Source organism: Ammodytes marinus (genome assembly GCF_949987685.1).
Source record: "Ammodytes marinus genome assembly, chromosome: 18".
Taxonomy (NCBI): Eukaryota; Metazoa; Chordata; class Actinopteri; order Uranoscopiformes; family Ammodytidae; genus Ammodytes; species Ammodytes marinus.
The window spans coordinates 13,479,414-13,602,772 of NC_137222.1; the positions used below are offsets into that span (position 1 = coordinate 13,479,414).

The 123,359-nt window shown below is 41.1% G+C and overlaps 8 protein-coding genes across 9 annotated transcripts; 4 read left to right on the forward strand and 4 right to left on the reverse strand.

Annotated features, from left to right (window-relative positions):
* Positions 1–17,447: 17,447 nt before the first annotated feature.
* Positions 17,448–22,693, reverse strand: ndufa8 (NADH:ubiquinone oxidoreductase subunit A8). The gene is made up of 4 exons (XM_080047197.1): positions 22,504–22,693; positions 21,090–21,253; positions 18,788–18,953; positions 17,448–17,936 (listed from the first exon to the last, which is right to left on the reverse strand). Exons 1-4 carry the CDS (start codon positions 22,552–22,554, stop codon positions 17,799–17,801), a joined length of 519 nt encoding a protein of 172 aa, XP_079903323.1. The 5' UTR covers positions 22,555–22,693; the 3' UTR covers positions 17,448–17,798.
* A 450-nt stretch (positions 22,694–23,143) lies between these two features.
* On the forward strand, positions 23,144–33,955 carry morn5 (MORN repeat containing 5; the record flags this gene model as incomplete). Its single annotated transcript, XM_080046622.1, is given in 6 exon segments — positions 23,144–23,207; positions 23,360–23,507; positions 25,146–25,257; positions 26,718–26,849; positions 33,836–33,927; positions 33,929–33,955. Coding segments are annotated over 6 exon segments (558 nt in total). The 5' UTR covers positions 23,144–23,160.
* A 2,958-nt stretch (positions 33,956–36,913) lies between these two features.
* On the reverse strand, positions 36,914–52,388 carry lhx6a (LIM homeobox 6a; the record flags this gene model as incomplete). The annotated part of the gene is made up of 9 exons (XM_080046421.1): positions 36,914–36,996; positions 37,518–37,692; positions 37,934–38,029; positions 38,188–38,288; positions 38,731–38,951; positions 48,424–48,545; positions 50,814–50,999; positions 51,340–51,414; positions 52,311–52,388. 9 exons carry the CDS (start codon positions 52,386–52,388, stop codon positions 36,914–36,916), a joined length of 1,137 nt encoding a protein of 378 aa, XP_079902547.1.
* A 1,234-nt stretch (positions 52,389–53,622) lies between these two features.
* On the reverse strand, positions 53,623–66,191 carry rbm18 (RNA binding motif protein 18). Its single transcript, XM_080046297.1, has 6 exons — positions 66,006–66,191; positions 65,175–65,288; positions 60,817–60,943; positions 59,862–59,942; positions 56,939–57,039; positions 53,623–55,800 (listed from the first exon to the last, which is right to left on the reverse strand). The coding sequence occupies exons 2-6, from the start codon at positions 65,279–65,281 to the stop codon at positions 55,617–55,619; spliced, it is 600 nt and encodes a 199-aa protein (XP_079902423.1). The 5' UTR covers positions 65,282–65,288; positions 66,006–66,191; the 3' UTR covers positions 53,623–55,616.
* Positions 66,192–66,398: 207 nt separating this feature from the next.
* mrrf (mitochondrial ribosome recycling factor) lies at positions 66,399–84,121 on the forward strand. Its single transcript, XM_080046294.1, has 7 exons — positions 66,399–66,470; positions 70,174–70,350; positions 71,642–71,794; positions 77,270–77,388; positions 81,357–81,448; positions 82,840–82,999; positions 83,351–84,121. The coding sequence occupies exons 2-7, from the start codon at positions 70,176–70,178 to the stop codon at positions 83,426–83,428; spliced, it is 777 nt and encodes a 258-aa protein (XP_079902420.1). The 5' UTR covers positions 66,399–66,470; positions 70,174–70,175; the 3' UTR covers positions 83,429–84,121.
* Positions 84,122–93,404: 9,283 nt separating this feature from the next.
* LOC307265460 (butyrophilin subfamily 2 member A2-like) lies at positions 93,405–101,330 on the reverse strand. The gene is made up of 10 exons (XM_080047204.1): positions 101,276–101,330; positions 99,798–99,858; positions 99,399–99,649; positions 98,545–98,641; positions 97,934–98,212; positions 96,910–97,017; positions 95,603–95,671; positions 95,320–95,370; positions 94,358–94,484; positions 93,405–94,007 (listed from the first exon to the last, which is right to left on the reverse strand). The coding sequence occupies exons 1-10, from the start codon at positions 101,291–101,293 to the stop codon at positions 93,521–93,523; spliced, it is 1,548 nt and encodes a 515-aa protein (XP_079903330.1). The 5' UTR covers positions 101,294–101,330; the 3' UTR covers positions 93,405–93,520.
* A 3,278-nt stretch (positions 101,331–104,608) lies between these two features.
* Positions 104,609–119,317, forward strand: plgrkt (plasminogen receptor, C-terminal lysine transmembrane protein). Of its 2 annotated transcripts, none has more exons than XM_080046880.1 (5): positions 104,609–104,732; positions 105,189–105,290; positions 116,715–116,845; positions 117,399–117,508; positions 118,138–119,317. In XM_080046880.1, exons 2-5 carry the CDS (start codon positions 105,210–105,212, stop codon positions 118,263–118,265), a joined length of 450 nt encoding a protein of 149 aa, XP_079903006.1. In that variant the 5' UTR covers positions 104,609–104,732; positions 105,189–105,209; the 3' UTR covers positions 118,266–119,317. The 2 variants fall into 2 exon arrangements, with proteins under 2 accessions (XP_079903006.1, XP_079903007.1); XM_080046881.1 differs by having other exon boundaries at positions 104,640–104,673.
* Positions 119,318–119,840: 523 nt separating this feature from the next.
* Positions 119,841–120,841, forward strand: rln1 (relaxin 1; the record flags this gene model as incomplete). Its single annotated transcript, XM_080046623.1, has 2 exons — positions 119,841–120,036; positions 120,498–120,841. 2 exons carry the CDS (start codon positions 119,841–119,843, stop codon positions 120,839–120,841), a joined length of 540 nt encoding a protein of 179 aa, XP_079902749.1.
* Positions 120,842–123,359: the final 2,518 nt, after the last annotated feature.

Genomic DNA, 123,359 nt, shown 5'->3' on the forward strand with positions numbered 1-123,359 from the left:
AATGTCGCAGTTCCTCAACGAGAACCACACTGCTCTCTCATCCATCTCTCTTTTTACTCTTTCTGTTCTCCCGGCACCGGAAACAATCACGTTATCTCGGTGACGAACAAAAAGCAGCCTGACTGCATGATATCACCTCTGTAGGAAAACAAGAGGAAACGCGTGCCAGTTGCACTCATATGCGATCAATTATTTTACGGTGGAGTCTGGCTATAGGGGGAGGTGGGGGGTGAAATTTTCAGCCATTAGCCCTTTAGTGCAGGGATCATACTGAGGGTAATAGTGACTAAACACTGAATAAACACATTTGGCTAATAGGTCATTCCAACCTGAAGCGGAGAAGGTGGGCCTGTTGATTGGCCAGAAGGGTTGAGGCAATTTTAACGTGAGCAACATGTGCATGTACACCCACTGGGAAATGGCAATTGCATAAAATGAGCAAAACAACCCAAACACTTTATAATATAACAGCTCACAGGCGGTTACAGCAACTACCATACATCTACAATTGAAAGTGAAACAAGCTACACAAAGTGAGCCGTACACCTAACTTGCAACTATGATTGTGTCAGCTTTATAGAGCGTTCAGGGCAATGCAAAGCAATTTAACACAACTGGTTTCTGCCTGAATTTCTATTGTTAAGAAAATTGGTGTGTGATAGAGAAAAAAAGGTGTGATAATAAATGTAGTGGCGCAAAAGGTAAGTTTCCCTCTGCACCGTAGTGAAGTAGAAGTAGCATGAAATGAAACTGTACTTAAAGGGACTCACACCCATGCTGCAATTGAGAATTACAGCACTATCATACTATCCCGCCTCCCTCCAATGCCCCCACACCCTCGTTCCATGCTTGTATCACTGGTTTCACTTCAGAGGTGTCGGCCAAAATACCACTTATGGCCAAAGGCGTCAGACTATAAGCATGAGACTAGGAGAGGAGGAGTAGGGTTTTATCCGCTCTTTATTTTCCTTCTTTCACAGGCACAGTCGCATATAGATCGCAGGAAAAGAACAAAGGTTTAAACTCCGCTCGTGAGGAGACGTTACAACAGCTGTTGCGACCCGCGAATCGCATGCAAACTATATTATAACAGCGATCGGGACTCCATGTACATACTCACACACGGGTGATTCACATTTAAACTCAGATAAACACGTTTTCATGTGGAATGATCGCTTACTGCGGCAACGCTCACACATCTGACCGAGGGAGAAGAGAACGGAAACTAAACAGGCTCTCTGTCCGACTGACGTCACGGCCCTAACTGACTACTATCCACACTGAACAAAACACATTTTAACACACTGTAAGAACTAACAACACTGTAACTTATGAACGTTGGGGCCTTTTCTACAATGGTCGCTACTCGCCGTGGAATCAAAACAAACCCTCTAGTTGAGAATGCGCAATACAGAAGCAGACCGCAGACAGACAGGTCTGTCGGCCAATCAAATCGTTCGGTCCGAACGATTTGATTGGTTGATTTTTATATATATTTTTCATAATATTATGAGATTGAAATCATTGTTTGTTTTTACTCCTGGTGGGTCTGTCTTATATTTTAGAGTGTAATTACCTTATTAATACCATTTTAACCTAATCCAAAAAAAGTGTAAAAATGCACCAAAGGTAAGAGTCGCTTTAAGAAGAGTTCTTGAGTAAAGGAAAAAAAGCATTCCACCCCTGACATACACATTCACATCCGAATATCAACCACAAGTAAAATGTGTTCAGTTTAAACTATTAAGTCAGATTAACCCATCACAGATGGTTGTAAAACAGAATCAATGCTCCCACATTCTCAACAAAAGTTGAACATTATTATCATGTATTATTATAAACTGAACTTTTTTTTACATCTGTGTTTGACTGTATTTACAAAAAATATATATTATTTAATCCACCCTGTACGAACACACAGACACACATATACCACACACAAACATATACCACACACGCGCGCACACACACACACACACACACACACAGCTTCAGGCGCTGCATGAGCAGGGTGAAACTTAACTACTGGCCTAATTAACACAGGCTGAAGGTTTCCCCCTTTAATTCCAGTACCTTTAACCCTAGTCATAAAAAGCGGTAACTCACCAGAAAACCTCGACCCTGGAGCGCCCTGCAGCAAATACAGTGAAAACCATTTTAATTTACTCAAATATGCTCTTTGTGCATTTCAATGTATAGTATAGATGTGTTTTGTTCCCTCCAGAAGCCCATGCTGTATGAAGAGTTAACACACTCGTCTTAAACCCTGATTATTTTCTTCCTACGTGGTTTGTTTACACGGGACTCATCCTCAGACTGGTGTGAGATTTTTTTAACATCAGAGTGTGATTCTACTTTTGATGTTGTTTTTAATGCAGATGTTGAGGAACACACTCTCTCTCTCTCTCTCGCTCTCTTCCCATCATCCTCTCTTGTCTCTCCATGCCTCTCTCCTCCTCCCATCCCCTCCCCTCTGTTTATTCTTCTGGCGGTGCAACAGGCCCCAGAGCCCAGAGGCAAGTCATGTTCTCAGGGAAACGGCAACTCTCCACAGAGCTGATATCAAAATAGTTTTAAAATGTGAATGGCCTGATAGTTCCCAGTGAGCGCAGAGCCCGAGCCAAACACTTCCAGATCCCCCTGCCAGCAGAATGTAAACAGAGCCGGGGTTGGGAGGGAGCGAGAGAGAGAGAAGGAGAGAGAGAGAGAGAGAGAGAGAGAGAGAGAGAGAGAGAAAGGGGGAGAGAGAGAGAGCAAGTGAACCTGTTGTGTTGGTTCGGCTGGCAAGGACCATGCTTTCCAAAACTTTTTTTCTTTTGTTCAAAGTTAGAAGTAGGCTAGTGTGTTGTTTTGGCTCAAAAAGTCAAGGGTGTAGTGCAGGTGGTGACTCTTGATGGGGAAATATTTTGTCAGAGCTAGGACAGTGAGATAAACCAGACGTCAGCCGAGTTATTTCTTCACTTCTAAAATTAACAGCAGTGAGAAACAATGTTTTATTTTCCTCGGGCGATATGATGTAATCTAAAAAAAATTGCTTAGTCTGGGCTATCTGGTGGCCTAGGGGTATATGATGCTGACCATGTAATTGCAACGTCCCAAATGTCACACCCAATCACTCTCTCCCTCTGTCATTCCCTGCATGCTCTCTGCTATCTGTACTCTCTTAAGAAAGTCAAATGCCATCCCTCCGCCTTATAACAACAAACAAAAAGTTCATGCATATTAATGTGTGTTGTGCAAATTTTTTTTGCACAACAATTCCTGTAAGTTATCTGATTATGTAACACTTGTTTATGAAGTCCCCCCCTATTTAGCTATATACAAACATCTAATACATTGTTGATAACACACTATGCATGTTGTAATTGTGCGCAGCTATCAAGACATTTTCAAATGCATGGGTATAAATGTTCAAGACATAAATGAAATTGTTATCATTATATTTTACTATATTGCCATTCTTTATCCATGTATTAACCACAACAGGAGTTAAAGTTGTTGAACAAACAATACTAAACCCTCTGATATCTGCTTACTACTACGTGTTAGTGTGTAATAAAACATTTATTAAGTATGTATCCATATAAAAACAAATATTGGCACGCTTAGAATGATCATTAGCATCCCATTGTTACATAGGAAACATTTATTGAAAACCTCTTTCTGTATTCTCTTTATTTCCCCTTTAAAGAATGGGTTATATATCTGCACCTAAGCTTTCGTTTCCGGTGTATAAAGATTTGGTCTAAAGTCCAAGTTGCCTCTCAGAGCATATTAATGTTATTAGAAATGATCGCTCCCCACAGCTCTGGCAAAGGCTCGCTGAACTGTGTATGTAATATAGTACTCTGGACCTCTGGACTGTTGGCGAGGGAAATTTAGGGAAACATTCCAGTTAGATGTTTCCTTAGAGAAACACCAAATAGAGAAACCATTATAGAGGAGAGAAAAAAAAAGAACTGTTCATGCCATTTGATTAAATGTGAAAAATGTGTGTGTTTGTGTGTGAAAAATTGAGATGAAATTTACAAATGTGTGTGACGACAGGCGTGCGCCGGAGGAAATGTCGTGACCTCGAGGTGTAAATATAAAATCCTGTTTGTGTATAATATCAAATCATTTCTCAAACCGCAGATGAGCAACGCTGAAAATAACACTATAATAACACACACACACATACACATACACACAGACACACACACACACACACAAAACTGAACATGGAAATTATGTAATGTTAAGTTTGCTAAAATAAAATAAAAAAAAGCCTTGTAACATAATTGTATCCCTCCAAGTGTTTGTTTGCAGAAAATACTTGAACCTATTGTATATGTATCTATTATTATATTTGTATCAGTGCATTCGTGATTTGTGGATTGTATTGATGTACTTGAAGATTTAATATATTTGTGTGTTTTTGCAAGTCAGCCTGCATGCTGAAAGAAAGACAAAGCATGCAAAAAGCTTGATTTGTCACTACTTCAGCCACAATTTAGTTTTTGTCACTTGTCTGTTCCCATATTAACTCTCTTGTCATTTCAGACCCGGCCACTCCCCCCTGCTCTGCACTCCCTGTTGATTACTTCCACCTGGCCTAACCACACTCACCTGCTCCCCATCAGCTATTAGCCCCACAGTATATATACCGGTTCATTCCCTCAGTTCCCTGCCAGATTGTCTTTGTGTTTCATTGCTCGCCAGCCTATTCCGTATTCCTGCCTGTTTACCTGCCCGCCTATTCGTGTTTTGACCCATCCTTTTTGGATTTTGGATTCCCTTTGCCTGCCCCTCTTGGACTTGTTGCCTCGCTACCACCTGGTTTGATTCTTTATTAAACTTTGTTGCTATACCTGAACTGTTTGTTGTCGTGCTATTGGGTTCTGGCCTGCCATTTCGGTACAATCCTGACAGTACAATCTGGCCAAAAGATGAACCCAGCCGACACAAAGGCTCTTAAGGAAGAAGTGGCAGCACAAGGTGCCGCCCTACACCAGCATTCGAGACAGTTCACCGCTATGGAAGTGGCTTTCCAGGAAGCTTCGGAACGCCACAATCAGCATTTTGAGGTTCTGAGCGGCCAGCTCCAGCAGCTCACGCTGGACAGCCAGACCCCAGCGGTTCAACCACCCACCAGCCCTCCTGTCCCTGCTGTCTCCCGGCCAGAGCCCCGCTTAAGTGCTCTAGAGCGCTTTTCTGGAGCTCCAGATACCTGTCGCTCCTTTCTGACTCTGTGCTCATTGACTTTTGAACTACAACCTCTCACATATCCCACGGAGAGGTCGAGAGTGGCTTTCATGATCATCCAGCTTACTGGGCGGGCCCGGAACTGGGGTGCCGCCGAGTGGGAGAAGCAGTCGGCTCTCTGTTCTTCTGTGGCTGCCTTCTCTGAGGGTCTTCGGAAGGTGTTTGATCATGCTACCCCTGGTCGAGAGGCTGCTCGGGGTCTGTTTAACCTGGCTCAGGGGAGCCGGAGAGTGACTGATTATTCCATCGAGTTCCGGACTATCGCTGCAGAGAGTGACTGGAACTCTTCCTCCCTGGCTGACGCCTTTTACAACGGACTTTCTGATGCCATCAAGGATGAGCTGGCGGCCCGGGATCCTCCAGGGGATTTGTACGTTCTCATCGCCACCGCTATCCGCATCGATGGACGTATCCAGGAGAGGAGACGAGAGAAGGTACTGACCAGCACTTCCCGTAGCCTTCCACGTCTTCAAGTTTCACCTTCCACTTCAACGGGTTTTCCTACCGCTGCTGCCTCAAGTGACCCAGTTGAACCCATGCAGCTGGGCAGGACCAGGCTGTCAGCTGCTGAACGACAACGGCGCCAAAGGGAGAACTGTTGCATGTACTGTGGAGAGGGAGGCCATTACGTGTCATCCTGTCCAGTAAAAGACAGGGCTCACCAGGAATCCAGAGGGCGCTGGTGAGCCGCATCAAGAACGTTGAAGGTCCCTCTCGAGCACTACTTCATGCCCAGCTCAACTTTAATGGTCTGTCCCATACTGTCGCTGTCCTCATTGGCTCGGGAGCTGACACCAACCTTCTGGATCGGGGCCTTGCCATGCAGCTGGGTATTAACCAGGAACCCTTGGCCGAGCCTATTGAGGCTACTGCTCTCGATGGGCGCCTCCTCTGCACTGTAACCCATCGCACAGTTCCTATTCATCTGGGCATATCAGGTAACCACACTGAATCACTAACCTTTCACCTGATTAATGCACCTCAGCAGCCAGTGGTCTTGGGGTATCCTTGGTTAATTAAACATAATCCACACATTGACTGGAGAACCGGTTCCATTCTACAATGGAGTGATCAATGTCTTGCGGTCTGTCTGAAATCTGCCTTGTTACCTGCCTGCAGCACCCCTTCTTCTAATGAATTCCCAGATCTTTCAGGTGTCCCGTCGGAGTACTACGACTTAAAGGAGGTGTTTAACAAGGTACGGGCCACCTCTCTTCCCCCACACCGCCCGTATGATTGTGCCATTGACCTCCTCCCTGGCTCATCCCCACCCAGGGGGAGGCTCTACTCTCTGTCAGCCCCGGAGACCAGGACCATGGACAAATACATAAACAACTCACTGGCAGCAGGCCTCATCCGTCCCTCTTCATCACCTGCTGGAGCAGGGTTTTTCTTCGTGGGTAAGAAGGACAAATCCCTCCGGCCCTGCATCGATTACCGCGGTCTGAATGATGTCACCATTAAGAACAGGTACCCCCTCCCACTCATCTCTTCTGCATTTGAACTTTTGCAAGGGGCCACTGTGTTTACCAAGCTTGATCTCAGGAATGCCTATCACCTAGTTCGCATTCGGGAGGGGGATGAGTGGAAGACGGCGTTCAATACCCCTAGGGGCCACTACGAGTACCTGGTAATGCCTTTCGGACTCACAAATGCTCCTGCAGTATTCCAAGCCTTAGTGAATGATGTGCTCCGGGATTTTCTCAATGTATTTGTGTTTGTTTATCTTGATGACATCCTCATCTTCTCCAAGTCCGAACAGGACCATGTGCAGCATGTCCGCAGGGTTCTCCAGAGACTCCTAGAGAACCAGCTGTTCGTGAAGGTCGAGAAGTCCGAGTTCCATGCCACTGAGGTGTCGTTCCTGGGATACATAATTTCAGTCGGAAGTATTCACATGGATCCCACCAAGATTAAAGCGGTGGTGGATTGGCCGGTCCCCACCACTCGTAAGAAGCTTCAACAATTTCTGGGGTTTGCCAATTTCTATCGTAGGTTTATCCGCAACTATAGTTCTGTAGCAGCTCCCCTGACAGCCCTCACCTCCCAAAAGGTAGCCTTCCAATGGTCCCCTGCTGCAGGAAGGGTGTTCAGTGAGTTAAGGTCACGGTTCTCTTCTGCTCCCATCCTCATCCTACCAGATCCAGAACGCCAGTTTGTCGTTGAGGTGGATGCGTCAGACTCCGGGGTGGGGGCAGTCCTGTCTCAGCGGTCAGGTAAAGACCAAAAGTTACATCCATGTGCCTTTTTCTCCCGCAAATTGTCCCCAGCGGAGAGAAATTATGACGTTGGAAACCGGGAGCTATTGGCGGTTAAGATGGCTCTCGAGGAGTGGAGGCACTGGTTGGAGGGGGCGAAGAATCCGTTTGTGGTGTGGACGGACCACAAAAACCTGGAGTACATCCGGTCAGCCAAACGGTTGAACTCCCGTCAGGCCAGGTGGGCGTTGTTCTTTAATCGTTTTGATTTTACCCTGTCTTATCGCCCAGGTTCTAGGAACGTCAAACCAGATGCCCTGTCCCGTCAGTTCCAATCCGAACATGTTCCCACACATCCTGAGAGCATCCTCCCCACTAAGATGGTCATCGGCGCAGTTACCTGGGACATTGTGGACAAGGTAAAACGGGCCCAGGCCGACCACCCGGCCCCCAGTGCTTGCCCTGATAATCGTCTGTATGTGCCTGTGAATCTCCGCTCTCAGGTCCTCCAGTGGGGACATTCTTCTCGCCTTGCCTGCCATCCAGGGGTTAGGCGCACTCTAGCCCTGCTGAAGCAACGGTTCTGGTGGGCTACCATGGAAGAGGACGCCAAGGAGTTCATCGCTGCTTGCTGTGTTTGCTCCCAGCACAAGATCGCTCGCCATGCCCCTGCGGGTCTTCTTCAGCCACTGCCTGTTCCTCATCGTCCGTGGTCCCACATCTCGATCGACTTCGTCACCGGACTGCCTCCCTCCGAGGGTAACACCACTATTCTTACTATTGTGGACAGATTTTCTAAATCTGCTCAGTTTGTTCCGTTGCCCAAGTTACCATCTGCCAAGGAAACAGCTGAAATTATGTTGCATCATGTTTTCCGTCTGCACGGCCTTCCCTGTGACATTGTCTCCGACCGGGGGCCGCAGTTCACTTCTCGTTTCTGGACAGAGTTTTGTCAGCTGTTGGGGGCCACGGTCAGCTTATCCTCGGGTTTCCATCCTCAATCCAACGGCCAGACTGAGCGGATGAACCAGGAGATGGAGACTGCCTTGCGCTGCATCACATCCCAGAACCCGTCCTCCTGGTCCAAGCAGCTCCTATGGGTGGAGTATGCTCACAACACACTTCCAAGTTCAGCAACAGGTCTTTCCCCCTTCCAGTGCTCTCGAGGATATCAACCTCCATTGTTTCCTGAGCAGGAGCGAGAGGCCAGTGTCCCGTCTGTCCAGGCGTTCGTCCAGCGATGTCGGCGCACCTGGGTGCGGGCCCGTGCTGCTCTCCTGCGCTCGTCCGACCGATACCAGAGATATGCCAATCGCCGTCGGACCCCTGCACCCAGTTACACTCCGGGTCAGAAGGTTTGGTTGTCTACACGGGACCTTCCGCTCCGGGTGGAGTCTAGGAAGTTGGCTCCCAGGTTTGTGGGTCCGTTCTCCATCAATAAAGTCATCAATCCTGCTGCAGTCCGTCTCCGTCTTCCTCGCTCCATGAGGATCCATCCCACCTTCCATGTATCCAAGATCAAACCCGTTAAAGAGTCCCAGCTCCAGCCCTCCTCCAGACCCCCGCCGCCCCCCCAGCTCATTGATGGAGGGCCTGCCTACTCGGTTCATCGTCTCATCAGGTCGCGACGACGGGGAAGGGGTTTCCAATACTTGGTTGATTGGGAGGGTTATGGCCCTGAGGAGCGCTCGTGGGTCCCGGCTCGCCACATCCTGGACCCCGACCTCATCACCACATTCCATAGGGACCATCCTGATCAGCCTGGTGGGACGTCAGGAGCCGTCCCTAGAGGGGGGGGTTCTGTCACTACTTCAGCCACAATTTAGTTTTTGTCACTTGTCTGTTCCCATATTAACTCTCTTGTCATTTCAGACCCGGCCACTCCCCCCTGCTCTGCACTCCCTGTTGATTACTTCCACCTGGCCTAACCACACTCACCTGCTCCCCATCAGCTATTAGCCCCACAGTATATATACCGGTTCATTCCCTCAGTTCCCTGCCAGATTGTCTTTGTGTTTCATTGCTCTCCAGCCTATTCCGTATTCCTGCCTGTTTACCTGCCCGCCTATTCGTGTTTTGACCCATCCTTTTTGGATTTTGGATTCCCTTTGCCTGCCCCTCTTGGACTTGTTGCCTCGCTACCACCTGGTTTGATTCTTTATTAAACTTTGTTGCTATACCTGAACTGTTTGTTGTCGTGCTATTGGGTTCTGGCCTGCCATTTCGGTACAATCCTGACATGATTTGCACTTTCATTTGTTTGCCCACGTGTTTGTTTGCACTGGCATTCAGAAAATGTTTTTCAGGTAGCTAGAGATGCCAGCATGTTAAAAAAAGTTATGTAAGATACTTATTATATCATCATCATTATGTCCTGTACACTGATGTTCTGGATGAGGTAGACATCTTGCCTTTACCAGAATATTTCCATTTTGGGGCGTTCTTCGAGGGATTTTAATCTTTTTGTTTATTACTTGCATTTACTTCACACCTACAAACCTTGCTGTTACCCCCTTTGATTTGTTCTCATAATTAAAACCTGTAATATATTAACTTAATTCCCTTCTTCCTGTGTAATTTCTACGGCAATAGATTTGTGTGTGATTTGTGATCCAAAAAAAGAAATGTATCCAAATCATCCTTGCAGTTCTGTCATTCTATAATTCACATAAATGCTTAAAATGTCAAACACAGAAGTACTGTTTACAATGATGCAACATCTTGAATGTTTGACTCTCAACACAACTAAATAAAATTCAATTAAAAAAGAAAAACTACGAATAAAGAAAAAAAAATGTGCATGAGCATGTCTGCCTGTTTTGGGGGGTTGTGGGCTTTGCCCGAATAAGCACTGGAACTTTCCAGCATTTCTTTTCCTTTTTATTTATTTTTTGTCTGTGTTGTTTTCTCAGTATTGCAATGCATCACTTGACATTACCCAAGCAAGTTTGAGCTGTAGCGCATCAGCTGAAAGCAATTTGGTCTGGAGCGCAGCTGCCAGGCGGATAAGACTTTCCTTCTTTCGTTTACTTTGAAATGTTCCTTTTTTTCAACATCCAAAATACACAAGGCAGCCAAATTGCTGACATGTGTGAGAGGGGCAGCGAGACTCCTGCATTCTTTCATGCCCCACTATGCAAAACTCCACATTGTTTATTTAAAGAACACTGAACACTTTAGCACTATTAAGAAACATGTCATATAGTAAACTAAAGGTTTCCTCTCAGGAAAAATCCCTGTCAGTTTATTTTTCTTTTGCAAAAAGTTATTTTAGTTTTGACTCACAAACTGCCTGCATTCACAATTAAGCAACAGTGTTGTAACACAGCTTGTGTAGAGCAGGACTCAAACGCGCTCGGTAAACCTGGAAGCGGTGTGATTATTTATGTGTAGAGGCATGGAGGTGTGAGATGGAAGGACTGGACTGTCTCTTTCTCACTAGCTCACAGTGACTCAAACAAGACAACACTATAGGACCCAGGGGTTAGAAAAGTTGGCATTTCCTTTATAGGCTATTTAGCTGCTTTTTTCTTTATTTTTCAGCTTGGTTACCTTTAAATTAAACAAAATGGATTTTATTTAGCTACATTATTTAGAATAATTAAAATATTTTTTTGTATCAATTGACACTGAAAAGAGATGGTTGGAGCTCCATTAAAAAAAAAGAAAAACATGACTCAATATGGCTTCACCTACACCTACAGCATGAAATGTAGCTCTCTCTCCATGGTTTATTATGGACTGCAGTCAATTAGTGAACAGCTAGAGTTTGCTTTAATGCCTGACAAGTGAGGGGCCGTACTGTGACACACCATGATCTGAGTGGAAAGAAAAGGGCAAGTCAGAGGGGATGTAAGGTCTGAGACGCACAGACAAGGAAAAAGGGCAAACGCCTGACATGTAAACCAGGGACGACAGCCAGAAGACAGCCTGTGCGTCAGTGTAGGCGAGGTGGTGGGTGGGGAGGAGGTTGTGGATGGAGGGGGGAGAGGGGATCCCAAAGTTCCCAAAGAGAGGGAGAGAGAGAGACTGGAGGGGCCCGTTGTGAGTGATAGCCCACCAGGGCCTCAGTGCGGCCCGACACTGGGAACAGCTAACCTACCTTGACATGCGTAGGAAACCCAAAACTCTCCGAGCCCGCTGTCAGATAGGAGCCACCCAGAGGAGCCCCGCCACGACTGTGTAGCCCGAGCCCCCGTGCGTCCTCTTTAACTAGCTTTGTTTAGATGAGCGAACGGCGGTGGAATGCTTCAGTATACCTTTTGCAGAAAACCACAAGCACAACAGCATTAGAGCGACATCAGCTTCCCAAAGCGCATGGGAATAAGTCAACTCTGGCTACTGGCAGGATTATAACTGCTGGCTGGAGCTCAGTGTGTGTGTGTGTGTGTGTGTGTGTGTGTGTGTGTGTGTGTGTGTGTGTGTGTGTGTGTGTGTGTGTGTGTGTGTGTGTGTGTGTGTGTGTTCGTGTGTGTGTGTGTCAGCTGGTGCGAGGCCTACTTCACAAAAAGTCCCTTTGATTCTGTAATGCTGTCAGAAAGATAAGAGTAGACAAGGGTAAAATCACTCTGAGGTGGTTTTGTTTCATGTCGGATAAGAGTGTAGTATAGACGTAAAATTATATTAAAGGAATGTGTTGAACTTTGTTGACACATAGCAATGTTCCAATAATCAGCCCTGTTGTTGGTCATTTGGACCCCCAAAGGAAAAGTACAGAGGCATCCTTAAAGCCTCTGGAAACCTGGTCTATATAGATAGTAAAAAGCAATATATGATATCAAATTTGGGTGTCTCAAAAAGCTTTTACAAAAAACCAATTGAAAATAAATGTTCATAAATATTATAAAACTTAGTTACAAAAACTGTTTTTCTCACTGTTTGACAGGACTGTAAACCAAATGTCTGGTCTTTAATGACAATATCTTTCATTTGGATTGATTAATATGCATAACTCTTTGCTTACTATCATGCAACTAGCTCCCCAACTTAAATAGTAAGAAGGATTTTGTGGATTTGGGTTTATAGGGGCTTGAACATGGTTATGACTCTCACTGCAGGACTTGCCAAACTTGAGGGTTGAGACTTTGTGTGACATTTCTGCCAAAAAGACCTATAATTCCATCCATGACTTGGAAGCAGAAGACCAAGTAAATAAGATGGTAGCTGGTGGCTTACTGGGGCACGGAATGGAGCCATTGTTAATATTATTAATAATTTTAGCTGTCACTCAGTGTAGTAGATGGTACAGAAAAAAAATCAAAATATCTAACTTTTTTTATTTTTTTAACTTAATTTGACGAAAGCTAACAGAGAGTAACAGTTATACAAAACAAAAAAAGCTATTTTCTAAATAGGGAAACTGTGTTGTAGTGTATAATTAAATGTACACTCAAAGGACTGATAGTTGGCTGTATAAATACTTACCCACATGTCTGTCTCGGCGAGCAGCACTGCATGACATATGCACACACTGTACCGCGTAAAGCGAATAAATCAAAGGAGAGAATGAGTAAAGGGTGGAGGATGTGCATATGCGTTCCAATTTGGCTGAGGGAGAGCGAGAGTGAGACGAGGGAAGGCTTAAACAACTCTGAGATAAAGCGAATGACGACAGTGTGAAAGAAAAAGGGGGCTTCTCCATCGCAACAGAGGAGAGAGGAGAGGACAGGGGGAGGAAAAAGGATTGGATGTTGGCACGCAGGGAAAAGGCAAGTCTGCGGTAGACTAGTAAATAGCCGGAGGGACAGAGGGATGGAGGAATGGAGCTATCAGCAGAGAAGTGATGAAGGTCTGGGATCAGGCCAAGATAAACACAAGCCAGCCCAGAAGGAGCTGCAGCCCAGCGTGCGCATGCACGCACACATACACACACACACATGCACACAAACACACACACACACACACATGCACACACACCCACACACACACACAAACACACACACACACACACACACACACACACACACAAACGCACACACAGAAACACGCACACACATATGTATGAACTTAACTCCTTTCACACATACATGTACAAAAGCACAAACATATAACACTTAAAGCTGCAAGCACTTTATATTCATCATACAGCCTTATAAACACATGTATAAGCACACCCATGACCGCACACACAACACACACACACCTGCAGGCAAATAAACAGTGTGTACGGCCTCCCAGACCACAACTTCTTTGAGTGCTAAGCTGTGTGACAACAGCCTAGGCTGTCATTTAGACGTCTCATTTCATCACATACTTCACATTAGAACATTTGCTCAGATACCACAGAATAAACATGCAGTGAAAAGAAATGGCTAGGGTTTAATTTTTAAACATGTGGAATAAACAAGAGTCAAGAGCTAGCAGGGCCCTCCCAAAATCCCCCTTAATGTAGTGAAGAGAAAAGTCATTTAAAATGCTACACAATCTCTTACAATGAATAACGAAACTCTCGCTTTGTAGTTCTAAATGTGTTTCTTGCGTGTCTTCTTTTTAGCCTGTATTCGTTCAAGTGTGTTCAATGTGTGTTTGTCTGCACGCACATGTGTCAGTTTGCTTCATTGTGTGTCCCTGTGTGAGGGACCGAGCTTCGTTAGCGTGCTATGAGGCGCGAGCTCTCTTGCTCCGTCTTGTCTCTGACCAACTCACACCCTGAGTGAAACCTTAAAAATTTGCTAAATGTTATCTTAAGCGCGGCATTCAGAGGCGTTTGGCAAAACTGCGGCATGAAAGAGCGGCTGTGAAGCATGTCTGGCTGGAATGCAAAACACACCTTGTGGTCATCACTCTGTCACCATACAGATTTAGGATTTGAGGACCTACCTATGGTCTATGTCTGTGTAATTCCTTTCCCTGCTAAATTCCCGTAATCCTTATTGGTATGTTAATGTATTATTGGCGTGAAGAAGGGTTATTGGTAAAGACAACAACAGCAAAAAAAGCATTAATAAACAGGATATCTTAAGTGTTTCATTTCTATATTCTTATAAAAAAAACAAAAGCCCTTAAAAGTCAGCACTGTAAAGACATGAATTATTTTGTCAAAGTCCACCAAAGTTGACTGAAAGCTCTGTGCAAATTTACCAGTAACTGGGCCTCTGACAGTGGTGTGAATAAGCCCAACAGGTACACAAAGTCTTGTGCAAATGTACCTGCATACTGTAGCTCTTCTAAGAAAACAACAATGTCTGCTGTGGAAGTGTGCACATGTGCATGCGTGTAAGGAAGCTCACCCTTTTGAAGCTCTCCGATTATTAATCTCCGTGAGTGGTGGTCGTGGATGTAGAGGTGGTACTTGTGGCTTGTTTGTTTTATACAAAGAGCAGCCTGCATGCTAGTTCAAAGACACCCTGTGCAGTGTGAGGGGGATGAGAGGATACATAAAAGTAGCACTCAACAACATGTACAGTCTAAAGATCACAGAATTGTTGTCAAAGTTTATCAAACCAAGTGCTACATTAGGGACTCTTAATGGATGCAGCAGCTTGTCTCTTGGAAGAGAGGTGCTGCACGGTAGTGCTACTGATACAAAAGTAATGCACTGTTAAAGTACTCCAGAAAATGAAAATTAGATTTTAATTCTCTGGGGAACATTTCAGACTGCACTTGATTATCTGTTTATGCATTTTTATTTAAATGCATTTCCCACAAACCAGACTTTTTTTAAATAGACATTTGTGTCACCTCAAACTCAATCTTAGGTCTCAGAAACATAGGAGAATTTTTTTTTTAAGGGAAAGCTTCTACCAGACCGCTCCTCACCAATTCAAACATTAATTTTATTATGTCGAACTTGACACTGGACAATGGGAATATTGACAGTCGCGTGTTATGAACGAGCCGGGTTGTTTGAGTATTTTAGCACGTCGGGGGCTCCCAGGCGGGCTGTAGCTTTTGCGAGAGCCCTGTATTGTATTTCTTTCCTGTGCCAGAGCCGTTTCCTGTGGCGGTGCCGTGTCAAACGATGACCCTCTGCTTCCTGCAAGTCGCATGGAGACGGGCCTGCCACGAGCCCCGGGGCCTCACCGCCAGGCACTGAACAACCTCCCAGACCCCTGCTCTTGTCTGTCTGACAGTCTGCTTGCTTACAAGTCATTCCCCACATTGCCCTGTTTGGGTCTCACTATTTCTCAGCCACATCTCTTGTTCTTACAATCGTTTCTAACCTGCCTTTAAGAGTCAGCAATTATAGAGGGTGCTTTATTACAATATTGTTTTATAAATTCTTTGTCAAAATCAAAGAAAATCTCCTCAAGATTCACTACCTGTCCTGGTAGTATCCTGGGTGTGCACTGAAACAAAACCCACTGTTAAATCACAGCCGAGGCTCTGTAAATGGGTATGTTGCTAGCTACGGTGGCCGTTCTTTGTTTACATAACTGTTTACAGAGCCTAGGCTGCATATTGACACTGAATGTTTCAGCTGACACACAGTACAGACAGGATCATGAGGCGATAGTCTGATTTTACTGACAAAAAGTGATTTGTCAACAAGCGATGTTCTGAACAGCTGACTCAAACCTTTAATGTTTATATTACTCCCATTTCCTTCATTTCTCATCTACCTCCTTCTTCCCCTACTTCGGTATTTTCACCTCCCATCTCTCCTCGCCCCCTTCTCCTCCAGGTTTCCCTCTGTCCACACCTCCTTTCCACCTAAGCATCCCTTCTTCCCTCCTCCCTTTGTCCCACTGTCCAGGTCAGAAGAGGGTCTGTCAGGCGTTTCCTGTGTAAGCGGCAGGTCCAGACCACACCTTGTGAGGGGATTTCTGCAGCTAGCTACCGTTAGTGACGCCCTGTAGCAACAAGGGGACAAGCACACTCATGTCTGAAGATATAGACATAGCTACTGTACACAGTGGGAAAATACATGGCTGTTTTTTGGCAAAATACTCTATGAGCACTGTTGAACTTTCTGTCTGTGTAGGATGAAGAGAAACTTGTGGGAAAAATGTAGAAAAACACAACAGTATAGAAAAAACACATTCGACAGGAATTATATCAATGCTCCATCTAGAATAAGCGAAAACAAAAAAAGTGTATTTTTACATATTCTGAATAGAAAATCAGTGGCAGTCAGCGGATAGCCGTTGACCTCCCCTTAGAAGTCAAGTCCCTGTGTTTTTGTGCACCGAAACAAGACGTTTTACATCATATGTAAAAACACCCTAGGGCCACATCTCGGCTTTTCAGTATGAGAAAGCTGTCAAATCATGCATTACCATTGGTCCCCAAAGAAATCAACCACATGACAGGGGGTTAAAGACTCAACCTGGCTGACGTTTTGTAGTGGAGCATGTCAAATCTGTTACTACTACGAGTATAGTTTGCAAACAGCTTATATTAGGTGTTGAAACAGAATTGCTGCTTTTATGGTAACTTGTATTTCAACAGAACTTCCTCACCACATTATAGTTCAACTTTGATCTTGGACAATGTGGCACGCGAGCAAACGTGTGTGTGTGTGTGTGTGTGTGTGTGTGTGTGTGTGTGTGTGTGTGTGTGTGTGTGTGTGTGTGTGTGTATTTGGCACAGTCCAGTTTGTTCCACAGTCCAGCCAGCCTGCCTTTGAATGGGCTTCTCGTCTCCTTCCACTCAAGGTCATCATGAGTACGCGTGTGTATGTGCACGTGGGCCGGCAGCAGCAATAACACACTTTGCCATGCATCTCCGCAACGACTGCTCTTGGTCTTCTTCCAGTCCAGGTCAGAGGCAGGAAGTGAGCGGGGAGAAAAGGAGGAAGCAGAAGCAGCTCTCTCTCTGGCTGCAGGTAGTGACCCTCAACCTTGACCTCCCACCTCGGCCTGCAAGTCTGACAATACACACTCTTGACAAAACACAGATGTGCAAACACGGTGACAACTTGATACTGAAGGAACTGCGTCGTCTGGCAACATAAAAGCCTTTAAAATAGCTGATCTTTCAAACGTGAAGGATATATATATTAAACTTATATGAGTCTTCAATAGATGTAAAGTGAAATGAAGACACTAATATACAGAATTATAATTTATCTTTTTATTATTTGACAACAATAACAGCATGTTGTATTTTTCACTCATTTACATTTACAAGTGGTGTGCAAAGCTATATGGATGTATGGTCTTTGTACACAGTTGTCCCACTTTCTTTCCTTTATCAAACCGTGTGACAATGCTGCAGGTACAACTAGTGAACAAACTGTTAGGACATGAGCTCTGTCCAAAATCAACCCTCAGACCTAACACAGACGTAAAGGTGCCAAACCAGCATCCTCCATGCTCGTGTCTCAAACAAGTGAAACCTTTTTATAGTAGAATTGATGTATCGATGTAGTCTTGCTGTTTTTGAACGGAGCCCATGGCTTTGGAAGGTGCTGCCTCACCAGTTCCAGAAGAATAACCTGCTGCCATGCTTAGCTGGCTCCAGTTTACCCTCGATGGCCAGGTTGGGCTCAGGACGTGGTCTAGAATGGTAGGGGTTCTCAGGGAGGGGCCGCTCGGTCGACACTTTGGTCACCTACCAAGGAAGAGGAACATGGACGCCATGACTTGTCAGAAACACACATCGCAAACACATTGAAATAATCGTGTCCTTCTGAGGACATTTGTAGACCTTATGTGGGGAAGTTGTATATTGTGTAATATCTGATGAGACAGTAAAAATGTGCTGTTTTAATTGGTCCTCTGCCCTGCCTCTTTCCTGCTTGGCACTCTCTTAATGACTTCTGGGTTTTCCTTCACTTTGTCCCTCACATGCTCTCGTCTTTCTACAAGACTAAATATCTCCCGGCATGAATTGGTGAATTGGCTCATTCCTATCTACCTTCCTCCAAAGTTTAATTTATTCCCACCATCTCAGTAAAATAAATAATATTTTCATTTGTTTTATAAACAAGAAACCATAGAAACGGCGTGGCCTGTGTGTGGACAGTCAACCTACACATAGCAATATCTGTCAGTCAGATTTCTGTTATTTTGTTGCCCTGCTCACGTGATTTTATTCCATGAACAAACACTGTGGCAGGAGCAAAGAGACCAGAAAGTTGATTAGAGCCATTCACCTATCCCACGTTTCTTTTCAAAGGCTACAGTAATACATGTCCAAAAAAGCTTTTGACAAGAACAGTTTTTTGGTCTTTTTCTGATTGCTAATTACTGCTTTCTAGTGAGTTGAGCAAGCCCCTAAAAAAATGGCAATTTTATGAAAAGGAAGACCAAGGCAACATCAAATACATGATTTGCCTGCTCATAACTGTAGCTAAACGAGGCTACTAAGCAGATGCAATCAGAGCCTCATGCACAGCCCACAATCAGAATAGAGCCCCCCATCAAGCGAGCTGCTACACATTGTGAATGCACAAGTCTCACCTTAGACAGTTCTCCCAGGTCAGGTCTTTCCCATCCCAGCTTATCAAGGACGCAGTTGTCGAAAGCTTCCTGCGGCTTGCGACAACGGCGCAGCTCCGTCAAATTGGAATAATCCAGACATGTCCAGTACTCCGTGAAGGACTCTGCACAATTCCCCTTGATTTGCCTACAAGGAAGAAGCATACATTTAAATCAGAATTAAATATGCACGGGCAAGATCAAAATGGCCAAGAAAACTTGGTTGCTATGAATGGAATGGAACTCTAGAAGGTGAAACAATTTCCAAATGAATCACAGTCAATCTAAGGTTGAGATTAAAAAATTCAACCTGACCATGTCCAGACATTCATTAAATTGTGATCGATCAGTTGTCAGTTTCCACTAGTGTGAAGATTTCTGAGGTTTCCATTATCCTCCTAAAAAAGGTGTCTGGCAGTTTCCAGAAGCAGCTAAGAATCAAACCAGGTCCCGAGAGCAATTAAAAACTTTTCTCAAATCTTTCCTCATTATAAATAATTACAGGTATTGCTCTTTCACAGTAACTCTCAGTTTATGTTTGGGGTCAGAGTGTCGGCTGTTTGTTTTCGGCTGTAGAATTAAAAGGGCATGTGTTTTTAGAGAAGCAGAAACAATCTGCTGGAACACACAAAAGCACCACAGTCGCTGCATTGGCATCAGGGTACAACCAAAGATCAGTCCAAAAAAACCTTCAGTAAACACAGACACAGCAGTTAAAAGAGTGAAAAACCCCAGACCACTTTCTCCAATAGCCCCCAAGGGCAGTTTCATTGACACAATAAGCTATGTACTTATTTTAAAATGAATGACTGCTTTTCTTTTGGTCATTTTATAACAAAAGGAGCTCGGAAACGTGAAACAGAGGTGTTCCCTACATCATAATTAAGTCACCTCGTTGATTTATTTCAAGATAAATAAGCATTTGGAGAAAAGTCTGTTCCATTTTGAGAAAAATTAAAATGAAGATAATACATTTAAAAGCTATGCAGGAATAAATGCTTACTGGATAAGCTAAGATAGTAGAAATTATACAGAAACTTCTCAGAGACTTTTCAACACAATTGAAAATAAGTTGAGAAATCTGGCAACATCCCAGGAAGGTTCAAGTATGAATGAATGAATAGATTTTTTTAAATAATTATTGTGACATGCATTAGTACTATGCTCACAAGGGCTTACAAGACACCATTATAAAACACATAGACAGACCAGAGGTAAAGCTTGAGTTTACTGTGCATTTTTTTGCTTTCTTAAAAAGTGCAAAGATATGTTGTTTACAATCATCCCCTCACAGTTCTGTTTCAACATGTAGCCTAGCCCAATGTGCAGGGTCTTCTGTGTTTGTGTGTGGGGGAAAATGTTTTACCCTCATTTTACTTTCCATTTTTCAGGGTATTTTGGAGCTTTCTTCATGTGTTGACATTTGCTAAATATTCACTTAATCTTGTGCACCATTTTTAACCCATATCTTGTAGACCATCAGAAGACATTTTACTCAGCTGTAAATTCTCACCAGTTAAGGTTTCATGTGGAAACTCATGTAGCACTCGATAAACATGCTATACATGTCTGTCCTTAGTCTGGATCAGTATCAGCAAGTTATCTTGAACCCTGTGTTTCTTTATCTGTACATTAATGGTCAGGCACCTCCACCATAGATGGTGCACTTGATCTTAATTCTCTCTCCACCCTTTTCTCTCCAAACCCTTGCATATATAACATTCTATTTGGCTGGGGAAAAGTGGCATCTTAATCCTGCTTCCGCCAAAAACCAATGGAATGGAAAGCTTATTATGAGGACATATTACAGAAACCAGACATCCAAACTCTGAAATGGTCTTTCTGTGTAACCTCAACAACTGTAACCCCAGGAAGAACAACTGTCCAACCGTGGTATTTGTGACCTCAAAGCACATTTTCTACCCACATGTCTATCACAGAGGGTAGAAATGCGAAAAACTCTTCACCACAAACCTCTACTGACCAGGGTTTCCCATGGACTCTCAAACTCCACACTCTCCAGCTGGCTCCAGAGTGCAGCCACATCTTCAATCCTTTGCTGACCACAAGGCACACTCTTGCAGATGACACTACTGTGGCAGCTTTCATGTTCCAAAAATAAATATATATTCTACCTAATCACTGGGTTTCTAGTCTTAATTAAATCTTTCTTTGTACTTAACCTCTAAAGAAAACACACAATATGTCAGCCCTTCTTTAGGTGATTGTTTCAGACAGGCAAACCAGGAGTATTTGGGAACCAACAATCCTGAGTGTGAGTTACCTGAAGAAGTTGAGTGCACACGCGTTGACTTTCCTCCCTTCTTCTAGACACTTTCTGGGGTCTTTCTCCTCCCAGCGGCAGAGCATAAACTCCTTGTTGGGTTTGTCACACTGAGATCCATAATGGTGGGCAGCAGCCTTCAGCACAGCAGATGACACATTCACCTGGACAGACACAAGGAAAACAACAAGTCAGTAAGACAGCATCTACTGTAATTTCTGAAGAATAGGCTTATTTTCGACGTAGCCTGAGGCTCTATTAAGACTAGTGAGACAAAAGAAAAATGTGTTTGACCAAAGATTGCAAATTAATTTAATATTAATCTAGAGTAGAGACAGGTTCAGTTCATCTGTAACCTAACTGGGAGCAGCAGTAGAGTGCTAACCTGGCTCAGGTAGTGAAAAGAACATCGTGTGTAGCCTACTACATATAGTGTTTCCTAAACTTTGAGTTTTTTTTTTAATTATTGAAAAACAGACAGTGATATGAAAAGGCAGCTACAGAGGTGTTACGGGATGCACGGATTGTACTGATCTCTAACTATCCTTTCACCACATACTTGATGGAAATGTTTTATACAATTCATACTGCACTTTAGGCAAATCCTCCTAGTCTCACACACAATAATCATTAATCTGAACAAGTGAAACAATTAAGTATATTTTTTTTTAAATCTGACTGTTTCTATTCAATTAGAAAAGCAAACACAATGTGTCCTTGGCAAAAACAACAACAAGTTGTACTTCAAATGTGTAAAACAGCACAACAGTATGAAGTTGGTAGATGGTAAAGGTATTTTGCTTTAATTAAAAACAATATATATATATATATAAATAGCCTATCAAACGACTGATCTTAATCGAAACCTGTGTCTGCAGGCATATTGTTTATATGATCCATGAAGCTCCCATGTTTGTTTTGAAAGGACACAAGCCGCTGCCAGCTAACACCTGACTTCCAAGGACATGAACAAGTTCAATGTGTCAAATAACACTGCTGCAGAGTAACTGCACACTTACACTTGTTTTTTTTTAATATAATCTGAATTAAATTACTTAAGAGTGTAGAGTACTGCTGACAATGTCGACGAGTACACTGCACAAAGTTTACGATGGTTAACAGCCAATGAGCTCCTTCGTATAACTGCATATCCCTCTAACGCTATTTAATATGGTTAATGTAGATATTATAACGATGCCAGGATATATACCAGCTTCTATTGCATTCAAAATGATTAGCTAGACGGTCTATTAGCGATCTAAGTTATCAGAATAACTATCATCACAAAGTTATAAGCTACTGACTGAACATATCTTGAACTATACAGCAGGTAGCTGTAGTTAGCTGCTAGTTAGCTAGCATGCTCTGTGTTGCTCTGACTTTGGCTCAAGCTGAAACAAGGACCGCAGCTCACCTCATCCACGCTCAGCTCCTGCTGTGTGGGAAGTTCCAGGTTGGTGGGCATGGCTGCGCGTCTGCACAGTCAAGCAAACGCAGAGAAATCAAACACCGCAGCAGAAAAACACACACAAATGTCCTCGTCTGGCTCCAGGACGAGCGACGAGGCCGCGGAGAAGGTCAGTTTGCTTTTTTTCCTGCGACTACTGTTGCCAGCTGGGAGGCGCGGGCTGATGACGCAAGCAAGCAGTAGGGCCAAAACCGGGCATGCGCACTGGGTAGATTGATAGCAATACTTTGGTATTCATCATCCGCGAAGGGAAATTATTGTTTTGTTTCTGTAGCAAATGATAGCAATAACCAAAAATAAAAAGATACATTAAAAGAGTTAGGGTTTTGTAAAATAGATTTTTTTTTATTTGTAGTTGCTATTTGTTTTTTGTCAAGTTGAAGGAAGAAAAAAAGTATTAGGCCCTATTAGTTAAAATAGTTAACATGAAAAAACAGTGACGAAAAATCCTTTTGTTCTTTAACGCTTTTAGTTGTCTCGGGGTCTCTGTTGAACGCTGGTTGAACGTTGCTATGGTAACGGCAAACTCTGCTGCTGTTGTGCTGATATCAACATTGAATCCGTGGTGTTTATTTTAAGGAGAAAGGGAAAGACAGATTATTGATGGAGCTAATCGGAATCACCTACAAAGGAGATACCAAAAATGGCTGGTAAGTGAATAGGCTATGTCTCTTTCATAATAACCTTAAAGACATTTGGCTGCTAACATAGATAGCCCACTTAACATCATAATTTTAAGTTAGCTGTCCAGAAAGAGAAAAAGTTGACAAATCACTGTGTGACCATCTTTTCTCTCTTCCAGTATGGATGGAAAAGGAGAGTACACCTTTCCCTCTGGGACCAAGTATGTGGGAGAGATGAAAGATGGTATGTTCCATGGCAAAGGAGTGCTGCACTTTACAAATGGAAGTGAATACACGGACACCTGGGAAAACGGCAGAGCTAAACAGGTGTGTGTGTGTGTGTGTGTGTGTGTGTGTGTGTGTGTGTGTGTGTGTGTGTGTGTGTGTGTGTCTGTGTCTGTGTCTGTGTGTGTCTGTGTGTTTCTGCTTGCATGCCAGAATATATATGCAACCATATGCATGACTGTGTGTTTCACATTGGTTATAGTTGATATTACATCTGGTCCCTTTTAGCAATCACTCACCATTATTGTCGTAGTTATAGGGTTTCTCTCCTGTTTCTTTCCCGTTGCGTGAAGCTACGGTCTCTCCTGCCCTCATGCAATCTTTCACGGCTTTTACCACAACAGCGATCACTCCAATTATTATCATCATTTCAGATGCGGTTCATTTGAAATGATAGCAGCTCTGAACCGTGACCAAACTTGGTCCAGATTACCCTGCACCTGCATCCATGCCCACTTCCATTCATAACAAATCTGAACCATCCACTAAACTCAGAAATTAAATTATATTCCCTTGCACCTTTCTCTTCAAACAATAAAAAAAAAAAAAATTAAACAAGTGAAGGTAGTGATCCTGGAGATCAGCTGTGTTTGTCAAGTATAAAAAATCTCCAAGATTCTAGTAATATAGACTGTGTTTTTATGGAAATATTTCAGTTGAATTGTTATTTTCACTCAATTTTTTTAGCTGACTCACTGTCATGGCTTAAAAACTAAACTTTAGTGGGGCTGAAACATCTTTAATGTTACCTGTATTTCTCCTACAGAGATCAGTGCTGTGAAAAAAGGTTCAATAGAGAAGATGCTAAGTCTGGCAGATATCACACTTAAACCTCTTGCACTCTCTAAAGCACGTACTTCTAACTTAACTAGAATGAATGCAATTTGTGTGATTACAAATTCTATTGATGCTAAAGGGAAATTCTGCAAAATTACTAAACAAATTGTGTTTATTCCTCACAAGAACATGCACAGGCACACACACACACACACACACACACACACACACACACACACACACACACACAGTGTGTCACAGTTCACTCAAAAATACAGACAGAAATATTTTTCCACTTTAGTCTAGTGGTATATAACTTTGCAGATGTATTTTGGCTTTATCGGCTGAGGTTTAGAGATATCCATCTCTTAGTTTCTGCCTTTATCCAAGGACAATGGAAGAAAATGTAAATTCCTTTGCGGTGCTTAAAGCAGTGAAAAGTGACGTTTGGAAAACCTCAACAGCAACTTATCTTTCCAGAAACCATGTCTGGGATATTTAGAATAACCCCTAGACCTTGCTTTCAACAGTTTTCACCGGAACTACTTTCTGCCAAGGAAAACTGTCAACAGTGAGGTCTGAGGATTATCTTGTGTGTTCCTGCTGCTGAGTTTTTTCAAATGTAATTTTTTTAAACTGCTTAAAAAAAAAAATTAAACTCCAAAAAAGTGAGACGCCATTTGAAGTTAGTGGGAAATAATGTTTGTGTGTGTGTGTGTGTGTGTGTGTGTGTGTGTGTGTGTGTGTGTGTGTGTGTGTGTGTGTGTGTGTGTGTGTGTGTGTGTGTGTGTGTGTGTGTGTGTGTGTGTGTGTGTGTGTGTGTGTGTGTGTGTGTGTGTTGGGGGGAGGGGTAATTTATGACTGAAAAATGAGGAGGGTCTCATCCCTGTGCTTCCTCAAAAGGGTGCGTCTACCTTTGCCGATGGTCTTCAGTGCACAGAGGAGGACTGGGACTACTGCAATGGTATCGACAGGCGTTTCTACAGTGAGAGGTGCAATGGACTCAGACCTGCAGGTTGGAAGTCATTTATCTGCTCGATTATTTCCTCATTCTATGCTTTCTTCTCCATCCCACTCCTCCATACTTGATGAACATATGGGCATCGGCTCAAAACAACACGTTTTGTTATTTCATATTTCAAAATCTCACACATGTTTTTTTTTAAACTGTCTTTTTAATTTATTCCATGTTGTATTATATGCACAACAATTACAGGAGCCGCCTTTGGCAATGAAGTTCTCTAGTCCCACGTTGTCTCCAACAATGCAACATACACATTGAAAAAAAAAAATTGTATAAAATAAAAAACAGAATAGAATACCGTACAATAGAATGATGACGTACAATAGAATATCATACCCTATATAGTGTGATTTGGGGGAGTATGAACAGGTGGTATGAATATAGGAACAGATGTTATATAAACATGATGTAAACATAATGGAAGTGTGCTGAGGTCAGGAGTTTAACCGTCTTACTTACGGCCTGCAGGATGTGCAGCTGTCCCTGAGTCTGGTGGTGTGAGAACGGATGCTTGCGGTACTGTCTACCAGCAGCAGCAGACAGAACTGTTCCTAGGTTGATTGGACTATTTTATAATCATGTGTATATAGGTCCTCTATGGATGGCAGCTCTGTCATACCAGGTGTTGATGATGGAGATCATTGCCACAGGGCCATAGTCTGTAAGGCGTAAGGAGTTTGTCTTTTTGGGGACATAGACTGACAATGGTGGCTTTTTTTTAACATCTGGGGACTATAGACTGGACCAGTGACATTTTGAAAAGTTCTGCACACATCTGCCAGTGCAGTTAATCCTTTTGAAGGATCTGGTCTCACATCTGCCTCAGCTGTGGAGTTGTTCTCAAAACTTAACATAAAAAGTGTTAAGGTCAATTGGGAGAGAAGCAGACACTTCCTCGGCACCGCTCGTTTTCCTGTTAAGAGTCTGCGATTGTTCTTAGTCCAGAACACATGTTTCTGAAGTTGAAGCCCCTTTTACTTGGACTACTCATTTTCCCTGAAGTTCAGTCTCTTTGCACTAACAGCCTCCCAACGTGTGTACCTGGACTTCCTGTACTCATCCAAATCACCTGAGTTGTAAGCGTCAGTCTGTGCTTTAAGTTTGGCACAGAATTCCCTGTAAAACACCAGGGCTTCTGATTTGGTAATGCCAGTGCAGTACTCCACAGCACTTTGTTGTTGACACATTTTGCAGAAGTTATTTTACAGGATAACCAGATCATTTAGTATTGACAAATAGATGAATTACACGCCACTTTATACGGATGAAAAATCCACCAGACATCCATCAACTCATAATGTGAAAGCATTCACAAAAAAATCTTCTTGGAGCATAACAACATTAACCGCAGAACCACTCCTCTTCCAGCTGATAATAATGACTTGTGACAGAAGTTAGAAAACACAATAAGATCAATATAAAAAAGAAGCTGCTGTTTTTTGTTGACACAGGAGAATCGCAGCTGACTGACCCACATCCGCCCCGTGACATTCCAGATGGATGTTACGATTGTGGAGATGGTTTCTATGACCCCGAGATCAGAATCGTCACTTCCTACACTGGCAGATTCCTCAGAAATGCAGGTGAGACAGAATTTTTTTTTTTTTTTACTGTGGCATTTTTGCGACACCAAAGACGACTGGCCCATTGGAAATGTGTACACACTTAACCCTTTACTTTGATTTATAATAATAATTATTTGCTATTAATTAATGGTTACCTTCCAACCTGGACATACAGTAATTTGTGAACTATGTACTCACTTTTAGCTTAGGTGACCAGATGTGCGTATTATTTGCTTCAGTGCACTAGCCAAATATAAAGCAGGAATTAACTGACAACATCAAATCAAAAACCTTTTCTTCCTTATTCTCACCGCTTATTTCACATGAGTTTGTGCACTAATTTTTTCCCTCTAATTTAATGCCAATTTGGCTCTGTCTGTGTGTTGAGTAATATCCAGGCATATCAGCCTGCCGCGCCAAGGAAAATTAGAAAAATGAAAATCAAGAGCAAACACGCATTTCCATTTCTTAAGTCAAGTGTACAAAGTTTGATGTTCAAATGAAGCAGCTTGTCAGTGATAGATTGCTGTGTGTATTTAACATTTGTTTACGGTGCTATTGAGTTAATTTATGTTTCTAGGGCCATTTACAAAGAACATGATATTTCCAAAGAGAGTGGTTTGTTTGACTCATTTACCAGAAGGTGTCTTCTAAAGTGCCAGAAGGTGTCTCCTAAATTGGCATATGTATAGAGATGAACAGATGCACACGGTTCAATGCTGATTGGAAGTTGACTCCTCATGTTGATATTCTATGTTATTATACAGCTGCATTAGTGCTGAGGGAGTCATCATTTCGGCTTTGTCCTACGATCTACAAGATACTAGTTCCATGTAAAACGATGTCTACTTCTCAACAACTAGACTTGGCCATGGAAAAAGCCTTTAAGATTTTTTTTTAAATGTACTAAACCTCTTGTGTCGAATTTGTTTCAGGCAGGACCCTTTTGTCTTTGCCCATTTTACAACAACTGCGTCTCTGAACGCACAGAGCGTGGCCATATGGGAAGAATTTGATTAGAGTGAACCTATGGAGTGATGTTAAATGGATTATCCCTGGATTCTCTGACAGAAGATTATTGCTACAAGTCATCTGATAAGCACGTTTTCCATTGGTTGTTGCAGTCATTTTTTCGAACGTTCCCTCCTTTTGTTATTTGTCAAAAAGGGGGGGGGGGGGGGGGGGGGAAATGCAAGACACATTTTTCCGCTGAACGCGTGCCCAGTTTTGGAAATTGTGATTTGAAGTGAATGCGGTCTGTCAGGTGTCCAGATAGGAATTCCCAAATTCTGACATCCTCATGCTCGTCATGTCTCCCATGATTTTACAGCGGTTGGCAATGTTGTGAATTAGGCAGTGGTTCATGAATGCAGTTTCTTAATACATTGCTTTTTTGCTGTGCATCGAAGGTGTTTGCCATTTCTATTTTTATTGGTACAGTACCTGTTGTACCTATGTTGTACACTCTTGCAGGACTCCAGTAACTGTGCTTTTAATCAGATCAAATAAGATTTTGTTTTGGTATTCTTCCCCTTCTAAAGAAATCAAGACAACTTCAATGTCTGGATTCTCGCCCGATCATTCCGGATCCTGTTTCATTTTGAACTTCGATTCAAACGACTGTTTTTAACCTTACAAATGCAGACATGTGTCTAGATATGATTTCTGGACGAAGTTAAAGGTATGACTCACAAGCTCCTTGAGGCAGACAACTTGTATTTTTGGGACAGAATATTTGTATTCAGATGAGCTACTTGCAACATAATACAGATTAGTTCCACAGGCGCACACGTCTCATTTACATACGTGTAGACACTAAAAGGGAAACCGAGGAGAAGAGCCACATCCTCTCCAGATGTCACCGGCATGTTTTAAGAGGATAAAAAAATGTTGCTTGATGCGGGTTGTTCATCATCATTACAGCTCTGGTATTGATCAGGGGATGGATAGGGGGAGAGAGAAAAAAACAGAGAGAGAGGAAGTAAACAAGAAAGGATAAGAAGGAAATATTTTTTTTGGAGATGAAAAGAAGAGGAGCTGAACACTTTCCAACAATACTCCGACTGTCTGTTTTGATTTTAAGTAAATATGGAGTCAAACAGGAACATTTTACATTTCAATTGACCTTTTTTAGGCAGTGTTTATATGCAAGTGTGTTGAGGGATGAGTTGTGTATATATGTGGCTTGTGCTGTTTATCACATACACTACTACGCGTATGCCTGCGCGTGCTCCCCCTCTGGTCTTGGTGTGCAAGTCTTGAGAAAAATGCTCCTGTGTCCTGTGTATGGATCTACTTTTCAACCCGGTGAAGGCACATTTGTCAGAGTGGGTGTGAAGACACAATTTATGGCCTCATAGCTTCCGCCCAGGATGAGGACAGAGAGGACGATGGGACACAGGGAAGACCCACCCTCCCAGAAGGGGACGCTTGGCTTCTGCAAGGAAAGAGGAAGGAGCTCCATGTGCAGCCGTTTACGACTGGTGGATGTAGAACTGTGAAAAAGACAAATAGAAAAGATGCTAAAAGTGATGCGTATATGGACCTTGTTCAAAGTGAGAATGGTTCAAGTATCACCCCTCTTGAACTGAACGCCGTTGCTAGGAAATATCAGACTAAACTTTTCTAACTCAGAAAAATGTAGCTTTTGCCAAGTACTGCCCTCCTTAGTTACAGTTGCTAACTTGGACAAACAGTCCTTCTTGGCGTAGTGCCAAGGAGCAAAACAATAGGATCTGTTGCTAATATTTCCCAAGAGGTTGATGGAGTTATATTTTTGGAGTTGAACTTTCTTGTCTCGTCAGTCGCCTGCATGTACGAAGGGACATCAAGAATACTGGTGCAAGACATGCAGGATGATAAGAGGAAATGGATGGTGATGAGAGTTATGACATCACAAATCACAACTTTCATACTAAACTGTTTAACTAACATAACCTTGTACAATAAGTTCAGAATTTCACAAGGGGCTTTAGCTCAGTTGTAGAGCAGTTCGGTCGGCCACTACTGGTTGGATTCACTTTAGTTCCGAAACACAAGTCAGCTTGGAATTAATATCGTTCGACAAATGGATGTACGAAACCAACCCAACAAAATACTGGCTGGCCCTATTTGTGGCCTGCTCAGCACTTTAATAGAAACTAATGTACATTAATAGACTGTGACTGATTCAGATTCTGAACGGTCCCCTCGGCACGTCCTACATAAAATAAACTCATCGCAAATTTCTCTTCACTCATTTCATTGGTCTTGGGCGAGGACCAGGGAGAATTTACAGGGATCAGAGCAGCAAGTCGTCACTGGGTGTGGACTAAAACTATTCTACAAGAGAAGGGAGCAGTCTTTTTTAAAGGACAGATGATGAGAAGTGCCCTTCTTGGCCGACACATGAACCCGTTGGGCTGACATCGGTCATCGCTTTTCCGTCATCTTGTTCAGGAGGAAATTGTTTTGAAAAACAATTTTCCCCTTAATTGTCAGTTAAATTTGTTTTATGATTTAGATTTAAGGAAAGAAATGCCATCACTCGTGGATTCATGATTTTGTAGCTTTCATAGCTATGATTCCAAGTTCAACTAGCTGCTCATTTGAGTTTACAGCCTTTTAAGGCCGGCAGTCATATCATCATCCAAACCAAAGGTTCAGTGATCCTTAGTAGATTTATGAACAATGTGTTGGAAAATAGTCAGGCAAGGAGTCAAGACATGTCATTTGGATACAGCTTCGCCTACAGCAACACACAGATGATGGAAATGAAGGTTTGAGTGTGTGTGTGTGTGTGTGTGAAAAAAAATGAGTCAACATGTCAGTGCACTGCAAAGCATAGTCAATGAGCTGTCAGAATAGTCTATCATTGTTTTCTCATTATCTGTGGCTGATGGCAATACGAATGCTGCTGATCTGTCACGTCACGTGGCTCACTAAACACTTGTTGCCAGACATCAAGTGTGTTCCCACTCTTGAGTTAAGATGAAAAATATGGATGGCTTACAGGAGAGAAAACCTGTCCATTTTGTGGATAATTGAGGGAAGAAGCGTGTATGATAGACACAAAAAATACAACTGAATTTCAGCTGCCTTCCTTTTAGAGCACTAAACTCTGCTTGCTAGGCAAATACTTTAGTTGTCCAGTTGCATTTTTAATTGAGATTTGAGATAAGAAAACACATTTTCTTCTGTTTACTGCCACCCCACCAGCACCAGCGTGAGTAAAGTCATCACACTTACAACATAATGAAATGATCACTGTTAAATCTGAAACAGAAGTCAACAAACAGGAATGGAAAAAGGCGATTCTAATCCGCTTTCCACCAAACTGCCAGAGATGCTTGATTGGACTTAATTTGTCATTGCTGATGAAGATTGCTTCTTAAGGTGGAAGGTACAATGATACACATTTTCATTACTTTTCTAAAAGTGTAATTAAAAAAGAAAAATGTTGAGGAGAATGCCACATCTGCACAATCGAATATCCACCACTGACAGATTGAGCGTGTTATTACACACACACACACACATATCACACACAAGATCAGTTGTGTATATTGTCTCTTGGCAATAGGCAGCAATGCTCGGCAGCAGCTCCAGCAGGGGCCATGTGTTGCCATATTGTTTGTAGCACTTTCCTGTTTTCTGGAATAACCGCTTCCCTTTGAAACAGCGCGAGAGAGTGAGAGAGTTCCACACTGCAAAACATTCCACTGCCAAGGAAAACACCTCTGGTGACCAAACCACCGCCCCTCCCTTTGTCCCTGTCCAGCCGAGGTGTTTCACAGACAGATAAAATCAGCCGGCCCTGGGGAGTGGAACGTATCCGCACGCTGCCTTTTCCTGAAACTCTCATTTTTCAAACATCTTTTGTGGAGCAAATTCACCATAACACAGGATTCACACGTTAATCCCGTGAGCTATGGCAGAGGGATTATTAACTTTAGAGATCGGCATCTCTACTTCAACGCTAGAAACACAGAAAAGAAATGCTGCTGTTTTTCTGTGATGTCATCAAGACACAACGCCAAGGGCTGCTCCGATTGCAGGGGAATTGGAGACAGATGACTTATACGTGTACATTTGAATGTTTATCTGAGCTTTCACATTTGGGTAAGTTTGATTTCACAGTGGGAACCACCAAATGTGCTTATATTAGCACACATGACCCTGAGTAAGTCCAATAAGTCAAGCTCCTCGTCACTGACAGGGGACCAGGGTCAGTGTGTCTCTTGATGTCGTCGCAGAGAGTCCTCGATCTCCTCTTTCTGTGAATACTACACCATCTTTCTCCATGTCTCACCATCAAATCCAGCAGAATGCAATCATTATGCAAATCACTACAGTGCAAGAAAGGTGATTCTGGCCTATGCTAATCAAGCAAGTGTGTCTCTTGTCTTTTGTGTGTGTGTGTGTGTGTGTGTGTGTGTGTGTGCGCGTGCGTGCGTGCGTGCGTGCCTGTGTGGTTAAGTGTATGTGTGTATCTGTGTTTGTGTCTTAAGTCACAGCCATTAGGCTGGAAGGAAACACTTTTCTTGCTGAGTGTATTTTAAGGATTAAGATAAACAGACTTTAACAAGGTGCCATTATAGCTTCCACATACTCTCTCTCCCATGTGTGTACATTGCACAAAGGTCACCCATGCAGGTGGTTACAGTCCAGATGGATACATATCTATTTATAAAATAAAATATAAAGCTTAATAAACAACTGTGTAATGTGCTGGTCATCACTGAAGATTATTTGCCAGCCGTTAGGCCCTCTTTAGAGAACCATGGAGTAATATTATTAGATTTATTTATTTGTGTTAGTCTAACATCCCAATTCACAGGTATTAAAGTTAAGTGTAGGCTATAGACCTGCGAAACTATTTTATTTTCAAAAGGAGGGAAAAAAAGAAACATATCACAATTGTTCGTCCTCAGATTGCAGGAAATACAATTAAACAAACCAGCCACCTGTACCAATTACACGTGACTTAAATCCTGAGATAAACGCTTCTGTACAATCTCAAGAGGGCAGAATTACAGCGAGTATGAAAATGTCCCCATCTATTTATCATTAAGGCGGCTCGTGGTGGCTCTGCGGCTAATTGGGGGCAGCCTAACGTCTAAGCGCAGCGACGTATAGGCGTCAATAATTATCTTCTAGGCCTATATCCACTCACGAACGTGCCACAAAGACTGGTGGAAATGTTTGCAGCTGTCCGCGAGTCCGATGGTTAAATTGACCTCTCGATCAGAACAGGTAGAAAGGAGAGAAAAGAGGAAAAGGAGAGTGTTGGGGGGTCCTTTATACTTGAAGTGGCTGTTAGTGTTGACGCCCATCGCTGGCAATTACACCCAATCATGAGTCCGAGAGCTGGAGACCTGCTTCCCCGTACAAAGGAGCCCTGCGCGCGGTGGAACCTGCGGGTGAGGCCCGCAAGCCGCTCAAGTGCGTGCAGCTGCGCGCGCGCGACAGTCAACTCTCACTTCCCCTGCAATTAGCTTCTCGTTTCAGTTTTTAACAATGAAAAATTGGTTTATTATCGGCTCCTCTGGCAGTCGTTTCGGTTTAAAAAAACAGAAAAGAAACAAAAAATGTCAATTTTTAGTGCGTGGTTATTATTTATTGGTGTCTGAAGTGGCTCTGAGAAGTTATTTTCTCCTCTAATTGTCAGGCTTATCTTGATTTGACAAATTTACCCCGACTTGAATGGCACTTGGCCCTTTTCAGCCTCACACGAAAAATGACCCGTGGTTTAATTGCAGGCCTACAGCTCAGTGATTATAAGATATGTGATTGGAACGCTTCGAGTTAGTTCAACAAAATGAAAAGGCTATATACAGCTCCTCGGTGTGTGCACCCTGTAGGCCTAATCGGCTATTTATTTTGTTATTGTTGTTTAGTGTTTTAGGCTATAAATAATCTTAAATCAAACGTCTAGGAAATCAATTTACTTTTATTCCAGACTTTGTTTCCAATATTATTAACGAAATATTCGTAATCATTTCCAAGATAATCTTTTCCCACAGATGACTCTGAACATGAGTGGATTGTGCGGACCTGTCGTAAAGCTTGGGATGAGGTTGTTGGCGTTGATCCTGAAAAGTCTGTTGCAACCAAGTCCTGAAGAGACCAACAATGTCAACTGATACATGTGAATAAAACACCTCTTTAAGCACATGTTGAGTATTAACACAATACCAAATGTTGATTTCTGTCTTGCATTATATGTCTTTGTGTGTAGGACAAAACTGAATAAAAAGCTACATGTTATATTTTAGTGTTTCTTTTGATGTCAGGACTTATTTTTCTTTTTAAATCATAATATAAATGAATACAAGTATATTGCATTCTTCTTTATTTCCACATGCTTGCTGTGTGTGTGTGTTTGTCTTTTAGAGAGGGGTTAAAAGCGTCTTTGAGAATTTACAAGCAGCTCAGCATAGATCCCCATCTGTCATTCAGTTTGATTAAATACACAGGGATGTAATGTACTGTTTGTTGTTTGTACTTTAGTTGTTGGTTGTGCAAACAAATCACTGTAATTTGAACTCTATATGATGTCCCCGGCAAGTCTACCAACTAGGAACATTTACTTTCTGCCTATGTATCACTTCCCCCAGGGTTAATAGTCTAATGCAGCTTCTCCATAAAAAAGAAAAGAAAATGAACTTCAAGTGTTTTTGATTTGTTCTGATTCTAATTCCGATCCCTAAAATTAAATTGATTCGGAAAAACAATGATCTGAAAATGTTCAATGTTAGTTAACAGTGTAGTATTGATGCAATTTTCATCCCAGATACTTGCACATTACCCGACAAGTGTTGCTGCATACAACCAGGATGATATTAAATTATTATCATGGAAGTGTGACATTTATTGTGTCGTTAAATATGATGCTCTATATTTGGGCTTCATGCTGCAGTAGATCGTCAAAGGAACATGTATCATTTAAATTAATATGTTGGTACTAAATGCATGAGATTAATAGTATGTGATCCATGCTTGGTCTCCAAAACAACATGTTTACAAAGGATTTATTGCTAATGTGAAGGTAACATTGACAGGGTCAAGTTGTACTCATTAAAGACCAAACTACTCTTTATCGTAATTAGTAGAAACTGTCTTTAGTGGGTGACATGCTTTAAGGGTAGCAGCACTTTCTCTTTCCCACGATGCTCCCTTTCTAATTCATGGCAAATACACATTCCAAAAACAAGGCACACTTAAACCCATGCACACACATACTATAGGATGTACATTGCAAATATAAGAGTAAATACACCACAATGAAATAACTAAATACATATCAAACCACAGGCACAGGAAGTGACACGCAGATTAATAATAAAAACGTATTGAAGATATGATTACTTCATATTTATTACATTTAAATGTATGTCATTTTAAACATGCTTTGTAGTTGAGCCTAATTTAATCTTTATGTCCTGTGTATTTATTTATTTTCCTTTTTGTCACACGTGGTTTGGGAAAAATAAGTGAATTACTCACTTATTCATCTATATCTAAAGAAAATGATCCAAATGCACAAAAATATCACATTCTATTTTATTGCATTTTAGTACACAAAACATTAATGATGCACAGTCTATCAAATAAACTTTATTGTTTCATTTAATTTCATGTTTTTTTAACAAAACAAAAAACAATTTCAGAGGGGAAAAAAGTGCTTTACAGGGATTAACCATCTCAATAAATACAAGGACATTGAGGTTGTTGTTGGATCCTGTTTTTCACACAATGGCCATGGCACTAAAATACAGATGCACACTCTCTACCCCTGCCAATACACACACACACACACACACAAGCACACATACACACACATACATACAACCCCAGTCTGTTTCATATTGTCAATATTGTACCAATACACCAACACTCCCACTCCTTGTACGGAAGACACTCACACAAGAAATTATAAATTAGTGACAATACAATTATTTGGAAATATAAAAAACGTGTAACTTACAACATGTCATATTTTGTAGGAATGTATAGTTTGAGTCCCTCTGTTTACCAGTCCATTTAAAGAAACAGGACAGTATTTGTTGCGACTTCAAATCTGTTAGCTCCTGCTTCTAATATTACAGCCATAATTTAATAACACACTAGCCCAAACGCTGTTTTTCCTTCATGATACAAGGTCGTCTGGAGACATGTTTTAGCATTTTCTTCAAGTAGAAGATTTTGAATTCCTGGTAATTTGTTCAACACCATACATTTTTTTTAGGCACCCAAATCTTTTGTAGATTTTGCGTCAACATCTACAGTTTATTTTTAATTATTTAAAAGATAAGGCACACAATATTTTCATTCAAAATTCTAATTCTACACGTCATTTCAGTGGAAAATTCACCCACATGTTTTAACTGGGATGTTTCGGATTTATTTTTTAAATGACATAAAGTCAGTATGTCCCAGAGAACATATTTCAAGAGTCAACATATTTAATTTACATGTAGGTTTCCTTCATGGTCGCTTAGAGAGAAAAACAAAAATGGAGGGAGTCTTACCTCTAATGTGGTCTATTGTGTGTGCCTGGCACTTGGGCCACAATGACAGTTCCCTTCTTAAAACTTTTGCCTCTTTGTTTATCTTCAGTATTGTGACGGCACTCGAGAGGCTTCAGTCCTGCTTCCTTGGTCAGTTTCATCCCTTTCAAAACCCCCTCCTCCGCCTTCCAGTCTGAGGGTCTGATGAGTAGAGAGTGGAGGATGCTGTACATGTGAAGCCAAATGGGTCCTTTAGGTGGCTTAAAACACAGTCAGTGAGTTCCTTCTAACGATAAAATGATTCACGCTCATTTTTTCGACAGAGTGGCTGCAAATGGGGATAATTCCTGTCCTTAGAAAGAGGGATGGAAAAAAAAACATAAGGACGGATGTATCTTAGTTTTTTCCCCAATTTCTTCTGTTTCTTCTTGTATTTTTTTCCGAGTGGGCCTGGATCCTTTAAGATATTTATTTTTTCTCCGAGATGACTCCTTCGTGACCTCGCTGTCTGTAGACGTCAGTGATGGGAGATCAAGAGGGTTAGGATCCGGATGTCTTGGGGTTCATTGGGGGTCATAGTATAGTGGAGCGCTAACGGCTGAGGGGGAGCTGGGGCAGCGACATGGCCTGGTGAGGGAGCCCCTGATGAGAGGTCAGCATGGAGAAGGGGTGACCTGGAGAGTGCAGAGGGAACACATAGGAAGGATTTGAATCATGAAATACACCTTACAGTCTCTTTAAAGTTGCACTGCGCAGTTTTAGGAAAAGGGAGATTTGTTTACATTTCAGACATCACAGAGCCTGCAGTTAGTTAACATAACATATTTCCTCTACATATTATTATTAAGTATTTAATTATTATATCATCATAACTCAAAACAAAAATTATTTTGATAATAATAATGTAGGACTACAATATGTTTGTGAACAAAACTATGGGCCGGCTGCTGGAAGCAACAACAGTAATATAGTATCTTTTAAGGTATAGCTTTTCTAACTTCAAACAGTGTTCCAGGGATACATTTTTCCTGTGTGAGGAAAGTTTATTTATTTAGTTATGAAAATATATTTTAGAAACTGTTAATTTTTCTGACACACCCAAAGTTACATAGTGCACCTTAAAAATGTTCTAACTAAGAGCTGAAAGTTTTATGTGCCTATTTGCCCGCACAGAAGTAGTACACTTTTCACTCACTGTCGATGTAGCCGTGAAGGGCTACCATGCGCGCCCGCTCTGGACTGCCAAAGGGAGAGTAATGCAGCTCATCGGGCAGGGACGAGGGTATCCTGGACTGGAGATGACCTTGGGGGGGCCCACTGTGCTGGGGTGTGTGCTTTTTGTGTCTTGCTCTGCAGTTTTGAAACCACACCTATGAAGACGCAATGTAACCAGACATCATGTAGCTATATTATATATTATATTATATATATATTATAACAGTACAAAGGACAACAAATTATAAATTACAGGCAATACTGCAAAAATACACTATGAGTTGGCTTAGCTGAACACTTTATTATAATGCTATTACAGGCGGCTACCACTGTACCATATTGGTGAGAAAAATAATTGTGTTAACAGAAGAGTTTGGATTGTTGGGTGCTGCTGACCTGTATTACTCTCCTACTGAGGCCGGTCATGTCGGCTAGCTTCTGTAGCGTCTGGGCGTCTGGGTTGTTGTCCTGGGCAAACTGGGCCTGCATGATCTGCAATGTGGGAACAACACATTAGGATAAACAAATGAAATGCTGCTGAAATCAGATTATGATGAGATTGCTGTGCGCACTTACATAATAGGCTGCACATTTTATTTAAAAAGAAGTTGGTTTTCAAGGTTGAGATTGATGCAATGTGTGTTTCTGACCTGTAGCTGTTCTGCAGTGAAGGACGTCCGCGCCCTTTTGGCCGGTTTGGGTTGACTGTCTTGTTCCGTTGGTACTGCTCCTTCTAACGTGATACCATTTCCTGTGAAAAACATAACGGAAGGCACATGAGATGACAGACACATGTGATGTGAAAATGTGAAATGACCACCATAGCCCCCGGTAAATGTAGTTGTGATCAAAATGTTACAGTCTTGAGTCCTTAATGTAACACGACGACCTAACTTAATCAGTATGTGGGCTTACATCAGAACTACAGAGAAATCAAAAAAGAGAGCTTTCCAGGAATTTGGAATCACCAATAATATCAAAATTAGTGATATAAGAAATGATGAATTGTAAAAAGGTGATTGATGCAGTCAAAACAATATCAAATGTATGAATAACTATGTATATGCTGATTCAGAATAAACCTCTAGATTTGGGAGGGCTGTTGAGCAAATATCTGGCCAATAGACGGCCACAGAGCAAAGCAAATCCATGCAGCACATCTGCCAAAACCACCATGCATGCCATGCGCTCACCACTCTCTGCCGCTCGTTTGAGGTTCTCCACCATGGTGTCGTAGTGGATCCTACACAAGACCTTCTCCTCCACCAGGCCAAACTCTTCTCCCGTGGACAGTTGCCTCTTACACGAGTAGCACGCAAAACACGCCAAGTGGTACGCATTTCCCCGTGCTCGGCGCACCCAGTCGCTGGCGAATATCTGCCGCCCACAGCGGGCACACTTAGTACCAAACCTACTGTGAGGGAGAGAGAGAAAAAAGGGAAACAGAGGCAGAGGAGGAGAAAACAAAAGGAGGAATTAGTGATTTGTTGATGGGGGAAAAAGCAACATTTTGGTATAGGGAACAATTGCAGCGGTGGATGATCTTTTAAACGTTAACTCAAGGCCACTTCCAAATAGTACACACACACACAAAGGGCTATGAAGTGAAAAGTTGACCTCTTATTTGATAATATTTTGAAAGAGCTAAAAAAAATTTAAACTTGAAGTTTTGGCAGAACTCAGAAGGGTTTAACGAAAAACCCTTGGAGGGGAAAGGAGGATATGGCCTCCAGAAAAGTGCCCAGACTGCGGCTGCAAGCCGAGCCTTGAACGCAAACAAACCAACACCTGCAATTTCCTGGCTGATGCATGAAGGCCCTGACATGTACACGCATACACACACACACACACACACACCAGGGGAACACACAGACGCACATGTAGATCGGGGTGGCGTCACACACAGTGGAAGATGAAGGAGAGACTCGGATGACATCACTTTAGATCGCCCGCTGTAACTGATAGCAACAGTGAGGTCAGGCGGCATATAAACCCAAACCACCTGACTTACTGTTCTGAATAGGTGGGTGGCGTGGGGGGAAGCTGAGGGACACAGACGTAGACGATGAAAGATAAGGACAGAGGGGTAAGTGAAAATGATTTTTTTTAAGTCAGCAAATGCTTTGATACAATCCCCCATGAGCTCAAAGCAAGATATGGTTGTCTGAAATACACTTCGCCTCGTCATTTGAAAGGTTTTAATGGGATTGAGGAAAAGAATGAGACAAAAAGAAGGTTCGAGCAGAGACTGGGTGATGAATCCCATAGATTTCATTGCCATGCCCTAACATTCATAGTAATATATTGTACATGGGTGAGGTGAAGGCTGATACATCAGCTAATCCTATGAAAAGACCGAAAGCAATAGTGCTTAAGACACTCTATCAAAATGTATTGACTTCACTCAACCCTGTCGGTGACCTAAAAAAAAGGGTCACAAATACATAGTTTCATCTTCTTTGGAAAAAACTGTGTGGTTTTCCCACAACAGCAGCATGGCACTGTCATTGCAAACCAACAATGCATTTGATGGGGGACTATTTTCAGCTGTGGATGAATACAGGTTTGGTGTTTTTGCAAGTAGGATATGTACAGCAGCAGGACTCTCAACACAAGCTCCACTGCACCTTTTTTTGTACGGCTCATCGATGTGATTTGAATGGTTTTGAACAGACAAAAACAATGGAGGTCAACAGTAGAGAGTACTAATCTATACACTAAGAAAACTGTATTACTCTTTTGTTGGGTCTTTTAATGGGATTTGTTGAAAATAACTAACCCTAACCAAATATATAGGGTTCACTGAGCAGCTGGCATCCACCAAAAATCTCCTCTTTTTTAAAATATTATACAAATTTCCTGTTTCACACCACACTCGAAATACATTAAGCTCCTCGTTTACATAGCACATCAGGGGTTTAATGGTTGTAAAACGCTCTGGGTTTGAGAAGGTTATGGTTGGGTTAAGAGCCATTGTTGAGGGTCAGCACTGCAGCTGCCAATTCTGGTGAAGGAGGCAGGATTTCTTAACAGCCATGGAGAAAGCACTGCCTCAAGGGTAAATAAAACTGGGGGGTCAAAAGGAATAACAGCAAACTGTACAGTCTTGTTTAAGCTAAAATTAGAACCTCTTCTATTGGTTGCTGTTGGACTGTTCCGTAAAGCAGGTTCAGACACGGATATTGGGTGTTCATGGCTAATTTCTGAACGTTAATAAATGCAGCCACTTTTTCTTTTCCTCTGCTTTAAAGGGGGAGTCAGCAATTCTGAAGAAAGCTTGTTGTCAAAATGAGTGGATATCTCCTCACGGCCCGCTACCTGTCCGTACCGTGTGTGCGCTATCAAATGTTCTAGTGTTAATACACAGCCTAGGCTCTGTAAACGGGCCTTTGGTTACATAACCGTTTTCAGAGCCTATAGCTTTACAGAACCCCAGCTTTTTTTGTTCAGCACCCACAAGTTACGGACAGGGAGGATATTCACAGATTTTGACAAAAAGTGATTTTGTCAACAAATGTTCTCCAGAATAGCTCAGCATATTAACCCACCTTTCAGCAAAGGGAGCAGAGATTAAGTCCAACAACTTGTGTAAGCATGGCCTCACAAATACCAGGCAAATTCAAAGAGCAGTCTACAGTTGAAAGGTATGAAGGAGGGCAAGTACTGGTGGGGGCATGATGAAAAGAACAGACATGGAGAGAGAGGAAGTAAAGTGGCTGATGGAAATGGCAAAGTGGAGAGCACCAATGGCAGCGAGAGAGCAGGGCGACAGAGAGCACGAGGGCTGCCAAGTGAGTGGGTTTGGCAGTGCATCAGTGCACTCCAGTCCACTCTATCTGGGATGAAAGCATACTATAATCCTGCCATCTCACAAACTCGTACCCCCCTCCTCCTCATGCACATAGGCTCAATGGCCAGTAGGTTCATTTCCCTGCATGTAATGTAGTATGGTAGAGAATATGTATAGGGTCACCATTAAAACTGCTTCTGTTTGAGGATCTGTCCCTATATTCTGCATCTGTGTCTGCCTTCCTACTGTAGCTTTTATTATAATCGCTGTCGAGTAAACTTTATTCTATTAAAAAACAATGTTGTCCAAATAAAAAACAGAGCATCTGCATTTTCCCAGGTCTGGTTCCCCTCATAACAAACAAATTCAGTTGAGCATTAGAGCGCTGAAACCACTAAAGGGGGGAAAAAAAGTCCTTGTGGTGACCATGGAATAAATGTAGCTGGCATAGCACTTACAGAGGGGGCTTAAGTTGTCACAGATATGTGCAACTTAACTAACGAAAAAAAAACTCAAAACATTCTCATAACCCCATAAAGCCATTCCGGAGACAAATGGACTCCCCAGCTTATACTGCTGCTCTGCAACCTAGCCTACATATCGTTTGGGATTGTTATGGAGAATTCCAAGGCTGCTCCTACACAGTCCAGAGGAAAAAACATTGTGGAAGACTTGCGGCAAATCCGGCATGACAGCTTGTCAGTTTCATGCTCTGAGACAGAACCCAGAAAAGCTGCAAATCATCCCTTGTTTTAACCCCCTACCCCTCCTCCTCCATCTTCATCTCTTTGGACCCCTCCCTCATTCAACCCTCCTCTTTTTTTCTTCTTTTTTTCTGTTTCTAGTTTTGTCTTTGTACCAAAAACCTGGTGTTTATTTTGGAGCAATGTCAGTCCTCTCCCCCCCCCCCCTTATATCACTTGCAAGAGGGAAAATCGTAGGCCTACACCGCAAAACTCCCCCACCCCCAGACCTCTCTTATTTGCTGCACTTTTTTCGTCTAATCTTTACTTCTTTTTACAGTAATTCACCTGCTGCTGAAGTAGGGGGCTTGAGAAGGTACATGTTTTTTGGATTATACTTCTGATGTGCTGCGAGAATACTCTAATCTCTATTAGATTTGTCCTAAGAGAGTTGTCGTTTGACTGTAGGCTACATGCGGTTCGTCCTAGGCCCTTCAAAATGGGAATCTAAGATGGGGAAAAAGAGAGGGAAATTGATCTAATTACTTAGCAGACAACTTCTTTTAACAGATTGAACACATTATCGGGCTTGAGCATATTAACCCGTGCAAAAAAATAAAACCTTGACTTTTTTCTCTCTCTGCGTTCCTTGAGCCTGCTGTAACTGTGAACCCAGTTTTTTTTGTAAAAGCCAAACTGATTAACATATTGTATTTGCCTGATTTAACTGAGCAGTCTTTATCTAAATGTGTAGGACTGTGTGTGACATGTCTTATTATCATTTTCATTCAGGCAGTTCTCAGAATAAAACTCAAATCACTCTCTCTCGTGTTTGTTGCTATGGAGACCTAATCAGCTAACCAGAGGTGGGTTGATGACTAATTATTATCACAATACACACACACACACACACGCACATGCATGCACAAGCACACATCTCACCCACAAAGTTCCCCCTACATACATGGACTCTGGTTACACTGTCAGTATGTATCCCAGGGTGCCCCTGATTAGTGCAGCAATGCAACTTCCTGTGTGGCCTGCAGATCACGGACCAGGATGAGGTTTCTACGGAGCGGGGCGAGGGAGGCGAGGGGGGTCAGAGGAGGAGGCTGATAAAGAAATGGTTTCGCATTTGTGTGTGTGTGTGTGTGTGTGTGTGTGTGTGTGTGTGTGTGTGTGTGTGTGTGTGTGTGTGTGTGTGTGTGTGTGTGTGTGTGTGTGTGTGTGTGTGAAGAGAGAGAGAGCAAGTCCCTGAGGCCTGACTTGGGTTTGAGAGGCACAGCATGGACTCTGTCCTGCCCTCCCCGCCCCCCTATCCCGACACACACACACACACACACGTGTATATGGAGGGAAACCCACTCTGATTTCCTGCTATTACGCCCCATTAGAGCAGCTGTCAGTCCAAAGCCAGATGAGAGGCTGACACAGATGAGGGAATATCTCCAGAGGTTTGAAACCGGCCCAGAGGATCTGGACTCCTGGCGGTGTTTAGCCTAGTTAGAAACTGGCCTAAACCCAGATTACAGTTTATATTTACAAGAGGTAACCATTGAACAGGGCCCAGTTCTGCAGAAAAGCTCCACTGTTACCTAAAAGGAAAATCTAATCTAAACCTACAAATATTATTATGAGATCAGAAACACTTGGCCCAGGAGCTACAGCCTTAGTTTGTAAAATGTCTGACCTGCTCTTGACCTTCAGTATATCCAGACTATTAAAACAAATGTATTACCATTCCACTCTTTAGAGTCAACCGAAGTGTGCAGTTATTCCACTGCCGTGTTTTTTGTGTGCCTAAAAAGGCCTTGAACCTTCGAAACTAGTTATACATTTGTAGTTGTGCATCATGTAAGCAGTCAAAAGTGTTGATGTATGAAACTAAATGCATCAAAATCCTGTTGTTTGTAGCCTACCGTTCATCAAAAATAAATGACCATTCGAACAAATGGATAAATGAATCTATAGATTTAAATGTAGCTGTTAGTAGGGGAGAACGGGGTAATTTGTCACACGGGTAGGTTGTCACAATCGTTATATCTCGGAACCAGAAGGCACTGTCTGTTAAATTTTGGTATGTAAATATCCACAACTGGGATTAGAGGTCACCTACATAGTCTTCCTTGGAGTTAGACTGCTGCATTTGAGGTGAGAGGACTGTTAGTGTTTTTCATGTCAAATTGAAAATATTTAGCTCCTCAGTATTTTTCTTCTAGGCTTTTACACAATGGGTTTATAACAAAACACTTGTTACCCTAAAAAAGTGTGAAGGGTAAGCTATAGTTTAGATTACTTTTAGCAAGCTAATTAGTTGTCAGATGGTTGTTGGCCTTGATGCTAGCAATAAATTCCAGTTGGGGTTGGTCGTCACATTTTTTGGGGGGTTGGTTGTCACATGTTATCCAAACGGTGCAGCCAGGAAAGGAACCCAATAACAAAAGAAAATGTCAAGCTGTATCCTCACTGACACCCCAGAGAAGGAGAGAATTGAGCAGGAAAGGCAGCTAGCATGCAAAAGAGAAAAAGGGCAACAAAATCAAAACGACCCAGTGCATCCCAAACTAGACCAGTTGCCAAGGCTACTGCTAGTGCACTCCACCCCAGCTGGGGAAGAAGAAACAGAAGAGAAAGAGACAGGAGGATTAATCTTCATCAGATGACGAGGATAGTTTGTGTTTGGTTTGTATGGAAACGTTCTCCAGCACCCGTCCAGGGGAGGTAAGGGAGAAGTGTTGTATGTGCAACCAGTGGGCACACAATCTCTGCTTAGTTAGAGTGAGCAGACCCTACATTTGCCATCACTGTAACTCAGATAGTGAATGTGTGTATCCTAGTTGAGTAGGTTATTATTGTTAGACCTATTTGTTTTGTTCTTTATGTTGTTACATACAGTAGGTTGGTCTTAATATGGATTTCCTTTTTGTTAATTCCTTGCTCATTTTGTGTTAAGATGCATAAAGTTATGTAGGCCTATTTTTCAACTTGACAATGAAATTAAACTTTCAAATGTAGTTCTGCTTTCTTGCCTTCTTTTTAAGATTTTTCCCATAAAGATAACATTGTGACAAACAACCCCATAGTGTGTGACAACCGACCCCTTGATGGGGTTGGTTGTCACAATGTGTTAGAGTGTCTTTGATGATACATTTCCTCTTTATTACAATAAGTTAGAAAAAGTGAGGGTTTCACATTTCAAGCCAACAATTCTCACTAGAGTAAAAAGTGTGCCCCGGTCTCCCCTATATAAGTATTTACTACACTAAAGCCCCTGCATTTTCCTGGAGTCTGAAGCTAAATTGCTACCCCACTAATAAGCTCAATAGGTTTACCTCACAGACTGCATATTTATATATTGTATTATCTTCTTATATTAATATTATTATATTATTATTTATTTTTTCCTCCTCCATTATAATAAGATATGCCCTTATTTACGTAGTATTACAAATTGAATTACTAAGACGCTGGAGCGTCACAGTGTGTTTTTAAATTACAGCAAACAGGTAAGAGAGTGGGTAAATTAGCTTCAGCCAAGCTAGCTTGAGTTAGACGGAGGTAGCTGCAGTTTGGATCTGTCTTGTAGTAGTCCCTGCACATTTTACATGTTGTTTTGCAAATGAGGCATGTTAATGGCTTGATCATGTCAATTTTGTAAAACTTTGGTCGCTGTCGACTAAATTTGAACCAAATATGTTCGTACTGCATTTTGGATATGAATGGCAAAGACAGGCTAAAGCCGAAACTGTGTCAGCAAAAAAGGTTTGAATGTGAAGCTGTACGTTTTTTTGTTTCTGCAATTATTTTCTCTAATAACAAGTAGCCAAATGGAGCCATACTTAGATCAATAGTAGAAAACAATACGCTGCTTTGCTTTACCTTTCAAAATGTATGCAGGTACCAATACAGGTAAGCCGTATGCCTACACTGTGGAACATCTAATCCTGGTGGGTCAACAACTAGTGTGAACACATACTAAGTATCGCTTCTATATTCAGACATGGTTTTTGATCACAATCACTGCACTTTATATAATTACGGTGTAGGATTTCTCTGATTAGAATATAATACATGACGCAGTGACAGCTATGTACATCTGTTCCCTTTTTTTATAATGCTCTGACACATTTTAAATCCACTCTCTATGCACATTTAAAACTGGCCCAGACAGTCCGGGGGAGCAGTGTGAGGCCAAGAGGTTAATGGTGAAGGAGCTTTTAAATGGAGACGGGTCAGGTAAAATATTATTATGATGTGGTAGAGCAAACATAAAAATCTCCATTTTGTGCAAAAGAAAAAAACACAGAGCAAAATGATTGGCATCTGCTAGACGTACATAAATAAACAGAGTTCTCAGTGTGTGTTTCTGTGTGCGTGCAAGTGTGTGTATACTTTCTTTTGAGCTGTGAAAGGAAGCAATGTGTACAGTGAATCCATTCTAATATGTGCATGTAAATGTCCCTTATTTATGTTTTCATATTTAGACTTGTGTACGTGTGTAAGTGGGCACATATTTTCCTGAGTGTGTGTGTGTTTTTAGTTTGGATAGGAGTCACATTCAGATCAGAAACATGCTGACCAGGCACTCGGGGCTGTCTAATTGCTGGTCTGGAGGCCTGAGGGGTCTGGGGTGGAGGACGACTAATTGCTGGTGATTATAAACCTCAGAGCGGTGGCTTGGTGTCCAGTTTCGATCAGACAAACACCAAAGCTCACTCGCAGCATCGGGCACTCACACATGTGAACACAAACACACACACACACACACACACACACACACACACACACACAAGCTGTGCACCAACGGGCAATACATACACCGGCTTCAGGCTATGGCACACCATTTACCTACGTATATGCTGTTGCTGGTGTGAACCCCATTTAACCTCAGATACCACACACACACACATACGTGGTCAAAAAATGTGAATAAAAATCTATGAGTTCAAACACCAGTTAAGCAAGACTTATTCCCCCCTACATGTAAACACAGGGAAAATGTAAGCAGCTAATTGTCAATTCTTCCTTGAATTATGTATAAATCATTGAAGGTGATTTATGTGAATTAAGGTGTGTCAGATAAGTGAAACATTTTGAAGGTCAATTCTTGTTGCTGAATAAACAAACTTTCCTCACAGGAAAATGGGACCCCTGAAACACAATTTGAAGTTAGAAAGCTACCTTAAAAGTTATTGTTTCACTGTTGTTGTTTACAGCAGCAGGGCCCACAGTTTTGTTTACAAGTTCATATTCTTACTGGTACCAGGTGCCTTAAAATAATTGTAATAGTTTTGATTTATGGTGATATAATTATTCAATACTAAGAATAACATAGAAAACGTGTTTTTAAACTAACTGCAGACTCTGAAAATGTTCAAATCAGCCTCCCCTGAAAGTGCATAGTGCACCTTTAAAGGGACTCTTTCTCTGTCTCTCTGCCAACATGGCATTGTTCTCAAATTGTTTGTAGATGTTTCACAATTTAGTTTCGTTATTTGTTTTGCACTAGAGTCTGAAGACTTATTTTTATTTTACTTTGGGTGATTATGATGAACTCCACGTTATAGATGACGCACAGTAGAAATAGAATAGAATATCAAAATAATTGAAGCCTAAATCTCTGTGTTGTGTGAGTTTCCATGCACTTAGCGCTCTGTTTGCATATGAGGGACTGACTAAACTCAGATAGCCACACACTCAAACGGGCATATCCGGCGATTTCCGCTTGTTTTTACATGTCCCTCTTGCAGATGATAAACAGCCAACGCGCGCTTCGTGGCACGTGGTGTACATACAATGAGTTGTGGCTGCTCTTTTTTCTTGCGTGATAGTTTATTATTAGGCGGCCTATATTGGAATACATAATATTATGTCCGGGCCAAATAAAAACAGATCCAGGATCTGTCTGATGCGACATGGCCCACGAGGAATGAATGACAACAAAAATCTCATTTCATTGCGCCGTTTAAAATGGTAAATTATCTGAATTGAAATTTGAATTCCCCAAAAACATAGGCTACATTATCTCCATAATACCCCTTTTTAGTAAGCCTATAAATATATAATTATAAATAAAACACAAACATTTAATCTAGCAGGCTAGACATTATTTTGCAGCAAGGCCTAGAGTGGATATGTTATGTTTTGAATAGCCATAACAAAACTGCGGATCTTTCAGCTGAGCACTGTAGTTAAGGACTTTTATTTTGTTACAGCCTTTGAGAGTTTTTGAAAAGGTTTTTCAAGAACCCATGAGGCAACCCGCATCATTCTCAAAGGAAGAGTGTGTATGAGAGAGAGAGAGAGAGAGAGAGAGAGAGAGAGAGAGAGAGAGAGAGAGTAGAGGGGAGGGAGGCTTGGTGTTGGCAGAGCAGACACTATATTTTGAAAACACGGTCATAAACTTACCCTACCTGAAATAATCCATTTTACAGAAGATCTCTTTGTTTTTGATGTAGCAGCTGCTGTGCTGACGCAGCGACGTCCTGCAGACTGAGCACTCCAGACAGCGCACGTGCCAGATCAGGTTGTTCACCTGCGAAGAGACAACGTCCGTGTCAAACACACACACACAAACACATTTACTATCTATGACAAACACACACACAAAATCACACATGCGCACTGATGACAACGCTATACTACACAGTGTCTGTGTTGTTGATAAATGGATTTGTCACACTTGTAGGCCTACGCGTTTTAAAATGACTTACATTTGAAATGATATTCAATAACACTTTAAGAACATGATATTTATCATTACCTCATGCTTACAAAACTATAGGTATGTATAATTTCCACATTTAACAGTGATGCATAATACTGGCCTGTATATGTTTATTATTATGTTTGTCACTATGGTAACATTTCATTCTCAATAAAGGATATTGGACTTTTAGTACTTTGTGGCCTAACTGTGACATTATACTGTATATACTTTGGTGCAGGAAAGTTGTGTTTCTTTAGCCTAATAAAACTAAATTTTTACCTAGACTCGTTTTTTTTTTGTCTCAGGAGAACACCCACTTAAATCCTACAAAGAATAAGTGATTAAAATGGTTCCAAAAATGAATGCTTAGAAACAGTGGAACCTGAAACAGCCTATTTGGGCCCTTACTAACGTGCACTTTCAGTATGTTCGTTCAACTGAAATGTAAAAAGAAAACATTTTCAGGCGTGGAAAACAAGTGGCCATTCTGTAATATGAAAGGATATATATCAGTGTAAATGTTTATCATCTCGATGAGTTTTTGTCTAAAAAAATATTCTTCATGAAAATTAAAATGGGCATTTTAGGCTACTGGCGAGAGATCACAGGGGCTGTCTTTATAAAATAAACAGAAAAGGTCCAGATAATGTAATCGAGATCTCGTTACAGTGTGTGCTCCGTTAATTTGATAAAACGTGATTTTGATCAAAGTGAAGCTTATGACCATTGTGCTGCTCAATGAGCTGCATATAAAAAACATTCAAGACTTTTGATTTTAAAAACATCATTTCGGTAATATGGACCATCATTTATCGTAGGTTAACCTTTTTAGGATTATACTGATTTATTTACATAGCCTACATTTATTTACAGCACCGGCCAGAGTGAAATTTGTGGGCACGACAATTTACACATTATTTTTAAACAAGACAGGATAACAACCAAAAGATTATAATTAAAAGATTATAAATAAAAGACATGCTATTTTAATGTATTTTGTAAGAGCATATTGCCTATAGTGTATGATCAACGTGGTCTATTTTATTTAGACCTATTTATTTTTTATTCATAGTTTCCATACTATTTTACAATATTTTGTTTCAGTCAGCTGTACAAAACAGTTCAAACCACACTTCCAGATAATATCCTAATAGGCCTGAACATGAAACAACAATAAAAAAATAAAATGTCTAATTATGAACCATGAACATATTGTATACCCTGTATATATATTTTGCTTCAATTAATTATTCTGAATAAAATAGCATAACTTTCACAGTAGGCTATTTCTCGTCCAAACAGTGTTTTCCCTTTTTCTTATCTGCAGAGCAAAACAGAGTCAATGGACTAATAATGATCTTCACACTTCCTGACAAGCGCACCCATTCGCGAGCGAGACAAGACTGCTTTGGTTTGGAAGCACGCGAGCCCACGCGTATTTTGACACTGACGCTGTTAAACAAGTAACAATACCAAAACATCCACGTTGGGACCCAGAGCTCGTCTGACGCTGTGTTTTTTGATTCCTAACATTTTTGTCGTTCAGATCATTTCGGGTAAATGCAGAACAATCAACTAGCCTAAGTGTTTATGTTGTAACTGCATATAAGTATAGGCCTAAAGGCGATTAAAACATTCAAAATAAATGTATTACAATGTTAATCTGTTGTCACAAGTGATTTTTATTAATTAATTTATTATTATTATGATATTATTATTAAAACTATATTATAGCATAGCTGGTAGGCCTAGTTATGGGTGACATACTTCTTTTTATGTATTCTAAGGGTCTCATCTCTCTCTGCCGGTTTCTCTCTCGTAGAGTGTAGCCTAAATGCAGCAGCAGACCTGTCCAAAACAAAACAGGACCAGGGTCAACATGGCACCCTCCTTCACTCGCCTATATTCGTCCTATGTGTAGAAAAAAAGTAGTTGCTGTCTGTCCATGTTAATTCCGTTTCAAGCGTAAAAATAAAAACCATGAAAACATAGTGAACAACCCAAGCATAACACTATAGATATAAGATAATAATTCCAGCCTGATTTAGTCGAATTAAGGCCAGGGTGCATGTTCGCGCGGTTGGCCTCTCTCACCTTCAGTAAATATCTGTCCAGGATCTCCTGCCCACAGCTGGCGCACACGTTCTTGCCGGTGGAGGGCACCGAGCTGACGGTGGAGATCGGCGAGCACACGGAGGGAGTGGACGGAGAGCCGGGGGACGAGTGAGTGTCCTCCCGCTCCATGGTGGTGGACCGCTGGGATTCTCCGTCCGAGTGAGACTGCAAGGGGACATCAGCAGCAAAAGCTCAGAAACACATATAATATTCCTCATCCCCACACACACACATACACACCCACACACATACACCCACAAACAAACACACACTGCCAGTTTTCCAGATGCATGTCGCCATCTCATGATGTACTAGGCTAATTTGTTGCAATGCGCGCATTTGTAACAAATAAAAAATAAAAATATATGTAAGCCTATTTGCATGAATCCTTACTATAAATCCATATTGGAAACAGACGAGCCAATCGGTCAACAGCGAGCAATAGGCGAACTGAAAGATCCAGACATTTTTCCAAAAGCATACATTTAGGCAATAAAGCTCTCACCATTGGCGTGTGTTTAGAGTCCACGCCGCAGCGCAATAAAGCTCCCGGTGTACCCTGATGCTCGGCGGAGATCACCTACAAAACAACGTTCAGTGAACGGCAAGTCTTCATCACTTTCCCCGTCTCATCGTCAGCTGAGAAAATCCACGGGAGACATTTGCAGACAGCTCTCCAAGGCTACTCCTATATATAAGTAAGTCCTGACAATAAACCCCCGGTTGAAACTGCGTTAAAAGGGCCCTCGCAACAAAAGCCACATTTTAATGAAGCTATTTCAATTTGGATTGATTTTTCCCTTCCCCTTAACCCATGCCTCTCGGAATAATAGTATTTCCTTCGCAATCCAGGACAAGAGAGTGGACGGGTGGGGGGGACAACTACCTGTAATTACAAATAGCTTGAAACGCTGTGGATAAGAGGGACCCGGAGTGTCAATTTCAACTGTCAATCAGCAAACGGCAACGGGTCACCCAAAGAATTGCAAATTTGATTTTTAATGGCTGTAATTAAAATCCAATTCTTCTCGGGCGAATTGGCAAACGCTCGAGAGGCTCGCGGACCGCAAATCACGCTATTCATAACAGAGAGAGAGGCGCGTGCCTCTTCACAGCGGCTGGCGCGTGCAGCTGATCTCAGTACACAAGCAGTGATTCTTATGACATCACAGATGGGAGACAAAACAAAACTCACGCATGATGCTGCGGGCTGCAAAAAAACTGCACATTTCTGCGTCGTACGGCAGGTATATAAGTCCACTGAACGTTCAAGGAGGAAGTTGGGTACATTAAAAAATGATTTAACATGGAGGCTACTTATTGCGTCGTTATAGGCTACCACATATCAATAGTTGTACGTCATCACATCAAAAAGCTTATTCAGCCTTAGCCAAAAAGTAAAGGCCCATATATGGCGCATAGGTTATACGTCTCCAATTTGACTTCTACGCACAGCTGTTTCCAAAGTGTCAGTACCTGCTTCGTGGGAATCCCTTCGGACAGAATCTTGTTTCCCTCTGAGAGAGGGGACAAAACCTCATTTTTCCAGTACATGAACCCCCTGGAGTCTCACAGCGTATATAGGCAACAGTGTCTCCAAATTCGGTGCGTAGGATCAGGAGAAGATTTGGCGATGGTCGTCAAAACTTGTACCATCCGTACCGTGCATGGATTCGAGTGTGTCTCTCTCTCTCTTTGAGTCGCTGCTGTGCGCCACTGACACAAACTGCAAAAGTTATGAAGAGGCGAGGAGCTCCGTAGAGAGAGAGAGAGAGCGAGCTAGAGAGAGCCTTATTTGGAACAGAAATGTTTCTTCTTTTCCTCGTGTCCCCCTTCTCTCCACTTTATGCTATATGGGAAGACTAAAGGAAGTGAATCAATTTGAGGGGTTGGCAGCAGCTTTTAGTCCAAGGCTTTCATAGGTGCGGGCGAGAGACTGCAGGGGCTGCGAAGTCGACGAGAGCGCAACAAGCCGAGTCTCCGTAGTGAAAGTTTGTGCGGCTCTCTGGCCTGCCTGCCTTATAGTTAAAGAAGGGGGAGGGCGAGGAAAGAGTTGAATATGCGTGAGAAGGGTGGACACAGTTGGAACAGTTATGACAGAAACTTACTCAAACTCTGCTGGAGTGTGTTTGATATCTCAGGTATTTCTAGCGGCAGCCAGAGAAAGGGGGGAAACTAAATTCCAAGTGTGAAATTAGAGTTATTGATATAATTGCCATTTATCTGTCAGAAATATACGAGCAGAGTTCAGTATATGCTGTAACGCAATAATTAACGTTTAAAGGCTATACTGTGAGATTTAAAATAAACTTTTTTTATAGAAAATTAATGCCTCAAAATAGTACGAAAATCTTAATGCATTTATTCAAATTCCAAAGTTTGGTCCACGCTTCCATGTTTTTTAATGCTTATTTTCGTCATGGTTTAATTTTTTATATATATATTAAAAAGCTTTTTCTTTGTTTTCGTTGTAACAATAAAGCAATTTAAAAATATAAAATGAAGGTGAAATGTTTGGTTAACAATTTTTGTGTAATTGTATATCAGGGCAGAAAAATAGCTATAAAAAGATTATCATGGATTTAACAATTAAAAAGACAGGTTTGTATTTTAATCCATGTGGAAAAGTCTCATGACACAAAACACAATTTATTTTAGGCTACACAACCCAAACAAACAAAACAATTACATAAAAAAAGAAAAAGAGAATAGGCTGTTATTTGTTTTATATCTGTGCGTAAAAAAACAACTCACGAATTCGGTGATTCAAGGAAAGCGAAGCCTGATAATTACAGGATGTGCACGAATACACACACCGGTTTGAATGGACGTGTCAATCACGTAAAATTAACTAAATGTATAGGTCGGAAATTATCCCATCAAAATAAACCAGACCTAAATAATTAAGAACCGTTTCAATCATCCAGAGTAGAAAATGAATTGAAACCATGTTATCAATTGAATAGTCTATGTATTTTAACGAATAGGCTTTTATTATTTATTTAAAAATAGATATACACACATTTCAATGAAATCATTAATTGGATCGAACGGCCATCATCAATATTCAGCAGTCGGGTGAATTCTTTAACGACAGCAACAAAGACATTTAAAGAAAACAAGACTGTCGGATGTCAAGAGGTAGGATTTGATTTCTTAGGTGCGCTCGAAAGTATAATGCTCTTTCATTCCATCTTGTAAAACGAAGTCTCTCGCTCTCCACCCCTGCTGCAGCTAGACTAGACAAAGATGCGATTGAAGCCTTCTTTGTAAACTCTTTAGACATCGGCTATGCATGACCTTTGGTTGGTAGATAAATTCTTCACGCAAACAAAATTCGAACTATCATTTCACCGAACTATTTCCTCTTTCTTTTTGCCTTGAAAGGGATTTCTCATACATTCACGCACATCATGTCACACCTGTAGGAAAACACGACTCCGATCAGATCGAAAAGCGGTGCGTTTCATTATGACAACGCAGAGGAATCAATAAAGAAACGATACATTTTTTAAAAAGAGAATGTTTCCACATTGAACCCATATGCTAAAAGTCCTAGAAAATATTGAAAATATTTGCAGCTTGATTGCGCCCAAAAAATATGCAAAAAATTAATAAAACAAGTCAATATCCATCATGGCTGGAATGGAGGGGGAGAAAAATGAATAGAAAACAGGGCCTCAGAACGTCCTGGATGCTATAGGATTATCATATTACAGAAAACATTCAGACATGAGGGTTTATCATTGCTGACGATGGTGCAGCCTAATTTCCCTGGTTTGAAAAGCATTTACAATATTTCAGGACTGCATTTTTCTAACCAGATAATAATGGAGATAATAACGGTTGTGATACTGGTGGGGTTTTGCTTTTACCGAGCAGTCCTAAAGTCTTGCATTAATGAGATGCAGATGGTTAACAAAAATTCTTACAAAACAATACCAAGCACATCCACAAAAACCTGGGGGACTGAGCATATTGAAATCAGGCTAATAAAGACAAGTAGCATTGCCTTTAGGGGGGTGGGAGGGGGGGGGGGGTGACAAAGAGAATGTGAAAGGTGGCACACAACACACTGAAAATGTGATATTTAAATGCTTTTAATAATAAAAAAATTAAAATAAAGAGACTGTGGCAAGGGGAATTATCAAAACTCTACACACCACAACAATACAAACCTGTTCTTTGCATTTATTACTCTTCATTGAAGTCTTATAATAAAGACTCTGGGGAAAAAAAAAAAAAAAAAAAAGATTTCACCTTTTAAATTATGTGATCTGAGAGTAAAAACACGTCAAAAACAATAGAAGAATCAGCATTTAGACCTTTTTCTTTTTCCCGTTGGATTCACCTGCATTAAATCTCTGCAAAAGTGAGAAAGCAGACTCGTGTTCCAAGGATCCAACCTGCACAGCAGTCTGTTTACGTGGCATACGTTTAAGACTGAATAAAAACTGATCCTGTGTAAGCCAAAATAAAAAACTGAAACCACATTAGGTACAGTAGTCCGTGATTGCTGCGATTACTCCCCAAGGAGTTCCACCGGGTTCTCAAAGTATTGTGACAAACTTCAAAACCTGTTAATTCCCAGATAAGATGTGTATAGTCTTTATAGCATCTGAGTCTGTTTGCATGTATGTATGTATGTATGTGGGGGCTGAGGTGTGTGTGTGTAGGTGTGTGTGTGTGTGTGTGTGTGTGTGTGTGTGTGTGTGTGTGTGTGTGTGTGTGTGTGAGGGGTGTGGGGGGGTTGGCCCTCCAGAATGAGTGGGAGAGGATGGGTCATCTTCTAAACTTGCGGAAGGGCCTGCTCTGGTTATTGTGGTGTGATTTAGAGTAGGGCTCCCAGCGTTTCCTCTCTGGCGGTTTGTTGTAAACGTAGGCGGACGGGCCCGAGTGGTCATCATCCGGATTCTCCTCCATCATCTGGAGCTTGGCCTCGATGGCGCGGATCTTAGCCGTCGTACTGGAGGATTTCAAAGAAAAAGAGGAAAAAAAAAGAAAAAGAAAAAGGAGATGTTAGCCGTGAGACTGAAGGGGGAAAATACCAGTGTTGGTTACTGAGAGATAGACAGATCTCTGCTATGGCCTAAAGTGGGGGAATAGAAGAGGAGGTATTAGCACTCTTAGTAAACGGGAGGGAGCCGATGCAGTGGGGGTGGGAGCACGAGCAACAGATTACCAGTTGTGCTGTTGTGAAGTTTGCAAAAAAAAAAAAATGACAGTGCAGGCAGGTGGGTAGAAGAGTGACAGAGCGGATGAGCTAGAGAAGAGTGTCACAAGTGTCCAAAAAACAGGAGAGAGAAACTCTAGAAGAGGCATCAAGGGGGGAAAATTGTGTTTATATTTCCCCTCTTGCGCTGTGTGGAGAGAGTCATATTTGAATTTTACACTACAACCAAAGTGTGGAGGCCGATAGCTGATAACTTGCTATGCACAATTGATACAGCGTGCACAAGAGGCCCTTTTACTGACTTAACAGCTCCATTTGACTGGTGTACTCAGTGTGTGTGTGTGTGCGTGTGTGTGTGTGTGTGTGTGTGTGTGTGTGTGTGTGTGTGTGTGTGTGTGTGTGTGTGTGTGTGTGTGTGTGTGTGTGTGTGTGTGTGTGTGTGTGTGTGTGTGTGTGTAGACAAATGTCAAAGCTATGCAATCGGCTGTATTGACGTTTAAAAAAAGGGTGATCGCAGAGGAGATAAGAGGCAAAAAGTCGGCGATTATCCTGACCAAAAAAAATTGTAATTACCTATCATCATCACAATACTCTTAAAAATGGTTCTAAACCATAATGGAATCCTCCAAAAAACGATTTTCTTTGTTGGGGACACGACGGGCAGAGCCACAGGTTTAGGACTTATAGGAATGACTTAAAGATGCAGCACCCTCTTGAGGCAACTCAAAACAAATCAGGTAATCAATATAGTACTTTAAGTTAGCGAGCTGGACGGCCTTTTTCAAGTAACTCATAGGATGATATTGACAATTATAATCAATTCAATGGAACATCACCAGCTCGCTAGCTGGCTAAGAGTGGACATACTCTGAGAGAAATGAAGAAAAGGAGCAAAAGAAGGAGGGTAAGACGTGTGCTTTGTGGCGCCCACCTGAGGTGGTTGGCGGTTACGGCCCCGTCCTCTGCCCCGCCGCTGCATGACGGCTCCAGGCTCGGAGGCATCGTCTTGTCGTTGCGGAAACCTTCAAACCTCTGGAAGGCGAGACAAATGAGCCACACACACAGTGATGGGACAGAAGGATGGAGAGATAAACAAAGGGGGTAAAACAACAGGCAAGAGAAGACCATTGTGCAGGGAGACAGAGACACGTCGATAAGTGGCAGAATACACAGTAATAAACAGAAGCAGACCGTCAGTGGGATCAACTTAAAGCTAAATGTCTTGTTGAGACCTACTGTAGTAGCTCTTGTCTTTCTAGATGCAGAATAAACAGTCAGGATCAAATTGCATCTAAAATGTGTCTAGTGACCAATAAAATAGGAATTTCCTGTTCTGCTAAAGACAAGTAAACAAAAAAGCTTAGTGCATTGCTTGAGTTTCTCTAGCACAGGGCTTGTGTCAAAGTGAAGACAATTCTGTCAGAAGGATCAGATAGAAACGTGTTCTCAAAGAGTGTTTTGGGTACAATATTTAGATAGAGTTCCGTGCCAAGTTTTAACAGGTAACCAGTGGAGGAAGAAAAGTAGAAGTAGAAAAATAGCCCCAAGACATTTAGAAAAACCATCAGACCTCCTAATAAACACTGGCAGCAGTTCTCCTGGAGAGCCAACTCCAGCTTCCTCCCACAAACATCAACATTATTAAGCTGAAGTATAGATTTTTTGTTTGGGTTTGGTCAAACAGAACGGCATACTGAGCAGGCCTGCGTTTGCAGCTCACAATCACAGCCTTAAGGCACGAGGGGAGGATAAAGAGGGAGCCGCTGCAGAGCGACAACCAACGTCCAAGCACTCATTGCTTTCAAAAGCACCTTCCAAACATCTCCACCAAGCCAAAACAGAACTCTCCAAAACCTGCGAAGAAGAAAAAAGGGAAAAAAAGAAAAGACAAAAACGAAAACAAAAGGTCACATAAACATGATGGGTATGAGAAAAACCACAGCACTTGGTATGACAAAATGAATGGAAAAATTATGCACACAAATCAGTAAATGTACTTTACATAAATGAACACACACACACACACACATGCTCCAAAGAAACAAATAACATGTATGGCCAAGAATAGGTCTGAAACAATGAGCAGTCCACCAGCCAGGACCCTTCCCTTCCACCTATTCCTAAAGGCACGTAGCTGCTGGAATGCATATGGATCTACATGGACCAGGCCAAACCTGAATCTGTAAACAATCCAGAGCTCTAGCTATGGGAACGTTAGGTTTAAATGTTTGTAGTTGTTCGATTACATTTGAAACAAGTGTCTAATGTGTGTTTTGCGGCTAAATCATAGATACACTCACTTGACGGTTTAATTTTTTTTATAAGGGGTTTACAGAAGTTTTTTCACGCAAAGATAATGTACCATGCATAACCTGATAAGAGACAGAATGATGCAGTAATGAGTAATGACACAACTGTTTAACTGTTGAAAAAGTCGATTTGAAAATGCCATGGGATGTTTGGTGAAGAGTTCTGGGGGAGGGGAGGACATAAACGCTCGTCAACGTGATCTCCTCTCTTTCAAAGACTGTAATAATAAAGTCAAGATGTACGCATGGGGGGAAAAAAAGACAACAACTGCTTCACCACTGTCTCTGACTCACTCATCCCAGCAGCATGTGACTTCTAGGCTGGAACCAGTGAAATTATCTTCAACATCAGGTTTAACATGCCAATACATTTTCTACTAACCAACTGGGCTTATAGGCGCAGTAAAGGATGTCAAGGAGTTGCTTTGATGCTATACAAAAAAGGGATGGTCCAGTCCCAGCTGCCCAGACTAATGCCCGTACTGCCACTTACTCGCTTCCTCACTTAAAATACAAAACATTTTCTGCCGGACAGAGTTGTCGATTGGCTTTAATGTGTTTAAAATTCCACTTACGGAGGCCTAGTACTACATCCGGTATGGTACATACAAAAAAAAAAAAGAGGTGCAGAAATCCAATTTATTTTTTCAAATAAAAACTACTTGTGTTATTTATACACCAAAACCTTTAGCTAAAGCAAGTGATGATTTTTAGGAGAAATTCCGAACTGAGGACTGGTGAATAGCACCCCCAGCTACTAATACATAGTTGAATTTGAGAAAACTCTATATATTCATAGTAGAAATTAATGGAGGCCACTGGCAATGTGTAAGGGAAGGGCACACAGCGCGTTGACAGACACAGTGACTTAAATATTAAAACCTTTTCGCCCCATGACACAGATGTCCTGGTAAAAAGCAGCTATAGGTTTAGAATGGAATCAATGACCACAGCTATCTTTGGTTGGAATGATGGATTTGAGCCAAGATACTATGAATCTATGAGCAGATTTATCCTACAAGGTGTTGTCTCAGAGGCGGCAGCATTGACCCTGACCTCCCTCTACTCTACTGTGTGTGTGTAGGGCGTGATTCGTCTCTATACAGGATATCCCTTCACCCATTGCCAGTAGGCTGTCTATTGTTAAAGAGACAAGCATTAGGTTGTGCAGGGATCCCACCACTCTGCGTAAAAACTGACTGCTGCAGTGATAATGCTCAAATGAAAATCAACAAATGCTTATCGTCACACAACACAGACCGAAAATAAGCTTTCAAGATCGACCCTCGAATAACTGGTGGGTTCTCTAAAATCATTCGGCTATCTAAGGCAACAGGGACACCGGTTCCATGTGTTTTTATTTATAACTGAAAGACGATGATGTAATTTATCTAAACGCATGGACTAACGCATATTTAGTCCATCAAGAGGCACATCACTTTTATATAGGACACGGTCACAGTGTCAACTGTGATATGCCTTAATCCAGCATTAGGATGCATGAGACTTTTCATTTAGAAAACAAAGTTTGACACTTACCCTCACCTGTGCGTGCGCCCAGCGCACAACCAGCTTCTTGGACAAAGCCAGCTTCCCATTTAAACATTGGATGGCCCTTTCTGCCTCCTGCAGACAGTCACACACAGAAGAAGAGGAAAAGAGAGAAAGAAAAAAGGAACAGATTTTTTAGAATTATGATAAAAAAAATCAGCCTTGATTGCAAACGAGCCATTAAATAATTAGTCTATACAATATTAGAGAGATGGCAGGAAGAATAATGGATGATGATGTGCTAATCTTATAAGTGTGTGTCTTTGTCGGGTGTTGTAGAAACCGGATGTGTGAGAGTATATAATTTTGTCTAATCAAATAAGTTAGTGGCTTTGATGCTTAATTACATTAATGAAATGCTTTTTTTTCTGAGTGTGCGAGTGTGTTACATAAACACATACTTCCTCTGTATAGTCCTTTTGGGAGGGCTCCATGTCGCTCTGATAGACACTAGCTGTGAAACTAGATGCTTATCACAATCCCCCAGGCTCCCTCCAAAACAAATACTGCCCGCTGAGCTGAACCTGTGAAGCCGAGCGGGCTCCCGTTTTTAGTTTTTTTTTTTCCAGAAATATGGTCCACTTCAGTTAGACACTAAATGAGGTCATGAATGTTTGGAGATGTCTCATAAAGCTTTATTAGTCATTTTGGCATTTTTACACTCAAATGAACGATTGTGTGTGTGGCTGTGGAGATCTTCTCATACTCTACACATGAGCAGAACGTTTTCAGTAGAGATGAGCCGTGTAATACCAAAATTGCAGAAACAGAAATGTTTAAGAAGTAAGACACAAATGTAACATTTGACCTGATCTGGACCCGGTCGCAAAATATATTTAAAATAACAAAATCACTGAGTCACGTCACGTATCATGTCATGTAAAAAATAAAATAAATAAAATAAAATCATATAAAAATCTAAACTATAAACATGTTGCATTGCACGTACCTCTCTGGTGTTGAAGTTGACAAAGCAGTAGCCCCGTGGCTGTCCCTCCATAGGCCCAGACTTATGAAACAAGAAGTCAAACTGTTTCACATGGCCAAACTTCTCCAACAGCTTCACCAGGTGATACCTGCAGACGGAGAGGGATCATGTCAAAAACAACACAGAACGCTACAGGGAGAATACACAGAAACAAGAACAGAGGAGAAGATCAAATGAAGAGGAAAATAGTATATCATTCTGTGAAGGGTTCTTATAAGAAATAACAGCATGACAGAAATAACATACTTTTATTTTGTCAAAATAAAATGCCCAGAACAGTATATATTGTGGGTCAAGCTTATAAAAACAGCCATTACAGATCTGCTCCGCACTGTATTCGCCAGCGTACAGTCTGTGAATCTGTCAAGTGGGGCTAATGAGAATGGCAGCCATACTCTCCGTGTCACCTATTTAGCAGCAGGGCCAGCTGCTGTGGCAGTCGAGTGACAGTAAATCTCTCATTGAGACAATGCTGAGGATACAGTAGCGGGGTAACAATGAGGGAATAAAAAAGAGGAAGCATCAAATCCCCCCTGAGCGCCGAGCTCCGCCCAAACAAACATCCACTCACTGTGCGGAGCAGCCTGCGAATGTTGGGACCCCACGAACCAACATAGAAATGTGCTCATTGCAGAGCTATGCAGGGCGCTGTGAGGGATTTGTATAGCTTTGGCATGTAACTGACCACTAGCAAGCCATGGGAAAAAAAAGAGCTCAGGGTCACCTGTAGACTGTTTTCACTTCTGTGTTGCTTTTGAATACAACCAAGTGCTGACTGAATGCTTTCAACACATGCTCAGTAGCAGGTGCTTTTCCGTGAACTGTCAAAGCTCCTGTGCACGGTGTGATTTATACGTGCAATATTCTTATTTCCGTGTGAGCAGAATAAGATATATATCCTGCTCTTCCACTGAAGTGCAATACCATGTACAGCAGCTGTAACCAACTATTGTTTTCATTATGGATTAAAAGTTATACAAAAAAACACAAAACTTTCCCAATACCCAAGCTGACATATTCAAATTGTTTCTTTTCTCTGATTATCAAAGATTCACGTAATATGGATGGAACCAGAAAAATGCAGACATAAATTCATCATAATCATAGGAACACCACAGGTGTTATAATGACATTATTACCAATTGCTCAAATGGCCAAGTGAGCCATGCCAGAGGGAGCAGACGTGCACAATATCATTTTTTAATTTAAACCTCCCTGCTCCCTTTCCTTTTGAACATGATAAAAAGTTTATTAAACCATAAAAACAAAACCAATGCACAAACAAAAGAAATCATGAAATGCCTTCCTGTGTTTTCGCTTTTACCTTGTGTGACGGTCCAGAACTCGGACTGACCCCAGGTGTTTTGCATAACTGTTCAAGAGGAATCAATGCTTCGAGGCTTTTATTGTTTAGTCGCATGTTATTTTTAATCTTGAAGTGGTTTGTGTGTGTGTGTGTGTGTCTCCGCAAAAATGACTATGTGCAAGCGTGCATCTATGTGTATGAATGGATGGGATGTGATGTGCGTCTACAGGTACAAATTGTACAATTGTCTTCCACCTTTCAATGACTCCCTGGGGGGCTTTAGGCCAAAGATCATTTCTGCCTTTCCCAGACAACACCCTTCAAGCCCTCCGTGTGACAGTGGCCTCTGCAGCACTATGCTCATATGCAAAAAGAAAATACTGCATTAAAAGTTCATATTACATTTTCTGAATTAAATTACTCAAATAAGTATTCTTTGCATTTAATGCACCTGTGAACTTCTGATCAGCAAATGAGAAATGCAGTCAGGCAAAAGTAAAATGCAAAAATCTCTTAAGATGCTGTAAAGCACTAAAAGTTTCCTTTTCTGTGCTGCCTGCTATATATTCAAATAAATGCATACTGCACTTCATGTTTGTGCAAGTGGGTAAATGCGAGACAAAATAGATGGCTGACACTCTAGGAACATTTTTGGATGCTGGGGCGAGCTGAACCACAATGGACAGCTACTCGAGGGGGCTGTTAAAAGCACCGGAGGAAGAGGAGGAGAAGTGGAGGGTGGGAGGAGGAGGAAAGGGAGGGAAAGGTGGGGAGAGGAGGAGGGAGAGTAAAGTTCAGAGAGGGGATGTTGATGGTGAGGTGAAAGGTGGAGGAAGAGGAGGAGAGGAGGCCAAAAGAAGAGAGGAGGGCGAGGAGCCAGGTAGGGAAAGATATAAGAGCTAGGAAGCAAAGACAAGGAAGGAAGGAAAATGGAGGGGGCTGGTGCAAGTGTCCTGTCCAGAAAAAGACAAGACAAAAGGGTTCAAGCAGAGAAGTGCAGGTCAGAGGGGAAGAAAATGTAGAGAGGTATAAATGTATTTATACTAATGAGAAATCCCCCCTCTGAGCAGCCAAAAGCATAAAAACACGAATACCGGTATGTGGTGCAAGCTCCGGTTACACCTGCAGGCTCTGACAGTATACGATGATCAATGGTTACGTTCAAGATTATTTCAGTGAAGAATTAAAAGAGTGGGAGGCCATCATCTTTAATTGATCATAGAAAAGCAGCAGCAGCAAGACCATTACAGTTTTATTTGCATAACAGAGGAAAGAGAGAAAAAAAAAACGTTCAGTTAACTTTTCAAAATCATATGCTTGGAATACTGTTATAACCATTATTGCACAAACACACATGCAAGAAATCTATCTTTCTTACAAAATAAAAGCACAGCCTTCTTACCTCATCGCACCCTAATCGATCTAATGCTTTGCACTGTCCAAACCAGAGCAGAACTCCACAAAAGCAAGGAAATTGAGGCCAAATACGACAATACTTTTACTCTAAAAATCTTTCTATTATATAAAAAACAGGTTCAATATATTCAAATTAGCCAATTTTGCTTCTTAACATTAAGGACATATTTCTAATGAATAAAATAAAAATCACTTTACATACAAAAATTCTTGGCCAGATTTGATGAGCAACAAACCTGTAGACATCTTTAATATGCTAAAACTATTCATTTAATATTTTGAAAGAAGGGGGTGGCAATGTTTATTAATAATCAGCACCTTACACTTCAAGTCTGCATTCCTCCTCTGCATCGAGTTTTGTTTGGGCTTACCACCGGGACAAACAGGCTCAGGGAGTTCTGCGTATGTTACACAGGAGCTAATTAATCTTCCCAATCAGCACCCGGGGGCCACGGGCATTTCTCTTGTTTTCTCCCCACATACTGTGAAGGAGCGGACTATTTAAGGAGAAGTAGAGCAGAGCAGGGAAAGGGGAAGGAAACGCCTGTCTAGACGCCCATCAGAGCTGCGGCCCATACATTCTCCAGCAGCCCCCAACAGGCACAGGCACACACACACACACACACACACACACACCCCGAAGAAAGAAGAAAAAAAAACTGCCTTCTCTCCTCCATTGGAATATAATGTTGGGGCACAGGGTCCTTTAGCACATTCAGAAACTCAACTGCAACACACATCCCAGATACAAAAGTACTAGCAATTAAAGGATGTTTCCATTTACGTGTGATTTTGTGTCAAGTGACACACACACACACCTCTGTGGGTTGAAATCTGCACCCCTACCAGCTGCCACCCAAACATCAACTGTGTACTTAAACATGCATTCATGCACACACACACACACACACACACACACACACACACACACACACACACACACACACACACACACACACACACACACACACACACACACACACACACACACACACACACACACACACACACACACACACACACACACACACACACACACACACACACACACACACACACAGAGTAAACAGGGCAGGTGAGTGAAGAATGATGGCTGCTCCTTAGCAGAGCAGGTCTTCACGCCTCGCTGCCTCCCTTTCACACACCCAGCCTCATCTGCTCAGTCTCAGCCTGCGACACACACACACAAACACACACACACACTACGCACATGGCGAATCAATCATATATGCACACACAATGCATCGCCTCTCCGTGAGGCAGAGCCAGTAAAAATGCACCTCAGGTTCATAACATGGGTGGTGTCACAACAGCAACACTCAAATTGAACACTTGTTGCTGCTAAAGCAAAAAAAACTAAACTGTCGTTCAACTGGCTGGGCCACAAGCTTGAATCTGGAGATTTGTACTTTTGTATCCTTTATATCATGTGTGATGACTGGAGGTAGTAAACAGTAATAGTGTCTCACAAGTAGTTTGAGCAACACATACAGTATATGTATACAAATCAACAGTTCTACACTCGATGTTAAATAACAAGAGACTGTCAAGGTGAACACCTTTCCAAATGGCTGAAACCAGTAGCGGGTTTACTCACTCTGTGATTTTGGGGTCGATGTTGCCTATCCACAATCGGTTTCCATCATGGGAGACGCTCTCTGAAATAATGGAGGCATTTTCCACTGACCCCGCAGCTGACGACATGTGTACTCTGTGGGATGCGGCAGGAGTAGAAGATAGAGAAGGTAGTTTGACTAAGAAATGGTTGCCATCAGTTAGCATTTATACTCAGCAGTCAATAAGGAAAAAGTGAGCCATTCATTGGAAATATTGCATCACAGGGTAACTATATCTCTCTGAGCTCTGTGGCTTACGTGGCTGATCACAAACACATCTGGAAAAAGGACATACATTGATCAGAAAAGATCAGGCTTATTTTTTTTTAACTGTATCATGTTTAACCACTGAGACATTAAAGTGGACATGTCAAACAGTTAGGTCCACAGACATGTGAGTGTACAGTGTCACAACACTGTTAATATACATATTCTTGATTCTAGTAATCATTGTGAAAAGAACCAGGAAATGATGTAGGGTTATTTGTTTTAATTCACCTTGTCAGACGAACTTTTTTTTTAATTGTAAAACACCAACAAACAAGCGAAGCTTTCTCATGGGAGACGCTTACATGCTACAACAGGCTAAGGTTAGCTTAGTTAACCGCAGGTTTGTCCATTCGCTCCTACCAGTGAGCTATTAGCTTTAGCTGGTAAGAATTGATAGTGTGAGGTTAAACACGTGTAGGTCATCCAGGTAGTGAGATGTTCAGGCTGTGCTGAGCTAAATCTTTCCACTAAACGGTTAACAGTCCGCTTCAGTCGAGCAGTGGACTGCTAGCAGCGAGCTAGCTCAGTTAGCATCAATTTACCTCCTCGATCTGTCAAACTTCCTCTTAGATAGGGGCTCACTTCTTCCACTTCCTTTTCTGCGGATCCCACCTTCGGGATGATTCAGTTACGTCAAAACGTAACACTAATCATCTCAATCAATTTGTTTTATATATTTTTTCCTCCTACAAAAGTGAAAAACTGAGCTATCTCGAGCCCTGCTGCCGTCTGACAACAAAGGCGCGGGATGATGTCGTAGCTTGTTTAACCGTACGCGGACTCGCGAGGATGTGCTTGTTTTTATGTGTGGCATCTCCCGCATTTACCTCCTCGACACATCTCGTAATCTTGGCAGTAACCCCGCTCACTCGGTAAACCCCGTGTAACATTTCAAACACATGACTGGACTTTGCAAAATGTCGACGCGTAATGATGTCGACACACATGTTAAATGTGGCTTTTTCTCCCGTAGCTAACATGCTCCTCTGAAGACTGTACAACTGCAAGTAAGTACGCAGTTCTTTTTTAATTTAATTTTTATTAATGGCAGTATTGTATTTAGCAACTACGCGTTTGTAGTTCATGTTTTCTCCCGTTGAGCGTGCAGAATACGACGAAAATATAGGCTACTGTATATTATATGCACGCCCCCATAACAGCATCGACCTTCACGCTTATTTACCAGTCTAAAGTTGTAGGACCAGTCAGCTATGTTAAATATGTTTGCACTGTTGTCAATAATATAGCAATACGCATGTAGAGCCTTTATTAGTAGGTCCATGGTTCAGCCTTCTGTTTCATGCAAAACTCCACTTAACAAAACCGCTCTGAATCAACAGAATGACTGGCATGAGAAGAAATCATTTTCATTGTATGAAATCAGACACACCGAGGATGCACTGAGATCCAGTCAGTCAAGCCAGATGCCCACATATTGTTATTTCAATGATTTGTTTACCAGTTACAGCAAATATCAGACGATTGACGGATTAAATAGATAATAATCAGCTAAAAAGTAAATTGTCTAGCAAGAATTACAAACATTTGATGGTTAATGTTTCTATATGAATGAAGATACTTGACTATACTTACGTTCTGTAGCATTTGAATCCCAATCACCCATACACAAAATAGATCAGCTTTATTGATCAATTATTATGTGTAGACATGCAAGGGATTTGGAATAGTAATACAACTAGTGCAAAGACAAATAAATACTGAACATGGAGTGTGTGATTGAATTTATGTTTGGAATTTTGGACTGCTCACTGGACATAAAAAGGTAGTTTGAACATGTAACCTTTAGCTCTAGGAAGTTGAGAGACCATGAGTTTCACTATTTTCTGCCACTTTATTGACTCACTCAAATAAAAAATAAATGATTGAGCGGTTCATTGAAATGTAAAGTAAGCATTGGTTGCTTAGTCTCAACTGTTTGTTTGAATGGGCAGAGCTATAGGCGAGAATGATCAGATAGCATTCTGTATTATTTTCTGCTCAACCTGTAAAGTGTGCAAAAGAGAGAGAGAGAGAGAGAGAGATCATGCGGGCTCACCAGCTGAGGTGTGTGGCTGCAGCTGCTGCTGTGTTTGAGACAGACAGGATATGAGGCTACAGTATCCCACTGAACACCTGTGCTACACTGTTTCTGCTCGACTTCCACTCTAAAGAGATCCGTCAGCGTCCCACATCTCAGCGTATCTGCTCCGCCACAGTGCGCCGTATCGCATCAGCTTGTCAGGAAAGCTGCCAGCCATGCTTTTAGCCTGTTTAAGGGTTTATATTGTAGGTGGTGGTCCACAGGCTAGCCTAAATATTGTCATTTGGACTATGTTTGGATTTTTGGTTAATATCTGGAGTCATTGTTATTTTAAAACCGGGAGTTAGTGGGTATGGCCTTAGCAACCATTGCAGACACTTTGATCAGTATTGTATCTGGGATGTTTGGACCTGAAATGACCTGAGGAGGAGTTTATACAATCTACAATTATTGCACAAGAAATGCATTTTAAAAACAAAATTGGCCAAATAAGTAGAAGTCTTTCCTTTCCTTTTCATTTGAACAATATGTATGACCAGTAAAAGATCAAGTAAGTCTTACATTACATGTAAAGGAATCTGTCAATATCAGTCATTATCTAGCTGAAAGTACATGAAAACATAGAATCAAATGCTGTTCTTTCAACATTCTTAAACATCTGGATAACTTTTGATCTCCTATGATGGCAAGCAGTACTGTGTTCAGTCTTGACATGTTCCTATTCACACATATGAGTGTCAATTCACTGATCCAGATCGCAAAAAAAAAAAGAATAAAATACCTCGATCAAATCACATCACCCAACATTCAACTGAATCCTGAAAGTTCTTGTCATTCGCGAGTGAGCAAACTGTCTGTAATGCAGCTGTGTGGTTTGTTTTCCCTAACAGCTTACAGTTATAAATACACAGCAGACAATAGAGCATGTCAGTCAGGCTGTTGCACACCGCGAGCCGTTCACAGCCACTGACTGTGAAAGACGGGGGCTTTAGCGTGTGTTTGTGTCTGTGGGCTTGGATATCGCAGAGATTGTCTGCGCTTGTGTGCGCGCCGAGGTTCAGTGACACAGTTCACACACACACACACATAGAGGGCCGCTTTACGAGGTGGGAGGTGGTTTAGTCTGTGGAAAAGGAGTGTTCACACACTCATATTGTTGTTTTATTTTCTTGAAAAAAAACCTTTTTGAATGGGAGTTTCCCCTTCAGGAATGCTCCTAGAAACTGCGTGGGCTGTGAGTGTAGACTGTTTTGGCCTATGGATTAGTGCGCGTAAGAGGAAGAGAAAAATAATGTTTGTGTCTTAAGTGTAATTGCATGTAATGTAGCCTGTGTAGAGTTGAGTGCAGGAAGTTGAACTGCCTCTTTTCTTCCTCCTACTTTGGGCTTTGAATTGTCTGACAAATGTTATTTGAAATGGCATGGTCTGGGCTCAAATTTCGAAACCATTTTCCGTTTATCAGTCAATAATTTTCGGAGGAGAAAAAGCAAAACAATTTTCCTGTTTCAGCTACACCATTTTCAGTTTGTTTTTTTGTCTTACTTAAAAGAAAATGCAATTTTTCTAAGTAGGAGAGTTGCTCAGACAAAAATGCATCACCTTTTGGCTTTCAGAAATGGCAGCAGGCAGTTTTCATGATGTCTGGCATATTGTTGACCAAACAATTCATTGATTAGCATAGAAAGTGTTCTCAGCTCCATTAGGTGCCCTTTACTATTCAGTCAGGCCAGCGAGCCAGCCATCACAATACCGGAAACCAATTAAAATAACCTCATCGTGAACCCGTTATTAATGTATTAATCACATTCGTGCTTCTCCTGCTGTGGCATGCCACATTCTCTCTATGTGGAAAAAAGAGCTCCATTGGCAGATAAATGGATAATGAAACTAATGAGTAGTTGTAATCCGGGATCCAAGTGTAAGCAAAAGAGTCACCCCACCACCGACATGCCAAACACAAAACTGAAAGTTGCTATTAGTCATAACTTGGAATGGATGGAACACAGAGCAGGCAAGCTCATAGTTCTGTTTAACTGTATTGCATTAAACAGACAGGTGCTTTTTGTTATTTTGTCCACCCCACCCCAGTATAATGCAATACACGTTTTCAACAGCACCGCTATATCCACAGCCTTCCAACAATGGCAATGATGTTAATACAAATACCATTAGGCTGGATTTATTGTAGGACTTTTGGAGTTGGAGTGCATTTGTTTCAGCTAGAGGCTGCAAAGAGATGTTGTTGACAACGCAAAGAAAAGATAGGGCCTGACTTGATTGAGTTCTAAACTTATTATAAACTTGTCAAGAGTAGAAGAGACTGGGGCGCTCCGGTGGCGTAGTGGTCGCGGGTTTGAATCTGACCTGTTAACCTTTACTGCATGTCATCCCCCCTCTCGCTCTCTATCTACTTCAAACAGAAAAATAAAGGTTAAAACACAGAAAGAAAGAAAAAAGAGTAGGAGAGACTATTATACTGTAGAGTTAAACAATATATAGGCCTACCTCCTACTGGCTGATATGAAATTTTACTCCACCCTTAGCTGATATGTTATCCATTTTCTATTCTTATTGAATCATATAATTTTGTCCCTCCTAACCATTGTGTATGCGTTCCCCTCTAACAAACTTTTTTTTTTTAAATCTGCTCTCACTTCTTTTCTTGACAGTTATGGCTTTGAATCACCTGAGCCTGCTGCGGCCACTGCTGTGTCAGCACTTGGCGCGGCAGCTCAGGTCTCCCCTGGCGACTGTCTCCAGGGTCCGTGCCCCGCTTCTGTACCCTGACAACGCCTGCCACCCCGCCGCTACGTGCGCCAGGCTCTATGCCACCAAGAAATCAAAAGGTCAGTGAGGTCATTCCATAGACTGGGGTAGGGCCCGACCGATATTGATTTTGGAGTGCCAATGCCGATTATTTTCAGAGAAAAATTACGATTACGATTTAATCGGCCGATTAAAAAAATAAATAATCCCCAAAATATATATTGAGAAAAATTACTTTTTTGAACCCTTAAATATATATATACCTTTTACTGTTGAAAATATGTACAGGAATGTTTTCTTTATTGCAATACGCGTTGTCTAAAAAATTAAAGTGTAACAAATATGTCTAAATTCAGACATTATGCATTTTATCTTACTGCACCCAACCCTCTGGAACTCCCTCCCCCCCAAACATCAGCATCGCAGACTCGATAAACTCATTCAAAAGTCAAATCAAAACTCACCTCTTTAAGGAAGCATAATGACACCTGACTCCAATTCAAACTCCATTTTTTTCTGATATTTTGTTTTCTTTTTCTACATGTATGATTCTCTATGATGTAAAGTGTCTTTGAATGACCTCCAAAAAAGCACCATATACATTCTATCAATTATTATTATTATTAACAGTCAAGCGATGACCAATGCCTCTGCTATTGGTTGCAGGGGGAACTGTCAAGTGTAAATTAATCCAATGTATTACAACACATCTGCTGCTGCTGTAAATAGGCTATAGCATTAATGCTATTCATTTAGGCTACCTCCAGGGCAGCAATACATTTCACACATGATTGCTTGAAAAAAAAAAAAAAATAATCGGCCAAAATCGGCAAAAAAAAAAGCCGATAATTCCGAAATATGCGATAATCGATCGGTCGGGCCCTAGACTGGAGTGGTTCACGTGTTGTGTTGTCCAACCTTTTCTGGTTCTGTTGTCACGGATTTGGCCTTACTTAAAAAGGTGTTGTCAGCGATTCTGGAGAAAGCTTGTTGTCAAAATATCTTCTCACGATCCGCTACCCTTACGTTCCTTAAGAACCGAAAGAAATCTGGTGTTAATACACAGCCTAGGCTCTGTAAACGCGTATGTTGCCAGCTACGGTGGCCCCCTTTGTTAACATACTCTTTGTTTACACACCAGTTTACAGAGCCTAGGATCACACCTGATTTTTCTTCTTTTCACATACAGTACGGACAGGTAGCGGATCATGAGGAGAGATTCACTGATTTTGACAAATAGTGATTTTGACAACAAGCATTCTCAAGAAATTGCTGACTCCACCTTTTAATTAAATATCATTTGTCTTTGACGTGAGTCCCTCCACTTTCCCTTTCAGCGCGTTCATTGTTTCTCTCTTTTCATCTCCCCAGCCAAGGCAAAGGGCCAATCGGCTAAGGTGAACATCAATACCACTCTGGTGGAAGACATCATCAGTCTGGATGAAGTGAAGGAGGACATGACGGCTGTGCTCAACGCGCTCAAAGATGACCTCACTCGAAACCTCAGCATCCGAACCTCGCCAGGTAGTCAGCACTTCTCTCATGATGTGTGCATCTGCCTTTGTCTACTTAACATCGTGCTATATTTGTCTCTCAAGCTTTAAAGTCGCAAGTACAGAACTGTAGAAAACGCATGAATAATACATTGACTCTCGAGTTTTAAATGTTAATCACTTAAAGGCATACTATGGTAAATGGACTCCACTTATATAGCGCTTTTCCCTGGTTTTTCACAGACCAGTAGGCGCTTTAGATTGTTTCATATAGGGTGCAATCTAACTATCGGGAGCAATTTAGGGTTCAGTGTCTTACCCAGGGACACTTCGACATGTGGCAGGGAGACGGGGGATCGAACCACCGACCCTACATCCCAGTGGACGACCGCCATACCCACTTCGCCACTGCTGACTATGCAGTATATTCCTAAAAACTACAAAGTTTAGTCACACAACAAGAATCCCTCGAACACAATACTCTCAATGATCACTTATGCCCCAATAAAATGTGTGGTGGAGTGTTTATCTTAAGCACAGTTGAAAAATGAAAAACCTAACAACACCACATGATGTATGTACATGGATGGTGCATTGTCAGCTGTCATCATCGATGCCTTTCTTTCTTAACGGCACTTTTTTAAGAATGTATGCATATATAAGTCAGTAAGTCTCTTTCTGTGTTTGCATCTACCTGACAAATCGCCCCAGGGCTTAGAGCCCCCCCCCCCCCCATGACATTACCTTGACCCCAGTTTGACCTCTGTTTCCCCAACTACATCCAGGTCATGACCCCTTGGCTCTGGGTTCTAACAAATGGGGGCTGGGCAGAGGTGGGGTGTGTAATGGAAGCTCCCTAGGGAGGAGGCAGCCGCCGGATTCAGACTTCAAACTTATAAAGTGTCTGAGGGCTTTTACTTCTTTTTTTCCTCCTCAGACGAAAAAAGTGCACTTTCTCTGACATTCGATCCGCAGCATGTGCACTCTTTAATCTTTTTTTTAAAAATATATTTGAATGGATAACACCTCAATGTCTTGTCTTAGTGGATTTCCTCCAAATGTTTTTCTTTGGTTCTTCATATTGTTCCCCCCCCTCGGCTTTTGTCCTTCCTTTCACTCATCATTCAGCAATTTTATCTGGGTCTGAATCATAATTCTCATATCTTCCATCCCTCCCTTAATCCCTCCATTACTTACTCTTTAAAAAAGAGAGTTTTTCTCCAACAGTTCCCAGCCTTATAATACTTTGGCCTCAACTCATGCTTTTGAATTCAGATTTCTTATTGACCTACAGGGAAAACATTTGTTCACAGGGCAAGAATTTTCAAGACTTCCCTTTCTACACTCCCTCCGTCTCCACAGTCCTTCTTGCGTTACTTCTTGTCATTTTTTGTGTCTCCTTTCGGTCCCTCCGTCCTCCTCTCCTCTGTCCAGCTGCACAGTAATCCAGGGAGGCAGCAGAGCTTAGAGCTGACAGAGATGAGATGGTGGAATGGGATGACGTCAGCTGTCCGAATGTGTGTATGTGTGTGTTTCTCATGCGAGTATATGTGTTTGTTCCACGACTTTCTCATCTGGCTCTAATTAAACTTATGAGTGTGTGTGTGTGTGTGTGTGTGTGTGTGTGTGTGTGTGTGTGTGTGTGTGTGTGTGTGTGTGTGTGTGTGTGTGTGTGTGTGTGTGTATGTGCTGATATGATTGTATGTATGTGCTGGTGTGTGTTGCCACGAATGCATACTGTATGTGTGCATGTGCTTGTTTGCATGTGCCAACTATACCGTATAGCAGGAAGTTAGAGATGTATGCAGAGAGAAAGCAGCGATTCCCCCCCCCCCTGGTCACTTTATTGTGGTTTGTCAGACACAAGAAAACTAGCTTTGACAGAGTAGATTGAGACATTAAAAAACAAAACCTATACCGTAATATTCTTTCAGGCAGCGAGGTCTTCCAAGTTGAAGGTGAGAGGTTGGAGATTAAAAGCATAGTTTGTCTTTTTGGGAATGACACATTTGCTTTCTTGCCCAGAGTTGGAAGAGAACAATGAAACCATTTTAACGTTTATCACCACTCATGTCTTTTTGTTGAATTTATGTCTACACAGCAAGCCGGTTGGCTTAGCCTAACATAACAAACAAAATCCTACCATCACCTCTAGGGGTTACTAATTAACACCTCATATGTCTTTTGTTTAATCTGTAAAAAAAAAAAAAAGTGTAAATGGCAAGTTGCTGGGCCAATGACTCCTCGGATTTTCCGTGACTGCTCCTGGTCAAGAAATAGTTCCCACAGGTAATTATCACCACACTCAGTGGTTCACCTGCCTCCCATTTCTGCATGTTTCCGCTTGTTTCGGTTTTTTTACGGTCCACAACTTTACTTTTTGGATTCACTCTCACTCATGCTCTGCTCTTGCCATCTTTTCCAATCGCAGTGGGTAGCTATTTCAGCAGGAAGGCTCTTAAAAACAATCTGTACTACTTTTACACTATAAAATACCAGACACACAGACAAAGTTTGCAAACATAGCGGAGAATGTAGCACCTAACAAGCCATATACTTCCCTCAGGAGTTGGTGGAGACCAAAGACAGAATAAAAATGTTTAACTTGCGTTCGCCAGGTGGTACGACACACAACTGCTAATGTTTCTATGTAACTGCTAGTGTCTAATGTGTAAATAAACAATGCTAACAAGTTTGTCATATCAACTGAAAAGGTGCTGATATATCAGAGTTTGTTCACAGTTTGTAACGCTGAGTGACATTCAAGCTAGGTGCAGTTCAAACAACCACACAGAGACCACCTCGATCTGGATCCAACTTCTAGATAGAGTTGAGCTGGTACTGTATGTATGTGGTGATAATGACGAACAGACCAACCACATGATGCTGGCACATTTATGAATCCTAAAGCTAAACTTACCCAACTATTACCCACATTTCTGCTGAAAAAGAGCGACCGCTCATCCTACGTGTTACAGCCCCAGGATATGTTGCTTTTCTTTGACCTTTTACCAGCTGGCTGATGCTGAACACAGATAATGTCCAGCTGCAGTTATCAGCATACACTTCTAAACAACTATTTCTTTGTGAGCCTTTTGTGAACACCAGCGTATGTAGTGTGAGTAAAACATCCTAGTGCAGAGATATACAGGCTATATGAATGTGAATATTGATTCATTGTGTACATCTCAAGGTTTACGAATAATCCAGCATGTTTAAGGCCTCTAGAAACTTGGTCTAATCAATGTATGATATCAAAGGTGGGTGCCTCACAAGGCTTTCACAAAAATCGTATTGAAAATCAATATAAACATAAATATTGATTAAAAACTTAGTTTAAAAAAACAGCTTTTTTACTGTATAGACCTTTTGACAGGACTGTGTTGGCGTGGCCTCCATGGCAACAGTCATTGTTTTTTTTTATAGAATGTTTGGGCAGAGAACTGCCTTGATTGGTTAAAAATACTTATTGTGTCATAAGAAACAGAGCAGAGCTTGTCTCATCTTAACCGAATTTCTGTAAAGTTTATTAGATTTAAATGTAACAATATCTTTAATTTGTATTGGTAAATATGCCGTACTCTTTTCAGACGCTTATAATCATGCAATTAACTCCTCAAATTACATAATTAGAAGGATTCTGTGGATTTGGGTTTACCTGGGCTTTAGAGTTGGATAATTATCCACAAAAACTACAAAAAAATGTAAAAGTGTGTGGAACATTTATATCATATGTATTCAATTCTATAGTGTGTGTCATTTTTTGATAAAGAATAATTTGGCAAGGGCTTTCTCTGGCATCCTCCTCTGGCCTACCTCTTCTCTCTCAGCCAACCGTAGCCCTCCTCGCCCCTCGACCTTTTCTAGCTGGGGAAATGACTTGTCTGTTTGGTCTGTCTGCCCTCTGAAAGTACTAACAGATGTGTAGGTGCTCATTGTCAAGGCGCAGGTAACGCAGACAGACAAGCAGAAGGTCACTAATATGAACAATGAACATGAACTCTGTGTTATGAACTGCGTAATGCACACAGGGGCACGGACAGCTGGACACGCAGGTTTAGAAGCTGTACACGAATGGATGTTTGACGTCAGCGAGACAGACAGAATAATTGGCAGGCAGGTAGACGGTAATCCAGTTGGGCTGCAGTCTTTAAAATAAAATCTTATCTCACTCTGACCGGAACATCTATTTTCTTTTTCTTTTTTTTCTCTTTTTTTTTGCTGCCCTTGAAGTCGTATGATAAATTGTTCATATAGAGAAAAATTACACCATCGGCTCCCCCCTCCTCCCCCTTCACCTCCCTTTTCCACACACACCACCAGCACAGCCCCCCAATGGGCAAGCAGTGAGCGAGTGATGTAAGGCAGAAGGTGGAGAACAAGGAAACAACTGCGTCTGAGGTTAGCCAGATGGGAGGAAAGGGAGAGAGGGGCGGGTGGGCGAAGTGAGGGAGTAGAGAGAGCGAGAGAGGGAGGAGGGGACAGAAGTCAACTCATACTGGCAAACTTGACCTTTGCCGCTCTCTGGTTTGACAGCGAGGGGAGACAATGGATCATGGAAACTCTTAACAGGCTGACAGTGATCTCAAATTTTTTTTTCTTACTAATGCAATTTGTGGCTCCTGCTGCACATCCATCCATCTGTCTGTCTGGTTGTGTATTTGTTAAGTCTGATGATTGACTGTATGTTTTTCCTTTCATAGTAGCTCTGCATGGAAACATTGTCGTCAAACCGGAAAATCTACCAAACCACAGCTCGTCCGATGCTGGATTTTTGGGGGCCGATATTGATTTTATATTTGTGAACGCTTGTTGTCAAATTAACTTTTTCTTTTAAATCAGTGAATATTTTCACACGATCCGCGACCTGTCCGTATTGTGTGTGCAGGAAGAAAAATAAATCTGGTGTTAATCCACATCCTACCTTCAGCGCACACTTAGGGACAGGTAGCCAATTGTTAGGAGATAGTCACAGATTTTTGACCTACAGTAAAATGATTTTGACAACACACGTTCTCCAGAATCAGTGACTCCTCCTTTTTACAAAATAAATAAATAAATAAATACACTATCTTGTTTAACTTTCACTATTTTACATAAATGCATTACACAAACAAGCATTTTGTGATGAAGATTTGTCTTCATAAAGATATTTTTACAGATAAACAATACACTTTATTGTCAAAAACAGCAGCAACAGTTGATAAAAGACCACATTACATTTATATTTTTAACAGTAGGGGTTGACATGTTAACGTTTTTGCAAATAACAAATATATGCAAATATAGGTATACATATAACTACAAAACTATTTTCAATGTCACGTAAGTTTATAAATGCTAATATATTCAGTATTGGTTGATAAAATTGGCCTGCAGATCTCTGGATGCACACAATCAAGGTGACTGCATTGCACATGGCAGCAGTAAAATTAAACTTTAAATTGACTATTTGGGTAAATAAATTAAGTAAATAAAACAATTGCATGTATCCGTATTTGTTTAGGAGCTCTGGATCACATTGTGGTGACGACTCAAGATGGGAAGTTCCCTCTCAACCAGCTGGGGCAGATCTCCATGAAATCACCTCTGCTCATTATGGTCAACATGAGCGGCTTCCCAGAGGTAAGACTGACACACACACACACACACACACACACATACACATATATATATATATACACACACACATATATATATATATATACACACATATATATATACACACATACAAACACGCATGGACATATCCTACGAGTATCTGTTTGTCTCACACAGACAAGCAGACAGTAACTTAAGGTTTTCTACAAATAATCCAAAACACAGACAGATAGATGGTATCCACAGAAGGGAAACTGAGCCAGTCCAGAACTCTTTAAGCCCACATCTCTGTGTAAATGTAACCCGATCTTGCTTCTCTCCGTGTCTCAGATGCTAATTGATTGATCACTGGGGCCAGCCCTCTGTTCTGGGGGTGAAAGATATAACAACCTAAAACTGTGTGTGTGTGTGTGTGTGTGTGTGTGTGTGTGTGTGTGTGTGTGTGTGTGTGTGTGTGTGTGTGTGTGTGTGTGTGTGTGTGTGTGTGTGTGTGTGTGTGTGTGTGTGTGTGTGTGTGTGTGTGTGTGTGTGTGTGTGTGTGTGTGTGTGTGTGTGTGTGTGTGTGTGTGCTGTCACAGAATAGGAAATGACCTAATTTTACCCCCAGGTTAGGAAGGAATGGATTATTTTTCTTTTTCTCTCCCTTCTTTTCCTTCTTAGATGATATAACACTGTACTAATCAGAACACCAGAAATAAACCTTGTCCATGGGGGCAACTAACATTGTAGTGACCAGACCTTTCTGCTGGTCTGGATTATCTAAATGGGCTTTTTTCCTTTGAGGGGATTTAACACAACATGATGCAGTCATACATCTATGACTGATGATGTAGTTCTCTTTGGTCTCATTAGCCATGTCATCATGTTTTTTTTTAATAGCTTCTCCTCCTCTCATGATTCAAGTTCAGATGTTTCATTTTGAAACTACACAGTTATATACATCCTATAGTGAAACGCTTGTTCAATACCTATATGACTGAAATAGTCTTTGTGTAAATAAATAACCAAAAGCAAGAGACATGTCTGCAGCATGTAAAAATGCAGAGATGAGGTGACACCTTCCTTCCAATAAGTATACATGCAGATTTACATGTCAAAGACAGTAGGGAACCACTTGTTTGGAGAACCACCTGTCGGTTACAACAAAAAAGAAACCATGTTCCACCACGTTGTATTTTCTTACCGGTCACCTTTTGTCAACCTGTGTGACGTGTGGTTTCACCTCTTTGTTCACCTTGTTACGCTTATCACAAAACAACGTGCACAACTAACTTTTTATCAGCATCTCAAATCTGGAGATCCAGTCTTTAACCTGAATCATGCTGAATAGTCTTTATGAGTCCCATTTCCTTCCCAGAAAAAAAACTCCTGACCACAGACCACACACACGCTGAGAGACACGCACACACACACACACACACACACACACACACATGCTACCCTGTCATACCCTACTACGTTACCCATGTCCCATTCAGAGGTGAGTCCTCAGTACCCAGAGCTAATAGGCTTATAATGACGCCTATCCATTACCAGGCACTCCAGAGGCCCTGCCATTGTTTTCCAGTCATTCATTAAGAGTAGCCTGGGAAGGCACGGTGGAACTTGCAACAACGACCAGCATGCTTAGATCAGGAGGCAATGTGGTTGTGTGTGTGTGTGTGTGTGTGTTGAAGCATCCCACCACTTTGTTCGTAACGTGTTTTCTTCAGGTCTCCCCCCTTTTTTTTTTTTTTTTTTTTTTTAACATGCGGGAACGCACACACACACACACACACACACACACACACACACACATTCCTCTTTGCTTTGAACCGGGTCCATCGTGCGTTTGATGTGAAACTTCGGTATAATTTCTCTTCCTCTCCAACATATTAACCAGAACCTGCACGCTACTTTTTTCTTTGCACAGAAATTCGGCTTGTTTTTCCATAGCCACCGGAGTGGTCGTTCGGGGAGGGGAAACGCTGATGAATTTGATGCTGAGAACAATCAAACATAGGTATGGGCTGAATCTATCAACCCCGCTCTCAAAGAGATGGACCAGAGGGCCTGTGCTCCGGATGACTTTAACAAAAGGAAAAGAAAAGAAACCTCATGAATTAATTTAACGCACACAAACAAAGCCCTTTAATCTCCCTGCCATTTCTTTTCCCCAGCGGAAAAGGCCAGAAGGAGCTGTCGAGTAAGGGGAGTAGAGTAGAAAGGGGTAAAAAAAAAAAAAAAAGAGGAAATGTCATGCTCCTTTCCCTCACATTGCACATTAGCACACTTTATAAAGCCCAGCTAAGGGGATTGTCATGCGGTTTCAGCATCGGTTTTGAGGAGTGTGCCTTTGTTTTCAGTCATTTAAAGGATTTGGCTTCCTCCCCCTTGCCTGCATGCACTGTTTAACTGTAGCTCTCTGCTTCTCGTGTCGTATTTGTTGGACTGAAGGATTGTGTTGTACATGGTGGATAAAGTTTTTATGTTTCACATATGTCAATGCTGTTTTAATATTTCCCATTGAGTCGCATGCAAGCAGCTCTCCTTTCTGCCTGCCTGCTGTCCTGCATGCCTTCCAAACAAATATGAATACAATTCCAAAGAAGCCACTACATCAACTTACTGATATTATCAAAGTATTGTGTGGCTGTAGACCAACACTCCTCAGGAACATTTTTTGTGTGATCCTGTGTTGTGTTTAGATATTATTCAGCATTTGCACCACAGCTGCCTGCCTCCCCAGCCAGCGTCCACATTGACATTGGATCTTTTGTTCCCTCCCAACACTTCTTTCTTCTTTCTTTCATTTCCCTCTGTTTATATTCACCCTTTACAAAGATGACAGGTGGTGTTTGGGAAAAACAATATGCATTTTATTTCTTCCTCGATAAGACATTTTACATAACGTCGTAGTAGATGCAAATGTTTTTGTTGTTTCTGTTTTTATTTCTAGTGATAGTTATTACAAATCTGTCTGAGGCAGGAGTTATCCTGTGTCCCAAATCCATGTTTATTTTATTTTATTATTAATTAATTAACTTATGTTGATGTAGTTGCTCAATGCACAGCAGAAACATACATGTTCCCTTTTGTCCTCAATGTGAATAAATGTGTCAGTTATTCATTACATAGTATTATCCTTTTTATTATAAAAGATCGGTCTTTATGGCTTTTAGATTTATAAAAAAAACAACAACATGCAAAAAAGTCATAATGAAATTGCCCCTCCATCATGTCAAAAGAAAGCACACTTATCTCTTAAAGACCATAAGGATGGCAATGCCTTTCATCACCTGTAATCTTAATGCTCCTGACCTCCTGCCTTCTACCGTATTGATTAATTCCATAAGGGTTTAGACCTCCCTTTCACCCCCGTATAAGGTAATGAGCTGGCCACCTGCAAAGTCTGACTGCATTACAAGAAAAGTGTTTACTCTATCTTAAAGTGAATCAAGTTCAACATGTTCATGTGTAATTATGATTGAACCCATCACCTCAAGAACAGTCCCCATTTTCCATCTTTATTAACAAGCCAAAAGCTGCTTTCATATTGAAAGGACCATTCTAAATAAATAAACACATAAAAACTCAAAAGCATGTGTGTGTGTTGTGTCTGTGTGTGTATCCATATATCATACACAAGCACAAGCAGACTCTCCGGTGAGGTCACTGTGGGTCAACGCCCTGCCCTGCAACCTCTCAGCTCTGTCCCACAGGGCCAAGCGCTGACAGTGGCCCAAGGCACTTCCAAACTGCATGGGCTTCCCCCGAAACACACACACACACACACACACACACACACACACACACACACACACACACACACACAAACACACAAACCACACCCAAATACACACCACAACACCTTAATGATTGCCAGCTGGAGCTGAGCCACTACCTGAAGTTGTAACACTGTTTTTCTATTCACACTAGTGTGTGTGTGTGTGTGTGTGTGTGTGTGTGTGTATGTGCGTGTGTTGTTTCTGTGTGTGTGTGTGTTCCCCCAGGCTACAGCGGCTGCCACCCGTGCCCTGAGAGAGAGTAGCATGAACCTTAACCCAGAGGTGGATGGAACCATCATAAGGGTGCCCGTTCCCAAGTGAGTCTGTTGCTGCTGACACACACACACACACACACACACTTTTCTGCTTTTAGCACTTTCCTTCTTTTCAGTCTTTTCCTTCACTTTTACTTTTCATCTTCCTCCCACTCCAATTGTTTAATACAATTATTTATATATTGTATTGTATATATATATATACTTTTACACCCTCTGGAACAATTCTGCGATTTTGATCAATCAATTTCAAATTTCAAAGTTTTATTCATTTTTAAAAATGTATGTAGACAGGATATATCCTTTGAAGACATCTTCTTTTATGCTGAGTTAACCGGTGATAGGCATTTGAAATGATGTTTTGATATGCTAAAAAGGCCATTTTCCCAATGCTCACAGCATGACCTTACACCTAAGTTTCACCCATCGTTTCCAATTTCTCCCCATTAATAAATCCTGTGGTCTGAACTGTAACTGACAGATTTTTTGACTTGAGTTTGTAAATGTATAGGGACCCCCAGTGTGTTGAAGGGACTGCCTGTCTCCTCACACTTCACTCTGTCTAGACCTCTCCCTCTGTTTCTCTCTGCCAAGTCAAACAACCACACACACAACTATCCGTCACTCACTCACTAAAGCCCTCTGTGTGTATATGCAGTATGTTTCTTTTTTTCATTTTTCGTCATATACACACATGTGCACGTATCTATACATGCATAAATTCCGGCCTGTGTTTTATGTGCGTGTGTGTGTGCGCGCGCACCCCAAGGAGCAGCAGGTGTTAGTCTGGCAGAGGAGGGAGACAAGAGTCAGACTGCTTTCCCCCTGCAATCAGTCTCTGCACGCTCCAAGCCTCCATTTGCATTTCCAAAGAGAAGGCGCTCCTCTTGATTGGCCCTGGAATCAGTAATTAGGCCGTATTGTTTGTGGTAAATAGACATTGCACTTGGATTGTTTGCAAATAGTCCCCGGGGCAAAAACAACGAAAAAATAAGCCAATTAAGGACAAACAAAGGAGAGTAAAAAATGGGAAGTGGGATTTTTCGGAGTGATTAACAAATGCAAAGTGAATACAAAGTTGTTGGGATGATGATGGACATCTCTGCTCTGATCGAAGACCTCGCAAAGTGATTGTTGTCAGACGTAGAATAAGGTAGGTTTGTTTGTTTGTTTGTTTGATTAAACCATAGTTTATTACATTTTTTTGCTTGACAACATCTTGAACATTTTCCCTGTTGTACAAACAAAATCATCCTTTGTAATATCTTCAAACTGCATACAAAAGAGCATGGCGTGTGCGTGTGTGGGGATCCTTATACTGCATAATCCATTTAACTTGTCTCCTGGGGGGTCCTTACCTTCTGGATTTCTTTTTCTCTTTTTTTTCTGTCATCTTCAATCTTACCTCTACTCCCTCCACCCTTTGCCCGCAGAGTAACGCGGGAACACCGAGAGAACCTGGCCAAGCTGGCCAAACAGCTAGGCAACAAGGCCAAAGACCAGCTGAGGAAGGTGCGGTCTAATTCTGTCACGCAGGTCAAAAAGGCCAAGGAAGGACACTCGGAGGACACTATAAGACTAGTAGAAAAACAGGTAAGAGAACAACAAGTGCATTTCCATGTCCCAACTTGTAAGTAGAGCTTACGAAAAGACCTGAAACTATTGTAACCGCAGCCCAAACGCAGCTTCCAAGGCCCCAATAGTACTGTGCAGAATTGTAACTAAGAGCATGAAGTCATTTCCTTTTTATAATTCATTTCCAGTGGTAGCATGTTTTACTGTAATTTTCCAAAAGCAGCACCAAAAGTGAGAAGTTCATAATGAGTCGGTTTCACATTCTGTCACATCACAGCTGTAGGTATTGAATGGAGCCCCCAAAACGGTGAATTCAAAATAATTGCACCTTTTTTTTCTCTCCATCTCCCTCCTCGACTGTCTTCACAGATCGGGCAGATGTCGGACAACATCTCAGCGGACATTGACAAACAGCTCGCGGCCAAGACCAAGGAGCTGCTAGGCTAACTGTGACTATTCAAAGAGTACTGGATTTAATTATTAGTTCATTTTTTGGGGAAAATTGTATAATTTGATTGTAGCCAAAACCTACAGATGGAAACACGTAAAGGAAGCTACCCATCATTCATATAGTGTTAATAGAAGTGACTCATTCATGTTGGAGAGGTAGCTTTTGAATCCCCGCTCTCATGAAGAGTATCAAGCCTGGATGATATCTGTTCTTTCTCCGTCAGCTCTTCAAACAAAAACATGGCGCGGAAAAACAACATCAACGACAGACTGCCTGTCACCTCCCTCCTCCCTTGTTACTCTTCCTGTCTTCAAACAAACACTGAGCAAAGGGCCCAATGGACTTTTAATGGGATTTGTGGGCCTCCCCCTAATCAAACCCCTTTGCCACAAGGGCTGTCTGTTTATATAAAACAAGCGCACCCGTCTGAATGTAAACTGGCTGCGGGTTTAGTCCTGGTGGCGAGAGTGAGAGAGAGAGAGAAAGGGAGAGAGGGTTTCTTCCAGAGAGACGCAGGATATCATTAGCGTGTTGCCAAACATTTGTTTCGCATTGATTCTTGATAAAAAATAAATAACACACACGCACTTGCAGGGGGAAAAAAAGGCCTTTTAATTTCTGCCCAATGTCTAGGATTGATAATACGACTACTCTCTCAACAATAAAGTCAGGGAATGTAACATTATTGATGAACTCCATTAAAAGAAACACTGCTTTGTACTATTGTGCGTCATCTTTCTCTCTCTTGTTTTCTTTTCGTTTTTCCCCACTTTTTGGTTTTGAAGTCGCCCCACTCCTCCATTAGTTAGTTTGAGTGATAATGGACTTTTCCTGTGTACGACCTCCGGGCCCAGGCTGCTGGCACCACAGTTTGTCCATTAGGGAAAGAGACGTTTAATGTTGAGAGCTGCTTGGCCCCTCTCTGCCTTTAAATAGCTGCACTTTTAAAAGCCCCGGTCAGAGAATCGTAGAATGAGTTGGATCAACAGACAAAGATTTGTTTGAATGGGAAACGTACGCAGCGACCAACACATGGCTGGGCTTTCATCTCTCCGCTGTTTACACCAGCTAGAGGCTTTCCGTTCTATTATGTGGTCGGTGTGTCCACGTCTTCAACGTGATTTGTTTTGCTTCCTCTGCTACTGGTCGCCGGCAGCCCACATGGCAGACAGGTCTAATTAAAAAAAAAAAAAAAAAGGTTTGCCCACCACACACTTGCTGTCATAGCTGCCCATTCATTTGATGATTAGAGCGCTGCATCGTTGCAAACTACTAATTTTAATTTGTCGAAATGCTCGTCTGGCTTCTTTTAAAACGGACTAAATGAATTGGGGGTGGGAGAATAGTGACGATACAGATTCCCATGGTGGTTTTTGTCGTCTATGTTGTTAGCTGGTAGCGGCGTTAAGTTGCACGCTACAGATTGTGGCTTTAATACATTTGCCTTGGCCCTCTCTCTCTCCCTGACTGGCTTTGGCTTTAATGGCCTAAACAGACAGAGTCATTGGATAAACAAGAGTTTAGCAGAGGAGTGGCTGGGTCCGAAGCCGGAGGAGGAGGAGGGGCGGGGTGAAAATGGCAGGTTTTTGTGGTGATTCTGGGTCCATATGTCAGCAATTTGAGGGCATTGTGTACCTTGGCCTAAAACAGAGGCTTCATGATCGATGGAGGGGTGAAAAATCTCCCAGGTCCCTGGCGCAGAACACAGGCAAAGTACAAGGAAATTGCTTTCAGCTGATAGCTTCATTTCGGTTGACATTTATCAAGTGAATTACCCCTGTTCCTTTCAAATGTTTACTACTACTACTAGCACCGCCTTTTGACATACGTACGTGTATGTGTGTGTGTGCGATTGCGTTTGTGTGTGAGCAAGAGAAATAGGGGGTTGGTCTTTGTGGAAGTTCTGCTGTGTCCTTTGGCGATTCTTCACAAAAATATACAAGTCTAAATGAGTTCAGTAAACGTTTGATTTGACAGTCCCACAATTTGAACTTACAGTGTTAACTATCAACAAAGCTGCGTTCTTACCTCAAAAGGCCCCAATAGGTGATTCTTGCCTTAACAGAAATGCAAATCTTTTTAAAGCAAGACTTTTGCTAACTTTTGCTTATAATTTGTAAAAGTTAATTTACTGCAAAAGCTCTATTTATGGGATAATGGTAAATACTAAAAATGCGATGTAAACGTAACTGAAGCATATTCATAAATCAGTGAACTGACTGTGTACTGTCAGTTACACAGCAATATCTAAGTGAAGTGTGCCAACATAAAATACAGGTCATACCAGAGTCAGTGAGGTTGAAGCAGCCATTCATTCCTCAAGTCTATTACATTTTTGCTAGAGAGCATTTTAGTTCTAATGAATTCATTACGTCTTCTTTCTAAATAATCCAATTTCATCCATTTACTGAATTCAAGAAGCACAAATCCCCTCTCAGATATGCACCTCCATTTTAAAACATTGTACTTCTCAATATCTCCACCTTTCATGCAGATCCCTCTGTTGCAGTATTCATTTCTTTTAAGCGAAACTCGAGACCAACATCTAGTAGCGTACACTAGTTTGCCAAAAAGACCAACATTATTGTGTGTGTGTGTGTGAGAGAGAGAAAGTAGGCAGAATACAATGTATATATCTATGATTCCCCCTCTGCTTCCTGTCTTCCCTTTGTGCCGCCTCTGTGTGATTACACTCTGAGCGTCAAGTCGCGGTGCTCCTGCAGCAGCTGAACTGCTGAGGAGGCCTGGAAGCCTGAATGACACCAGATCCTGACCACTTCAGCACAGACGGCTTTGAATCGATCCCGCGTGCGCACACACACACACACACACACACACACCTCCCATTCCCTCCTTTTCTCTCTCTCCGTCTATCTCCCTTCTCATCACCTCTGGAGTGTTAAGAGCATCAGAGTGCGAGAAGCCACCCTGAAGATCTCATCAAGGATCCAATCAGTGCGTGAATACGAAATGCACTCTCCTCTTGGGATGCGATTATGGGGGGGCGGGGGCGCACACACACACACTGAGAGAGAGAGAGAGAGCCTGTCTGGGGCGAAAACCTCTGCATATGCAAATTGTACTAAAGGCCTAAATGGATTTGATGTTCATAAGAGTATCTCTGACCGCTTCAAGAAAGAAAAAAGAATGTGTGCAGATTAGCCCATTAATATTTATAGATGTAATTGGTTGAGCTGTGTGTGTGTGTGGCGTGACGTGAGGCCCCTCGCTGTGTACTCTGGTGTAATGCAGGCCACGTTGTAGGGCCTTAATCCAGGTGGGTGCTCTTACTGCCTGTAAAGGGGGAAATGGACGGCCATTTTAGGAGGAAGCTGGATATCCTAATAATCAGGTGAACTAATAGCGGGCGGTGAGAGTGTTTCCTTCCGGAGCTGCTGGCACGTCAGTCATTTTAGCAGAATTGCCCCTGTCTGGTCTGCGAGCCATTTTAACTCAACTCAGTGGAACGTGCGCTCTCCTTTTCTCCCCCCCCCCCCCCCCACCCCCTCTTTTCCATGTGCATTTAGAGAGGACCACACGGGGCCCCCCTTTGGATCGCCTCTACTACACCCCACGAAGAGGCTCCCTCAACCATCGTAGGGGACCAGCCAGACGCTCCAACACACACACACACACACACACACACACACACACCTCCTCGCTTCTCAAATCTGAACAAAGCGTTCCTCAGTCTAAAGTGGTTAAACTGTCATTTCAAATCGTCTGGACATCGTGATTACCGGCATGGGAGGAATTATATATTTAGCTTTATGTCCGTCGCCATTTCCTCCCCCCCGCCCTGATCTGAAGTGACTAGCCAGTAGTGCCCTCGATATTACTATCTCTGAGGAGCTTAAACCTTCCCCCCAGGAGACGAGTGTAATCAAGGGCTGCCAGCAGGAGAGAGAGGGAGATGGAGGGAGGGGTGGAGGAGAGGGGTGGTTGGTTGGTGTTGGAGACCTGTATTGATGGGATGATAGAGAATTTAGAAAAACCTCTCTACATGTAAATCATGAGAAAAAAATATCTCTTTAACTCTCTTATTTCATAGAAAGAAAGAAAAAATGAAAAGAAGTAAAAATATGTCTGGTATGACCTGATGGTTGCACATAGGCTAAACTTCTTTACACTTTTGCTAGTGTAATATCTATGTAATAGTATCATCTCCTTTTGTTGTAAAACTTAAGTAGACCATAACCAAACTGGACCAAATACTGGTAGTTAAAATGTTTCACGTCATTGCTGAGACAGGTGAAATTGAAGAGAATTTGATCAAATACAAGTGATGCCTTTCTTTAAAGCCCCTTGCAAAACAATTCCCATCGTGTGCAAAAGTCATGTTTTCTTACTGTGAAACTTGTTTTGGAAAATGTTCTCTTTATTCAGATTAAATTCAAATATTTTCCCATAGGCCTACAAATCCAAGTGAGTTTATGGACAGGAAAAAGGAAGATGGCAGAACATTTTTGTTATATTTGCACTCGAATATGTCCCCATAATGGCAAATTTATTCACTTGCCAACAAAGAAAAGTCTTTCTTTCAGAGCTCAATAAAAGACGAGGGTGATATTCAAATGGAGATTTTTGCAGTCCATTAAATGCTTCAGGAAAATTCATCCCTCATGGATTAATAAGCAAGAGAGAAACACACACTGCACAAATAAGGAGTGGTGGAAGCTGTTAAATATAAATATAAACCAGCAAACATACACAGACATGACTTTCTTTTAGATTATTTTACTGAGTTATTGGTTTTTTTTTTCTAAATTCTTTCCACAACACACTGATATAAACACCCCTCCCCCCTAACATTCAGGATCTCATCCATCCTGAAGAGGCTCATTCATCCTTAATAACGTCACCACTTGCTCATAAATAAAAGTGAGCGTTAGGAAAGCAGATGAACGCAGCCAACGGATTGGACAGGAAACCAGTTAATCTGAAATCCAATCCGGCCCCGAGTCGAGAGAAACCCGGCTCAGCTTTGGCCAACCAAGGGCCTGGGAGGAAGGAAGTGAAGGACTCAGGAAACAGTGTTCATAGCTTTCACCAGTCAAATCCATCACAGTGCATGGTGATGGAAGTGTGTGTGTGTGTGTGTGTGTGTGTGTTCGCGTCCCTGTTTCACCACTCATATCCATCACGGGGCTCTGTCTCCAGGCCTGGGCAAGAGAACTGCTGGGGAGAGTCATTAGAGGGGCTGGGCTGCAGGCTGCCGCGCCGCACTTTAACTAAACATCTTTTCCATAAAATAAATGCTTCCAGGTTAGCGTGGGTCCCGGAGAAACCCAGGTCACCTCGCTTCTGCTGCCACTCATCTGATCCCAATTACCTAGCGAGACCGGGTCAGAGCCTGCAGAGAGTGAGACTGCATGGGGGCAGACTGGAGTGGTGTGTTGTACGAACTGTGACTATTAGCAAGTGTGTGGCATCCTTTTGGGCCCACATTAAGACATTGCCACCCCTGTCCTCCATGTCACTGTGCAACTCTGTTGTTCTGAAAAAGAAAAAATAGTCATCTGTAATTTGATACACGCCATAGCACACATTAAATTCACTGTGGTTCTCGCACTTAAATTTTTACCTCTTTTTTTCAAAGGTGAAGTCAGCCATTCTGGAGAATATTTGTTGACAAAAAGGGATTTTTTAGTGAGTATCGCCTCACCATTTGCTACTTGTCAGTACTATATGTATGCTGAAAAACAATCTGGTTTTAATACACAGCTTAGGTGCTGTAAACGGGTATGTAAACAAAGCCTGTTTACAGAGCCTAGGCTGTGTATTAACATTGGATTTGTATTCAGTGTACACACAGTACGGACATCAGCTAATTGTTTGTTATTTAATGATTTGGACCAAAAAGGGGTATGGATAACAAGCATTCTCCAGAATTGCTGTCTCCACCTTTAACTCATATATATAAGTGCTTAGTGTGAGTGAGGGTTTGGTGTTTAGCTCGAGGACATTTAAATGTGACAAAGCTTTTGCGGTGATTAAACCTTTGACCTCTCTGCATTGGGAATCTAACCTCTAAGCACATCTATATATGCTCTTACTATTTTACTGCATCTCAAAAATAGGCTTGAAATAAACAGCCTGTAGGGCGAGGCACGTTTTTGTCTTTGCATGGCACCTTTCAACAACAAGACATTTTGAATCGCTTTACATGTGTCTCAATCACTTGGCTCATAACATATCTTGTCCATCCGTCCACATCATTTATTGTCATGAAAGTACACTGTCTAGTCCTCTCCTGTACCTTCAATTTATATTCACTTTTTTGGATGTTTATGCTGTTTTAAAGCATCATTACTCTGGGCAGGTCTCGCTCACACCATGTTAAAGGTGGACTCAGCAATTCCGGAAAATGCTTTTTGTCAAAATCACTTTTTGTCTAAATCAGTCAATATCTGCTGACGATCTGCTACCTGTCTGTACTGTGGGTGCTGAGAAGAAATCCAGTGTTTACATACCAGTTTACATAGCCTAGGCTGTGTATTAACACCAGATTCTGTTTTACAGCGCACATGCAGTAGAGACAGGTAGCAGACCATGAGTTATTCCCTGATTTTGACAAAAATCATTTTGACAACAAGCGTTCTCTAGAATCACTGACTGCACCTTTAAAACATGAACATATCATTATAGCTGTAACTGCTTGCTTGCTTGCTTATCTGCTTTGTTTGGTAGCGGTATTGACAGACTGAATGTACAATTGTTGCATCTGTTTCAGCATACATTAACTTCTAAAACCTGTCGGACTTTACAGCTGCATTAGAGCTAAGTAAAAAAAACGTTTAGTAAGACTGTAGAACACAACATTTTTGGGGTAAGCCAGCACCTTCATTATATCCAATGCCAGGTTTCACTCTCTATGTTCCATGCTGCATGAGAGTAACCTGACCCTGGAGGAGAGGAAGACTCGATCATGGTGATATATACATGCTTGTGTGTGTGTGTGTGTGTGTGTGTGTGTGTGTGTGTGTGTGTGTGTGTGTGTGTGTGTGTGTGTGTGTGTGTGTGTGTGTGTGTGTGTGTGTGTGTGTGTGTGTGTGTGTGTGTGTGTGTGTGTGTGTGTGTGTGTGTGTGTGTGTGTGTGTGTGTGTGTGCATTTACATCCATACATTATTGCATAATTGTTTCCCGATGCTCTCCTCTTTCCTAGAATATTAATTACCAAATGATGAAACCCCCTCTTTGGTCCGGGAGGTTGAAGTAGGAAATGGGGGCCGCACATGTAGGAGAGCGTCCCTTTTGATGGGGTTAACTCTCATTTTGTGTGTGTCTGTGTGTGTGTGCCTGTTTGGAAGGCTGCTGGGGGCGATGGGGACTGGGCATAGCATCAGCTTTGTCAGGGGGAGTTAAGTTTCGATGGGGAAGCATTTTTCTCAGAATGGAGGATGAAGATGTTTTGGACAGCTGGACGGAGAGATGGCTGGAGCTTTTTTGGCACAGGATCTCTCCTTTTTCTTGTACTCTGAAGAGAATTATCTTCAAGTAGAAAAGAAATTAAGAAAGGAGCACTCTGAGATCAGTACCATACATCTTCTGATGTTTTTTTTTTTGTTTTTTTTTACCAGGACACCTGTGTAAAATATATTTTTCAGCATGCCCTTTTCCAGGTTAAATAAAGTTAGATATAAGTGTACAAGGACAAGCAATCACATCTAAAATCTATGATATTCAGTGCCTACAACTAAACTTACATTTTACCATCTAGCATCAAACACTAGTCTGTCGCCACGAAGAAATCACTCTGGCCCAAACCATGGAGCTAACAATTTTGGAGAAGAGGTGCCATGAGAATCAAAAGAGAATATGTTCTAGAATAGATAGAATAAGATCGTGCCTATACAATGAATAGAAGAAAATATATAAGCGAGAGAAACAGAAGAACCCTACCTTTTATCAAATTATAAATAAAAAGAAACATGTAGCAGTTTTCTTTTGCGCTGTGACATTTTTCCCTTAGAACCTTTAATTCCAAGAAGATTTCATGGATTCATAACTAGTCGACCTCAGAAACACTCTCACACTCAGTCTGTATTGAAAGGAGGACGGCACCATCTAGTGAAACCATGATGTAAGCAGAGAGAGAAACTAAACCCATGCTTCTGTTTTAACGGCTGAAATAAAATGCTTGTGAAGAACAAGAATTACAATAGCTTGAAATAAAAAAAAAGAACTGTTCTGTGCATATTATAGTAGATTCAGTTAGTGACAAATGTTCATTTTCTTCTAGACATCCTGTAAATACTCCCCAAAACCATTATTGCATCATCAACCACTTCTCTTCTGTTCATCAGAATATTCCAGACAGACAATTGGTATTTTCCCATGATTCACGTCACCTACTGTTATCCATCAGAGAGTATAGTCCCAACATGTTTGGTCTCAATGAAAGCGGCCTTAGCATTTGTGACAATGTTTGAACAAAACATGGAAAGTGCATTTTTCTGCAGTATCGATGCTACAGTGTAAGAAAAGGGGGACATATTGTAATAAATAGTATATACCTTTTGAAAACAAAGCAATCAAACATGACAATGAGTAATGCTGTTGGTGGTTTTGTTTTTCAAGTCTATCATTGTTTTCTTTTCAATAACAATACAATATAGGCACAATTAAATATGTAGTTTTACTCAAATCTAATACACCACAATGCACCAGTATATAAATGCATGGTATAATTCTTTCTAATGATATTATTGTATGACATAAGCCTTCCCCTGGGTTTCTCTTCGCAGGAGAATCTGAGTAAAGAGAGAAAAGTCTCGAACGTTTTTAAGTATGATTGATGGTAATTTTTCTGTTTTGTTAAAGGCAATATGACGTAAGGTGTATGAGCAACTAGAGTTGTTCTAGGCTGTGTATAGTGAGTCTGGCTGTGTTTTGTTGTTGTAGTTTGTGTCTTAAGTTGTGAGCAGAAAAACAATGAGCTGATGGATGCTTTAATGTTCCATTAAACTGAGAGGCATTGCTGAAGTGAGCGATGATTTTACACATAATCATTTAAACCAGTTATCATAAATACTGTATATAGATTAGTGCAGGGTCAGGCTGCATCTGATATATCCTTGAATGCCCCTGCCACGCTCCATTGGGCATAATACTGCAGAGTAAATATATGGAGGCTGTTCTACAATTTTCAGTGCTCGCTTTTTAAGGCCAATCATACTTCTCATACAGAAAGTCTTTAGAGAGTTAAAATTTGAAAGGAAATAAAAACCTGCTGATCATTGTTGGAACATTGCCAGCAGCTACATCCTGCGTTTAGCCAAAAAGTCCCCCCTCTAAATAAGTATGTGGGTCAATGCACTTGTTGAAGATAACCAGTGCATTAAAATACGGGTGGGTCAAAAATTTGTCAAAAACGCAGATAATATGCAACATGCTGACTGAACGAAAACCTGAATCAATCTTCCATTTGGTGAGATGGACGATGTTACAATTTATGGAGAATGAAGAACACATATGAAATATATGATCTACATGTCTTTTTTTTATAATCAAATGTTACTGGAATCAGGGATGTCTCTTGCCAGTAAAGCTGACACATCACTTCCCTTTTCTCTAAAACATCGCTTTGCTTGCACTCTGGCGATGCACCCCTAACGTTGACCTTTCTCTTTCTCACAAACTGACCCAGAACAGAAAGAGAAACCAGTGCAATGATTGCTAGAGGGTTACAACTACAGTATCAGCCCTATTGAAAAGTTTGATGGCTAACTGAAAGTGCTTTGAGGAGTTTCATGGATAGTGCAAATGAAGTTAAGGTGGAAAACCTTTTGTAAACTGGAGTTTCTCCATCCTTGATGTAGGGGATAAGGATGTACCGTACTGTTTCAGAAGAATGATTACATGTTAAATTTTTTATCAAACAGACACCTTCAAGTTAAGTGTACAAAAGCAGTATTTATTGAGTATTTTATGCATATACTGTATATATTCTGCACAGCATGTTTGGGCTTGAATAAAAATCCTCCCACTCAGTCAATATAAAGAAAATCAACATCATACAAACTAATTTATTCAAAATGTAACAAGTGCTGAATGTCTTTGTGTGTTTGTCACAAACTCTTGGGCCCTCAGTATTTCACAGTTTGTGTTCGGAGTTCCAGCACCCCTGCTGTCCCAACCGTGTCCTTAAGCGCTGGGCAGTGTCCGGGGCAGGCCATAACCAGCACCCTGCATTCCCCTCTTCCCTCCCTTAGAAACCTCCTCAAGGACTCGTCAAAGACCGGGCTCGCTTCTTCTCTGTAGCCATCCAGCAACAGCAGCGCTTCACTGGACCCGCTCAACACAGTCCTCAGCTCCTCCTCTGTCCACAACATATTTTTCTTGAGAGGAAGTTGAGTGGTTATTTCCTGAAACAGGTCCCCCTTCACTTTGCCGCAGTCCACATACACGAAGAGTCTCAAGGTACTGAGGTCCAGGACTGTGGAGGGGCCTTCAGTCCACGCCGAGAGCAGGATGTGGGCAACGGTAGTCTTCCCGCTCCCTGGGGGTCCCTCCAGAAGAAGCGTCTCTCCAGCTTCTGGGAGTAACGCTTGAAGATTCACAGGCTGGCCCTTACTGATGAAAAATAAAAGACAAAAAAAAAATGATTGTGAATACACAGGTTTATACAAATATGAAAACACATACTTACCTATCCGTACCAAATGGATGAGACCACGCACGCACGGATCACAAGTAAATGTTACAAAGTCCATGCATTTTAATGGAATATTTCCTATCTGTAAACAGTGCTGACTTGGGAGCTTGATTCAGAGATGGGTTTTTATCTCCCAGAAAAATATGGTTTCTGGGAAATAAACCGAGTTAAAAAAAGAATGACTGTAAAACTGTTGCTGTCTGTCACTGTACATTAGATCAATCTAAAGTCCGACATCCTTACTATCTGTGTTGTGTTGGTGACTCACTTGTTTTGCAGCCTTTGAGGGAGCTCTTCCTCACCGAAAGCATCCCAGTGGCGTCTAGTGTCACTGCTGCAGACCAGGTCAGAATAATGGGCTTTCACAAACGCCCCCAGAGTTTCCTCCGTGCAGCCTACAGACATCAAAACAAACCTGATCATCTTCACACCCATGTCATTCTATCGAGAGGAATCACATAATATGGGAAAAAAAAAACCCTGTAGGTGTTTCCTTTCATTCTGGCTTTCCTGCACAGGAAGCGGAGGCGTGGAGTGTGATATGTGATACGAATAAACAATACCGCAAATAAATGATGTATAAATATGTTTTAGAAATAATTAGTTGACAAATCATTTAGTTCAAATGATGGGCAACAAGTTAAAGGTATAGTGCGTAACTTCTCTTAGTAATTACAACGACACTGTCAGTGCACATACATGAGGTAAGCCTTCGGTGATCACGCATTGGATTTTATACCTTCTGCTGTACTTCCTGTTTTTTTCTCAGCCATAGAATCAACTACTGAACATTTCTTGGACGCTCCTGCACCAGTGTCAGGGGGTGACACCAGTTTGCAAACCCTGCCATACTAGAAGTTTCATGGAGCTGATAGGCTTAATCAACTTTGTATCAACTCGTTTGTCAATGGCTTGAATGTAACCGTTAGTTACGCACTATAGCTTTATGTAATTTTTCAAGCAACAATACCGATCATTCACAAGTTTTTATAGCTATAATTCTCTGTCTGATGTGGAAGTTGTTGGTAACACAAAATAAGACATTTGAAGACGTTACCTTGGGGCATATAAAACTGTGACTATTTTCTGATATTTTAAGACCCAGTGATTCATTAAGAAGGTGATATGGTGCTAATGAAAATTGCCATTAGCTGGGTGCAACCCTTATCATTCCATACACCAACATTAATCATGGCTCAAGAATAGCTCTGAGTCAAAACAATCACTTACCTTGCTTAAAAATTGTTCGCTCTTCCTCATTTTCTTTACTTATGTGTATGCCTAAGGGAAAGAAACCAAATAGTTAGCAACCTAACTCAGAGGAAGGTCACATTTACAGTCCTAAATCAGTTTTGTTAAGTCATGGTTATTACTTAGTGAATTATTCAGCGGCTTTGGTTTTTATGGTTACAAGGCTGTAAAAAACTCTCTTTAATATATGTATCATAAATTACATGCAGGGGCTGTGTGTGTGTTCAGTGAACTGTGTTTTTAGCTGTGTTTTTAGACTCACAGGTAGCAGCAGGAACAGGCCTGCCTCCATCTTCAACTAATAGGTTCCTGGTAGTGGGTTTGCAGAACCCTATGGGGGGAAACATATTGCTATTCATTGAGTGTGACGGTAAAGCATGTGTGTATGCATTCCATATCAGTTGTTTTTGCAAAGTTTTTGCAGAGTTTTTTTTTTGTGTGACCTGATACCATCTTTGAAAAAAAAACAAAAAAAAAACACCCACATGTTTCCGGAGCTGTAACTAAGTGAGACTTCTTATCATGTTCACACATTCATAGATGGAGAAACGTGTTAGAAGCCTACTATTGGAATGATGGAGGTATTTGTTGTTTATATCAATAAGGAAAAATCACCCATGGGTTTACAAATAGCTAAAATTCCCCTGTCACACAAACCAAGACCAAGCTGGGTGTTTCCAAACACGTTGCTTGTGACACATATGTCAAACTAAAAAAGCAGAGTCATGCCCACCTGATAACATACTAAGCTGGTCACATGATGCCAAAGTTCCCTAGTAGCCAAATTTCAAAACTTACGGTACCAAAAAAAAAGAAAAATCTAATCCGTCATGTTTCACAAGTACTTCCTCTTTTCAGTAGCAACGTTACCTAATGCATTGTATTGTACTGCATTGTACTTACAGTTAACGTGACACATCTTTGTTTACTGACAGCACACAGGGTTTGTTTTGGCCATTTGAAAAAAGAACTGCTTTGGCTGCTAAGTTGTCTGAGGTGAGAATGTCCTAAGTCACATGGGTGTTTTCTGCATTGTTCTCAAATGTGTTGTGGCATTTATAAATAAACAAGTCTGAATCCTTAGAATGAGGAAATAACGCCGGGCTGTTGAATAGGTTACACTTGCAAACAACTGATCGACTCCATTTCCTGCAGATAATACTGTATGTCAGTACACACCCTTAAGGGACATCCAGCCCTGCATTGACCCTTTGACTATCCTGCACGCCCTGCCTTTCAGGGGCTTCCTACGGGTGTGTCCCAGTGGCCGATTCGACATTTTAGAATAATCTACTGCACCTGTATCTGTTAGTGTGTATTGCTGTGTGTAAAGTGCATTATGACATTAATATACGAATGCAACAAAAAACCCATATGTCACTAGTATTGCTGCCATCTGTCATGGCTCTAATTTGTCACCCTAGCTGTCCGTTGAATTATTGTGCGTTGTTATGCCTGGTGTGCAGTGTTTCATTCTGACTTGCATATTTCATCTCTGATCTACACCTGCACCCTATGTGTGGCTGCAATCTGCTGTATACATAGAGGTATTGAAGTGATTTACATTACCTTTTCGTCTTCGATACATGACAACTGCAACAGTGACGACAATGATCAGTCCTATGATCAATACAATGATGAGAGCGTCACTTTTTACACCAGGGATTGGCATTTCATCTGTGGAAAGAGTAAAGAAGGATTAGTGTTCCAATGTGACAGAAAACGTATAGGATCAACCTTATAGTCAAGAGACAGGGGCCGCCACAAGAATTGGCAAATAGGGAGTTATTATGCCCAATCTTTAAATATGTTTTACCACTATGGAAATAACCAAATATACCAAAGCCACTCGCAAACTTCCCCTTATTGGTCAATAGCTGTTTAAAAAAATGCCACTGAACTGACTCAAGCTTGTGTTTGAACTTGTACTTATCAAGTTCAAACATGCGTGTCATAAAGATCTTTAGTACAGAAACACACACACAATCAAACCATACATTTTCAAAAGACAAAATCTCTTGTAACACTCCAACGCTGCTGAATTGTTCAAGGCCAAAAACCCAAACACCACCTACAGCTTCACTTATAGGAAGAGGAAAATGCTCACACTGTAAGCGGTACAGAATATCCCGTCTTTAATCACATTTAATGTGGGTTGACAGTTGGCATCTCTATCAAAAAGACAATGTGAACATAACAGGAAACAGCAGTAGATATAAGGCCAAGTACAAATGCGATGACATTTAATTTCCTGTACCTAGATGAGAAAGTTTTAGTTTTCTTTCATACATAGGAAAATAAGGGGCTGGTTAACGTAGGTGCTATGGTGGAAAGTCAGACTTGGTGGTCATATTTATGTCTGTTTGCTGGCTTCTCATTTGACTCTTTCCTCTTGTATGTTTTTTTTTGGGGAGGGGGGGTAGACGAGAGTTGTCAAGAAATTAGTAAGGACAGACTGGGGGATGACATTTAAAAAATAAAGGGAAAGTTGCACTGTAAGCAACTTGAGCCTCCATGCATCTTCTTTCCGGCTAAATATTTTGAATAAAGTCTTTGAAGAAAGCCTGAAAGGATATTTGTTTTATTTATTTACCTGGAATGTGAAAAGTTGCAGAGTAACCACCTTCTGTAAAGCTACACGTGTAGTTGTTTTTGTCTGAGGACCGTACATGTAGCTGACTGGTGACTTTAAAGAGCTGGTCTGGAGTTGATACGGTGGTGGTATGGGGATTGAGACTCTGCAGGGGTCCACTGTTATGTCCATCCTGCCACGTAACAGAGGACTGGGGGTATCCCTCGGACTCACAGGTTAGCAGCACCTCATCCCCCTCTGCAGCCTTCTGAATGCGTTTGGACACTGCCTTATAAGGTGCTGGTGGGGGGGAGAATCAGAAAAGGAAGAACACATAATAAATACCTTTGGTTTTAAGTAGCATTGCGATTGATATGATCATATGATAACGATTCATTTTTTATTTTGGGGGGAAATGTCTTTTGATTCATTCTGTGCCAAATTGAGTAACATCGGTCTTATAGTTTCATTTTCACAGTAAGTCACACTCATAGCTGCCCAGAAATGACCATTTGCTTCAGCTATTGAGCAAAAAAAATGAGTAATGTGAAATGAGCATGCTATGAGGTCCCTGCCTGGAAAAAAAACCTAAAAAGTTACTCTGTTGTGCTATCAGAGAACTCAGAACTTACCTTTAACGGACAACGTTATGGCTTTATAATCAGCTCCTTCTTCTGTCTGCACCAAGCACTGGTAGAGCCCAGAGTCATTGATCCGTAGTCCGGAGACCTGTAAGGTGACAAAAGTAGAGTCTTTATTTATCTTTCTGTCCATATTATCAGGTCATGTTCCGATCAACAACAACTAATTATGTTCCATGATTCCTCTCTCTCTCTCTCTCTCTCTCTCTCTCTCTCTCTCTCTCTCTCGCGCTCTAAAACGTCTAATTCGGTGCAATACAGAGTACAGTGCACTTGAATGTCAAAAAGCTTTATAAATAGTCAACTTTCTGCACAAATCTCTCATCAATCACAGTAAAACTGTAAATATATTGGTAAAGTGGGTGTACACCTAAAATACAACTGTACACTTAAGCTCATCTGATAAGATATCTTGATAAACATAGTGTTGTATTTCACAGTATCTTATACGGCACTGTGTAATCAGATAATACCAGGAAGATAAAAATTATATTTCAGCACAAGCAGGGACTCCGCCGGGAAACACCTAACAACAGTATTTCCTGATGGGTTAACAAGGGCATTCCCTTTGCTATCTGAATTTTAAAAAGCATAAACAACTTAAGCACATCTGTTTATATCCCATAAAGTGTGTAGTTGGGATTAACAAACAACTAACTGAATAAAACCGGAGGGAAAAACAGGGGACTGGCAGGCGGAGACAGTTCACGATTCGATCAAGGACATTTTAGAGGAAATCTTACAGGAAATAACCAGAACTATTATGAAAAGTCTATGGAAATAACACATAGGCTTTCCCTATACACACACGCTACATAAACCTGGAAAATCACACTCTTATTTACCTGTAGCTTTGCCCAGCCTTCCTTCAGCTCCTCAGTGAGAAGCTTCACTCGGCCCCGATACTCTGGATCCTGGGTTGCCAAGTGCTCTTTCCCGTTATCCATGCGATACACTTCCCGCACACCCCAGTGCCAAGTCACCTTCAGGTTGACAGGAGGGTTTGATAGTTTAGGTTGAAACCTGCAGCCCATCACAACATCTCCTCCGAACTCTGACTCATACAAGGATCGCTCAGCCTCCACAGTGAACAAGACTGCAGGGGGAAAAAAGCCAAAAACACAACATCCAATTACTGTATGCTCACTGGAGGATTTCACTTTGCAGTTGTAAAATTGGTTTGCGTGTACAAATAGAGATAGAACTTCTTCCCACTCACTGCTGTACACTTTATAAACACACACCTGAGAGAGATGGCTGAAGCATGACTTGCAAAACGACAAGGAGGGCCCAGTCCATTGAGACCTACAGCAGAAACAATAGGGAGTTTCACAGATGTTGAAAAACTTCTGGCCACGGTATACTGTCGACATGATGAGTCATTTTACTGAGGAAGACCAGATGTGAATTCCAGAGCCACAAACAGTTTGATGTAGTTAACTTCTTTACTCTGTAAGACACATGATATCATCCCCCAGACTGAGAACAACTAATAACACAACAAAACACACATCACATGTTGGTGAGACATACACTGTAATACATGATCTAAGCATGACTCAGCTCCACAGAAAATACACTTCCCTATTGCTCTAGGCTTGATAAACAGAAAGATGCTGGTTCATCGGGTAAACAGACATACACACCTTCCCACACACACACAGACAGACAGACACAAACAGACAGACACACACACACACAGACACACACACATGCACGCGCACACCAAAGCACTTTAGAAATCTCGAAGTGCTCGTGTTTTAAAGCTCCCATATTATACACTTTTCGGTACTATTATACACCATATTATATGGTCTTAGTGGTCCCTAATACGTTTTTCTTTAATTGTTTGCTGAAAAAAACTTTCAGGTAATTTATTGTACTATGCTGATGTTCAGCTAATCTCACAATGGCCTATTTTTTTAAAAAGAGCTGCAGCTCCCCTCGTAAATATACAATCGTTTCAGAAAGGGGGAGAGTGAGAAAAGGAGAGATTGTTATTTTTTTTAAATATTTTGGCAGTCTCTAGGCACACCGTGGACCCATGGATATGTTAGAACACATTTAAAAAGTGCATTTAGCATAATATGTGACCTTTAAGTTGTTTATTGAGTGAACCATTAAGTGATGAGCACATTTGTCATTATGTGCCAATTTCCTTACTGCAGTTCAGCAGAAAGATGCCTCAGAATGTGTAGGGGGCTGTCACTAATGATGATTAATGTCAGGCTTGCATTGAGCAAAATTGGAATGAAGGAAAATCTGTCCTTAATAAGGTATAGTTTTAGGTGCACTCACAGTTATTACAAATAGCCTTTTGGTTAACATGTTCATTATAACTTCTAAGTAGATAGATACTTTTACCCATCTTGAGGAAAAAGAGCTTCATTCAAAAACTTGTCAAAAAGGTGTTTTCTGTAATGGCTTAATTACTATTCAGATAGAGAGAAAAAACAAAGAGGATATGAACCAGCTGCTATACAAAAAGTAGACATAATAATAATCATAATAATAATCATAATAATAACAATAATAATAATTATAATAATCATAATAACTTTTTGCTTATAACATAATAAACATCAGCACATCACACAGCACCATCAAAATGTGCTAATTAAAATAAATAAACAGGAAAAGGCATAATATTGATAATTAATTAGGCGAATTGTGTAACAACTCGCAGAAACCAGAGTGGTGTGGGTCAATGTTGTGCTCTTACCTGCAGTTCAAGCGACATCTGGTATTATTTTCATTAAATGTTTCCTATTTCCTTCTGCTCACTTTATAAAGTGAAGCCTCTTTCACTAGTCAGCTGTATGAAGGAGGTCCCTCAGCAGGAAAACACACCCACCCACGCTTTGGGTAATATCCAGATTGGGTTGATAGGCTACACTGTCACTAGTAGTCTCGCAAAAACAGCAAGTAGCCTAGTATTACACCGACACTGAGGTTTTTTCTGACCACTACGGTACCTTACTTTTACCCAAACGGTGACCTGTTTAGGCTTATACGCATTGTTTGAGTTGCAGTCCCATGATGCAGTGCAAGCACCTACTACCAGCTTCAGCTTGTCATATTGTGTTAACAATTAATAGCCTAACGACTCGCGGAAGTAAACGTCTGTATTTACTGTAAGGATGCATGAAGCAGCAGGGAATATTAACAACAATGGCCGTAAAATGTTATAAACCAGGTAGGACAACCCTGCCTGTTACATAAAAACGGCTCAAATCTGTGCTGCGGGTTCCCAACTCTCGACCGCTCAACCTTACAGGTCTCACTCTTGCACGTGCAGTAAAAACAGTTTCTGATGAGTCATCTCTCAGGGGTGGTGTTACATCGCCTGTACAGTAAAGTTTTACCAAAATAAAATTCCCAGTATCATTGTTTTACGATTTCCTATTTCCCATCCTCAAATCACATATCTCTCATCGGCTAAGCCAAATACAACTATTATTTATTTATTTGATTTTATTACAGATGCCTGATCAATAAGATGTAGATGTCAATGGTGTGAGGTTCAGTGTAGCACTGACTCTCACTTACAACAATGATAACAATCAATGTCATATTTTTTAAGCAGCAGTATCCCATTACCATTAGTAATGCATATGTGTAAGAACCATTTAAAGGTTGTATCTGCTTGAGGTGGAGCTAATGTTATTCCTTTGTTGGACTTCTAGGAAGTTTTGTTTGTACAGTTGCATCACATTCTTTCATAAAGTCACCATATGTTGTGTATGTGAAATCTTAATTGCAAAGTTACACCTGTACTATGAACAGTAGCTGTCAGATATACTCAGTTGAATAAAAAGCACAATATTTTATCCCTGAAAAAGTAGTGGAGTAAAAGTATAAATAGACATTACAGAAATTAAATGGAGAAAGGCCTACTCAAGCACATTATCAGAAAGGTGGACATAGATCTAGAGTAAATGTTTTTAGCCTACACCACTTGGCAACTACTACTACAGTATAGTAAGTAAACTAGAATGTTTACTAATTTCACTAATACATATTTGCTTCTAGGAAAGTACCAACCAAATGATCAGCAACACAATCATGTTCACGCTTGTCAACACACCACATTTGGGAAAACGGATGACTCATGTAGGCTATTAATCGTTCATTTCCAATTCAAACTTGACAGCAACGGTTCATTTCCACCCTGTCTTTTGGAAACCCCTTGGGATATCTGAAATCTTACTTACCTATTTAGTAGGAGATACAACAGATCACACAACTGTCATAGCTTGAGACGTTTGTGACACAGATCTTGTGTTAACATATTTTGTTCCTTCTATGACATCAAACATTGGTTGAAGACCAGTTGAGATGAGAGGGTACACCAGTATTCTACCACAGGGACATTTATTTCCTAAATAAAATTATTTTGTTACCTTAAGAGTCCTCTTAGCACTTAATAACACAAACTGTACTAAAGGAGAGAGAAAATAAGTTGTATAGGAATGTGAAAGTTGGCCATGAGTCTTAATGTGTTGATGAATAAAGATAGCTTGGCTTGAGATGCTTCACTACAGCATGAAGATTTTCACTTTTGGTCCATCAAGTCAGAACAAAACAAAAATCAGCATGGGACAATTACTCTCCCATAACGTTGTTGTATTATCGTTCCTCCTATTACGAGAGTGTTGGTGCAAAGTCCATTCATCCATTATCTATACTATACCAATTTATTGTACTGGGTGTAGGCTATTCCAGGTCACAACATTTACTTCAAATTATACTATAGGTTTTGAACTTTCCTCTCAGTTACAGAGCAGCTTCAATAAATACTGTATTACACTTTGTAGTTCAATGCACTTCTACATATAACTTAAGTTACTCTGCAAAGTAATGTTTTATATATTTTAAAAACAAAACATTTCACTTATAATAAGTAAAATTTTTTTTAAGAAAGTAAAGAGGAAAGTGAATGTAGGCCTACTTCAAGTAACTTCCTATGAAGTCTTATACCATTACAGATTACAGTTAGGAAAATTATTTTGGTATTTTGTAGATAACTGCCTTTTTCATGATAAATTGAACATGTGACCTCGATTACGATTATTTTGTTTTTTACCCTCATAGTGTATTGACGAGGTCTTGGCACTCGTTCTGTACTGCCCCAAGATAGGAATGTAAACTTATTCTATACTTTTTACTTTCTGTATTTCATGTTGTTACAGTGTTTAGTGTAGAGATACTTGGAAATACTTAGAAGGGAACTGCTCAAGGATTCAGATAATTCATGATTGATTTGATTTTTATTGTTTTTTTATTGTTCGTTTTTGTATTAGCTCAAACACTGGTAGTCAAGGGGAGCTGGTCAAAAGATAAACTTTACAACACCACTAAATGTTCCTTGGTGTGGTTGGGACGTGTCTAATTACCCAATATGATGCATTCTATATTTTTACTTTGTCATCTAAACACCAAATACATGTGTGACCGTCACGGGCACTTCCTGGTTTCTTTCCAGTATGTATTGGATTCTAGAATGACATGACGTGTAAAAAATATAAAGCACAACATAATCTGGTAAACAAGTCAAAACCAACCCACATGAGGGTTAAAGTGATGTTGTCAAGTTTATCTTTTGACCTGCTCCCCTTGACTACCATCGTACCATTTTTAGACATTTTATAGTGACCCACAAACACCGCTAGAGGGAGCCATCTCATGCAATTGCAACTAGCCTGGGACAAACTCTATTATATATAGCTCTTTTGCACATGTGCACTGAACATAATTCTCAACACTACTTTTTCACATACTCAGCTGAAGTAAAAGCCTGGGGATTAATCGGGGACCTTTTGAATTTTATATTATTTTATACAGTCTATGTCTGAATCATTAATGTTATATTTCCCTGACGGAAGTAAAATGATATTAATTTGCTTTCTAATGAGTTTATTGTAGTAGCAATATATAATTTTAAATCCCCCATCATATTCGTTTTGACATCAGCTTCGCATCCTTCTTGTCTAGAATTACAGTTTTGTTTAATTTTGAAGTTTTGACCGGAAGTACAGTGTTTCTGATATCAGCTGAGGAAGTTAGCTGTCATTGAGTCCACGCGCTTTTGTTTTGATGGAAACATGCCCTTGAAAACTCGTTAGTCCTCCTTTTTGTGTCATTTAATAATTTAGGTTAACGTCTTCAAGGTACATTAGGTATGTAAAGCTTTCATTTTCAGTCAGCCTAGCTAAAACTGAAGGTTAAAACCGAAGCTTGAAGCCATTTTATTAAACCACCTAGAAGTAGCCTACGTATCAAATAAAACAACATGAGAACTCAAACACTTCAGAACTAACTAATACGTCGTTTATGGTTCAGCAACGTTACGTGTTGCTAGCTCTTAACAGTTGTAACATGTGTACGTTAGAAAGGTGTTACCGTCAAGCTATCAAACTAGCACAACACTCAAGTTTAGCTAATTAATCAAATTGACAGCTGTTATTTATAGTAGGCCTATTTGGAACACTGTCAGCTCCACTATTGAAGCAAATCAAGTCTTAACGCAGGTTAACCCAGTTGTATCAGTATTTGTAAATATCAATTTGGTCACCTTTATTGTGGGTCATGTTTTGACTGCAGCATACTTTTTCCTGATAATTTGTATCTTTTAGGTCAACAGTATCAGTGCCATCATGGGGTTTCTAATGTCTAAATCCATGGACGCAAACTTTCAAAAGCAGCAAGAATTCATGCTCCACAATGCACGGCTGCAGGTGAGTGAAGGTGCAACCCACTCACATCATATGTAAAAAAGAAAAAAAAGATACAACATTCTTCAAAATATGTAACTTGCCATGCACACCAGCCAGGTTGAAAATGTAGGCTACATGTTGTTGTGTTGTGGCACTGATGCTCGAAGGCTTCTCCTTGATCTCCTGTGGCCTGGATTGTACCTCATACCATACGTTCATACCATTCAAGACTGGATTACCAAAGCTGTCAACTACACTCAATGCCCCATATTTCCCCCTGGTTAACTGTGAGGCAATTTGATAAATTCTCTTAAGGAATATGGAAATTAACATTGCGTTCCTGAAGCACATTTTTAATGGACTGGGTCCTGCTTTGTGACGTGGTTCTAGTAACACAGTCTTTAACAGCAGTATTTCAGTTGATACCGTCATTGTATGGCGCATCTTCCTAAAATAATGTATTTTGAATCAAAGGTTACACATGTCTATGTAATATTCCAGGGTCATCGGTTGATTTTACCTCTCAATCCAGCCCAGTTTGACCAGATAAAAGAAACACCTGCCATCACATTGAACTGTCCTATCTACCTGTCTAGTGAGCCTCTTTTTTTTACTTTTTTCCAACTTTTTCTTTGTTTCTTTTTCTTTTTTTCTTTCTCTCTTAACTCTCCCAGCGTCACAGCCGGGAATGATAAGAATCAGTTCAAATCCCAGCCTAGTTTTATTTGGAGAACACATGTTTTATTGCACTCATTATTTTTTTGTTTGTTTCTTCATTTCAACAAAAGATAGTTTTATATTTCTTTTTCTGCTTTTTTTTTTGGGCGGGGGGCAATTTGTTGTGATTTATTGTTGCCCGTAGGTGCAGAGCAGCAGGTGGGATTTGTGACTGTCATAACACCAATGACATTATCCAACTTGCGCCCCAAAAGGTTCTTTGTGCATCCCCAGATGTTAATGTGCTAGATGATGACTAATATTATCCAGTGATGGCAAAGGTTTGGCAATTGAGTTTCAGAGCACCCTCGCTGTGTGTCGTGACAATGACTCACAGGTTAATACGGTATTAGGTATGTTAAGCATTGTAGTGGATCTACATGGTTTCCTTGACTAAATTGAATACATATATTTCAGTTTCATATTTATCGTTCACATTCTGAATCCTTTCCATACAAATTGATAAGAGATTATATCATTTTACCATTATCTATATTACTAGAGTGAAAAGTGAAAGCATATTACATTTTGATTTTGATATTAGACCTCTCTCAGCTTTTGGCTGAACAAAACCTAATCAAATGACTAACATTCATTCAAAAAATCTTCAGGGCCTGCTAATTGGTCAAACTATATGTTATTGTCTGTAACAGGAAGTCATTTGGCCACTTTTTTCATCTTTAACAATTAAATTGTATTTATACGTCACCAAATTGAATTTGTAACGTTGACCCTAGCAATTTTAAAATATATGCAAAGTACGGCTGTTGCCTCCCCCTGCATTAAGATGTCAAAGACGATTGCTTGCCAGTGTCTTCAAACTCACATCACTCATTGCTAATTGATCCCTTTCACAAGTTTGCTATGTGGGCTCAACTACAGTCATAGGGGCATTGTGTTTGAACCGCAGGTTCCATCTGAAACATTACTGGAATATTCATTGGATAAGGATGTGTTTGTATGACTCATGTCCTGTGGATAAATGGTATATTTACAGTAGAACAGGTCTTGGCTGCTAATAATATGTGTGTGTGTGTGTGTGTGTGTGTGTGTGTGTGTGTGTGTGTGTGTGTGTGTGTGTGTGTGTGTGTGTGTGTGTGTGTGTGTGTGTGTGTGTGTGTGGCTGGGTGAGCCGGGTTTGTGTGAGAATGGGTGTGTGTGTTGTGTATATCTGTGTGTGAGAGTTGTTAGTGTGGTGTGTTGGGTTGTGTGTGTCTGTTATGAGTTTGTGTGTGTGTTTGTGTGTGTCTGTGTTGTGTGAGAATGGGTGTGTTTTGTGGGTGGCGTGTGTTGTCTAGTTGTCTATATCTGTGTGTGTGCAAGTTGTGAATGTGTTTGTGTTGTGCGTGTGTGTGTGTGTGTGTGCGTGGGTGTGTGTGTGTGGGTGTGTGTGTGTTGTAAGGGGGTCATCCCTATGTTCCCATAGAAATTGGCGATAAGGTTCCGGCATCACAGCTGGAATAGGTTAGAATAGGAGTGACACGCACACACACACACACACACACACACACACACACACACACACAACCATTCTCTATTGTGTAGTTACATTACTTAGACATGTGGGACCATCAGGCTGTGGGAACATAGACACACTCCTGTACTAGTAATAGTAAAGAAAAAACATTGATTATCATCAAAATTATGTATGAGAGCACATAGCTTCACTTAGTGATATTGCTGAACAAAAGTTGTCTAACTGCATATTGTTGCCCTCAGGCAACAAACAGAAAAACACAGTTTTAGTATATAAATAAAAACAAAATTAGTCTTTAAACAATCAAACATGTGTCTTTACATACTTGTGCACATGCCCATATTTTTTACTATAAAATTATTGCAATCAAAAGACATTTAGCAGTGATATTCAACTTGACAAGTTGAGGCGCTGTGTCCCATGCAACTTCGGTTCCTAGAAGACTGCTGCAACCCCAGATAAAATGCCACACCCACTTTTGCCCCTCATTTCATTGGACAGAGACATGTCAGGTGATATTATAAATACGTTTTGGGTTTTTTTCAATCAAAGGGCCTGTGTGATGACTAAAATAGTGGTTTGTTGCCTGAGGGCAACGCCATGCCATACCCTACCTGCTTAGCCACAGTCGCCCAAATCTATATCTAGGTAGATGTAAAACCCTCATTCTAAGGTCATAAAAGAAACAACAACTGTTATTATCTAGTGATGAATCACTAATTCAAACAAACTTATGATTAGTATGATACATTTTTATAAGTCTGTTCTGAAAAACAGCAATACCCATTACACACTGCATCTTCAACAGTATCTGTGTTCACATCTGTGAGGTCGGAGGTGGATAAAGTGGCTTTGTGTGTTTGTGGTTTGGAAGAGTTTGCTCCTGTTATTGACTGATAGTGTTGTTCATCTTGTTAAAATCGCATTGATGCAAATCAAAAACGGTTAATCTTCATATCCTGGCCCCAACAGAAAAGCAAATTGACCAATAACATGCTTGCTGGACAGGAAGTTCATATTTATATAGGCTACTTATTTGATACCTGTTTATACTCGGATCAATCTCTTTTTAACTATTGTTTTGACCTCCTACGGTATATTCTACATTCTCTTTAAAAGAAACATATAAGCAGGTGACGTATGGAAAACATATTTACCATTACCAATAAGCAGGTAGTTTACAGATTGGTCACGTTGGTCTACTTCCTGGTTTTTGTCCCTTATGAAAGAAGGGATGATGTCACAGTAAACCCCTTCATCACCCATTGTTTTGCTCCTGGGGCTCTGTAAATCAGAATGCTATATTTATGTAGCGCTTTTCTTGAAACTCAAAGTCGCTTGAATAAATTAACCTTTGTTGTCCTTGGTAAGGGGTCTTATGGAAACATAATCACATTAATAACACACCAACAACAGCACCTGTTGCATTGGGTCTTGAGCGTGAAATTTGTCCTATTGTACGGAGGCATCCTTGAGTTCATTATTGTTCAGCTGACCATGCAATAAGAGAACAAACACCGTTGATTACACTAAACCAGGGGTGTCAAACATACGGCCCGCGGGCTGGAACCGGCCTGCAACTTTTAGAGCATACATTTGTAAAAAAGTATGTAAAAAAAATAATCTCTAAACCATTGCTGTGATTTCCTTGACTTTGGCACATTACTCCACCCAGAGTGTGTCGCTTGATCATGAAACACTGACGCTTTAAAAAAAGTTTGTAACTTCCTCCTTCCTGGAGCATGTAGCAGTTGTAGTCATCTCACTTACAGTAAGGACTCAGAAGTTTCACTATGAACCATTGTAGCAAAATGTACATGGAAACTTAAGAAATTGTACACAGAAAATGTCAAACTTTGAATGGTTAGCTCCTTAACTCTGAGGTTTCTCTACCAGAATATGTTTCTAAACTGAATATTAATGTCCTTCATTCATTTAAATATCTGGGCTCAGTAGATATTTGCTAGCCTAACACTCCTTACCATTTAAGTTTGCAGAAAGAAATTGAAGTGGGATTGCTGACTGATGCAAAGGCTTGAGTTTACTTCCTACTCAATCCACCTCCTCCAAACAGAGGTGCATACTCGCTCACAAGGTGCTGTGATGTTTGTCTCACACAGTAAGAGTTTTGTGCAATACATCTATGCTTGTGCTTTCTGCTCTTTGAGTGGAAAGATTAAATCAAGTCGTTAAATTTCACAAATGTTGATTGAACCACAATCAGTGAAACAGCATGCCTATGAGCCGTTTTCTTACCTTCACGCCTTTCTCTCTTCTCGGCTACTGACTTCTTTTTAATACCAAGCTTTCTAGTCATCAAATCACCCAACTTGATATGTTTCAACAGTTTTCAACAGGATAATTATTTGCAGCGTTTAGCAACTGAAAGGTATTTGATTGGTGCTGTTATTGTTTTTTTTTTATTAGAAATAAATGTAGTGTGCAAAATGTTTCTTTCTTATACAGCTCAATTAAAGAGTGATATCAGTGATTCTTGAGAACCGGGACAAAAGGCTGTCTTCCATATGTAACTGCTGTTACTAAAATATTTAAAATTATCGATGTTATTAGGGATTAAGAATATAATGTCTGGAGCATTATCCCCTTAAATTTAATGTTATCATTATTATGTCAAATATATGACAATTGTTATCTTCTCAAAACATCCAAAACAGTGTGTCCTCAGAGAAGGTTTCAATCTTTCATATGCAATTGAACCTATTAAAAATGTACTTTAATGATTAAAAACAGCTTTTTTCATCAAAACAACACTAAATAATCTCTCATATCAATAAGAACAGTTTTTCTACAACACATTCATGTTTTATAAGGATTCTAAGTGGTGGGACCACTTTACTGTAAGTCAACACTGTCAGACATTTCATTATGTAAAATGTTATAAAATCAGGCAAACTAAGGGGCAGCTGTCACTTTGAAGGACCTCTTGTCAAATTCTACCTCTGCAGAGTACATTAGAGTCAGACAAGCTCTGATAAGTGTTGTGTTGTGTTTTAGAATATTTTACATTCCGAATCTTGAAAGTCCTGTGTCATAACCATGATATGTCAACACCGACTTACAATTTCTGAAGAAGTTATTTGACATTTTTTTATTATTTTCCCGAAGTAGTTCATACTAGCACCTAACATCAACAGAAAAACCAAATGGCTACGAGATAAATTCCATTTGTTATGTTTAAAGAGGACCTATTATACTACTTTTCTGGTCTTAATTTCTTGTTTTACACTGCTATAGAGCAACCTGACACGAATCACATCACAAAAAACTATGTAGATTTTCGGGAAGCTCTTTCTCTTATTTTGGCGATCCAGCACGTCCTGTCAAGACTTGAGTGTGGGTGCTTCGGCCATCTCCGCTCCCTCCGCCTGTGCTTCGGCCATCTCCGCTCCCCTCCCCCCTCCTGCAAACCCCACTCCGTTGTGATTGGTTACCTTCCTTCCGGAACACTTTCAGTGGCGGGAAGCGCGAGCATGGACCTATAAAGGCGCGAGGCAGACGCGAACAGGGAAGTGACAGCATTACCATACATGGAAACATCCGCGTGGTGACTTCACCAAGTTACATGCGACGTCACGAAGTTACAAAGCGTCAAGCCGCTTTGAACACGTGACTTCTCGACTGGCTAGAATAGTGTCTAGTGCTCTGCACAGACACCCCAGACGGTCAGCAGGGAATACGTCGAAATACATGTAAGTCATTATTTGATCATTTAGTATGGTTAAGCATGACTATAAATCATCATAACAACGTTTATAGGTCATAAAAGTCAAAAAGCATCATAGGTCCTCTTTAAGAAACGTTAAATATGTCAACACCGTCAGACAGGAAATCTGACAGAGTTGACATCTGACGGTGGTGATATATATTGGATACATACATGTAATTTAATTTGCCGAAACATAGGGTTTGTATTTTTTCAACATTGCACCCTGTTTTGTCCCACTTCTCAAGAATCACTGATATATCAGAATTACTTACCAGTTTTTAAATCAAATATTTAGTTTGATTTCTTTGACCTGGGACTGTTAAGACTCTGAGGGTGTATTCACACTGGGACAGTCCGCTAGTTCACTTGCTTTGGTCCAGACCAAATAGAGTTTAGATTTTTTTTTTTTTGGTGTTGTCCACTTTCATATTGCCTCTTTTGCAAGTGAACCAGCATTACGAAGCAAAACCACACGTGATCTGAGGTCATTCATTCATTGGACAGACATAGAGCTGTTAAGTGGAAGTGGCGGAATTACGGGGCATGGGACCTCTCGGCTGAAAAAAAATGAATGGGAGTCTATGGAAAGTAATCTACTATTTTCTGGTCCCAGTCATTAAATGCCTTGGATTACATATATGTTTTGTATGGGTCTAAATGATAATTTTTCATGTGAAGAGTTTGACGGTATGTTGTATGATTATTCGTCTAACGGCTTTTGAAAAAATGTTACGAGAACAACTACAAGTCTTGTCGCCTCTGTGACGTCACCTCAACACATTCCATAGATATAATATATTAGCATTAGCATTAGCACTGTCAGTCGAGAAGTGGAGGGAATGTGTTCATAGACATATATACGTATATATGTCTATGAACACATTCCCTCCACTTCTCGACTGACAGTGCTAATGCTAATGCCAATGGCTGGCGTGGACAACGCCAACAATCTCCCCACTCGAGAAATTGAAACTCTCCACATGTCCACTTGTGTAGTGGTTTTTGCCACGCTGAAGACTTTTGTCTTGTCATTGAAAGAAGGCGGTAAAGTGCATTAAAGACACAGCCATGTTTCTGAGCTAAGCGGGTGCGTGTGGTGGTGACGTATATCATAAGTGTCAAGAGCAGCGAAGAGCTGTAGTCCACAAAAGCGCTCTGCACAAAACCTGACCGTATCCAGCTTCTACTCGCTAAATTGTTCCATTCTTTGCACGGAAAAATACCATCTAAATCCATACAAAACATATGTGTAATCGAAGGCATTTCATGACTGGGACCAGAAAATAATACATTTCTTTCCATTGACTACCGATGTAATTTTTCGAGCCGAGAGGTCCCATATCCCGGAAGTATATACAGTATCTCACAAAAGTGAGTACACCCCTTACATTTCTTCACATTTTTCTTTATATCTTTCCATGGGACAACACTGAAGAAATGACACTTTGATACAATGTAAAGTAGTCAGTGTACAGCTTGTATAACAGTGTAAATTTACTGTCCCCTCAAAATAACTCGACACACAGCCATTAATGTCTAAACTGCTGGCAACAAAAGTGAGTACACCCCTTAGAAAAAATTTACAAATCGGGCCCAAAGTGTAAATATTTTGTGTGGCCACCATTATTTTCCAGCACTGCCTTAACCCTCTTGGGCATGTAGTTCACTAGAGCTTCACAGGTTGCAACTGGAACCCTCTTCCACCCATTTATGACAGCATCACAGAGCTGGTGGATATTAAAGACCTTGCGCTCCTCCACCTTCTGTTTGAGGATGCCCCAAAGATGCTCAATAGGGTTTAGGTCTGGAGACATGCTTGGCCAGGCCATAACCTTTACCCTCAGCTTTTTTAGCAAGCCACTGGTCATCTTGGAGGTGTGTTTGGGGTCGTTATCATGTTGCAATACCACCCTGCGGCCCAGTTTACGAAGGTTGAGTGCACGTGGTCAGCGTCGTACACAGAGGTTGGCTTTGGAAAATAGACGTATGAGTGCTGCCAGCATTGCTGAAGGGCTTGAAGGGGTGGGGGGTCAACCTGTCAGTGCTCAGACCATACGCCGCACTCTGCATCATACTGGTCTGCATGGCTGTCATCCCAGAAGGAAGCCTATTCTAAAGATGATGCACAAGAAACCCCACAAAAAGTTTTGCTGAAGACAAACAGACTACGGCTTACTTACTTAACAGACATGGATTACTGCAACCATGTCCTGTGGTCTGATGAGACCAAAATACTTTTATTTGGTTCAGATGGTGTTAAGAGTGTGGAGCGGCAACCAGGTGAGGAGTACAAAGACAAGTGTGTCTTGCCTAGAGTCAAGCATGGTGTTTGGAGTGTCATGGTCTGGGGCTGCATGAGTGCTGCCAGCACTGGGGATCTACAGTTCATTGAATTCTAACATGTACTGTGACATACTGAAGCAGAGCATGATCCCCTCCCTTCATAAACTGGGCCGCAGGGCAGTACTGCAACATGATAACGACCCCAAACACACCTCCGAACGACCACTGGCTTGCTAAAGAAGCTGAGGGTAAAGGTTATGGACTGGCCAAGCATGTCTCCAGTCTTAAACCCTATTGAGCATCTTTGGGGCATCCTCAAACGGGAGATGGAGGAGCGCAAGGACTCTAATATCCACCAGCTCCTTGATGTCGTCATGAATGGGTAGAAGAGGGTTCCAGTTGCAACCTGTGAAGCTCTAGTGAACTACATGCCCAAGAGGGTTAAGGCAGTGATAGAAAATAATGATGGCAAAACAAAATATTGACACTTTGGGCCCAATTTGGACATTTTTTCTTAGGGGTGTACTCACTTTTGTTGCCAACAGTTTAGACATTAATGGCTGTGTGTCGAGTTATTTTGAGGGGACAGTAAATTTACACTGTTATACAAGCTGTACACTGACTACTTGACATTGTATCAAAGTGTCATTTATTCAGTGTTGTCGCATGGAAAGATATAATGAAATATTTGAAGAAATGTTAGGGGTGTACTCACTTTTGTGAGATACTGTAACTTCCGCTTAACAGCTCTATTCTGGGGTGGAGAGAAGCAGGAAGCACAAAGTGAAAACTGCGAAATATATAACTGATACGATATGGGGTTAAAAATAATAAATAAATAAATAGGCCTACATCTAGCCTATAAATAAAATAAAAAACATAAAATTATTGTTGTTTCATATGGTTATAATATGTAGGCCTGTGTCAATGTGTGGCTTGTAGCCTATGATGTGAAACATAATATTTACTGTATTTTTGCTGCTGGACGCACGGCTCACGAGGAATAGGCTCAAGCTGACACACAGCTGATTTAACCGTGTGTCAGCTGGGTGTGAGTTCGGCGCAGCTCTGCTCCAAACTGACACAGGTATTGACGGTCACGTAACATGGGAAGCAAAATAAAAACACGCACCTCATACAAAGCGCAGCGTGAACCTGTTGTCACTGTGCGGGAGACGCTCCCCTCTCCTTCATCTGATCGCTGAACACATTTACGCGTCCTGTCTATCAAATGTAATATATTCGTCAAACTACAACTAATCTTCCTAACAATGGCGACAACAACACTTTCCCATAATGTGAAGCTGACGGCTATTTATTAAAAAAAAAAGGCACAGTGCTTCCTGCAATTGGGTCGGATCGAGTCCGGACAAATTCACACCACAAACGAACTGCAGCAGAGTGCGTATGGAAGCGCATCGAGACCACCTCTTCAGCTGGGTCTCGGAGCGTTTGTTTGGTCGGCCCCCGAGTGCGATTGCTATATTCACACGTCTGAAAGATGCGCACCAAAGGCGGAAGTGCATCTGAGTTTGTTTCAACCGAACTAAACGTGGCATGTGTGAATACACCCTGAGACAGCATAAGAAGAATGAACAGGAGTTAAAACACAGTAGAGGCACCAACAAGATCTGAGAATGTGTAGCCTACACCAGACCCACGGAAGTTTCAAGTTGATTTAATTGTAGGAATATGAATTATATTTTCCCTGGACCATCTTCATGTCTGACCCTGTGGGAGGGTTGACACTTGACAGATAATGCTGTCCCTTATGTATCCAATTAAAACACATTTAGTGCTGGGAGTTGGTCAATATGAAGCCAACTCCCTTATTTAACATTGGTAAATTAACTTATTGCCCAGCTTAATAATTGTTCCTCCTCCTCTGTTCAGTTATGAGGCATCTATCAATCCACATGTAGATGATTTGTCTAGTTTCTTGCAAGGATGGCAACTGTCTAAGTTTTTTCAACAACAGACGGACACATTTTTTCTCTATTATTCTTAAAGCTATTTAGTAAGTGTAGGTTATGCGCACTTAAGTACTTTGTGACCATTAATGTGAGCTAGCAAAGTCCATAAGGTATATGTTAAGTTTTGTGTGATACCTTGTATAATTTGTACGGTAACAGTGTTAAGTTAGCTGCTTTCAACTGTTGTGGAAAGTTAAGTGTAGATGGGTTTTTTATGGCACAACTCAGTCATTGTATTTGAAATGTGTATATTTTTTGTGCAGACCTGCAGATTTAGATAGTGTAGGGACAGGTCTCTATTAGTCCCACTTTGGCGTCAATGCCACGATGCAGATTCACAGAAATGTTGGAAATGAAAACGTTGCTTCTTTCTCCAATAAGTTGTCATTTGTATGTCAGCCACTCACTTGAATGGCACTGTGGTAATTTTTTTTTCCTTTACATTTACGTCATCAGTGAGTAGGCTTAAGTGTCACTCTCCCGTTAAGTGGACATAAAAGTTAATGTTTGACATGTCCACTTTTTGAGGACAAAGGCTTTTTAAATGAGAATGTCACTCAGTCAGCTCAATAGCAGTTGTTAGAAATGAGGCATGTAAATGTGGAGCGAATATCAAACGGGAAACAGCCGACAAAAGATTAATCTACTTGAGGTTTATACACAGTGTTTCTGGCTGTCTCTCGTTCCTTTGACTCTCTCTCTCTCTTTGTCTGTCTTCCTTTCTGTCTCACTGCTTTTAATATCTAGCGTTAGCGATACCTTTCATTTCTTTTGTTTTAATTACATGAAATATTTTAAAATATTCTCATTGTTCAGTATTGCTTTATGAAGCTTTATGACACCCGAAAAGGTCACATTGACCGACCCCCCCTCCCCTCACCCCCCCCCCCACCCCCACACACACACACACCCAACACAAACACATGGCATACACATGTTAAATTAGGCTTTTAGTGAATAGTGCCCAAGAAATGTACTGAGTGGGACATTTAGTTCCATTTCCTTTGTCAGTGCTCTCTGGTGGACAAACTATGTAGTGACAACAATACTTTTTCTTCAAGACCTCATAAGACTCTTTCTGACATTGTGTTAGTGAACATTTTTCAAGTTCTAAATAGCTAACATAAAGGCCCATTTTAATACTTAATAAATCTGCTAATGTGATTTTGTATTTAGTAAGCAGTGTCCATATTTGGATGTAAAGGTCTGTTATATATGATGACGTTTTTTTGTGTGTGTTTACTTTGCGTGCGTGTGCTTGCGCGTAGATGGAGCGTCAGATCTTGATGCAGAACCAGATGAGAGAGAGACAGATGGCTATGCAGATCGCCTGGTCCAGAGAATTTCTCAATTACTTTGGCCCCTTCTCTGGTGTGGCCACTCTGGGACTCACTGTGGGGTGAGTTTTGTGTACAGCTGCTCATGAAGGTGAGCTCTGATGTGTTTTGTTCAAACTTTAGATTCTGCTGCTGACACACAAGCACCTTTTTAAATAAGTGAATCAGCTTCTTCGTGACAGCCGTCAAATTAGTCTTCACAGCCTCAGAATAATCACATAATTCTGAAAACATAAAAAAAAAACAGTCCACTGGCCTTTATCGCTGCAGCTCTGTGTTTGACATTTTGCAAGTGTCAGCGGTCGCAACAAGTTAAGTTACGTAGTCATTTAATCTGACACATTTTAAAGGCATTCCCTTGCAGTCAGGAGTCTGATTTACTTGACGTTTTCCATAATATATATTTATATTAAAATTTCCAGGACTTAGGTATTGCAGGAAATTCCCACAAGTCAACAGAATGGTATACCATATGTGTGTCATTTAATGCAAATCACTTGTAACATTTTGGGTAACTGCCTGGATAGTAACGGTATGTGTCTGCGTGTTGAGTTTTTGCTCTTAACATCAAGTGATTTTAATGTATCTCTTGGTATCTCTCCTTCTTGTCTTCAGGGCCATTAAAGGAAAGAAACCGTTCCTATTGGCTCCCGTCTTTCCTCTGGGCTTCATACTCGCCTACCAGATGGACGCAGCTTATGGGACGCTTATTTATCGTATGAGAGGTAAGAGATATTACCATCATCGTCTTTAAGGCTTTACGGCTGGTCAAAAAAACTAAGCCATCCATGTATGCTTCATATTTTATTGTTCTTGTAGTGAAATAACTAAACCAAAAATGTTAAGCCACATTTGTTTGAAGATTTAAGAGAGCTGTTACAATGATAATCACAATTCTCACTATATAATTTGAAAACAATGCCTTTGTTACATACCTTAAATATTAGTCTAGTTCTGTAGCACTAATAAGCAATGTAACTAAAAGGTTAGTCAGAACCTGGTATATGCAGTATTTGAACATCTGTATATTTCCAAAATATACCCACACACATGTTTTTACTGACTTCTGTTTTATGAATCTTTCTGTACCTAATGCCCAATTTTTTTTTTACCTATGGGCACCTAGTCAAAGTAAACAAATTAAAACCAGATATAAATCAAAACCACTGGACCTCACACGTAAAGTTGGTAAATAACAGTTAGCTTTAGTTAGCTTTCACATTAATTTTAGAACCAGCTTAATGGACGATAATTCAACTACTGTATGTGTAGGAAAATAATAGTTGTCTTCCATTTGCCATACAACACACTGATTGCCCCCCCCCCCCCCCCTTCCCTCACACTTTTCCTTTAGGGGAAGCCGAGAGTATCATGACATCTGAACACGACCGCCTGGACTTGCCCCATGGAACTCCAACTTTCGAAAGCATAGAGAAGGCCCGTCGCGCTAAAATCAGCCTCAGCACCTTGTTGGATAAATGACCGGGTTGGTTGACTTTGAGACAATATCATTATCGTCCAACCATTGCATTCACCCATTCTGCTTTTTGCTTAATTAAGGTAAAAGTGTCAAACACCAAATGCCTTTTTACAACATTATGACAATGTTTTGCACTTCTTCTATATCATGGACCTGCAGTCAAATTAGTCTCAATATTAATGATAATACAAATAATGATGATGGTGTTTTTTGTGGTTGTTGTATGAGAGGTGCTGAACCTGAACCTCTGTTCTAGGGACATCTCAAAGCTGATTGGCCGATGCAGAGTACCAATCAAATAATTAAGTGAATAAGTCACACACACCCTGTCAATACTGCAGAGTTTCATGAAATACACCTGGCTGATTATATCTGAAGCAAATATTCATGTTACATTGTAAAGTCATTCACTCAGAGACTATAGCTGTGTCCCAAATCATGCTGCATGGAATTGCGACACGCAGCATATGACTCCTTGACTTGTGTTGTGCTCCGTATTATGTTCCTTATTAAAGCTTATCACTTTTAAGTTATTTTTTGACAGAAAGACAGACACGCACTAACATTTCCCCTAAAAAGCCTGAGCTTATTGAGGGCAACTTGCTAATGTTTTAGCAAACAGTTGCGTACTTGCAGTTGCGTACTCAAGCAACATGAAAATCTAATTAAATCTAATAGGTGTATATTTTCTTGCCACCTGAAACAAACGCACTATTTATGTTTATTTAACTTCAGTTTGGTTTCCACGTTCACACTTGTCGTCAGCTTTGTTGCCCGAATGGACCAGACGTTTGGTCGTTATTATTGAAACAAGTTCATTGAGACAAGTTCATTTGCATGGTTGAATTTGAGCACTAAGAAGCCCTATACCAAAGCTATTGTTAAGCATTGGTTCACCTGTAACTTATATTTTTTTGTTATCGCTGTATTCAGTGAATGTAAAAATATTACAAGGTGCTGATATTTATGCCTTAAGTATTCACCCTAATTTGAACCTATGTCCAACATCATAATAACTATGTTTGTAATTCCATTAAAAAGAATGTTTGCAGACTTCCCTCTTCCAATCGTCTTTTGTTTAGCAGCCAATAAGTTGTATAAACACCAGCACACCTTTTGTTTGTTCCTAAACCCCTGAGAAAAACTAGCCTGACAACCATTTTTGATTTGTTCCCATTGTGTACAAGGTGTTTGACTCAAAATCATCACTTCAACTTGTAATAATAAAACTACAATAAAAGAAAAAAAAATCTCTGGAGTACGTCATTGTGATCAATCTAAATGACGCGTGCGTAAGAGGGACCAAGAGGAGGAGACAGCAGGAGGGAGAGGCTCGGGGTTAGGGAATATATAAGTAGATGAGTTAATAGGACTATAGACGATACAAGAAGAGGCCACCAAAATCTGCTGTGTTCCACAAGACAACTCTTGCAATTTGGCTCCACAACGCGAAGGGGAACCAGCAGGGATTTGAAAAACACTTTGTCAGATCTGAAGTGGAGCTCAAGCTTGACCCCGCTGTGCAGCGTGAAGAAAAACACACAGCTCGTTCCGTTAGTTTAATGACAAAAGGAAAAATGCTGTGGAGATTGACTCTTGCCGTGGCTCTGATGTTCGGTGGCATAATATGCAACTGTGTGAAGGCTGATGTGATGAGCAGGCTGATGCTGCCCAGGGACTACGGAGTGAAACTGTGTGGGAGAGAGTTCATCAGAGCAGTCATCTTCACCTGCGGCGGCTCTCGCTGGAAACGATCCACAGAGAGGGAGTTTGGTGAGTTCACAACCGCTGCACTTTCATCAATTGGGAAATGTGTGCACTCTGAATTGAACAGGTGTAAATCAGTACTTAATATGTAGGCTATACAGACCTATTTTAAAACCTAGTAATATCTAGGCTACCTTGACCATTTGTTTAAACATGCATTTAAATATCATTTCCATGTAGCCAAGCAACAGTGGTAAGAAATTGACTTCTCACCCAGGTTAAAGAACATTGATCGTTTCTGTCATTTGTAAGAGAGCACCATTTCAGCACCACGGTCAGCTCTAAATCACTCTTAATTGGACACAATGGAACACTTTTTTTTGTGAGTAATTACCATCATTCCTGTTGGTAGTACTCCAAAAAGCAAATGTGCCCATTTGATTTGTAGTATGACTAAATGGGGCACATAACAAATTATATACATTCAGATTGATTATTTTATCCATCTTTTTTCTTTCTTTTCCCAGATCCCTTCCAATCAATTTCCCTCAGTGACAGCGTTACAGTAGAGGACAACAATCAGCAAACCTGGCAACCTGGCTCAGAGCTCCGCATTGTTCCCCCATACCACTCCTTGGCAGACCTCCTGGCTCTTTACGAGGCTACAGGAGGAGGAGGAAACAGGCAGCTGCTGAGGGACCCTCTGGAGATGGCTCAGCTGTCCACAGTTTTAGGCAAGCAAGACAGTAACCCAGCTGCTGCAGGCGACTGGCCCGTACCATTCAAGACCAAGAGGAACTTTTCTCTGGGTGTGGCAGGGAAGTGCTGTACCCAGGGCTGTACCAAAAATGATATCGGACGCTTGTGCTGAGGCTAGGAGAAGGCAGAGGTTTGGGGGGGGGGGGGGGGGGGGAGGCATGAAAATGGTGTAATGGGCAAAATGGATGGTGTACAGTTCTGGAAAGCTATTGGAGCTAAAGTATGGAGGAGAGCAAATTCATATCGGCTTAATAATAGGCTATATTATCCCTATTCCCTACTCATGTCTTATTGCACAGAATACACAAAAAAAGTCAGAACCAATCAAACAACCGAATTTCAAAGACTAATCACATTATTCCAATTTAATCCCAATGTCTCTCTGTTGAATCTTTTCCTTTTTTTCTCTTCACTTGTTTGATATTTGAGTAAAACAAAGATCATGTTCTATGAGTGCTGTGTGTCAACCTCTTGGCATCATTGAGAAATAAATGTAAATACTGTGTTAATAAGAAACGAGCAGTATCATATATTATATACAGGTGATACAGGTTATGTACTGATATCATTAGAATATCATGGAAAATTAATTGGAATTGAGGCAATACCGTAATTCATGCAAAAGTGGCCCAAACCAAGTACATATGGACGATTATACTTTATATAGGGCCGACATTTCTGTATTTAAAATCCCTTTTTTATTATTTCATGTAATATTCACATTTTCAGAGATTTTGAGTTTGAGGTTTTCATAAACTGTAAGCCATAATAATCAAAATTATAACAAATAAAGGCTTGAAATATCTCAATGTGCATTTAATGAGTCTACATAATATATTAGTTTCAACTTTTAAGTTGAATTACTGAAATAAATGAACATTTGCACGATATTCTGATTTTTTGAGTTTCACCTGTACACTTGACTTGTTTATATGCCTGGAAAAGATTTGGAACAATAAATGGCATCCATAGTCTCGCATGCAGACTACGGTACGTGACTAAACAGCGTTCATACTATCAAAGGTCAATATCACACATTCACATCATTAAGGCTGCTGTGTGAACTTATTGCTGGCCTCGCTGTTCACAACATTACGCCTGACTGGTCAATTTTCTGTCAACACCCTCCGGACATACTGGTATTAAGAAGGTATTTTTTTTCTTTCTTTTTACCCTTTCAGACACAGCTTAAACATACTTTGAACCTCCTGCACAAAACACTCACAGTTCCATTTTGTATCTACACTTTGAAAACTTCATCTTGACTGGCAGAAAACGTACAGCTTTTGAAAGACCTATAAGCCGTTTGACTGAAGCTTTACGTGGAAGGCAAAAAAGGGAGAAATTTGCACATCTATCCGTTGTACTACAGTATGTTTTGTTCAATAAGCATACATTCCTGGACCTAGAAATATATCTAAGTATTTACATCTATCCACACACATGTATTAAAGGAAGCTACTCGTTGCCATTAGATGACAAAACCAGGCATAATTTGAAATAAATGGAAAAGACCTGTTAAATCTGGTAAGCATCATTCTTTGGATAAAAAATTATATATATTTCAAAAAATAATCATATTTGGTCTAACACAACAATGCACATACATTGCAACTTAAGTTTTACGAGTTACAAATCTGAAGAAAAACAAAATGAATGCAAAAAAAAATTACCCATGCCAGCTACATTTGCCGTCGTATGCATTATGTAACTCTGAAGAAACTGACAACTCAATCACAACAGACTTTGACATGGAAAAAAGATCCAGACTGGCCAAAACGCTAGTTTAATAGCTGCTCAGAGGTTAGGGAATGTGGGAGCTTCCAGACACAGTGAACTATGCTCTAACTGGGACTTGTGTCAGCAACATTAGAGGGCATCCCACATTTTGTACGTGCCTCTGTGTTGTGGCCTGCCTTTTAAGGCATTATAACAATCTGGGAAAGCGTCTTTGTTTCTGTTTCTAAGTATATAGTTATAGTTCTACAACTTGGATTCTATTCAGGGAGTTTTATTTGCTCCCACCACTCTTTGGTAGATACAAGATTTAAACAACAAAACCAAAACCTCCTCTTGAGCACTGACACATGTGTGGCCCACAATCTTATTCAAATCATAACATACACTCACCAGCCACTTTATTAGGTACACCTGTTCAATTGCCTATAAAAACAAATAGCTGATCAGCCAATCACATGGTCAAACCGAGCATTGGAATGGGGAAGAAAGGAGGTTTAAGTGACTTTGAAGTTTGAACGTGGCATGGTTGATGGTGCACTGCAGTATGAATCCATACTTTCATGTTGTTTACGCCAAATTCTGAACCTGCCATCTGAATGTCGCAACTGAAATCGAGACTCATCAGACCAGGCATGATTTTTCCAATCTTCTATTGTCCAATTTCGGTGATCCTGTGTGAATTGTAGCCTCTCTTTCCTGTTCTTAGCTGACAGGAGTGGCGCCCTATACAACTTTCACATCTATATGCACATAGTCTAGCCTTAGAACATTGAAAATGTAATACTATATAAACATTTCTATAGATTTGTAATTACAAAGGCGGTTTCATAATTTCCTCAGCTGGTTTCCTTTAGGAACAAAAATGGTGTTGTATGAGTCCCTGATATGAC

Excerpts from the sequence above, each read along its gene's own strand:
- rbm18 (XM_080046297.1), bottom strand. The coding sequence starts at position 65,281 with ATGTCGTCAGCTGCGGGGTCAGTGGAAAATGCCTCCATTATTTCAGAG. Across the intron at positions 59,943-60,816 it reads TCAACTTCAACACCAGAGAG|GAGGCAGAAAGGGCCATCCA; the intron begins GTACGTGCAATG and ends GACTGTCTGCAG. Across the intron at positions 55,801-56,938 it reads GTAACCGCCAACCACCTCAG|TACGACGGCTAAGATCCGCG; the intron begins GTGGGCGCCACA and ends GAAATCCTCCAG.
- ndufa8 (XM_080047197.1), bottom strand. The coding sequence starts at position 22,554 with ATGCCCACCAACCTGGAACTTCCCACACAGCAGGAGCTGAGCGTGGAT. Across the intron at positions 18,954-21,089 it reads TGTGCACTCAACTTCTTCAG|GCAAATCAAGGGGAATTGTG; the intron begins GTAACTCACACT and ends TCTTCCTTGTAG. Across the intron at positions 17,937-18,787 it reads ACCTGGGAGAACTGTCTAAG|GTGACCAAAGTGTCGACCGA; the intron begins GTGAGACTTGTG and ends CTTCCTTGGTAG.
- mrrf (XM_080046294.1), top strand. The coding sequence starts at position 70,176 with ATGGCTTTGAATCACCTGAGCCTGCTGCGGCCACTGCTGTGTCAGCAC. Across the intron at positions 77,389-81,356 it reads ACATGAGCGGCTTCCCAGAG|GCTACAGCGGCTGCCACCCG; the intron begins GTAAGACTGACA and ends GTGTTCCCCCAG. Across the intron at positions 83,000-83,350 it reads TAAGACTAGTAGAAAAACAG|ATCGGGCAGATGTCGGACAA; the intron begins GTAAGAGAACAA and ends CTGTCTTCACAG.
- LOC307265460 (XM_080047204.1), bottom strand. Across the intron at positions 95,672-96,909 it reads CATGTATCGAAGACGAAAAG|GGTTCTGCAAACCCACTACC; the intron begins GTAATGTAAATC and ends TTCCCCCCATAG. Across the intron at positions 95,371-95,602 it reads GCCTGTTCCTGCTGCTACCT|GCATACACATAAGTAAAGAA; the intron begins GTGAGTCTAAAA and ends TCTTTCCCTTAG.
- plgrkt (XM_080046880.1), top strand. The coding sequence starts at position 105,210 with ATGGGGTTTCTAATGTCTAAATCCATGGACGCAAACTTTCAAAAGCAG. Across the intron at positions 105,291-116,714 it reads TCCACAATGCACGGCTGCAG|ATGGAGCGTCAGATCTTGAT; the intron begins GTGAGTGAAGGT and ends GCTTGCGCGTAG. Across the intron at positions 117,509-118,137 it reads GCTTATTTATCGTATGAGAG|GGGAAGCCGAGAGTATCATG; the intron begins GTAAGAGATATT and ends CTTTTCCTTTAG.